Here is a 127,003-nt window from a genome sequence, read left to right as displayed (position 1 = left end):
TCCATTTCATTGTCTCTTGTTTAAAAGCAATCACCTTGAAATCTCTCTGAGGATAATATCAATAACTGATCAGGGGTATAGAATACATTGCATGTGACCATATCTTCTTCAGAGAATAGAAATGAGTTATAAATATTCAAATATTCCATAAGTTGAACATGCAAAAAAATCATGGCTGGGACTTACCTGTAACTGTGCTGCAGCAAAAGCATTTTTTTTTTTTTTCTGGAAACTTAGAGTTTCAGAAGTAGTGCTAATCAGAATGTCCTTCATTTGTAAACATGGTGAAGTAAGCACACACACACACACACACACACACACACACACACACACACAGATGCACATGAATGTACATGCACACATGTATGCATATGTACACAAACACACACATACCCTGACTGAGTGAACAATAAGAATAAGATTATATGTGTGAGCTATCAATGCATAAGAAAAGGAATGTCAGCATGAAGCAACTCCCAAAATGGGGAAAGGGGGGGGAGCATTTTATTTAGATGTTTTGTCGTCCTAAATTGGTTTCCAGATTCCTAGCCTTTAATGAAGTATAAACAATTATGGAAAGTTGGTGACACACTAGCAAGAGTTGGGACGTGAGCTTTATGAAGGTAGAAAACTTTGAACATTAGAACCACTGTAGCAAAAGCAAAATAAATGTTCACTACAGAAAACCCAAAAGATAATTGACAGCCGAGGAAACTAGCCCATGAAGAGGGGTAAGCCTGAGCACTTCAGTTACCCATGGAAGAGGACGGGAAGGTCTGTGGAGGCACAGATTAACGATACAGCCTAAGAAAGAAGCTGTAAGTATGTAATTATTAAGTATGTAATAAATGGGATAAAATAAGAAGCCAAATATGTACTAAAATACTACAAGTTTTCTTAGTGTAGAAAAATACTTTAAATATGTGAATTGGAAAGAAACCTTTTACTTTGGGAAATAAATAATGAATATCTACACATAAAATTTGAATATCTTTTGAGTATAAAGGGAAAATTCTGGAAGAAAAACACACACAAATTTAAAGAATAGATAACCTGCTATCTAAAGTATCAAAACTACCCTGGCCCCAAACATACTTTTTTCAGTAACAAATGTTGCTTTTTTACGGTCAACTTTTATGCAGCTGTGGGCTGCTCAAAGGAAATGCTTCTGACTGGAACTTTTACTCAACCTCTTTGTCTGTCAGGCACAAGAATGCCACAACAGCTAGATGTGTGAATTTCAGAGAATGCACACCACATGGTTCCTGGCATTGTTTCATAATGAAGTCAGGGGGCAGGGAAGAGAGCCCTGGGAGGTAGGAGAAAGCTGCAAGTGTGTCAGCAAGGCTGAAGCAAGTCCTGTTGGAGTCCGCAAGACTGAGCATGAGAAGAAATGCTGAGGCATTGTTTAGGAGAATCTGTGGTTGAATTTTCGCCTCTTGCATGCTCCTCTTCCTTCCCCAGGCCTTCCTCCCTGGCCTCTGTCTCTCCCTCAGTGAGGGAAGAAGAAGGTAGGCGTGAGGGGGAAGTATGTTTTGAAGGAATGAGGAAATGAGGACTGTGACTTCTTCCTAAACAGGTCAAAGAAATGAATATGGAACTGAGATTTAGGCAGTGGAGGATTCCAGGATTCGGGGAAGGCTTGTATAATCTAAGAGCTATGACTTTGGGCTAAGGTACTCATTCTGGTTCCGACCATACTGTGGACTGATATTCATTTGCAAGGACAGAGTTGAGTGGGATATAGGGTCTGATGCAACCCTTCAATGTTCCAAATTCTTTCCTATACAAAATGTAAAAAATATATGTTAAGTATTCAAATGTGAGCGTGGAAGCCAAAATTTTTATTATTTTTATTATTCCATATTGTTTTTAAACAGTTACTGCTTTAGTGGTGCAGATGGGCCAAACAAACTTGTTTAGGGAGTGAAAACATGCGACTTGTTATCTCCCATAAACAACAGCTTCCGGTATTTCTGGAACTATTTGTCCTTGGGCAAGGGGTGCTGTGGATACCACTCTATATAAATAAAACACTGATGGCAGTGACCAGGCAGGAAGATAGGTGGACAAAGAAGAGAGAATTGGGAAACAGAAGAAGAGGAGAGACACTGCAGCCACCGCCAGGACAAGCAGCATGTAGAGACTCTGGTAAGCACAGCCACGTGCAAGTAAGATTTATAAAAATGGTTAATTTAAGATAAAAGAACAGTTAGCAAGAAGCCTGCCATGGCCATACAGTTTATAAGTGATATAAGCGTCTGAGTGAATATTTTATATGTGGATTGTGGGACTGTGGGGCTTGGGGAACCTGGAGAGAAGCCCTCCAGCAACAAAGGGGCCTGCAGATCAGAGGTATTTTGTTTCATGGATCTCTTAGGCATAGTAAATTAAAACTTAAAATGTAACTTGGCTCTCACAGTTGTGAGATAACATTGTAGTTCCATTTCTATATTTTTAGGAGAGGGTCACTTTTGTCCACTCTAACCTCCTCCTGTGTCCTCAGGGCTGCCACTCAGGATTTTAAGATGGTGTGACAACACCAAGTATCATGCCTTCAGTGCTTCTGTACTCATAACCAGGAAGCAAGAGAGACACACACTCCAAGTGTGATTGAGATCTGACTTGACATCTATTCTATCAGCCAAGACTGTGAGACCAAAATGAGCGATCTTAGAAATAAGACAAATGCTTTCACCCTAAAACTAAGGCCTACGATTTCTCCTTTTGGGAATAGGCCATTAGTTACTGAAACCAGTCAGTTCAGATTCCAGAAACCAGGAAGTGTAAAAGTACAGAGTCACAAGGTAGTCACGAGGTAATGCCTGCCAGACTATGGAATGTCCTCTCCCTGGTTTCCAGGGTAACTGGCCACAGAAATGCCCCCACCTGAGGGCAGCCAATGAGAAATGATGGTGGGCAACCACTCCCTTAGAAGTAATTTCTAGAAGTCCCTAGAAGCGAGCCAATCAGAATTGTATCCATCCTAGCACCCCTAAATGATGTAACCTTGTGACTTTTCCCTTTAAAAGCTGAGCTTGCAGACAGGTGGGCGCTTCCTCCAGCCTCCACTGCGTTGGATGTATTAGACGAAGTCCCTGCCTAGGCTTGTATTGCTTTTGGATATCCAGAATTAAACCTTGCTTTTGCACTCCGACATGCTCATCTTTGGTGGTCTCTCTGGGGGTCACGATCTGGACACAACAAAGACCACCTGATTCTGTGAGACGGGCATCACTACTATCTGTAGATAGCACGTCTGTGTTCAGTTACACAGATATTTCCTCACATTTATGTTTTTAAAGCATCATTTTCTTAGCTGCAAAATTCATGTTTTGTAATATTTCAGTTGTACATAGGAAACTGGAAAAAAATGAATCCTTTAGCCTCTTGGACATTACCAAATGGCTGGGAGAAAATTATCCCACTAATTTAATGTATATTCTTCCATGTGCTTGTCTTTGATCAAACATGCCTTTAATCCCAGCACTCGGGAGGCAGAGGCAGGCAGAGCTCTGTGAGTTTGAGGCCAGCCTGGTCTACAGAGTGAGTTCCAGGAAAGGTACAAAGCTACATAGAGAAACCCTGTCGTGAACCGCCCCCCCCCCAAAAAAGAATATATTCATGTGTAGAAATGGGGTACCAGATTTAAGTCAGTACATCTGAGTTGGGTTGTTGGTTTATATTGGCCTAAACCAGGTAGCTACCTTATTAATTGGTCAGAACAGCCCCCCCCTTTTTTTTAAGATTTATTTCTTTATTATGTATACAGCATTCTATCTGCATGCCAGAAGAGGGCACCAGATCACATTACAGATGGTTGTGAGCCACCATGTGGTTGCTGGGAATTGAACTCAGGACCTCTGGAAGAGCAGCCATGGTTCTTAACCTCTGAGCCATCTCTCCAGCCCAGAACAACCTTTCTTGAATGCTGGGAATGGAATATGCCATGGCTTGTGTTATACCCAGATTGCAGGGACCCCCAAAAGACCACCATGGAGACTGAATCGCATATTGACTCTCCATCTGTCAGATGCAGTGGTGAGAGCAGAGAGCCCCAAGCCCAGGTAGGGTGGGGTTTCTGTCATAGCAGAGGTTGAGGTGAGAGCATTTCCAGGGTTCAGGACCTTGATTGGCTAACATTTATCTAGGGATATATTGGTAAAAAGGGGAAATAGATGTGTGCTAGGCTCAGAGGCATCCGTTGGATATAAGGTACTTCCCCTTAGATGCTGGCCCATCTCTGGGTGGATCCCTGGGTGGTGTCAGCTTATGGCTTTTCCTGGATCTGGGTGTTGCCTGCCAGTAAGCCTGTCATGGCAACTGTGTCTGCACCCCTAGGCCTGTCATGGCAGGTGTGTGGTCAAGCTGTTTTGGGCCCTCCCCACAGTTTACATATGACTTAAAAGGTCAGAATGGTCACTTTCCATAGTCTCTTGAAACGGTTAGTATGTGACTTCTTTTGAATTATAAACAGCATATATGTGGGAAGTTGCTAATTTTTTCACTGTGGACCGCATGATGACCATTGCTGCTTGACAAAGTTCCAGCATTTCGACTTTGCAGATCACAATTCTCCAGCACCTTTTACTTTAATTTTTAGTGATTCTCACCGTGTTTTATGAGAGTTTCCTTATACCTTTCCCTTTGGGAAATTCTGTGCGGGCTTTGAAGGACAAAAATGTATAAAACAGCAGCCTGTTTAAACAAATAATTTTTTGGAAAATTCCCCACCACTGTAGAATGATAACTCTACCTACTCCCATACAGGTTAACACCAAGCTGCTAGGAAATGATAAGTAACATAGGCTTGATAAATAAGGTGTATTTGATAATCAAGATTTACAAATTCCTAAGGTCTACTCAGGTTCACAGTAATATTTGTCTAGGTTCATCTTTGCCTACTTTAGGTTTTAGCTATTTGGATAAATGAAGCCATATAAAAAACTGCAATATTCTATAATGGAGTATCTGCTGCCCCTGTACCCCCCCCCCCCCCAGTCCCCCCAACCCCAAAGTCCTTTTCCCAAGGTCAGGCATTTGGACAAAGTCTGAATTCCCTCAAGGGCTTGAAGAAATTTCCTGCCTGCTAGAAGAGACAAATACTTATCTCTGGCAATGGGAACTTGTGGCCCTTTCATTAACATGTGACTGGTGCCTGTTAACTTGTCAAGGTCAGTGCTAGCTTCCTAAATCCCTGATCAGGAGCCACACTCAGCTCACATGTCCCTTTTAAAGTCACGTTTAATCCTATGTACAACTATAGAGTATAAAATGTGCATTCTTTTTTGCAATAAACACGTGGGCAACCATACCTTTCCGTCCTCAGATCCCACCATCACCCTCCCTTCTCTTGACTCCACATCTCCTCTGTGAGACCTGAACCCTGCCAGAGCAGATCTCTGGCAAGTTTTGACACATAATATGTGCTGACTAGGTTTTTTTTTTTTTTTTTTTTTTTTTTTTGCCAATTTGACACAAACTAAGAGTCTCTAAGAGTAGGGAACTTCAATTAGAAAATGCCTCCATGCAGGGGGATCATGATCTGTCCCTGGTCTAAGGGCAGGCAGGCTTCTGGAACCCGTTGCCTGTGGTGTGACACATTGCACAACCTTGGTGCAGAGGGAAGGGGCTTGGACCTGCCTAGGCTCAGTGTGCTGGGCTCTGCTGACTCCCCATGGGAGACCTCGATTTGGGGGATGTGGGGATGCGGGGTGGCTTGGAAAATAGGGCTGGGGGTGGGAGGATGGAGGAGGAGGGATCTGTGGATAGTATGTGGAGTGAGTAGAAAATTTCTTAATAAAGAAAAATGAAAGAAAGAAAAAAGAAAATGCCTCTACAAGATTAACCTGTAGGCAGATCTGTGAGGCATTTTCTTAGTTAATGATCGATGTGGGAGGTCCTGGCCCATTGTGGGTGGGGCTAACCCTAGGCAGATGGTCCAGGGGTGTTAAAACAAATAGTAAGCCATGAGGAGTAAGCAGTGTTCCTCCATGGCTTCTGCTTCAGTTCCTACCTCTGGGTTGCTGCCTTGAATTTCTGCCCTGAATTCCCACAGTGGACTGTGACTGGAATGTGTAAGTTAACTTTTCTCCACAAGTTGCTTTTGGTCGTGGTTTGATCACAGCAATAGAAACCCTAGCTAATACATGATGTAAGGTAAACCTACTTCTTGAAGCTTTTGTTGAGACATAAATCATTAAATACAGTACACGGTCCTGGGTCCATTAGTGAGGCTCCTCCCTATTAGTGAGGCTCCTCCCATTTAGTGAGGCCCCTCCCCTTTAGTGAGGCTTCTCATTATTGAGGCTTCTCCGTGTTAGTGAGGCTCCTCCCCATTAGTGAGGCTCCTCCCCTTTAGTGAGGCTTCTCCCTGTTAGTGAGGTTCCTCCCCATTAGTGAAGCTCCTCCTTGCCTGTGACAGGAACCCAGTTCAAAGAGGTTTGACACACAATGTTGACAGGGCTCCCAGAGCAAACTAGCTTCTAAAGGAAAATGAGTGAGGCTCTGGTGCTCCCACAACATTCCTCATTCTGTTTTCCCAAAATTCCTGCCTGTTTCCATGGCCATTGCCCTTATTCAGGAAATAAGGGCAGATTAGAGTCACTGAATAGTGGAAGGGTCGAAGGTTATTTGTGGGGAAGAATACGTTTTGCTTTTCTATGAGTGAAAAACTATCTATACTCAAAACTATATATTTCAGAAGCAGAAGAGATCAATTTGAGTGTGTTCACAAAAAAGAAATGGTAAAATTGAAGGCAGTGAATGGCTAACCACCCTGAGTTGATCACTGCAATGTACATGTGAATTAAAACATCAAGTGTATATCATAAACACGATATTATACCAACCTAAAATGTAGCGGTAACGCCCGCATTACCGATACCTGTTCACCATGTCTGAGCGAAGGGCTGCGGATTAAAAATAGAGACAAGAGACAGCCAGTCATTTGCCATGGCTGAATGCCAAATGCCATTTATTGAAAGAGGGAAGAAACCTTAAATACAGGCTTACAACACAAATGGAGGATCCCTGGAGGGCATAAGTTCGCTACCAATGGTCTACATTCTAGACCCAATGTTCTACATTCTTGCATCTAAGTTGTTTACACCAAACACAGGATGTAGGAACAAAGAACCTCCAGTAAGCTCTCTGGTGATCCTTAGGTGAGAAGGAGACCGGCAGGGAATCTGAATAGGGAGGACATCTGGTCAAGGTCAGCAAGCAAGGCGGCAGCCACTCACAGTCGGGGGCCAGGGCCCATGGCACCCACACTAAAACGTACAAAAATTAGACACAACAGTAGTAAGAAAAAAAGTACAGGGATGCCTTTGCACACAACAGACTGTGGACTCGGGCCAGCTGGATGAAGGAAGGCCATTGACGGCAAGCACTCCTGTTGACCACCTGTTGTGACCTACTGATCTGACCAAGGAGAGCAAAGAAGCAAAGAACACATCATGTGGACACAGTGCTGCTCCTGAGAGATTGGACACCAGAGGGGGTGACACTTGGTAGAAAGTCAGTATGAGTCTACCAATGTTACAAAAGTAGGAATATGTTATGTGCAGATACATGCAAACGTGGCTATGGGATTATTTGAAGGTTCTTAAAAGATGTTGTTTTCAATATAAATGTAAACTCTTTTCAGTTTCTTTTAAACAAATAAATACACATTTAATGAAACACAAACAATATCCAAATTATTACTATTTTACTTTTCACGAGTTTTATTCTTAGCAAAGAAGTCATTGTGTGAAGACTCAGGAAATATCAGGAAGAAAGACACTATCAGGGGATAAGGTATGTATGAGATAGCCTAAGAATGAGAAAAGTATTGTGATCTTATACAACAATGGGCTGTAACTGAAATGAGAGAGAATATAAATATAGATTCAATGACATTATATATTCATGTATATACATGTATGCATGCACACAAAAATTTAACACATAAGAACAATGTTTTGAATAGGTACAAATTATAGATTTGTCTATTCTGCAAGCTTAAGAAATAGTTTAAAAATAATGGAGTCTGGCCGGTATTTGATATTGTTCTCTACATTGTAAACCTCACAGAGGCTATGTAACTAAATGTCAATGTGAACCACACCACAGGGCCAGAAAAACTTATACCACAGTAAGAACAAAAAGCAGGGTCAATGTTGATAGACAAAAATGTGTCTGCATGCCCTCCATATACAAGGAACAAACTGATGGGAAGAGAAACAAGCATGCTGGTGGCCATATCAGAGGAGCAGCAGGCGGCATTTGAAGTTTGGGAGGTTGGTCCACCAGGAAGCAAAGCACTGATGGGTGAATCTCGAATAGGCAAGGCCCCGAGGGCTTCCGCTCCAGAACGTCTCTTGCTGCTGCTGTGCCTTCACATGTTTGCCTCTGCCATTTTTCTCTGGTATCTGGCCTGGTGTGAATGAGTGTGGGGAGATTGCCACTGCCTTTAATGTAGTGTGTTTATCTCATGGAAATAGCCTATTCTACTGGGCATTTTTACCTGTGGGTTATTATGAAGATGATTTCCTCTTAAGCTGTACTGTTTAACTGAAGTAATGATTTTATACAATAATAGTGTTAGTTTAAATAGAATTTTAATGATTAAGGGTTTTTAACAATTGTAGTAAGGGATTATGATAGAGGTTAGTTTAGTGGGATAATTAATACAGGTAAAGGTAAGATATAGTGTTGCCCCTGCTCCTGTTAAAGCAGGGGCTATAGAGGATAGAAGATAAGAACAGGGAAATGTCACACAACTAGTTTCTCTTGAGGAGCCATATAGATTGTGGCTTAGGTTAATGATTAAGAGAAACAATTGAGGCTGGGCAGTGGTGGCATATGCCTTTAATCCCAACACAGAGCCAGGCGGATCTCTGTGAGTTTGAGGCCAGCCTGGTCTACAGAGTGAGATCCAGGACAGGCACTAAAACAGCACAGAGAAACCCTGTCTCAAAAAACAGAGAGAGAGAGAGAGAGAGAGAGAGAGAGAGAGAGAGAGAGAGAGAGAGAGAGAGAGAGAAGCAATCGAGTCCCAGAAGCCCATCTAGTCCAAGTTCTTTTCTTTTAATCTTAATGTTGGGAGATGTGTTCACAGGTTTCAGTGTGCATCATAGCTGAAACAAAGCTTTAAATAATGACTTAAAGTTAGGTTAAGGTGTTTTTTTGTTAATGGTTTTGAGGTAAAAAACCTTGGAAAATAGCCGGGTGGGGGTGGTGGCACATGCCTTATACCCAGCACTTGGGAGGCAGAGGCAGGTGGTTCTCTATGAGTTTGAGGACAGCCTGGTCTACAAAGTGAGTTTCAGGACAGCTAGGACTGTTACACAGAGAAACCCTGTCTCAAAAAAAAAAATCTTGGAAAACAATTTAAAGGCATACTTTCAATAGCTGAGTGAGGGACTCACTGAGGTCAGGGAGTGGGAACAATGGTAGCCTGGCTACTGCTGGCTGATGTGCTTTTCTTGCTAGGATGGATTGGTGAGGAAAGGAGATGATTAATTCCTTGTACTCATTTCTGCCCTCAGCTCCTTGATATGCTTTAATGAAAGAGACTGTTGGTGAATGGATCTAAAGTAGAGTTGACTGATTGTTTTTCATGTATAAGAGCTTACATCTGTGATTCTTTTAAGATTTTTATAAGATTACTTCTTGAGATAAATAATAAAGTGATTGATCCTTTCTTTGTAACTGTGAAATGCAGCCTGCCAGCAAAAGAACTGGCTGAGAAAAACACCTTGCTTGCTCACACTCTGTTAATCTATAACAAGTTGCTTGAGTATGAATGTATGTGGGTTCTTGGGACAACTTGTTTTTCACCTGTAATACATAAAATGTTTAATCATATAAGGGATATGGAAAATATTCTGGTTTTTAACTTGTATTCATTGTAATCATTTACTTGAAAAAGTAGATTGTAACCACATTGTGATTTTTTTATATTGCTTTAAAGATTTTGCTGGGGTATATGAGCTGTAAGGGAAAAAAATGAAGTTAGTTAGAAGGAAGACATCAATAAAGACAGAAGAGATACATCTTGATAGAGGTAATAAAAAAGTGAAGATAGAGAGATCCTAAAGGTGTGTGTGTGTGTGTGTGTGTGTGTGTGTGTGTGTGTGTGTGTGTGTTTTCCCTTTTCGCCAGCCCCAGAGAATTAAGTTTCACTCCCTCAGATAGAAAAGTCAAGTTGAATGATTAGTCCACCAACACCATGGCTCAGTCGCTGAGCTGCTGAAGGCTGGTCCTCACAGCAGCACCACAAGTGATTTCCACAGGTGGCTTAGGTGCTCTCAGTCAAGACAACGAACAGTAAATAATATGCAATAAGGAGTCACTGTATCTGCGTAATGTTGTATTTTTACGGGAAGTAAAGTTTTATTAATTTAATTACACCATAGATTTTATTACCACAGGAGGTAACAAAATTTGGGCTCACCGGAACCAGATGTATTTTTATTGTAAATAGCATCAATAATTTTATCCATGTCTGGTGCCATCTTAAAGAGGAGCATAAATAAACGTCCTCTACATATAAGGACCATGGCCACTCAGTGGACCTTCACTGAGCTGGCAGCTGACTCCTCTGAGGAGGGTGGTGTCAGGGTGTTGGACTTACACGGACATTTCCTCACCAGCTCCTGGCCCTTTCAGTAGAAATCTCTCTACCCAACCTTGTCTGAAAAGTATCAGGGACAAATTTTCAGGTGTTTGTCGAGTAATGTTACCAAGGAACACTGAGTGTAGAATTTGCATATTGAACTAAGTTACAGGGAAATTCTAAAGGCCCAAGGAAGCAAAACCCCAAAATAGCAAGAAACCTGTATGTTGGGATCTACATTGAATTCTGTAACTAACTTGGGATTCTGGGCCGTAAGTTGCAGGAGATGGGAGCAAGTTAGCTATTCCAGTAAGGAAGGCAAACACACCCTGGACCACCCCATCAAGCGCTGACTTGCCTCTCGTGACCCAAAATACAATATCTCAGTCACTCCTGATTTGATTTTTAAATTTTATTCTGTCTTCTGTAACAAGAAATATGATACAAATAAGACCTCCAATTGCTTTAGATCCAATAACCTTGATTCTACCTCAGTCTCAACACTACTTAGCCTCCTTTTCATGATATCTACTTGAAATGTGTATGCAAGTGATGAAATTTGATAAGTACTGAATATTTTTCATTCATCAACAAACATTAATATAGGTAACGTTGCTGTTGAGGTATGGGAAGTTTTTTAGGGGTAAAATTATGTAAAAGTTAAGCCTAATCTTTGGAGGTCCTCATTTGACACAGGACCTCTGTACCCATGCGCGGGAGCAGGCCCTGTTCGAGTGTTGGGTAGTGACCTGGAGGCAGTGCACACCTCGCCAGTGAATCTCCATTGTCTCTTTCAGTGGGTTCACATGCAGGAAGTTAATAAAGGACCTTCACAACTGAACTCAACCCCGGTCTTAACCTCCCTTCCCCCTACCAGAAGATCCACCCCAGGCCCAGAACAGAAGTAAAAAGATTTTATCTGAGGTCGGAGGTAGCTTTCCCTCCAGAGAGGGATCCAGAAGTTGCCATTGGCAGGGAGCAAAGATCAGACAAGATTGAAGTATCTCCTAAGCAACAGGTGCCCTCGGTAAGTTGTATGAGGTGAGTTGTATGAGGACCAGTGCGGCATCTGCTGGTCCATGGCTGTACCAACCCCACAGGACACTTGACCAAATCAAGATGGAATCTGTCATGAGGGACAGTCACACATGCTTGTGCAACACATGTGCAAGACTTTCCAGCTTCTCTTACAATCAATAGTGTTATGCTCAGATCTCGGGGACCTCCAAGAGGCCACCATGAAGACTGAATTCCATGTGTAAAAGCAAAGAGCCTTGTGTGCCACAATTTTCTGACCTCTATATCTAGTGGCTGTTCTGTTCTCTGACCTCAGATAAGTTTATTAGTATTATTTGTATGCACAATATATTGGAGAACACATAATCACCACAGAAGTTTTACTTGATAATGTTTTAAGTGAATTTGTGGGTTTTTCATTCATTTCCACGTAGTTTGGAAAAGATAAATGGAGACAGTGGTCTTTTTCTTTCTTTCTTTCTTTTTTTTTTTTTGACAGTGGTCTTAAAGGAATTCAAATCAACAGTTTTTAATGCTAAACATGTGGGTAGGTGTCTGATTTGGTTGTGTTTTTTTTTTTTTTGTTTTGTTTCGTTTCTTTTATTTTTAGAATTTATTGTTTAGAGGAGAGGAAACATTCTCTATTTTCATCCTCAAGAAATCAGCCACTGCTGGATGTCTTTTTGGGGGTTAGTGGTGCTGAGAACTGAATCTAGACCTTTGCTATTGTGAGCACGTATCTAGACTGGGCCGAGCTGTATCCTGTTTCCTTTCTTTCTTTTCTTTCTTCCTTTTTATTTTATTTACTATTTATATTTTGAGAGAGAGGCTTCTGTAGGCCAGCCTGGCTTCAAGCTTACTATGTAGGCAAGGTTGGCCTTGAACTTCTGATGCTCCTGCCTCCTCCACCTCTCAGGTGCTGGGATTATAGGCAGGTGCCCTCACAGCAGGCAAGCTCTGTCTTTTTCCCCCTGGTCTTTATTTTTAGAGCAATTTCATGTTTGCAGAAAACCTGAGCTGGAAGCAGGGCCAGTATAATACTGTAATCCCCGGCCTCCGGAGCTGTCGCTGCCGAGCCCACATTCACTACGATCGCCTACAGTGACAAGCCGTCGCTCAGTCCATACTTGGCACGGGGGCTCGCTCTGAGAATGAACCTCAAGTGCTTTGGAGCCACAGTCTCTGCAATTGTGCCTTTCAGTAAGAAAAACTCACCAAGCACAGTGTCCAACAGAGGAAGTTCCACTTAAGGCCCTCAGAGAAGGGAGACTGGATTTTTTTTAATGAGTGTCTGCATTGGTTGTCCCGGTAAAACAACTCATAAGCCAGTACACTTTGGTTCCCAAACACCTTTCCTCCCCTGGGATGTGCTTCTTCAGTGCTGAGGATGGAAGCTGGGTCCTCGGATGTTAGACAAGCCCTCTGCACTATGCTACATAGCCAAACCTCGCTCAAATACTTCTTTTGATCTCTTCCTCTTTGGACTTTTGAAGCAAGACTTCACTGAGGAGCTTAGGCAGGCCTCTATCTTGTGGTCCATCTGCCTCAGGCACTCATACAGACAGGCACTATCATACCATTTTCCAAAGACTATATGATTAAGCAGTAGATTTGAGGATTTACTGTACTTCTTTGGGGTACAATATCTCAATTAATTCAGCTCATCATTTCTTTCATTATTAAGAAAGAAGTGTGCACCTGTAGTTTTTTAGTTTATCATGACTGGTATCTTTCTGAGAATGAGAAAATAGAGAGTGATTGTGATAAGCAGTTGATTTCGGCCCAAACTTTACACTATTCTTTCTTGCATGCTGCAGATAAGAAAGTCACTGCAAGATTGTCACCACAGGGTGGCAGTTCTGAGTGACCTACACAAGTGTATCAACCCAGTGCTGATGTAATTCCCTTTTGAGTCCCTAACTTCTGGGGTGTAATGGATCCTAAGCATCTCTCCTACTTTGTCATCAATAGCTTAAACATAGTCTGTATAGCTGAACAATATGGATATCTTTTTTTACATTGACCCATGAAAGCACCGATATGTCTTATGTATTCACATTTTCTCTAGTAGCCCAGGGTCTGCTGTAAAACACAGTACCTGAAGGTGCAAAAAGAGAATGTGGCCTGGTTTGGTCAGATGTAATGATTAGGAAAGGTAACTAGGCTTTCTGGTATTCAAACATTACACTAAAAGGAAATGTTTACTGTCTGACTTTGCTGTTGCACTGTTACCTATCTTCTTAAGAGAAATGAAAATATGTACCCATAAACGCTTTTTAAAAAATTTGTTGCACAATAACAGCCAGCCTGGCAAGATACGCCCACTGGCTTGATAGTAGCATGAATTGTTACAGGAGCAACCAACCATTTTCTGATTGCTAAATGGGCTCAGTATTTAACTGCCTTCTAAATACTTATGTTTATACCCATAGATGAGAGCATCTCTCCACCTTGTCAGAGAAGCTTCTTTTTGCAGTAGCTGACAATCATTACAGAGACCCACAACTGGTTAAAGTGAGGAGAATAAGAGACTGTGGCCTGCTCAGCCCTAAATGGGACATATGCATTACACTTACTGTCCCCAAGGCCCAGGGATCATCACAGGAGAGGAAGCAGAAAGATTGTAAGAGGCAAGAGTTGTAGAGGGCTGCTTCTAAGTAGTGTTTCCTAGACACGACTGGGCCATTACATGCATAAACTCACAGCAGCTGTGATGCACACACAAGATCCAGCCAGGTGAAAGTCCAGCCTGGATGGGGAGGGGATCACAAAGTCCTGCCCCTAGCTGAGGAGCTATTACAGGCAGTGGATGGCTGCTGTGAGGGACAGTAAGTTTTTTGTTTTCAAATTCTTGCCTCTGATGGGCTGCCCTTGTTCCAGAGGACAGCCCTATGCTCATGCACATACTGACTCACTGAGTGGGCTCAGTGGGTTTTTAAAGCGAATTCAGGAGGTTGGGAGTGGGAAGTGATGAGGAGAGTGAAATGAATGATAAATGGCGCTGGTTACTTCGAGAAAAGGTCACGAGGCACGGCCACAACTACCTAGTAGCAGAGAGCTTTATTAGGAGGAAGAAAGGTGGGGGAGAAGAACCAGGCCTGGGGGAGACAGAACAGAACAGAGAGAGAGGGTGGGGTCTGAGTCACGGCTCTTGAAGGCGCAGGTGGGCTTACAGAGCTACACTACACAAGCACAGATTGCGTGACCATGCCACGAGCACCTAGTCACCAGCGCACACTGATGACGTAAGATGCAAGACCCCTTGTCTAACTCCTGAACTGCGCATGTGCGGTCATGCAGCTGGAGCATGGCAGAATCCTAACAGGGAGACTATGGGAAAAATTTTAAGGAGAGTTTGGTGGGTAGATTTGATCAAAACCTTTTATTTATCGTGAAATTCTCAAACAATAAAACATTTAAAAACCCTACAATTTTTACAGCAGCTATCCAGAGAAAGAAATCTAGATGGGTTGTTTTAATTTTCAGTAGCAGACAAATGTGGCTGGAGTAACTGGTAAAATTGACTTCTTTGGAATTCTGTTTTCAAACTTCTGTTGGTTTATCATCACTACCGTTGGTGGCTGGTCTTTGTTTTGAGATGGTGGTTTTTTTGTAAATCTAGCCATCCCTGAACTCACATCCCTCCTTCATCACCCTGGAAAGCCTTTCGAGTAGAGAAACACCATTGTGCCCAATTTATAAAATTGCCTCTTTTCGTTTTATTATTGTTCAAAGAATAATTTACTCCAATTTGTGCAGTGCGAAGTCATGAGACCGGATTATTCGTGACACTATATCACAGGCAAGAAATGTCAAGTTTGGTGTGAAAGCAAGGGCATATTAGTTTCTCAGAAGGTACCCAAAGAGAAGGAGTTAGAAAGGATGTGAGTTCAGGGATAGCTGCTAGATTCTGAGCCATGGAAAGGAGCAGGGAGGCTAGAGAAGGAAAGGGGAGAAATACTAGGTATAGAAGCTCCTGTCTGGTCCTCCATTCCTCCACCAGATGGAGCTTTGTTTCCGCTGGTGTAGGAAGGCTGGCCTGCGGGGGCTCCACACAGAATGTCAGTGTTTGCTTGGTTTTCTCCCAACAACCCTTAGGGCCGGCTTGAACTCGCTGGATCCTCCTGCCTCTGGAGAGCCCAGAGCTTTGGATTCCTGTATGAACTACAGCTGAGATCGTGTTAGAACAACCTAGAAGGCCTGAAGGATCCACGTCCTGCAGCCCCTCCCACACTCCCAGACCAGGGCTGCCCAGATGGCCGTTCAGTGAGGCCAAGGCAAGCCCAGGAGCCCCGCTGAGCTGCTCCGCTGGATGCCAGCCCTCTTCCACCGGACACAGCCACTGCAAACAGCTGGGTAGACAAGCAGCCCCCAGTGGCCAGCTGAGAGGGGTCTGGGTCGGGCCTGCGGGGTACAGCGGGGCAGTCTGAGGCAAAGAGCATGCTGGGGACTGGGGGGAGGTGATTATCAGCGAAAGGTCACTGTTAAAGTCTCCTCTTCTCTGTCCTCCCAACTTTCCGATTTCAGTCACCTGCAGGACTTGGTTTGCACTTTTCGCTGCTGACACTCAGGAATGTTTAACGTAACTAACAAGACTAACATAACCAAAGGAAGCTTGAGTGTATTTGACAAGTTTAACGCATCTTTCCAATCCCAACATATAGGAAACAACTTGTTTTAGTTCCTCTCAAGCTTTGCTTTTCCTTATTTGTCTGTCTGTGGGAGTTAGAGTCACACCGGGCGCTGCTACTCTCCGCACCCTTTTTGGGGGCTTTATTCCACATTTAAGTGTATATACTACTCATTGCAGTTTGTTTTGTTGTAGTTTTCCCTAAATATCTTTCTGCTGTGTTTTCTGGTGGCCTTGGTCAGTGTGCCCAGGGTGCTGTCAGCTTCAAGTGGCTTCTTTTTTTCCTTGATTGCTGTTTCAATCCCTTTCCCCCAGCACACCCACCTTAAGTGTTGTCCAATGTATTACAGTGTTGAAATGTCTTTATTTAATACTTCTGCAATGGCAGGTGGGAACCTAGGGGTTGAGCCTGCTGGGCAAGCACTCTACCTACCTCTGAGCTGGGACTCCTGCCCGCTTCTGTATTTCTCAATCATGACAATATCCCACATCCCTTCAATCAACTTGATCTGCATCTAAGCTTAGATAGTGGGAAACATACACTGGACTTCAGTCCTGGCCCATTGCTAGTGTTAGCAGTCTTGCTTGTGATGTTTCTTAGGGAGGTACCTTTTTTGCAGTTGGTCTTATTATGTCAAATAAGAGTGTGTGTCTGGAGCCTGAACTGGTCATCTTCTATAAGCAGGCAAGGCCTCAATAGAGGGATTGGGACACAAAATTTTCTATCTACAGCTTGTCCTGCCTGCAGAGTGTTCTGGGACCGGAGCCTAGCAGAGACCAGAGAGACTTCATCCAGCAACTGATGGAAGCAGATGCAGAGTCCCACAGCCAAACATTAGTCAGGGAGTCCTGCAGAGGAGGAGGGGGGAGGATCAGAGGAACCAGAGGAGTCAGGGACACCACGAGAACACTGCCCACAGAATCACTTGACTAGGACTCATGAGGGCTCACAGAGGTCAGGGAGCCTGTAGGGGTCTGACCTGGCTCCTCTGCATATATGTTATGGCGGAGAGGCTTGTTGTTCTTGTGGGATTCCTAGCAGTGAGCTACTTTAGTACTGTTTTGTAAATTTAAAAATACTGATCACCAATGTTTTGGTTGACCTCATAGAAATCCATGGAAGAAAGATGACCGGTGTTGTTCATAACCTATTGCCAAGCTCTTTCTACATGTATTATTTATAAATAAGGAGTGCAGGCTTGGCATTGTTCTGATACCAATTCTAGACTTTGTAGGCGGGAAGCACTGTAGGTTAGTATTTACCGAGTTGCTCTTTCAGTGATTTATCCTCTCCACCCCCTCCGGCTTCCGGATTAGCATCAGCCCCTCAGCTGCTGGCTGGGTAGATAGATTCCCAATTTGAAAACAGTGATACTTCTTTTATCCAGTTTAAAGCCACAGGTTAACATAGGGTCTAGAGAATATGGGCCTATGCATAAGTGATTCCTTCCCCTTTAAACTCCTTGGGTAGAAAAGGTAGTTTTGCAGTTCAGTGTTGATTATCCAGGCATGAGGTACTGTAGTGGGTAGCCATTCCAGCTTGGATCTGGAAGTTCCAACCCCCATTGAGACTCTGGCAACTGACACGCCTACAAGGCGGGGCCAGGGGAGGCGCCTGGAGACCTGAGAGCTGAATGGACCAGCGCTCTCTCTGTGCACTCTCTGTGCCGGAACCCTGAGCCGTGGAGGTAAACCGAGCAGAGCTCCAGAGAACACCGCTGGACTGCAATACACCTTCCCCAGACCCTGCGACCTACCTATCACTTAATTTGTGAGCTACACCATTAAATAAATATCCTTTTAACTATGTGGAGTGGCCAAAATAATTTCACCAATAGGGTACTACCTCCAACCGTAGCATTCCTGGAGTGCAGAAGCAGAAACAGTACTGATACTGCTGCCTCCTCATCCTAAGCTGGCAAATGTTTGCACCCTATTTCAGATACTGGGGACAAAATGAAGAGTAGCTCGTCTCCTGCACCGAGGTGATGTGCCCACCACTGTGCTTGCAGAAAAGGGCTAGGCTGGCCCTTTAAAAATAAGGGAGTGAGTGGGGCTAAACAGGCCAGAGAAAATGTCAAAAAAAAAAAAAAAAAAAAAAGGGAAGTAGGGGGAGGGGGCAAACGGGGAGAGTGGATATGTGACTGTGCAGGGGTTTGGACAGGGGGTTGAGACGGAGCTCTACAGTCTCATATATCCAGAGCAAGCAGAGCCTTTCTCTATAGAGGAATAGTCAGTACACACAGAGCTGGAAGGAATCTGGAATAGTGCTTCTAAAACTTCATTTTCTCTGGGAAACTTTGACCTCGAGACAGGATGGAGCCACTTACCTGGGTTTCACTGGAGACAGGCTGGCCTGTGAGAAAGTGTTGCCTGAATTGAATCTACATAATTCCAAATAACCTCGGCCATCAGTCAAACAAATCAAGTCCTTTGAACTGCAACCTCTTCTATTTTAAAACAAGGTTTGTGTAGCTGGAGCTGGCCCAAAACTCACTGTATAGCCAAGGATGACCTTGAACTTACGGTTCTCTGGCCTGAACGTTTGAGTGTTGGGATTATGGTGCCTGGTTGATGTTGGACATCAAACTCAGGGCCTTGTGCATGCCGAGCAAGCACTCTACCTACTGAATTATATCCCCAACTTCAACTTCCAAGTCTGTAAATGAATAGTCACACTTAAAGTATTTATTTAATATGGAAGCTACATACATCTGTCACCTGCACATGCACTATCAACAAGACTCGGAAAACAACCTAGTTTTCATGATTTTTCTCTATCTACTGTTGCTCTCCCCTCAATTTATGGATCAAAGAGAAGCACGTTTGAGTTTTCTCTGTGCCCTTCTGTATTTTAAATTTACTTCCCTTCTCTGAGCATCCTCCTCTGCTAAGTTAACACTCTATGTCATAGTTTCAAAGTGTCATGCAGATATGTCCTCCATTGGACACTGAAAAGTGTAAGAGAAATGCACGTTCTGTGCTGGAAGTGAACATCCTATTGTGTTTTGTCCACAGAAAATCTACAGCTAGGGGTAGGTCTCTGTTCCAGCCCTGCTCAGTTTACAGAGGCACTTCCTGGTAACTCGAGTCCCAGCATCTGTGGCAGGCAGCACAACTAGAAATGGCAGTAATATCACTGCTTCCCACAGGAGAATAAAGGGACACACGCATTCATGGCTGTTTTTTTTTTTAAATCTTACTTAATAGCTTTCTTGTGATTTATTTATTTTTATTTTATGTGCATTGGCATTTTGTCTGCATGTATGTCTGTGTGAGGGCATCAGATCCCCCAGGAACTGGAGTTTCAGACATTTGTGCACTGCCACGTGGGTGCTGGGAATTGAACCCAGGTCCTCTGTAACATCAGTCAGTGATCTTAACCACCAAGCCATCTCTCCAGCCTTGATTTAATAGCTTTTATTCACAGAAAAATACCTTTAGAAGCAGATATTCAAGTTAATAGGAAACCAGTTTTTTAGAAGCAGATTTTGTCCAGTTCATGGTACATGAAGAAACATGAAATACTCTGTACAAGAGGACCAGACTTTAAAGAAATATTGGGAATAAGCAGATTTAACTGAAAAAATGTATTTCCTACCAACTAATTGACATGAGACACCGAAATTCCTAGGATTGGCCTTTTGGGGCCTATGCTAAGTGGGGTGTCTGTAACTCTATGCATATGGAGAGAGAAGGACATCTCAGACGAGGCAGTGGACACAGGCTTGGAAGGGCCACAGCATGCAACCACTAGGTTCTGATTTAAGGATCATACCAGTGATGTGGAGGGCTAGAATATGGCATGTGCCCCCCAAAGCAGGGCCTGCACCTCCATGAGCCATGGAAAGGCAGGGAGCAGACTTAGAAAGTCTCCCCTGGGCCAGGAGAATAGTTCCTAAGAAACAGAGTAGAGCACAACATCGTGATGTAAACTTCTGAAGCAAACTTTTAATTGCTTTATTTTCTTACCCTCACTTTCTCTCCTTCCCAACAGCAAGTGAAAATTACAGTCTTTAAAAAGTTTGTGCCCTGTGGCTCTCCACCTGCCTCCAATTAGAATCGAAACTTTGAATGACAAATACGTTTGGAATATTCCAAAGCTCTTGGGGAGGCACTGCCTTTAGCAGAAGGCCTTTGGAGAGCTCTGAGTGGGGAATTCAGCCTCTTCCCCAGCTGAGGTCCTGCCTGGGCGATGCCCTAAGTTTCGGATTGCTGCCGGGAAGCCCTTGCTGACTGGGTCAGGAGGTCACAAAGTACCAGGGAAAGCCAGAAACTTTCCAAAGCTAAGGACTCCTTCAGAAAGTTCAGTCAGGCTGTGGTCAGTCAGCAGAAAATAAAAACTAAACTAAGCTAGGCACATGCTATTCAGACTGTTGAATGTAACCAGTTAGTGACTTGCTCCAAATAGAAAAGGGTTTATAAACTATCCAGTCAAACTATTCTGTAAGTACACGTGAGTACAGACTTCAGTTGTCTTTCTCTAGACAGGAAGAAAATTCATTTTCTCTCAATTATCCAAAATATAAGCTTAAGAATAAGCTTAGTGATCAGTATTACCAACACCTGAAACTAGCAAAAACTCTCTAGGAAAATGAAGTCCAAATAGCCACCTGCTTAGGTATTATTTGGCACAAATAAACACAGTTTCACTGCAGAAACTCACTCCTACAGAATCCATAAATCCCATCACACCTCTCTGATCTTCAGGACCTTGATTGACAGTTTTATTACCATAAACTCAATTAAGTAGTGACTTCAATTGCAGCTGTTGAACCAGATGGACTTTTCTTACTTGAGCATATCTACATTGTATACAGCTATTGATCTTGCAAGTAAGTTTTTCAATACCTGTCCATGTAAGGACCACTAGAAGCAATTTGCTTTCGGCTGACAAAGCAGCAGTATTGCTTACCTGTTCTACATGAAGAGTATACTAATTTTCCATCTCTGTATCATAACTTAGTTCACCTGGATCTTGAGAGCCTGTCTCTTCCACAAGTTACCACACTAGTACTTTATATTAATGATATCATGCCGATTGGACCAAGTGAGTAGGAGATAAGAGCCATTCTAGATTTATTGGTAAAGTAGAAATTCCGAGGGTTTCTCTGTGTAGTTTTGGTGTCTGTCCTGGATCTTGCTCTGTAGACCAGGCTGGCTTCGAACTCATAGAGATCCGCCTGGCTCTGCCTCCCATGTGGTGGGATTAAAGGCGTGCACCACCGACACCCGGCTAAGACCAATAATTTTTAAAGGTTTTTTTTTGTATAAGATATTATATCCTAAAATAGTTTCATGTAATATATTTTAATCATTTCCTCTCCCCCAACTCCTCTTAGGTCCTTCCCACCTCTCTACCCTCTCAACTTCATGCTCTCTCTCTCTCTCTCTCTCTCTCTCTCTCTCTCTCAAAAACCAAACACAAAATGCAAAATGTACAAGCAAACACTAAGACAAGAAGTGCCCAGACAAAACAGAATGACACCAAAAGCCCCTCCCCTGGAAACAAAACATGGAGTTCATTTTATATTAGACTGGGCTTGTCCTGGAGTGTGCTTCATAGACTCTCCATTGGAGAAAACTGATTTCCCCCCTTTTGCTAGCAGACATCAATTACAAGTAGCTTCTTGATTGGGGGGTGGGACTGTGTATCCACTTCTTTCTCTCCATGCTGGGACCCCATCCGACTTGAACCTGTACAGGCCTTGTGCATGTCCCCACAGTCTCTGAGTTCCTCCCTGCATCAGTCCTGTTGTGTCGGGAAGACACTGTTTTTCCTGGGAGTCCTCCATCCCCTCTGGCTCTCTCTCACAGTCTTTCTACTTCCTCTTCCACACAGATTCCTGAGCCTTAAGGGGACAGGCTTGATGAAGGCAACCCAGTTAGGCTGGGTGCTACAGAAGACCAACACTTAAGTGGATCTGACCCACAGCTGCTGGAAACAGGTGCAGTGGACCCCTGCAAAGGCAGGCAGAGCCCTGGAAAGGGAACATTTCCAGCAGAAAACCCAGAACACGGCTGTGGCCACACTTCTCTGGTCTTAGAACGTCAGGCAGGGTATAGACTCAGGACTGTCCAGCACACTTTCCGTGTGAGGATTGGGCAAAACCAGAGGGAGGACTGCCATCTACTGGTGACTGAGCAGAACTTCAACCCACAATCTATCTGTTTCCATTCTCTGGGACACTGTAACTCTTATTTTCCAGATTTAAACTGGAGCTATGAACTACACCTTCCCATCAGAACAGTTGGTTCCTTAAAACTTCACAATGTGGTATGGAATTTGGAAGAATCCCATCAAGAAAAAATAACGCTGACTGGTGATATAATGTTTGTTCGTTTATTTTGTTATTCCTGTCTTTTATTTTTATTTCTAATCCTCACTCTTGAAAAATATCTTTTCTTGCTTTTATTTTTTATAATAAAATATAATAAGATAAAACGAAAACTAACACATCAAAGTTGGTCAAGACAGACCAACAGAAGGAAAAGAGCCCAAGAGAGGGCATAAAATCAGAGACCCACTAGTTCACACACCCAGGAATCCCATAAAAACACTAAACTGGAAGCCACAATACAGACCCGTGCGGGCCCTGTGCATGCTGCTTCAGTCTCTGTGATTCACACGAGCTTCATGGTGATGCAGAGGGCCTTGTTTCCTTCTGTTCTCCATCCCCTCTGGCTCTCACACTCTTTCCACCTCCTCTTCTGCAGGGTTCCCTGAGCTCTGTGGGGAGGACTTTGATGGTGTCATCTCTTTTAGTTAGTGGTGAGTTTTCTAAGGTCTCTCACTCTGTAATGTCTCTGATGATGACTGAACAAGGCACTGATATAAGAGTATAGCAGACTATCATTGGGAGTCATTTTATCACTGCCTTTTGTTTGTTTGTTTAGACCAGCATTATTTGTTTTTTCCATAGGTCCCTGGGCTATCTAGTCTTGGGTTCTTGGTCACCCAAGCAGTGTCACTGGGTTCCTTCTCACAAACTGGGCCTTAAGTCAAATCAGCTATTAGTTGGTGACTTCCACAGACTGTGTCACAGTTGTACCTGTTCTGAGAAACCCCTGGAGACCACCAAGGAGCCGGTTTCTGATACAAGCACATAAGAGTTCTTTTATTGTCAGGTTCAAACCTGGGCCACTGCCAGGCAGATGGAGGGAAACGTGGCAGTGGCTGGGCCAGGGGTATAGAGTTTTTATAGGGAAAACCTGCAAGCCGGGAATTACATGCTTTGGCAACTTTGGATTGGGTAGAAGGGATATGGGGCAAGGTGATTTTTTTTTTTTTTTTTAACTATTGGTCTAGACTTTTGGCATCAAACCACATTTGAAACTGTTGGGTTGGACTTTTTGGTGGGGAACCACATCTTGCTGAACAGTGGTCTGCTGTTCATTATCTGGTTTGCTCAGCAGGATTATCTAGATAGCTTCAAGGGCCATAAACCACAGACAGGATGTCTGCAGGAGGATACTGCCCTGTATCTGTTCCACGTATCATGGCACACTCCTGAGGTCCTTCCTGGAACTGAGAACAGCAGGTGGTCTGAGATGGTGGCCCTCCCCTAAGATGGAGTCTGTATTGCCCTCACAAGACCACGAGCTCTACATCAGAACTCCTAATTACTTTTAAATTAATCTGTGTTGAATATAAAGAGTCATCCTGCATAAGACTAACAGGAAGCACATTTTTAAACATCTGTTTTTTCCACACAAATAGTTTTATTTCATTCTCACCCTAGTTCTTTTTACTGTGATTTAAAAAAAATTACACATTAAAAGTCATGGCTAGTTGGCAAGAATCTAACCCCTGGTGGCTTTGTTCACTGTGACTAGTTGTCTCCAAGGATGACAGAGACACTTGATTAAAGAGCAGGTACTATGTTTAGTAAAATGCATTGACTTCACACCACTCTTTTGAATCTTTATTTCTACATAATTTGTCTCACACAAATCACACCAAATTTCTTTGCCTTAAGAAGGAAGTTTTTTAAAAAATTTTTTTCTTGTCTGGTCACCTGATCTTAGTAGGATCACATAGCACTTGGGGAGAAATATACAGGCCAGTAAGCCAGTGCTGGAGGCCAGAATTGAAAGAGTTTCCACAGCCACCATGGTTTTGCCTTTGGAGCTCAGGTAAGTGGGTATGAAGGAAATCCACACACTGCAGAAAACTAGCATGCTGAACGTGATATTTTTTGCCTCGTTGAATCTGTCTGGTAGCCTCCTCGCTAGAAAAGCAATAAGCAAGCTCAGAATGGCCAGAAAGCCCAAGTACCCCAGGACACAATAGAAGGCAAGGGTGGAGCCCTCGTTACACCAAAGGATGATTTGCTCAGACTCTGACTGCATGTCAACGTCAGGGAAAGGAGGATATGTTCCCAGCCAGGCTGCACAGATGCACACTTGGATGAGGGAACCACTGCAGACTATTGCGTTTGAGAGTCGAGTCACCATGCACATTTGCAATGTGCTCCCTGGTTTGATGGCTTTGAAGGCCACAACCACAATGAAGGTCTTTGCTAAGATAGCAGAAACAGCAACAGAAAACACAACCCCAAAAATCATTTGTCTCAAGACACAGGTGACTGTTCTAGGTTGGCCAATGAATACCAATGAGCAAAGGAAACAGAGCATTAGAGAAACAAGGAGAATATAACTGAGATTTCTGTTATTTGCTCTGACAATGGGTGTGTCCCGATAGCAGATAAATAATCCTAAAATCAGAGCCGAGAAGGCAGACAAACTAATGGCCAGAGAGACCAAAACAGCTCCCAGAGTATCTTCATAGGACAAAAATGTCCTAATTTTAGGGAGACACTGATTTCTCTCCTTATTTGGATACTGATCTTCAGGACACTTGATGCATTGATCCATATCTGAAAGGGAAGCAGATTGATTTATTACATTTCACCAGTCACTTCCCAAATGTATGGATTGGAAGTATACCTTGAGCAGAACCATTGTTGAATTCTGAAGGGAATGTGTTGTGGAATAATCTTCTTGTATACTGTGGAGATGTGTCTTTTCCAAGGCCCCTTCTTATTGGCTTAATAAACAGCTAAATGCCATTTGCTAGGCAGGAGGTATAAGAGGGACAGCTAGACACAGAGGATGCTGGGAAGAAGAAAGGAAAAATCACCAGCCAAACAGAGGAAGCAGCAGAGGAAGCAGAGAGGAGTACAGATTAAAGGTAACCCAGCCACATAAAATAATGTAGATTAAAAGATACGGGTTAATTTAAGTTATAAGAACTAGTTAGGAACAAGCCTAAGCTATTTGTCAAGTTTTATAATTAATAAGAAATCTCTGTGTGGTTATTTGGGAGCCAGCAGGTGGGACAGGAAAATCTGACTACAGGAATGCCTCTGGCTATATTCACTGAACCATACTATTGAAAAAAAGATAAATAAATTAATTTTTCTTTCATGAAAGAAAAATACATATAAAATTGAATCCATAAAATATACAGAAAGTGAGTGGAATTGAACAGTGTGAGAGGAGCCAGAAATCTGAAAATGATATTGAGGGGAAATCAGACAATATGAAAATTATATTATATATGAAAGGACACCTTTAATTTCTTTGCTTTTTGTACCGTTTCTTAATTATATTAAACTCTTTTTATTGTTTGAGAATTTCATATAAGCACACAATGTGTTTTGATCAAATTCACCACCCATTTCTTCCCTCTCCAATTCCTTCTCTATCCTCCTCCACCCCACTTTTCCTTCCCAACTTTACTTGTTCTTTTTAAAAACTCACTGAGTCCACTTAATGCTGCTTGCATACCCATGGATACAGGACCATCTACCAGAACATGGGCGGCCTATCAAGGGCCACATATCTAACGAAAACGCTTTCTTTTTAGCAACCATCCATTGTCAAGAGCTCCTTAGGTGGAGGTAGGACTTCAGGAGCTCCGCCCCTCGTCCATGCAAGGCTTTTGTCTGGCTTGATCTGGTGCATGCCTCCGTGAGCTCGTGTGCTCAAGGGCCCTGTTGTACCTGACAAATACTACTTCACTACAGATGTCCCCTACCCCTTGCTCCTACAACCTTTCTGCCTTGTCTTCCACCATGATCCCTTGGGGCTCTTATCCCTGGGAGGGGGGTCTTGGTTGTGACCATGGAAGGCCTAGAAATTAAAATTTCCTAATGTTTTCAGCCATCTATGTTTGGGAACTGTAGTATTTTCTTTCTTTCTCTCTCTCTTTCTCTCTCTCTCTCTCTTTCTTTTTTTATTTTGATACAAAGAATGCATTATTGCTTTAGAAATGCTGAGGGCAATATATTTTAGAGGTGAATATATTTTTTTTTTTTCCAGAGCTGAGGACTGAACCCAGGGCCTTGCACTTGCTAGGCAAGCGCTCAACCACTGAGCTAAATCCCCAACCCTCCCTTTTTTTTTGAGACAGGGTTTCTCTGTGTAGTTTTGGTGCCTGTCCTGGATCTCACTCTGTAGACCAGGCTGACCTCGAACTGACAGAGATCCGCCTGGCTCTGCTTCTTGAGTGCTGGGATTAAAGGCGTGTGCCACCACTGCCCAGTGAGGTGAATATTTTTACTTATGATAAAAATGCTTGTTTTAGTGAATTCCTTAAAATCCTTCATTGAATTCTGATTAGAAGTTTATTAAAGTAAAAATAATTTTACATTTAATTATCAATGTATATTTATCACATACATTTATGTTATTTGAGTTTTCTGCAATTTTACTGAAAAAGTTAGTAATTTTTTTTTTTTTGAAAAAAAGATACAGGTAGAGGTAAGTCTAAATACTTAAAACAAATGCAGTGCAATAGGAAGTCTTATTCACTAAGCTTGGATGTCATTTACTCTGAAGGACACTTGCATGGGACCCATCTTTAGTTAGAAAAATAATTTCAGCAAGTCACAATATCGCACATCTGCAATTGCAGCATTCAGGAAACAGAAACAGGAAAATTGCGGGGTAGGGGGGCGCCCCCAGCCGGGTCTACATAGCGCATGCCATGCCAGACAGAGCTTCGAAGTGAGGCCTTGTCTCAAAAGAAAAGGAGAGAAAGGAAGAAAGGAAAGAAAGGAAGGAAAGAAGGAAAAGGAAGGAAGAAAGGAAGGAAGGAAGGAAAGAGGGAAGAAAAACAATTGCATATTTAACTGAGAGTTTATATGCCACAAAAATCTTAAAATACCAGTAAAGTATTGATCATTCTATACTGTTAATTTTTCTTCCAAAGAGTGGTTCAAACCAGTTCTTTTCAATGGTATACACAGATTGTTTTCAGAGTTAATGATTTCTTTATGGTCATTATCAAAAGTTAATGTGCTTGATATCAGCTCTGCTCACTGTCCCTTTCGATTTTGAAGACTGCATCCTTTAACATAAGCAGCTAGGCACTGGTGATTTGAAGAAAAAGGGTACACAGGAAACAAAACTGGTTGGACTGCTTCCAGAGCATAGATGCAATGTTCTAAATGGCAAATCAAGAAGGATTAGCAGCCACTGAAAAGTCAATGGGCCCTAGAACCCAGGCTGAATCTATTTTTAAAGATGTACAGTGAGCCCTGATTGAATTTAGTCCAAGTAATGATAATTTCATAATCTGTGGATGCAGCTGTATATAGAACACATGCTCAGCATATGTGAGGCTTTAGGGTCAAAACCCAGCACAAAAAATGTGCTAAATGCATGACAATGATGGGATTATTTTTTCTCAAAATTGTTTAGTACCACGGGATCATATTACCCAATTAAACTCCTGATTTGCAGTAAATGTAAATTTGTACATTTGCAAACTTAAAATTAATGTTTTTAGGCATAGCACAAAAATTATTGTTCCAGACTATGAAAAGCCTAAGTACTGAGGTACAAGGATAATGTTACACTTGATAGATGCTAGACTATGGAGGAAAAACAATTCACTCATATAGACTTGTAAACATCCAGTCTTACATTCATGGCTTAGAACATACTGATATGGGGTAAAGAGGAAAAGACCACCACAAGCATGTTAGGTAGAACTATAGGCACTTAAAACTGAAGGTATCCCTAGAAAGTATGAAGGTGGATATATTTTCTTGTCTTTTATCTATTAAAGTCAAATGTACCACTTTTCTAAGAGAATGGTGATATTTGATGTTGAAGAGAATACAGAGCATGGGCTTCCTGGTGCTCATCTGTCATCCCAGCACTTGGGAGGCAGTCAATCTAGCTGTCGGTGACTGCCACAGAAAAGCAAAGAGATTTATTTTAAACATTCTTTGCATCGGTGAAGATTTCATTCAGGAGAGTAAAATGGGCATGGCAATATGCCTGTGGGGAAATATATATTAGATGTGAAGTTTTTGCACCAAAACCTGGTAGGGAGCATTGCCAATGTGCTCTGGAGAGGCTTTGCAATTAGAATCATTTAAGGGGAGGCGGTGACGTCAGCGGGGTAGGAGGAGCATCCCCACACTCGCATCCTCTGAGGTCACTCAGTGCTTGGTTCTACAGTGGCCTCATGCTAGCTTGCAGTACCAGGGAGTATATTTACAATGAGAACTCCCACAAGAATAAAAGCAATTTGAAAGAAAAGAATAAAATCATAGAGCGAATATTTATTTAGTCATTAAATGAGTATTTATGGAGTTTCTACTATTAACCATAGGAAGTGTCTCAAACAGTGACCCCAGGTCCCAGGAAAGGAGCAGTGTGTCTGCCATCAGTATCCCTCTGGCTATAACGTTTTTAGCAGTATCTCTGATTTGACAAGGACATATTTTGTCTCAGCTGTTTCTAGGTTGTATGATCATAATAATTTATATAGTTTCTCTGAAGTTCAATTTCCTTGTTAGCTATATATTTATTTTTATTAGTCATCTTTTGTAAGCATGAAATAAGGTCATGCTTTTGCAATGCATTTCATAGTTTAGGGTATTCAAGGAGAACTAACTTTACCCATTACTACTGCTACAGCAATAATAGAGTCATAATGAAAAGCAGGGGTATAGTGATATTTCATTTGTACTAAAATGTGATTTGTATGTTAATAAATAAAGTTGCCCGGGGGTCAGAGCTATTAGAGCCATAGCAAAATCTGGGCGGTGGTGGTGCATGCCTTTAATCCCAGCACTTGGTAGGCAGAGGTAGGTAGATTTCTGTGTGTTCAAGGATACAGCCAGCATTGGAGACATACGCCTTTAATCTCAATACCAACCATAGAAGACCTGGAGGTGTGTACAGACAGGCAGTGACAAGGCAGTCATGTGGTTGGGTTTACAACCAATGAGAAGGCAGAACAGAAAGTCTATATAAAGACAAAAACACAGGAAGTAGGTCTCTTGGCTGAAGAGGCTAGCTGCAGCAGACTGGTAAGGCTCTTAGCTCTGATCTCTTGGCTTTCTTCTTTGCATTGGTTCTGTGTTTCTTATTTAATAAGACAGTTGGTTATATCTACACAGGGGTGGGAAGAGAAGAAACTGAACTCAGCACAGATGTGCTGAAGAAAAAGCTGGGCCAGACACAGGAGCACACTCCTGTAGTCATCCAAGAGGCTGAGGCAAGAGAACCGCTGGAGCCCAGGAGTTTGAGACCAATCTGGGCAGGGTAGCAAGGCTCGATTTCAAAATAAAACAAATAAAAACAGTAGCAACAAAAATGACTGGGCCAAAATCAAGTTGGTTCCCCCCACCCTTTGGTTTTTTTGGGACAAGGTTTCTTTGTGTATTCCTGGTCATCCAAGCTGGCCTTGAATGCAGAGACTTGCCTTCCTCTGCCTCCCAAGTGCTGGAATTAAAGGCATGTGCCACCACTGCTTTGCAAGAACTTTTGTTTTTAGGAAAGTATTGGGAGTTAACTATATAAATATAAATGACCTTCAGGCATTGCGTTACTTAGCCCTGTCTTATTATGTATTATTTCCACATTCAAAATCATTTCTAGAAATACCTGTTTCATTTGCAATCTCTCCATCTGGGCAAGGGAGGCAATCAAAACAACAAAATGGTTTTCCTTCAAGAGGTGTTTTTCTGAATCCGAGTAGACAGCTTGGATTGCAGACAGCGAGAGGAGTCTGTATAGGAGACATGGGAAGAGAATTGCCAGGCAATAGGTGAAATCTAGGATTAGCATCTAGATGGTAGATTTCAGCAGGGTTTCTGTGTACTGTAACAACAAGAACTAGCATGCTTTTAGAGTTTGATGCCCAAAGATAACTGTCTCTCTCTGTTGAACTCTTGCTCTATTTTATTTCATTCACCTGTTTTTATTTTTATTATAAAATAATTTTTAAGTTTAGATGTATTTTGATTATATCCTCCCCTATAAATCTGTCCAGATTGTCTCCTCCTCCCTATCCACTCAACTTTAAGTTTTTTTCCTATCCCCCCCCAATCCCAATATAACAACAAAACTCCCTAAACCTAGAAAATAAAATTCGACAACACCCCAAAAGGAAAATAAAACAAAACAGAACCCACCCAACTCTAACCAAATAAAATCAAGCAAGCAAACAAAACCCAAAACCTGTGTATTCCCTTACTTGCTGGTCAACTACTCCTGAATGTGAGACCTGCCCTGGAGTGGTTGATATAGACAGTGTCATTCCCTTAGAGAAAACTGATTCCCCCCCTCCAAGCAGGATCCTAGAAGACCATAACATCTCCATGAATATGCATCACTTTGATTTTCATCACATAATTCAGGGTGAAAAGTTCCAACAATAAGGTCAATGAATGTGCACATGGTTTTTAAGTTTAAATTCAGAAATCCCTATTTTCAGAGACCGCTTTTGTCCCCAGGTCTTCATCTTATTTCTTTCACCCAAGTCGGTCCCCTCCACTAAAGCCTTGACCTCTGTATGATCATCTAGAAAATTGTCTGAGTTGTTTCTTCTTACCAGGTAGGCCAAGGGGCTAAAGAATTAATCCAAAATGAATCAGTAACTCTTACAATGATTCTGCTGTTAGAAAGTTCTGGTATTTGGCACTGGAAAGGACAAAGTTCAGTCACTCTTGGCCTAATGACACTCAGTGGCTCCCTTAAGCCCTGTTCTCCAAGGAACTCCACTCAGAGGAATAGCATGTGGTGCCGACTCCAAAGATACTCACTTTACTGTACTGTTCGCCCCAAGTTATCAGTTTATCATTTAGGGAAAAATGCTGAACACCGTGAGATTCAAAGATGAACTCGCCAACGTTCACTTGAGCTTTGGTACCATTCTGCAGAGACTGGTAGTTAAAGATGTCAAGCTTGGTTGTCCGTCCCTCCTTATTTACAACGCTCTCCTCGTCAGTGTTTCTTCCAAGTTGGCCCCTTTTTAAGAATGGATGGAGCTAAAAATGAAAGATAACTTTCAGGACTTGAGCTATAAGGCGCAGGAATGCAAACAAACCTGGCACTCTCTCTTTCTCTAACTACGTTCCAGGGGCTTTCACCATTGTTCCATATATCCAACACTTACCATAGGGCTTATACAGGTCAGAAGTGCTCCTGTAGGCTTTGTCTACAGTAACACTGTTATCTGCCATTGACTAACACTTTGGATACTTTGCGAATCTGGAAACTGAACTTTTCTAAATCAGTGATGAGATGAGAATACTGGGTGTAACTTTTAAGAAAAAATAGGAGTGATTTGAGTGAGATGTTTTAAACTCTTTGCATGATGGCATTTCAAAAAAATACTCTTTTCTTTCACAAATATAAACTACTTAAGTAAGAGTTCTAATAAAATAAAATTTTTAGTTTTTTTAAAATAGAAGTTGCAGTTAAGGAGGGAGGTGAAAGCAGAACATGTGTGCTAAAAATGGAAAGCATAGTGGGGTGGCAAGCTGTAAGGATGGATGAGAGTAGGAGAGAACAGAAAGTTGGGTAAACTAACCCAAACTGAAGATACATGAAGAAGTCACACGGGAAGCTACAGCTTCATAAGCTAATTTGAAAAAAACATAATTTAAAAAGTGTTTGAACAGAAGTATCACAGTTTATTAAAAAGAAATCCCAGTGGCAGATGTGGGAAACCTCCCTTTTATTTAGGAATCCCCCAGAAGGCCCCAAACTATACAGGTTATGATCCTTGCTCTGGGTTACCTATCAGAACTGTGTAGTAAGACCCTGTTGCTGAAGACACCACACACTCTGTCTGCAAGACACAGTAACTGGGCTGGAACTAAGCTGAGACATTCGTTATTAGGACATTTTGTTATTGAGCAAACATTTCTGAGTGTGACTGCACAAATGAGTGTGACCACACCATCATTAGCTGTATCATGTGGTTTCTTCTTGACTAACACATTCTTTTGTTACACCAACTGTATTTATACAAAGAATAAATTCAACTGCCCCCCCCAAACAAGCTAAAACTATTTTTGAAAGAGACAATACAACTAGCCACTGTCCGCAGAGACTTAATTTAGCCACAAGGAAATACATAGGCTGAAAATGAAAGGATGGAGAAATTTCATGTAAGTGATCATCAAGATGATGAGGAGGATGGAACTCAGTGGTAATACCTGCTCAGCATGCACAAGGGTCTGGGTTCAATGCATAGCACTGAGATAGATGGATACATGATAGGTAGGTAGGTAGGTAGGTAGATAGATAGACTAAAAGGACAAGAATAGCTACACTTGAATGTAACTTTGGGGAGAGCAGAATTCAGGTCAAACACTATCACAAAAGGCAAGGAATGTCAAATAATGACTGGGGAAAATTCATCAAGAGGATACAACAATTGTAAATATATTCAAGTATATAAAGCAAATATTAGCAGATCTGAAATCAGAAATAGGCCACAGCAAAATAACAGTGGTAGATATCTACATTTCTACTTTCAGAAATGAATAAATGATTCAGATTGAAACTGAAGGGAAATATTGAACTTGAAGTTCTTAGTAGATCAAATGAACTTTATATATATATATGCTGTGGAAAGTTCTGTATGTCCTGTGGGAGCCTGTTCTTGGGTTCCTCGTGGCTTTACCCAGCAGGTCCACATAGAGGATGATTAGGACCATGGGCCTGAGTGCAGGTGTCTGAGATGGTCTGCACTTGGCTGTGCTGTGGGATGGTCTGTATGGCAAATGTGTTGCTCTGATTGGTTAGTAAATAAAACACTGATTGGCCTGTGGCTAGGCAGGAAGTATAGGTGGGACTAACAGAGGAGAAATAAAAGAACAGGAAGGCAGAAGGAGTCACTGCCAGCTGCTACCCTGACAAGCAGCATGAAAAGGTGCCGGTAAGCCACAAGCCGCGTGGCAGGGTATAGATTTGTGGAAATGGATTAATTTAAGCTATAAGAACAGTTATCAAGAAGCCTGCCACGGCCATACAGTTTGTAAGCAATATAAGTCTCTGTGTTTACTTGGCTGGGTCTGAGCGGCTGTGGGACTGGCGGGTGACAGAGATTTTTCCTGACTGTGGGCAAGGCAGAAAACTCTAGCTACACACACACACACACACACACACACACACACACACACACACACACATATGTATTTCCAAGAAACAGAATATACATTCTTCTATTTTAAAAGGCCATCATTGCCCCTTGCCAAAGTCAGACAAGTATATGATAAGAAAATCAGACTATTACCTCAAATGAACACATATGCAGTAATCTTTAACAAAATACTTTGCAGTATCTTATTAAAATAATACTGAGATGTGGTGATAGATTGTGTATCAAATAAAACTTGCCTGAAGATCAGAGGACAGAGCCAGCCACTAGATTAAACATAGAGGACAGGCAATGGTGGCACACACCTTTAATCCTAGCATTTGAGAGACAGAGTTCCCTCCTTCCGAATCTCTGTGAGTTCAAAGCCACCCTGGACTACACGAGATTAATCCAGTTTAAAAGAGAAACAGCTAGACTGTGGTGGCTCACACCTTTAACCCCAGTACTTGGGAGTCACATGCCTTTAATCCCAGCTCTTGAGATCTCATGCCTTTGCTACCAGCATTTGGGAAGCACACACGCCATTAATCCCAGCACTAGGAAGGTTGAGATAGGAAGTGAAATGGCTGGGTGGAGAAAGGCATGTAAGGTGTGAGGAGACAGGAACTGGAGGCCTTTTTGGCTGAGGACTCAGGGGCATTCAGTCTGAAGATTCATGGAGACAGGATCTTTCTCTTTTGGCTGAGGAGTTGGTGAGGTGAGAAGTGGCCGTGGCTTGTTTCCTCTGATCTTTCAGCATTTATCCCAGTATCTGGCTCTGGGTTTTTTTTTTATTATTATTATAAGACCTTTTAGGATTCATGCAATACTGTGACCAAGTGCTTGGGATACAAAGATGTTCAACTTAAATAAATTACTGAATTTAATAAAACTCAATAATAGATAAAGTAAAAAAAAAATCAAATGTTCCTCTTAACAGATGTAGAAAAACATTGGAAAAATTCAGGATACTTGCTTAATCAAAACTTTCAACATATTCAGTAGAGAAGTTGTTTGCCTCAACACATTAACTGCCATGTATGGTAGAGCCCATACTGTGCCTAAAGAAAACTGGAATGTCCTCAACAAACTGGAGAAACTGGATGGCTGCCAGTAGAATTTAACTAGATCGTTATCTCTCACACTACAGAAAAATCAGCTTCCAAGGGGCCCAAACACCTTCACATAGGCCTGAAACTAATAAAACATGCAAAAACAGGGGGAAAGCACTTCTAGAGATAAGCATAGGCCAAAGCTCTCTGAAAAGACCTCCAATCAATGACAACACAGTTGATGAGAGAATGTGATGGGGAAAATCTCAGGCGACATTACCCCTAATGAGGAACTACAGGAATTCATAGCTGCTGAGACAGGGAGAATTGTCTTGCCCAGGGGTAAGTGGGCATACTAATGGATATACAATACCCAATGGCCAGTCCTAAAACCATATACACACTAGCAACACTAAGTGGACTCAGCAGGTTGTATTTATAATGTATATTTAATCATATATTATTAATGTACAATTAATAATATATATTGTTCCATATATGTGTGTATATAATATGTATATACACATATATAAACAATAATGACTAAAGAAAAAGAGACCAGGAATTTGAAAGGGAGTCAGAAGAGGGCATAGGAAGGATTGGAGGGAGGAAAGGGAGGGAGGGGAAAATTATGTAATTAGATTTCAATTAAAAATCAAATGTAATTTACAAAGAAATTTGAAAAGAAAAGGAGAGACTGAAGATTTCTCCTTTAAGAAAAATGAGGAGATAAGGATGCACACTCTTGAGCAAATGAGCGGGTCTCTGATTCTCATGCCTTCTCTTTGGCTCTTTTCCTTCTGTTGTCTTGTCTTGTCCAATTCCAAAGGGATGGTTTTTGTTTTATTTTATTTTAAAAATAATAAAAATAGAATGCACACTCTCCTTTCTGGTGAACATCAGAGTGTCATATAAGAGAAAAGGTATCAGGCACCTAAACCAGCAGGAAAGAACTACATTATCTAGTTTTACAGATGGTATGATCTTATTCAAGAATTCCACTAAGTCCTTTTCTACCAAGAATAAGTCATAACTAATAAGTGAATTCAGTGAAGTTGTAGGACAAAAAGTCAACCTAGAAAAGTCATATGCCCTGGCCATTCAGGAACAGGTAGTGAATCCAGGAATTCCAGAAATTGAGACAAGGTGGAGGGATAGGCTGAGAGCACTGGGAACTGACAGACAACTCCCTTCCCCAAATGACAGCACCTGGGAATACCAGGCTGCCACTAAGTCCAAGGTCTCTCACATGGTGTTATCTGACTTCAGTGTGATAGTTTTTGTTTTATTTTTTATATTTAAGAAAAATGAATGAGTGAGTGAGTGAATGAATGAATAACAAAAACCTAGCCACTAGGGTAAAGGTTAACCACTGAACTGTCATTTATACCTGCTGGGAGAGGGAAAATCAGTTTTCCTCAATGGAGTGACATTGGGTACATTAACCACTTCAGGGCAGGAGTAGTTGACCAACAAATAATGGACTCCACATTGTGTATGTGTGTGTGCTTTCGTTTGGTTATAGTTTGATATTTTGTCTTGTTCTTTTCTTTTTGGGTGTGGTTTTATTTTGTTTTCTTTATTTTGTTGTATTGGGTCTTTGGTGTGTTTTTGAAAAAGAACTTAAAGTCGAGTGGGTAGGGAAGGGGAAGGATTTGGAGAGACTTGGGTTAGGGGAAATACGGTCAAAATATAGTCAAATTTTTAAAATGTTTTAAATAATAAAAAAGAAGTCATATATAATAAAAGCCAAGGCAGTGGGTGACTACAAGAAATAGTATCTTGGGGTTGGGGATTTAGCTTAGTGGTAGAGCGCTTGCCTAGCAAATGCAAGGCCCTGGGTTTGGTCCTCAGCTCTGGGGGGAAAAACAGAAAAAAAAGAAGGAAGGAAGGAAGGAAGGAAGGAAGGAAGGAAGGAAGGAAGGAAGGAAAGAAAGAAAGAAAGAAAGAAAGAAAGAAAGAAAGAAAGAAAGAAAGAAAGAAAGAAAGATTGAAAGCAGTAGTTTCTGCCTCTGCAGGGTGGCTGTGCATGTGTGCTCATAGCGGTTTTGATAGCATACACAAGGCCAAACCAGACCAAAGGAGCTGGGCAGTAAGTCCCACCCCCAGCTGAGGTGTTATTGGCTATTGTCAGCTACTGGAAGGGATGGTCAGTTTTCTCTAAGAGAGTAGCCTGTGGAGAGTTGACCATGCTCCCACAGAAGGCAACATATCCAACATTGTTGGGGCAACACAAATTAGGTCTTGATGAGTTTTAAGGGGATGGGGTGCAAATTCGGGTGGGTGAAGGAAGGGAGAATGGAAGGAAGTGGGGAATGAATATGATTAAAACACAGTGTACAAAATTCTCGAAATTCTTAAAGATACACACACACACACACACACACACACACACACACACACACCCCTGTGCATGAAACTATATATAGTGGTTTGAATGAGCAATGACCCCTTGATGGGTTCAGGTGTTTGAATACTTGGTCCTTGTTGATAGTGTTGTTTGGGGAGGTTGCGGAATTTTCAGGTCATGGAGTATTGCTGGAGGAAGTTATGTCACTGGAGTGGGCTTTAAGAGTATGTAGCCTCATCCCACCTGTGGCTGGCTATCTCTGATTTCTGTATGTAGCTGAAGATGAGATCTCTCTACTTCTTATTCCAGCCATCTGCTGCTATGCCTCCCCACCATTAAAGACTCTCCTCCCTCTGGAAACTAAGCCAAAACACATTCTTTTTTTTTTTTTTCCCATAAGTCTCCTTTGGTCATGGTGTTTTATCACAGCAATGGAAAACCCATATAACAACAAATGCCAACCATAATACCGAGAAAAGAGTACTCTTATACACTACTGGTGGACATGTAAAATAGTCCAGCCACTATGGAAAACAGTAAGGAGGTTTCTTAAAAACACAAGAATGGGTTGGACAGTGGTGGTGCACGCCTTTAATCCCAGCACCAGGAGGCAGAGCCAGGCAGATCTCTTGAGGCCAGCCTGGTCTACAAAGCGAGTTCCAGGAAAGGCACAAAGCTACCCAGAGAAACCCTGTCTCGAAAAGAGAAAAAAAAGAAAAACAACAAAACAAAAACCCCCACAAGAATGGATCTACCATATGACCCAGCTATACCACATCTTGGTGTTTACTTGAAGAACTTTTAGGTCAGTGTATCAGGGGTACTTCACAGTAGGGTTTATTGCAACAACAGAGAGCTGATGGTCTCAGCTTTAGTGTATGCAGTGGTTTGACTAAGAAATGTCCTCCATGGATTCAGGGATTTCAGCACTTGTCCCCCACTTGGTTGGCACTGTTTCAGGTTTCAGGGATGTGGCCTTGCCGGAGGAAACATGTCACTGGGGGTAGGTTTTGAGTGTATATACAGAATTTTCAGATTACTCTCTCTGCTTTGTTTTGTGGTTGAAATCTGGTCTTTCAAGCTTCCTGCCCCTGCCACCATGTATGATGCTTGCTGCCATGCCTCCTTGCCGTGATAGACTCTTGTCCCCCTGGAACTGTCAGCCCAAAACTACACCCTTTCTTCTATAAGTTTACTTGGTCATGGTGTTTTATCACAACAATAGAAAAGTAATTGATATAGTGTCTAACAATTAATGAATAGTTAAAGAAAATTTGGCTTACAGGCATAATGGAATTTTATCCAACTATAAAGACTAATGAAGTTATGCCATTTATGGGAAAATTGTTGCAATTGGAAATTATTTTATTAAGCAGAGTCAGACTCAGAAAGTCACATATTGTGGATTTTTTTTCTCTCATTTGTGGATTTTAGGGTTTTTATAGATACATAAACTCACACACACACACACCCACCCACACACACACACACACACACACACACACACACAGAAGATGTAGAGGTAGAACTGTCTAGGGGAACATAGATGACTAACAGGAGTTACATATTAGTTACTGATCTGTTGCTGTGATAAAGCACCATGACCAAAAGCAACTTACAGAAGGAAGAGTTTATTTGGGCCTATGGTTCCAGAGGGCTCAGAGTCCTTCATGGTGAGGAGCATGGCAGCAGGCAGGTGTGATGATGGCACAGGATGCTGAATGCTCACATCCTCAGCTGTAAGAAGAGAAGGTAAACTGGAAGTTAGATGGAAATAGATATATGTGGTGATATTTTATATGTATGTTAATAAATAAAGTTTGCCTAGAGGTCAGAGGAAATAGCAACATATATTAACATTAACACAGAAGTCAGGCAGTGGTAGCACACGGCCTTAATCCGATCACTTGGCAGGCAGGGTCTCTGTGCGTTCAGGGCCACTCTAGGGAACAGAGCCAAGCATGGTGACACACACCTTTAATCCCAGTACCAATCATAGAGACCTGGAGGTCTGTACAGACAGGCAGTGACAAGGAAGTGAGGTAGCTGGACTAAGAGCCAATGAGAGGGCAGAACAGCAGGAAGTAGCTTTCTTTGGAAGCTATGGCGTGGTGAGTTAAGGTTAGCTGGTGGTTCTCACTATTTCCCTGATCTCTAAGGTTTTCACCCCTATATATGGCTCTGTTTTTTATTTAATAAGACCATATATATATATATATATATATATATATATATATATATATCAAAACTCTCTGCAGCAATGTACTTCCTCCAGCAAGACTGGATCATCTAATCCCCCTAAACAAATACCATTCCAGGAAAACATATTGTTCAAATCCTGAACCTATGGGGGACATTTCTCATTCAAGCCACTACAAGTCGGGAGGGCACAGGAAAGGGAGTCAGGGGATTAAAGGGAAACATAGTCAAAGTATAGTGTCTTCTTGAATGTAACTATCCTATGAGACCCAGTATAGTGCATAACAAATTTATGCCACTGTAAACAAAATTCCTAATTATTTTACTAGTTAGGAACATATTTAACCAAGTAGGTAAAGTATCCCTATGGTTAAACCTGGAAGATGTTGATAAAAGAGATTGAGGAAACACAGAAAGGTAAGTACATCAAAGATTAGAACAATTAATATTGTTTAAATGATACCATTACACAAAACATTTTTCAGATTAGGACACTCGCCATCAAAATTTACATAATCATCTTTCTCATAGATTAACAAGTCCTAAAATTCCCATGGGGGTATCCACAAAGAATTCTAATGCCTCATGTAAACTTGATCAAAAGGAACAAAGTTAGAAGCATTATGTTTCCTATTTCCAACAATTCTAAGAATCTATAGCAATACAAACATGGCATATGACACATACACATCCCAGAGGAACTGAACAGAAAGTCCATAGACAAACAGAACACACAAAATACCAAGAACACACTCCTCCATAAATGCTGTTGTAAAAACAGGGTGTCTACATGTAAATAACTGCAGCTGGGTATTTTGCCTTATTCCATACATTAAATTAAGTAAGAACAGGTCAAAATCTGGGAATATAAAACTAGAATAAAACAGAGGGGGAAGTCCCTCCATGTCATTGGTCTTGATGATGATATTTTCAAAGACAGCATCAAAAGCAGTCAATGAAAGCTGTTAAACTACACCAAATAAAAGACTCTGCACAGCAAAGAAAACAACCAACAGAGTCAAAGGACAATTCATGGAATGAAAGAGGACATTTGTAAACAAGACACCAATAAAGGGTTAATACCCTAAATTTATAGGTAACTAATGAAATTATTTAGCCAAAATGTTAAAATAGGGGAAAATATCTGATAGATATTTTTTTCAAGAAAGGCACGCATATGCTGATGAAGTATATGGAAAGATGTTTAGCATCATTGGTCTCCAGGGGAAGGCAAAAGCAGTTCACCACGAGCTGTACCACTTCGTGTGTGTTAGGATGCCTGATGTCAAAATTCAAAACAGACCAAAGATTTATGTGAACCGAAGAGACAACTGGCCTTTAGTCCGGTAAATAACCTCCCACTCTTGGGCAAGAAACTCCAATTAAATTCAGAGGATCATACACACACACACACACACACACACACACACACACACACACACACACACACCAGTCATGGAAGGAAGTAAGTGAGAGGGTACTTGATGGGAAGAAAGGCTTTAATGGAAGGGGAGAGAGAATGGAATCGGGTGGGGCAGAAAATGCCCAACATTTGTTACATAAGTGTATGAAACTATAAAATAATAAGCAAATTTAAAACAAATCAAAAGATAAGGTGTTGGCAAAGATGCAGAGAGAAAGGACTCTTGTACATTGTTGGAAATGTGAATAGGAGTGGAACAGATACAAAGGGGGAAACTTGGCAAGTTGACAATGTGACTTGATTTAGTGCCACTCCACTCAATCCAGTTTCATTTACAAAGAAGCTATTTTTGTTTTAGTTTGGTTTGGGATTTGATTTTTGGGATGAGATCTATTTATGTAGTTCAGGCTGGCTTCAAACTTACGCTCTTCTTGCCTCAGCTTTCCAAAGGCTGGATAATAGGCATGGACCATAAAATGCCCAGCCTTATAGAAGCTATGTGCTCTTTCTTGGATCCATTTATCAAAACAGAACTAGCTATTTGGACCACATGTACCTAAAATTCCTTAAAATAGGCCATATTTGTACATGTAAAAAATCTCTTAATTTTAATTTCTTCACAGAATAATAAAAGCAGTAAAGAAAAAAGATATGTGACAATTTGGGTGTGGTAGTACACGCATTTAATCCCATCACTCTGGAGGCAGAGGCATGCAGATCTCTACGAGTTTGAGGCCAGCTTGGTCCACAAAACAAGTTCCAGGACAGGCAGGGATACACAGAAAAATCCTATCTCAAAACAAAACAAAACAAAACAAAACAAAACAAACAAACAAACCAAAAACTCCCAAAATATTTGTGACAACTGGGCATAAATATCATTGTTTGAATATGTTTGAGACATGATCATTATTTCTCCTAACATCATGCATGTATTGTTTCCTGATGAAAATGTTAATTTAAATTTAAATAAGATCCTTCCAAAATGTGTTTTTCTTAATAAAAAAATCCTTTTCTTCAATTTGAGGGTAACTATGAGAAGATCATGAATCAAAGCACAGAACTTACAAGCCAGGGCCCATTACCCCCCAAAAAACACAAAGCCAGCTACCTTCCATGGGAGAGGAGCCGGGGGTGCACCTTTATCAAGTGAGTCTCCTTCCATTCTGAGTGACAGCTCCTCATGCAGTGCCTGGGCGATGGCGTACACTGCAGTATGGACTCTGTAGCTTGCGGGGGAGGTATTCATATCCCAAGCATGCAGAGCTCGTGTGCCCAGGGTGCCATTTTGCTCACACTGACTCAATTCCCTGATAAAGTCCTGATTTGAATATGGACATTCAAATAATACTGACCACACATCCTGGATAAAGATATCACGAGGGTATTTCCCAGGTTGAACACTCCTGAGAAAATCCTTGAATCCCAGAATTTCATCCATGTAAACAGAAAATGATAATCCTCCACCGAAGTATGTATAACTTAGACTTTGTTCAAATGGTAATGTGGTGATATCCCAGTCCAAAGTTGTGACCCAGACATTACCAAGAGGAATATTGCAAAAGATGTTATAGACAAGCCTCAGAAGAGAATATGTGTCTCCAAATACAACAACGACATTTGTCAGTGTGAATCTTTCTGTGAAACGTAGCCTGTTTGTTGTGTCCTTAGCAGGAAATTCTGGAATTTTTTCTGCAAATGCAACACAAAGTCCATGGATGGTCATCTCTTCTGTGATGTCTCTAAGGAATAGTTCTCCCCTCATATCATCTGGGACCACAAGGCCAACCCAGACCCAACTGAAGTTCAGCAGCAGTTGAATAATCCCCTGATAGAGAGCTGCAGTGTTCACAGGAAACTGGTAAGGAGATTGGGGCTGGACTCTGGTCCCCAGACTCTGGTCAAAAGGAGCATAGCTGATCTAAATGGAAAGCAGAGTTATTACTTACACAAGACAGTGACGTTTATTCCCAAATGGTTAGGTTATCTTATCTGTTAATGCACTCTAGGAGAAATTAAACAATTAAATAACTTTACTAAGATATACCAATTTGTTACCTATGACCCATCACTTAATTGTTATGGCTTACATGACATATATATTTCTCTTTACACTTAAAAAAAGATGTATGTATTTATTTTATGTAGAAGTGCTCTTTCTGCATAACTTTTGCCAGAAGAGGGCATCAGATCCCACTATAGATGGCTGTGAGCCACCATGTGGGTGCTGGGAATCAAACTCAGGACCTCTGGAAGAGCAGCCAATGCTCTTAACCTCTGAGCCATCTCTCCAGTGCTCTCAACACTTTTGAAAAATATACCAAATAAGGCCACAGAGTGTCTATCTCCTGCCCTCAGTTCTGGTATTACCAAGCAAACAAGAGCATTTGCAAATCCATCACCTCCTGTACCAAACCTTGTTTTTTCCTGATAATGGAAGTGGTGACATGTTAACATGAAAGGCCTTTTCCCCCCTGGAAGTCATGAATCCAAAACTAATTAACTGATAAAGAGGAATCCATGAAACATTTTAAAATCCACTAGTGAGCTCTATATTTCCCTAGAGGTTCCTATTCCTTTTGTTTTTCTGTAATGCTTAATTCTTAGTCAACTGCTCTAAAATAAGCTTGCTTGGGGTAAAGACCTGGTTATCTCTCCCAATGCCTGCTGTAAAATCTCTCCTTACCCAGTGCCCTCTGGCTATCCCCATCACATTGCTGCCATTCTTGCCAGGAAACTTTGATTGCGATGTCTATACTGTTATTCCTGTGCAGTTCAGGGCATCTCCTCTTGGGGAAAAAAAAAGGCTAGATCATTAATTACCTAATCTTCTAAATCAGATGATGAGTTATTTATTTATTTCACATAACCGAACATTGGCATGAAACAATCCTTTTCTTAAAAATGTGCTTCTTAATGCGTTCCAGGATTCTTTCTCTGATCAAGGAATGCATTTCCTCTATCAAAGGGTTTGGTCAACACTGTCAGCCTGCCTTACTAAATCTTCTCTATCTCCCTGCACTGGCGATATCAGAGTTATCAGAATGTCCCATGGCTCACATTGGGATCTGATCCCCGTTTTGACACAAATTCCCTAAATGATATCCTAAAATTACACGCCCACTTAGCTCACATCTTGGCTCTTGTTGGTACACCAACTTCCCACCACACATCTGAATTTGAATGTTTAGTGAACATTTCACTTATTGGATCCAAAATCATGACAACTGAACATAGACATTAAATATATGTTAACTGGCTGAGAGAAAGAGGCCAGGGAAGAGGAGGGGGAGGAGGAGGAAGAAATAAAATCACAAAATGAAATAAACATAAATACTTTGAGGAAGAAGACAGGTAGCATAAAGAAATAATATTTAATAAATGCACAGAAGCAAGCAATTTTAATAGATGATATAAGATTGCCATATTTTTATATTATTAAACTTTGATAATTGACTCACAAGACTCATAAAACTAGCTTATTTTTATGTTTATTTAAAATTTTCTAAAAACCTGAAATGAACAGCTTTTAAGCCACAAATTTAAAAAAAAAATGTTTGAAATGCAACAAAAATACTTCCTTTCTTTAATGTGGCCTGAGAGAATACATTTGTTTGTAGGGAAAAGGAAAAAGAAAACATTTTCAGAGGCCTGGGGAGGTGGCTGAACTGCTAAAGAGCATGCTGTATGCGGGGTGGACCTGAATTTGATCCCCAGCACCCATTTCACAGCTGGGCACAGTTATGAATGGCTGGAATCCTAGGGAGGTGGAGATGGGCTGATCCCTGGGACTTCTCCGCCAGTCACAAATCCGTTAACTCTAGGTTCACTGAGAGGTGCTGTCAAAGTGAAGAACGTTGGGAAGGGTCCTGGTGTTAACTTCTAGCCTCCACACTCATGAGCAGAAACGTGCCTGCCCCCCCCCCATGCACTTACACCCAGGCACATGAAAGATTGTTCAAGTCATTAGGAAAAGAATGAAACTGTCTCTTACATATGTAGAGTGTTCTAGTTTTATAAATACACAAGAAGAAAAGCTGGTCCATTTGAAGCTTCTTCCATTTGACACAATGAATGAGAAGAGTCAACACAGCAAAGAACAGACTCCACTCAAAATATGGAAAAGCTCCTTAAATGCCATCACTCAGGCAGCAGAGGCAGGTGGATCTCTGTGAGTTTGAAGGCAGTCTGGTCTACATAGCAAGTTACAGGACAGTTAGAGGTATGGAATAGAGAGACCCCCATCTTTAAAAAACCAAAACAAATCACAGGTGGATTGGTGAGGTGGGGTGGGGGATGGGATGAGAACAGGAGTGTGGTGATATTCTAATTGTACTGAAATGTGATTTTGATTGTATGTTAAAAAATGAAGTTGCCCAGGGGTCAGAGCTATTAGAGCCATAGCAAGAGCGTGGCGGTGGTGGCACACGCCTTTAAGAGCTAGGTAGAAGAGCTAGGTAGATCTCTGTGTGTTCAGGGATACAGCCAGCATTGGAGATATACACCTTTAAGACCTGGAGGGCTGTACACACAGGCAGTGATGAGGCAGTCACGTGTTTGGGTTTACAACCAATGAGAAGGCAGAACAAAAAGACTATGAAAAGACATACACACAGGAAGTAGCTCTCTTTCGGAGAGCTAGGACCACTGCAGGAGGAAGGGTGAGATTTTAGCTCTGAGCTCTGACCTCTTGGCTTTCTCTTTTACATTGGTTCTGTGTTTCTTATTTAATAAGACAGTTGGTTACATCAACATCTGGTGCCCAATGTGACAAGAATCCATTAAAAACTGCTTGGCTTGGCGGCAGGTCTGGTTTCTCGCAAGGGCGGCAGGCTCCCTAGCCTGGGCAGCTCCCTAGTCCGAGCAGCAGCTCCCTAGCCCAGGCCCAGGTCTGCTTGGCCTCAGGTCAGACTAACCATGAGCTGCTTGCTTAAAGCTGGTGCTACAAACAACTCAGGCCTGCCCTGCCAAACAGGACCCCGCCTGTAAAGCCAACACATGTCATCAGAGCTTAAGGAAGCCAGAGTCAAGCCTTGACTCGGCTCAAGAGGGAACACGTGGCTGGATTTAAGCTTTAGCCAGCTACGCTTCCTCTCTCTCTCTCTCTCTCTCTCTCTCTCTCTCTCTCTCTCTCTCTGGATTCACACCTCGGACACTAGGTGGCTGCTTTGAAATTTCCTCGGATTTCTACTGTTCTACACAGATGGTAAGTCATAACATATCAGATATTTTAAAGGAAACTATTTAAAAGAGAAATTTTTTCCACATTTTAAAAAAATGGGTTTTATGTGTACATTGGAAGAAAATTGGGTTTTGTTTGAAATTTTAGGCAGTCTGACAATGAAACAACTATATGAGAAGATTAGTATTGTTGGAATTATGCAGTTTATCACTATGCTTATCCTCATTTTACTATTTAAAAAGATAGTCGATTTAAGTGCCAGGATGACAGCTTTAGAAAAACTTGTTAAACCTTTAAAAATTCAGACAGAAGAAATTAACAGTGAAGTTGTTTCAAGTTTGGATCATAAGGTTACAGAAAGAAAGCCTGTTTTCACACAGTCACCCTTAATTTATCCTGTAACCATACAGCAGATGCCTGATCAAATGACTATACAAAATATTTGGGCTCCAATTGAAATGTTGGATTTAAAAAGGTTTAAGGAGGCAATAGTATCTTATGGCATGCATTCCCCATATGTAAAACTAATGTTAAACTCTTGGTCAACATATAATAGGATTGTACCACAGGACTGGCGGGAGCTGGAACAAGCTGTTCTTGATCCCAGCCAGAGGCTTCAATTTCTAACTTGGTTCAAGGATGAAGCTAAAAACATAGAAAAACAATGGAGGGATAAAGGAATACAAGTTTGCCAGGATCAGCTTATTGGAGAAGGCCAATATGCTTCAGTACAAACACAATGTTTATATGATGTCCAAACCTTAATTTTATGTCAAACGGCAGCCTTGAATGCATGGGACAGAGTTGAGGAACCAGGAAAAAAAAACTGAGTCATTTACAAAGGTTATGCAAGGCGCAAAAGAATCTTTCACAGATTTTTTTACAAAGACTGGCTTCAGCAGTAAAGAGAATGGTCTCGGATTCAGAAGCTAGTAAGATAATAATTGAATCTTTGGCCTTCGAGAATGCGAATGCAGCATGCAAAAGAATAATCAGGCTGTTAAAGGCAAGATCTGCACCTTTGGAAGATTGGATTAGAGATACAGTTAATGTTGAGGCTCATGAGCATGATGATATGTGGGTAGGAGAAGCAATTTCAAAAGGTTTGAGGAATGTTAGATGTTTTGGATGTGGAAAGCAAGGACATTTGAAAAGGGACTGTAAACAGGTCATTCCTAGAAACAATGTTTCTTCAAGGAACAATGGCAACAGAATGCCCCTTCCTTCTGGAATATGCAGAAGGTGTGGTAAGGGAAAACACTGGACCAATGAATGTAGATCAACAAAGGACAGACAGGGTAATCCTTTGCCTCAGTCTTCAGGAAACTCCCAGAGGGGCCTCATGTAGGCCCCATAGCAAATCCAGTTCAAACCTTTCCTGCAGCCATAGAGGAAACCCCTGCTCAGAGCGATTAAATAACCAAATGCCTGTTGGAATAAATCATGCTGGTCAGGATGATGAAACAGAGAGAATAGAAAATTCAGGAGAAAACATAAATAAAAATTTTTGGCAAACTTCTATTAATGAACAAAGACCAAAATTAATGATAAAAATAAATGGTGTTTTGTTGTCTGGTCTGGTAGACACAGGTGTGGACGTTACCATAATTGCACTAGAATTTTGGCATCCAACTTGGCCTCTTCAGGAGGTAAACATTCAACTGTTAGGAATTGGGACGTTATCTCAGGTGAAACAGAGTGTAACATGGCTTGAATGTATAGGTCCAGAAGGACAGAGAGGAAAATTAAAACCATAGGTGGCTAACATAGCTATGAACCTGTGGGGTCGAGACTTGTTGCAACAATGGAATACTCAGATTAACATCCCTCCAATCACAGAAAAAAATCATAAACTAGCACATGTTTCTGAGAGAAATATTAGAAGAAATTGTTCTAATGAGTGGTCATCAGCCATCCATATTATACAAGAACGGGGCAAAACAACTGATGATCTCCCAAAGACACCAACAGCTCTACCTTAAAAATGGTTAACAGACAAGCCTGTATGGGTCCAGAAATGGCCTTTAACAACAGAGAAACTCCAGGCTTTAGAAGAGCTGGTAGAAGAACAGCTAAATGCTCAGCATATTGAAGAATCAACCAGCCCTTGGAATTCTCCTGTATTTGTTATTAAAAAGAAATCTGGTAAATGGAGAATGGTAACAGACCTTAGAGCAATTAACAAAGTAATTCAGCCAATGGGCTCTCTACAATCTGGGATGCCTTTGCCTACTCTGTTACCAAAAGGATGTCCTCTCATAGTTATTGATTTAAAAGACTGTTTCTTTTCAATACCCTTACAAGAAAAAGACAGAGAAAGATTTGCTTTTACAGTGCCTACTTATAATAATTCTCAACCGGTTAAAAGATTTCAATGGAGGGTCCTCCCACAGGGAATGTTGAATAGCCCAACTCTGTGCCAATATTTTGTACAACAGCCATTGGAAATGATACATAAAAAATTTCCTAAATCTATAATTTATCATTATATGGATGATATTTTACTAGCTGACTGAAATGCAGATACTTTAGAAAGAATGTTTGAAGAAGTAAAGAAAATTTTGCCTTGTTGGGGATTACAAATTGCTCCTGAAAAGATACAAAGAGGAGATTCTATTAATTATGTAGGATATAAAATAGAGCTACAAAAAAATTAGACCCCCAAAGATGCAAATTAGGAGAGATAGACTACAGACTCTTAATGACTTTCAAAGATTATTTGGAGATATTTCTCATCTACGAACTATTGTTGGGGTAAAAAATGATGAACTGACTAATTTGTTCAAAACCTTAGAAGGTGACAAGGACTTAAATAGTCCAAGAGAATTATCACCTGAAGCTGAGAAAGAATTGGCCTTGGTAGAAAAGAAAGTACATGAAGGGCACGTGGATCGTATTGATCCAAGGCTGGATTGCATTTTGGTTATTTTACCTTCTAGGCATTCTCTTACTGGAATATTAATGCAGAGGGAAGATATTATATTGGAATGGATATTTTTACCAAATAAACCAAATAAAAAATTAAAAACTTATGTGGAAAAAATCTCTGACTTGATTTGGAAAGGAAAATTGAGACTTCGTCAATTAGCAGGAATAGACCCAGCAGAAATTGCTGTACCTTTAACTAAGGAGGAGATTGAAAAATTATGGACACAAAGTGAACCTTGGCAAAGAGCTTGCAGTAATTTTTTGGGAGAAATTAACAGCAAATATCCCAAATGTGATAGAATTGATCTTATAAAGAAAGCTGATTGGATCTTGCCTCATGAATTGTACAGCAAAAACCCATATCTAGAGTTCATACATTTCATACAGATGCCAACAAACAAGGAAAGGCAGGTTACAAATCAGAAAATTTAAGTAAAGTGGTTAAAAGTCCTTATAATTCAGTTCAAAAATCAGAATTGTATGCTATTCTGTTGGTATTAATGGATTTTTCAGAACCTCTCAACATAGTAACTGACTCTTAGTATGCTGAAAGAGTGTTATTATATATTGAAACTGCAGAATTTATCCCTGATGCTTCAGAATTAACTTCACTATTTATTCAATTACAAGATACAATCAGGAAAAGGAGTCCTCCTTTATATATAACTTACATTCGATCCCATACTGGTCTGCCAGGCCCTCTAGCACAAGGCAATGATGAGATTGATAAATTATTGATAGGAAATGTGCTGGAGTCCTCAGAATTTTATAAAAAACATCATGTCAATAGTAAAGGTTTAAAAAAGGATTGTTCCATAACCTGGCAACAAGCCAAAGAAATAGTAAAGAAATGTACTACTTGTTCCTTCTTCAATCAAATGCCATTACCAGCAGGATGTAACCCAAAGGGTACTCAGAAGAATGAAATCTGGCAGATGGACGTGTTTCACTTTGCAGAATTTGGAAAATTGAAATATGTACACCACACCATCAACACTTATTCAGGATTTCAATGGGAAACTGCTTTGAGTTCTGAAAAAGCTGATTCTGTAATCACTCATTTGCTAGAAGTTATGGCCATCATGGGTATACCTGCACAAATCAAAACTGACAATGCTCCATCATATGTCTCTGTTAAAATGAAACAGTTTTTTGCTTATTAAATATAAAGCATATTACAGGCATACCACATAATCTTACAGGTCAAGCAGTTATAGAAAGATCAAACAGAACTCTAAAGGATATGCTAAATAAACAGAAAGGGGTAACAAAAACCCCCAGAAATAGACTTCATAATGCTCTACTAACTTTGAATTTTCTGAATGCCAATGAGAAAGGAACAACAGCTGCAGAGAGACATTGGATAATAGATAAAACTACAGAATTAAATCAGCCTATATACTTTAAGGATGTGCTGACCTCAGAATGGAAACCAGGGTATTTAATACATTGGGGACAAGGTTTTGCTTTTGTTTCTACAGGAGAAGATAAGCTGGGGGTACCATCAAAATTGATAAAGGTTTGATTTGAACAAGAGAAACCTCTTAATTAGAGGAGGTGATAGTTCATCAACCAGCATGAGGACCCAATTTAAACTAAATTGTACCAGTAACACATGCCTTTTCATTTAATCAGATAATAACTTGCCAAAAAGGAACATTCCCAAAATTAGTCTTGGGGAAAGGTTTTTGTTTTTGTCATTTAGAAGAATGAGGGTTAAGGAATCTGAAGAACACTGGACAAATGAGACAACTGAAGAAATGGGACAAATCATCTATCCCAGGAAACAGAGTGAAATGGCGTATGGGTATATATTATCTAAAAAATTTTATGTCTTCCTAAATGTATGTTTCTGCTTTTCTCTAAAGAGTTAACACTATTGGTCTTCTAATAGTCCCAGTTCAATTAAAATTTAAAGCTGACTTTGGAGTTGGAGAATGGCTCTCTCCTTCTTTAAACTCAAGCATGTTGTTAAAAGGAAAATGCAAACTCCCTGTATCATGCCAGAATAAAAGAGCCATCTTCTGCTACGGGACAGGACAAAAGCCAAATTAATTAAGGGACTATTCTATTACTAATCTCAACTCTTTGATTCTATTCTGATTCTTTAAACTTTTCTTAAAGTATGAATTTTATATCAAAATTTACAAGATTAATATTTATATATATAGATATAAAGATATATATATATTTTAAACTTTGTTAAGATATGAATGGTCATATAGAGTACTAACTAATCTAGAAAAAAGGCTTCAATTAGCTGCATATATATGTCTTTGTGTTTGAGTCTCTTATCAGTTTTCTGCAGGAAATCATGGCCAGGCTTAACATCAACTGAAGTCTCCAGAAAGAAGTTGGGGCCCCACAACAACAACAATTCCACATGGACAATAATAATATCACTAATCTAACAAACATCATCTATAGTTCAACCTTGAACTACAAGGTGCTCAGAGCAATTTTGAGATGACTAGCTGAGATAATCCAGTCTCAAAGACTACTTGAATAAGGACTTGAGATAAACCCTGAACTTTGGCATTATACACAGACTGGATAATAATGAAGGATATAGTTACCTTTCCTAGAATTTGACAATTAACCTAAAATTTTTCTTTCAGGATAAAGATAACTTCGCCCATACCCAGCAGGAAGCAATTTTAAGAATACAATGCCCACATTCCCAAAGAGGTGGTGTGAGGCAGGTGGTTTTTTGGTTTTTTTAATGGGTTTTGGGTCTGGGATAGATTTCATTGTTTAGGGGGGGTTGGTTACAAGTTGTTGTCAAAGGTTAGGAAAAAGGCTAAGCAAAGGAGATTAGATTTAAGGTTCTTGTTTAAAAAAAAAAGAAAGGAAAGAAAGAAAAGAAAAAGACAATTACTAGTTTTAAATACTTTACATTGGATTGGATTGTTTTATATTGTATACAAATTTGAAATTGATATTGTTAGAAAATGCTATATGAATATTTCTAATTGCATTTATGCAATTCATTTAACAATGTAATGCAATTTTCTGATCCTTGAATGTTATTATTACCAACTATTAGGATATAAAGAAATGAAAGTTAGTAGTTGGACATTACAATAGAACTTGTAGTCATATTAGATATGTTTTAAAAATTGAGCAGAGATGTTTTAGACAGGTCATCTTCAAACCCTTCAGAGATCTACAGAATATGGCATTTAAAATGTTTTAATAACTTAGAAAGTTTTCTTTTGAGACATGTCGGCTCCTGGCAGTACCAATCTACTTCAGAGAAAATATGGGCATTGAAGAAACTGCATATGGAATTAACTTTCATTGTGGCAAAAGTTAGCCACTGGACAACAAAGTATCCTTGAATCAACAGGACAAAATGGACAGACAGAACACGAAACAAAGGACTACTGATTCTTGCCAAAACAAGTGTGGTTATGGCTTTATCAAAAGGCATCTTCTGAGGCCAGGACAATATGGCTCCATCCCTGAATTGGCCTTTGCAATCCAGAAAAGGTACGGTGCCCTTTTCTTCGAAGGCAGCTTAACAGGCAGTGTGCCAATGGCTTCTGTTGTGTAATGGAACAGCAGCTGAAAGCTCACACCTCTCAATAGTAGACTGGCATTTAATAGAGGGATGTGGAGAAGAAGGGGATGCTGAGATGAAACCATATATACACAGCCAAGAAGAATGGACAGCTGAATTAAAAAACCATCAACAAATTCCAGAATTTAAAATTCTGAATCATGACATGACACTAGTGGAATTCAGGTGTTTCTGGTACATGGACTGCTCTCACCCAGTGTGAGGTTGAACTGTTGACCTTGTGTACATCCTACTTCACAAATGAGTCTGTCAGATATGCTAAGTCTATAGGCTGAAGATGATACCCCAACACTGCGGTGAAACCTCAGGTGACTGTCCAGGCAGCTGGCTGTTTCTGTCAACTTACAAATTTTTTGGAAGTTGCTTGCATGCATTTCCTGTTTTTATTTTTGTTAGCTAATATTATTTCCTTCTTGGGTCTCTGAGGGAGTTGAAGATTAGACAGTTATAGTTGAAGATTAGTTAGTTATAGTTGAAGATTAGCTAGGATAGAAAGTGAATTATATACATTTTGGACTTACCAAAATAGGATAGATAATGGAATTATTTTCTCTGGTTTGTCAAATACAAATGGACTAGACATTGTTTAGGTATTTATTACTTGTATATATTGTATATAGTTATTGTACTTTTGTATATAGTTTTTCTTTTGTTAGTTATAACCTTTTGCTTTTTTTTCTTTTAATTAAAATAGAAAAGGGGAAATGTGGTATTCTAATTGTACTGAAATGTGATTTTGATTGTATGTTAATAAATAAAGTTGCCCTGGGGTCAGAGCTATTAGAGCCATAGCAAGAGCGTGGCGGTGGTGGCACACACCTTTAATCCCAGCACTTGGTAGAAGAGCTAGGTAGATCTCTGTGTGTTCAGGGATACAGCCAGCATTGGAGACATACGTCTTTAAGACCTGGAGGGCTGTACACACAGGCAGTGATGAGGCAGTCACGTGTTTGGGTTTACAACCAATGAGAAGGCAGAATGACTATGAAATGACTTACACACAGGGAAATAGCTCTCTTTCGGGAAGCTGGGACCACCGTAGGAGGAAGGGTGAGATTTTAGCTCTGAGCTCTGACCTCTTGGCTTTCTCTTTTACATGGGTTCTGTGTTTCTTATTTAATAAGACGGTTGGTTACATCAACACAGGAGGGATCAGGTGGGGGAAGATGGAGAGATAGAGTAATAGGAGAGACAATTGGAAAAGGGAGAAAGGAGTGTCTTGGAATGAGCTAGAAACCTAGTGCAACAGAAACTCCCGGGAATCTATGAGGGTGACCCTAGCTAAGACTCCTAGCAATGGGGGATACAGAGCTTGAACTGGCCATCTCCTATAACCAGGTAAGAATTCCAGTGGAGAGATTGGGACATCAACCCATCCACACAGACTTTGATCTACAATTTGCCCTGCCTGCAAGATGTGCTGGGGTAATGGTGGCACAGAAATTGTGGGAGTGGCCAACCACTCTTGAGACCCATGCCCCCAGAGGAAGCTCACCCATGACACTGCCTGGAGGGCCAAGACCCAGAGGTAGGATAGCCCAGAGACCTAGGGAGAACCAAACATGACTGGCAAAAAAAAAAAAAAAGTCAATGAAATGATTCCTAATGATATTCTGCTATACTCATATATTGGTGCCTAGCCCAATTTTCATTAGAGAGGCACCATCCAGAAACTGAAGGAAACAGATGCAGAGACCCACAGCCAAACATTAGACCACATTTAGGGAATCATACTTAAGAGGGAGAGGAAGGGTTGTAGGAGCCAGAAGGGGTCAAGGAGACATCACAAGAAAACCTACAGAAACAATTAACCTGGGCTCATAGGAGCTCACAGAGACTGAGCCAACAACCAGGGAGCCTGCATGGGATTAACTTAGACCCTCTACATATATGTTGTTTTTGTTAGTTTGGTATTCTTGTGAGACTTGAACAGTGGGAGTAGGGTTGTCTCTGACTCTTTTGCCACCTTTTGGGACCCTATTACTCATACTAGGTTGCCTTGCCCAACCTTAATAGGAGGGGGGAGGTGCCTATTCTTGCTGTAACCTGATACGCCATGTTTGGTTGATATCCATGGGAGGCCTGCCCTTTCCTGAACAGAAATGGAGGAGGAGTGGATGGAGGTGAGGGGAAGCACAGGGGAAATGGGAGGTGGGACTAGGAGGAGAGGAGGTGTGGGAGGCCAGCTGGAAGACGGGCTCCCACATTTTACCCTAGGGTACTCTTGAGGAGTAAGGGATAAGAGATTTAGATAGAAGGATAGGGGGGAGAGAAACAGATAGAAACACAGGATAGCCTCAGGAGGGCCTGGATCCTTATCCACTGGCCCTTTCTGTGTCTTCTAAAGGGCTATTTATAGGAATGCCAAAGGGTGGAGCAAAAGACCTCCTCCTCGCACAGCCAAGTGCAGACCCTTCCAATCACCTAGTAACCACACACTAGGAAACCTTTGTGGGCCTCCACAAGGTAGGAGGGGAAACTGCAGTCAGGATGTAAAAAAAAAATAGTAAAATAAAATAAAAAAGATAATGTAAAAATAAAACACAAAGCAAAGCAGCAACAACAGAAAGAGCGAAGAGCAGAAACCCATGCGGGGCTGTAGGACAGCAGGAGAGTATGGAGAGACAGAAGGACAACCCCATGAGAAGTCAACCACACACTGCACCCCAGCACTGCTCCCCACGACGGGAGGAAACCGCATTCAAAGGATAAGGCAAGGGTCTATGATGGAGAGACCTGTTGTCCAGCCTGCAGGACATGGTTCTTTCAGGACTCAAAACCAGACATAGCTTTCCGGAAGACAGCTGTTCCTCCAAGGAGATGGCCTGACAATGGAGAAAAGCTACACTTGGTCACTCCTCATGACTCAAAGGACTGTGGCAAGGTGCTATCTTAGGAAGGAGCCTATGGTCTAACACTGAGCTCCTCTGGGGCTCCCCCTGAGAACAGGGAGCAACCACACATCACAGAGCCTGCAGGCACCTGAACAGGCCTGGAGGAGGCTGTCTCAGGAGGTGGGTATGGAAAATGGGAGGTCATGATAGCAACAAACTGAATATTTAGGTGGGAGGAGGCTTGGCTCAGGCAGTATGGAGAGAGGATTCAGTTCACTGGCTTGGGGGTGAGGTGCTAATTTCAACATCAGAGGATAACTGTGGAGTCTTGTGGCCAAAATCTGAGGGAAATGAAGAACAAAGCATAATGATAGAAGCCATGATAAACCCGTGACTTTGTATGCTAACTTAAGAAATTAATAAAATATAAATCATGAGGCTGGGGAGATGGCTCAGCAAGTTGAACATGTTTGCTCTGCAAGCATGGGGGCTTGCATTAGAATCCTCAATATCCCCACAACATGTCAGATGTGGCTGCATATGCCTGTACCCCAGCATTGTGGGGTAGGGACAGGCAGATCTCAAGAGGTTGCTGACAAGTCAGCCTAGCCAAAATGCCAAGCTTCCAGTTCAGTGAAAGACCCTGTCTCAAGGCAGTGGCATAGAAAGTGATGGAGGAAGACACTCTGGCCTCCACGTGTGGGTGTCCTGACACACCTTCCTGCACACTCATGTGCATGTGCTGTACCTGACCACATATCACACACACACACACACACACACACACACACACACACATTCATCAATCTAAAAGATAAGATAAAATAAATGATAAAATAGAAAAATAAAGGACTAGAGGACAAATTCATCCCATCAGATGCACAAAATACAACAGAGACAAACACAGAGTGGAAGAGAGAGAGAGAGAGAGAGAGAGAGAGAGAGAGAGAGAGAGAGAGAGAGAGAGAGAGAGAAAACAAACCACTAGGAAACCTCCACAAGGTCATAACTCCTTAGTACTAGAAATCAAAGGTAGCTTAAAAAGAAGAAATGAGAGAGGATGTCAGAGTCGTCCTATAGAATGATCAACAGTCACAAACAAGACTCAAACAAGCAGGCAGATGTAGTGAGGGAATTGACCAGAACCTAAACAGGAGTTAGCAAACAGGAATTTGGTGGAGGAGTTTTGAAATGTGGAGGAAAATTTCAGCAGAGAAATTGATATTCTGGAAACCAAGTGAAGTTGCTGGAAAGTAAGTCAATCAGTGAAAACCACAACTGAAAAACCTGTAAATTTTCAATTCAGGGACGTGCTCTGCATAATGTGTAGTAAATCAAGAAAGGCAGATGTGAGATTTAGGACACAGAGGATCTAACACATGGAACTGTTGAAGAGCCGATGTAACCCAGGCTGGTAAAGAAAACAGATGGGGAGAAAGGATTATCTGTAATATTTAGTGACAGAATAATTTACATACATTAGGGATGCATTTACATATATTAGAGGTGAATTACTTATTTTGCACAGAAAAACTCAAACAAAAATGCTAATGTGATAAAGGAAATGAAAATCTAGAAGCAGTATTGCCATCTACACAGTTCACACTTACGTATGCAACTGAATTACAAAAAGAAATTATGAAAAAGTCTCACTGTGTAATGAATAAGTTTAAATTTTTGTGTTGGGCCACGTGCATAGCTATCATTGGCCACATGCAGCCCACTGGCCACAGGTTGAAGAAGAGCAAAACTTGAATTTCAAAAAACAAAACAAAATGAAACAAAAACCCCAATCATTAAATCAATGCATGAGTTAATGAACTAAACCGACAGTTCTCAAACAGACTGAAAGAAACACAAATGCCAATAACTATTTTAACAGCGTCGAACTTCCTTAGCTACCAGGAAATCCAAATTACAAATACTTTGAGACTCTGTCATGTCAGTCATAATGGCTATCATCAGGAAAGTAATCAGCAAAGCCTGGAGAGATGGCACAGCAGTTAAGAACATGAACTCTTCCTGCACAGGACCTGGGTTTCATTCCCAGCACCCACATGGTGGCTCATAACCACCTGTACCTCCAGTTCCAGATGATCTAACATCTTCTGCCTTCCTCCATGGACACCAGGCACACATGTGGTCCATATAACATTCATGCAGGAAAAACACTCATACAATACAATAAATAAATCTTAAAACAAAAACAAAAACCAAATGGATGTGAGGAAATAGGAAGTCTTATTGCTGCAAGTAAGAGTGCAAACTGACCTAGTCAATATGGAAATCAGCACAGAACTTCACAAACAATAGACCAACCACAAGACTCAGCTCTACTACTCCTGGGTGTAGACACTCCATGCTCTAAGCCAGTTCCAGAGAAATTGCACGTCCATCTTATACTGTTACTTTTGTTCTCTATACTATTCACAATAACCAAGAAACTGAAGGAGACTAGAAGTCCATAAATATGAATAGATGAAAACAGAAACACGGTACACATACACAACAGAATTAGATTTAGCCATAAATAAGAAAGACATTTGGAGGAAGATGGATGGAACGGGAAATAGTACATTAAGCAAAATAATCCAGACTCAAAAAGACATATACTTCATGTTTCCCTTAACTGAGGGACCTGAATGTGTGTGTGTGTGTGTGTGTGTGTGTGTGTGTGTGTGTGTGCATGTGTGTCATAAAACTAGAAAGGGAACCACTAGAATGGAAAAAGAGATGCTAATGTGGGTACAGTAATGAGACAGTGTGAAGTAAAAGCTGAAAGGGTTTTGTTCAGAGAGTGGAGCAGCAAGACTGGAGGTTGTGAGAGGGCATCAGGGAGCAGACTGGAGGAACAAAGTGTATGTGCCCCGTAATGAAACCATACAACATATGCTGATAAAAACATTATCCCAGAGGACCCAGGTTCAAGTCCCAGCAACTGTGTCAGGTGACTCATAACCACCTCCAACTCCAGAGCAGGGGATCCAACTCCTCTGGCCTCTGTGGACATTGCACTCATTATACCTACACACACACATGCACAGACACATATATACACACACACATACCACATACCATACACACACACACACACTACACACACAGCATTAAAATTAATAAAAATTAATCTAAATAAAAAAGAACACAGTTCAATAATAAGATACATGAGTACAACCCAAAGAAATATCCAAGCCAGCAGATACACAACTCACTGCATAAAGACAAAAGAAACATGAAAAGCTAAAACAGCGTGACTCCCCCAAAGTATCATAACTCCTTATTTACTGAATTCAATGACACTGAAGTGGATAAAGTACCAGATGGACAATTCGAAAGTTTGCTAGTGAAACTAGTAACAAAGGCCTAGAGAGTATTCACTTTTGCCATTCATTTTCAGCTTGAAATCCCAGCAGCAATGTAGCAGAAAAACACATACAATTAGGACAAGAAGGCAAATTATCCCTGTTCACATATATGTTTACATACTTAAAATCCCATAAAGAGCCCACTAGAAAACTCTCAAACCGGATATACACTTTCATCAAAGTAACAACACAAAATAAACATACACAAACTAGTAGTTTTCTATATATCAATAATGAATTTATAGGGGAAGAAATCATGGGAATAATCCCATGTGCAGTAGCTTAAAAAATAAACCATGTAGGAATAAACTTAACCAAAGAGGTGAAAGACATTGAAGAAAACTCCAGAAGATGAAAGGAACTTAGGTGCACACAGATTGGCTGAATTACTATTACAAAATATGCCAGAATTGTATACTATTAACCATATGTCTCATCAACCTTCCTACAATATTCCTCACAAAACTAGGAAAGCAATCCTAAAAGTCATCTGGAAGCACAAAAGACCCCAAATGGACAAAGAAATCCTAAATAGAGAGGGTAATGGTACATGTATTCCAACACCAGATCTCAAGTTACTGAGATCTGGTACATGTGTTGGTAATGGTACACATATTCCAACACCAGATCTCAAAATACTGAGCCATAGTAACACAATATGATGTTGGCATAAAATAAACCTTTAGACAAATGAAACAGAAGACCCATGAATAAACTCACATAACTACAGTCAAAAACATACCTTGGAGAAAAGACAGTTTCTTCCACAAATTTCTAGGGAAAGTGAATACCCATGCACATGTAAAAAAAAAAAATTAAGGTAGAAGTGTATTGCCACCCCGTGCAAAAATCAATTCAAATCAGCTCAGAGACGTTAAGGTAAAAGCTTAAACGCTTGAGATAACTAAAGGAAAACCTAGGGGAAACACTTCAAAATATTGGCACAGACAAGGATCTTCTGAAAGGACTGATAGCTCAGCAAATCTTCATGTGGCTGCTCAGTGGGACTGCGTGGAATTAAACGCTTCTGTACAGCAAAGAGGATCCCAGGGCAGGAAAGCAGAAGTGGGGCTGTTTGGTGGGAGGACAGGGACCAGTGAGAGGCAGGTAGGAGGACCAGCGACAAAAATGAGCAAAGTACAATTGATATGTATTTCTTATAAATAATTGTATTTATTACAAATATAATAATCATGTGCCCAAAGTAAAATATTTAAAAGAAGAAATAAAATTAACTCATAAAAACAAAAATCTAGTTAGGCATGGTGGTGCATGCCTTTAGTTCCAGCCCTTGGGAGACAGAGGCATGAGGATCTGTGTGAGTCTGAGGCTATCTTGGGCTACATAGTAAGTTATAGGGCAGCCAAGTCTGCATAGTGAGACCCTGTCTCAAAAATGAATAAATAGGTAAAAGTTAAAAATAAAAACATGGTAGCCTAATGCACTTGACAAAGATTTTAAGTTACTTCACTGACATAGGAAACAATAGATACTGTGTTGCTGGAGGGCTTCTCTCCAGCTTCCACCAAGCCCCGCAGTCTCATAATCCACTTATAAAATAATCACTCAGACACTTATAATACTTATAAACTGTATGGCCATGACAGGCTTCTTGCTAACTGTTCTTTTATCTTAAATTAACCCATTTTTATAAATCTATACCTTGCCATGTGGCTGGTGGCTTACCGGCGTCTTTACATGCTGCTTGTCCTGGTGGTGGCTGTAGTGTCTCTCCTCCTTCCTGTTTCCCCCAATTCTCCTCTCTCTTTGTCCCACCTATACTTCCTGCCTGGTCACTGGCCATCAGTGTTTTATTTATATAGAGTGATATCCACAGCAATACTGGATCACTGTTATTTGTGAACTGACATTTATTTTCAAGTTTATTGTAAGCCTTACGAACACAAACACATTTGACTTAGAACACAAACACATTTGACTTAGAAATGCCACTATTAGGCACTGTTTATTAGAGTCATCACTAGTCAACAAAAAGATTTTTAAACAGAGACAGGGATTAGAACTTCCTTCCCAACAGAGGAAAATTATCAACAGCCTGAATGTCTCCACTGATCTTTATAAAAACAAGTATTATGTGGCAACCTAAGCTAACACTACAGAAAAATAGTCAAACATCTGTCCACAGCAGTTACAGTAAAATACACAAGTAGAACTGTCACAGTCCCGTGCTTGTTGCTGCTCTACAACTGCACAGGAAAGAAAGACTGGGTGTTAACGATGAGAAATGGCAAAGGAGATTTTCTTGGAGTGGGAAAATTACAGGTTGTCATCATTTTTATTTATATTTTTCCATTTTAAAGGTTTTTAAATTAAATTTTATTTTATAAACCTGATTTTATCTTGTGAATAAATTATACTTTAGTTAAAATGATAGCCAACTGGTAAATTATTAAGCAGTCCCACACCTCATCAAGAAGCACTAACTGAATTATTTAGCATTTATTACTACATCACTGTGTTTAACCCAAGGAGCCAGGATTCTTTGTGTACCTGTGGGACGTTATAGAGACTCAGGATTCGGGAGATCTGGGTTGACATTCCTGTTGAAATGCCTCCTATCACAGCAACCAGCTTGTGACTTTTCTCGGCCTGCAGCTGTAGTTAGGAATGGGGGGGCTCCTTCCCGAGAGCAAAGCCATAGAGCTCTCCATGGCTTTCATCTCAATGAAGTTGACATTGAAGAGGTAGAATCCCAGGGACATGTTGAACAGAATGTTCGGGTCTTTGTTGATGTTTTCTATAGCGAAAACCATTGCCAGCATGTGCTGATAATGTTTAGTGAGATCCCTAGGAGGAGAAATTGAAAGACAATTTTCTGTCTTATCTTAATTTTTAATTAAAGTATCATTACATCATTTACTCCTTTCGTTTTACTCCCTCCTTCGTCTCCCATGTTCCTCCCCTTGTTCCCTCCCAAATTCTTGATTTTTATTTCTAAAAATCTAAGTCACATAAAGGATATACATGACAATCTAAGAAACAAGCAAGATACTCTATATTGAAAATGTGGAGAAATTGGTCTAAAAAAAACCCCAGATTCATAGTACAACTCATTATCAAATTCACAATTTTTGGTTTTGGATTTTTTTTTTTTCGAGACAGTCTCACTATGCAGCCCTGGCTGGCCTGAAGCTCATGATGTAGAATAAACTAACCTCAAACTCACAGAGATCCACCTACTTCTGCCTCTCAAGTGCTGAGATTAAAAGTTCACACCACCACACACATTCAAATGCACAATTTTAACTTTTTACTGTGAGACTTGTGTCTGAGAAAGTAAAATTGAGGAGGGAAGCATGTGGGGAATGGCAAACCTTAACAAGTAGCATTTCCTGTGGTCTTCAATAATTACATAAATCTCGGGGAAATACACAGTGCTTGATCAACTACAGCAATTCAAAAAACAGTGACAAGCAAATTTAAGCAGGAAAAATAAAATATTTTTAGTACAACGTCCTAAATAAATAAATAAATAAATAAAAAAGTTCTCAATTTCAAAGTGCTATTAAAGCCTTCTCATGCATTTAAGAGGATTCAGCATGAATAGGGAGAGACCCACAAAAGTAGCTATCAGCATTTGGTGGCTACTGGAGAAGGGAGCATCACTTTCCTTCCAGGATGCTGGCCCTAGTAGCTCACCTACGCTCCAGCTGGTGTCTTATACTCATGCAGTACTGGTAGACTAAATGAACACAGTGGATTAAAAAAAAGAAGAAGAAAAGAGTACATGAAGTTGGGAGAGAGGAAGACATTGGAGGGGAGGCAGTTGGGGTGGACTTGATCAAAATATATTATATACATATATGAAATCCTGAAACAATAATTATTCTAAAGAGAGAAGCCAATCACTTACGCATAAACATAATCCGGAATATAGGTTGTACTTTCAAAGCCAAATCTGTTTCTCATGTCTCCAAAAGTCACTTTAAGGGAAAAGAGTCCTCCAATAACAAAATCTCCATCTTGATAGTAGCCAGGAGACGCAGGTATATTTAAGGAGAAACAAGAAATTTGTCCCTGGAATGCAATGAAAATAATCAGGAGCGAGAAAGCAATGAATAATTTCATAATAACATTGACAAATAATTGATAAAACCAGAAATCGTTTGAGTTGAGAATCTGGGTTAATTGGCCCTGATAGTACAGGGACGAACTGCTAGAACATGTGGGCTCTCTGATCAATGCGGGTCAAGTTTATAAGGCACTGTTTTGTCCTGATTCAGATGTACCAATATCCAAACACTCCCTTGTTTCCTGGGAGTATAATCTGCATCACACATGCTTAGCCCTCAATTACGTTCCCTTTGCAGTCACTGTAAGTCTCCAAGGGGTCACAGACATCTCACTTGGTACCTGGGAATCCTGATTTCAGAAGAAAAACATACAATTAAGAACAAGTGTGAATTCTACTAAAGCATCTGTGGGGTGTGTATGCTCAGTGAGCTGAGGGGTTTAAAGATCCCAAGGTAAGGGCAGACTAACTAGTGGAACCATTATTCTGCAAGACATGAAGTATCTTCTGAAGGAGGGAATCAGAGGGCCCAGTCAGGGGGCAGTGCTGGACTCTTAGTCATTTAACATTGACATTTTAGTGTATCTCTGAAAAACCAAGTCAGAGCATTTTCATTAGACACAATTATTTCTGGTTACTTCACAGAGTCAATTATTAACTTGCCCAGGTTGTCCTTGAATTTGTGACCCTCCTGTCTCAGCCTTCCAATTAGTCGAGGTTACAGGTGTGCACCACCAAGTCTAGGTCTTACCATATTTTGATGTGAAAAAAAAAAACCCAGCCATATATTTATAATAACAAAATCTGATGTATAAGAGATATGTAATTTGTTTTCTTCAAATCCTGTTAAATCCATTCTCATTGAATGTTCATTTCATCAAATCCCGTAAGAGGGAAGAACCTGTAGCATTATACACAGGTTTTGTTGCTTAGAACATGAAGAAAACCACACCTCATCCTCAGCTTCTGCCAGTTACCTTCAAGTCTGGGGACTTTGGGTCTCTGAAGGAGGGCTCTGTTTATTGGGTTAAATGTTAGTCAAAGGCATCTCTTGATGCCCAAGGTCCTGGTGCCAGAAATCCAACTGTTAAATGAAGTTCACATCAAAGCTTTTCCAGAAATATATTGTTAAAATAATGACAGGTTCTGACAAATATGGAGTTTTATCAGGGTATGGGAAAACCGCACAACATGTTGTTTGTCAGTGTTATGGATAGTCTTAGAAATTTGACATCTTTTGCCTAGGAAAGCATGAAACACACACACACACACACACACACACACACACACACACACACACACACTTAGTAAGATGAAAAAAATTGTGAAGAAGTCTATTTCTGTCAGGGAGTGTTCTGATTCTAGCATTTATCCACAAGAAATACTGAGCACCTTGTAAGAATATAAAGTCCAAGCCCACTTTATAGAGTCCCTCAGAGGCTCCTAACTTATCCATATTGCTAACAGGTTCAATCACAAAGGCCGTTCAAATCAACTAGAACAAGGCTCATCTGCTCTACTCTAGATGTATGCATGTTTATCTGACTTCTACTGAACATGTTTCAATTACTTCAGGATACACTGGGCAATTTATAATGCATATTAGAATTTTTATTGACTATAATTTTATATCAATAATAGATACAATTGTTATTATTGATTACACATTATAATCTTTTACTTTAAAAATTTTAAAATTTATTTACTGCATGAGAGCTCTAGCTGCATGTACAGCTTCATGCCAGAAGAGGGCATCAGATTCCACTCCAGATGGTTGTGAGCTACCACATCCATATTGCTGGGGATTGAACTCAAGACCTCTGGTAGAGCAGTCAGTGCTCTTAACCGCTGAGCCATCCCTCCAGCCCCCATCTTTTATTCATTTATTTTTAAATTTTATACTTAATTTAATTTTACATATCAGCCATGGATTCCCCTGTCCTCCCTCCTCCTGCACCCCCCTTCACCTTCCCCCCAACCCACCCCCATCCTCACCTCCTCCAAGGCAAGGACTCCCCTGGGGATTCAGCTCAGCCTGATAGATTCAGTTCAGGCAGGTCCAGTCTCCTCCTCCCTTCACCTAGGCTGAGCAAAATGTCCCAGCATAGGCCCTAGGTTTGCGGGAGATCCTAGCTGGATCAAGAACAGAGAGGGAGAACAAGGAAAGAGATACCATGATAAATGAAGACCCCATGGGAAGAGGAAGAAGCAAAGTGCTAGAGAGGTCCCCAGAAGTCCACAAAGATACCTCCACAATAGACTATTAGCAATGGTTGAGAGAAACCCTGAGCTGACCTGCTCTGGTGATCGGATGGCTGAACACCCTAACTGTTGTGATAGAACTCTCATCCAATGACTGATGGAAGCAGATGTAGAGATCTTATACTTTTTAATAGCTAAATTTTAAAGTGCTAAATAGTATAAATGAATGGTGTAATTATTCTCCAATGTGCTCTCAAGAAACAATTTGTGATCTCTGCAAAATGATTTTTAGAAGTGCATTTTCAAAATTTTTAATAAATGCCAAATAAATGCATTTATTTTCACAATTAATAACCTTGTTTGACTCTCTGTTGTGGGTAAAGAGCAAGAAAAACAATTGTGTCCAACAGCCTAGAATGTGCTCAAGACTTCACAATGACTTCTTGCGGTTTTAGTGAATTTATAAACAAAATTTCAGCACATGTATGAGTAGGGTTGTTTTACTTTTTCTTCCTCAAGTATGCATGTGATTGGCATATAAACAAGATACTGATTGGTATGTTGATTTTAAATCCTGATAATTCAGTTAATGTGTTTATCACATCTAAGAGTTTTTTTTTTTTTTTTTTTTTTTTTTTTGTGTGTGTGTGTGTGTGTGGAGTTTTAGGGTCTGTTAGATACAGGAAAAGGTCATCTGCAAATAGAGATATTTGACTCCTTCACTTTCTAATTCTATTCGATCATTTACTCTTCAACTCTATAACTTTCTTTTCAGAACATTTCAAACACTCTCACTGGGAGGTGAATGGTATACACACACACACACACACACACACACACACACACACACACACACACACCCTTAACCAGATGTAAAAATTCCAATGCAAAAGCACAAGCAAGAAGAGAATGACTTAGACAAAGTGGCAGACAAGTAATTCAAAGGAAGGATTAAATATGTTCAAAGAAATGAATAAGGACACAAATACAAAACTGAATGAATAAGGTAATCAATACAGAACATGAAAATGGTATTCAATAAAGATAGCTGAATGAAATGAAAATGCATTGTACCAAAACCTGTAAGATACAATGAACCCTGCTCTAAGAGGAAGTTTTAATAACTGTACATGCCTACATTAAAAGACCAGGAGGGGATAAAAATGACCCAGGGTCAGACTTTGGGTGTCCACAACTCATGGAAAAAAGCTACAGACCCAAGGGAAGAGACCAGAGTCCATCCAGGTCAAATACTCAGTTGAGGGGGTGGGGTTTCACAACTCAAAGAGCAAACTACAGTCCCAGAGAGGAGGTCATAACTGAACAGGATAAAGCACTCAGGCAAGGGAACCTCTACAGCATGAGGCAGAAGCTATTATCCCAAGGAAGGGACATGAGTTAACAATCTAAGGTAAGGGGAACAGGTATGTGTAGGGGGATTCCACAATGAATGGCTGAAGCTGCAGACTTAGGGAGGAGATAAGAATAGACCAAGAGTAAGACATTTAGGCTTGATGAGCTCCAAAATGTGTGGAGGAAACTGTACACCTAGAGGATACTGAGTTGACCAAGCATAAGGTCTTCAGAGGGATAAGGAGCTTCACAATTCATAGTAGACTCTGCAGATCCAGGGAAAAGACTCAAGCTGACTCAGGGCAGTGCATACAGGACTGGGGAGTTCTATAAATCACAGCAAAAGTTGTTGACCTGGGGAGGAGATAGAAGTTGACCCAGGGATAGGCACGCAGATTTATGGAGTTTCACAACTCATGGCAGAAGCTGTGGACCTACAGGGGAGACCAGATCTGAAGCAAGACATGGTACCCAGGAACAGGGAGTTCCACAACCAATGTCAAAAACTGGGAACTGGAAGGAGGATAGAAATGACACAGGACAGTAGCTGACTGCACTGAGTAGACTCAAGGGCCCAGGGAAAAGGAGAGTCAGTCTTATTACAACTTAGTCCTTTCCTGAATACCATAAATACCTGACTGCAAGAAGAAAGGTGATTTGGAGGTACAACAACAAAAAGAAAATCCTAGAGTAGTTGCTCCCAATGAGAACACTTTGGAAGAACTTACAGGCAAAAAATTAAAAAGAACGATTAAAACTCTGTTCAAACAATTGAAAGAAAGCATAAATATACTCCAAGACAATAACAACAAAAGAGCTTTAAAAAAAGTAAGGAAGCCAATTTAAACTGTGAAATAGAATTCAATAATGAAATACAATTGCTGAAGAAAAGCTAAGCTGAAATGAGGCTAGAAATGAAAAACTTGCCGGGCAGTGGTGGCTCACGCCTTTAATCCCAGCACTCAGGAGGCAGAGCCAGGCAGATCTCTATGAGTTCGAGACCAGCCTGGGCTACAAAAGTGAGTTCCGGGAGAGGCGCAAAGCTACACAGAGAAACCCTGTCTTGAAAAACCAAAAAAAAAAAAAAAAAAAAAAAAAAAAAAGAAAGAAAAAGTCTGTAAGCCTAGTGGAAAGCCTCACCAATTGAATAGACAGTGTTGAAGAGAGACTATCAGGACTGGAAGACAAGATAGAGGAATTTTATCATTCAGTAATGGTCAATGACAAATGAAAACATTAGTTTGAAATATGGGAGAGCTCTGAGGCACCATAAAAACAACCAATCTTCACATTTTAGACACAAAGGAAGAGAATAATACCACAACAAAAGTGTTGGGAATATTATTTTAAGGTGTGTTACTTTTGTTTATGCTTTGTAACTAGAGTTTTCCTGTCTGGCCCACAGTCAGAACAAATCTCTCTCACCTGCCAGTCCCATAGCTGCTCAGACCCAATCAAGTAAACACAGAGACTTATATTGCTTACAAACTGTATGGCCATGGCAGGCTTCTTGCTAACTGTTCTTATAGCTTAAATTAATCCATTTCCATAAATCTATTCTTTGCCACGTGGCTCGTGGCTTATTGGCATCTTCACATGCAGCTTTTTGTGGTGGCAGCTGGCAGTGACTCCTTCCGCCTTCCTGTTCTTTCTTTTCTCCTCTCTGTTAGTTCTGCCTATACTTCCTGCCTAGCCACTGGCCAATCAGTGTTTTATTTATTGACCAATCAGAGTAATTTGACATACAGACCATCCTACAGCAATGTTTCATTTGTTTAACTCTGTGAAGCTGTGATACTTTGCCTGTCTAAAACACCTGGTGATCTAATAAAGAACTGAATGGCCAATAGCAAGGCAGGAGAAAGGACAGGTGGGGCTGGCAGGCAGAAAGAATTAATAGAAGGAGAAATTTGGGAGGAGAAGTAGCTGGAGAAGGAGGAGGACTCCAGGGGACAGCTACACAGCTACACAGCAAGTGATGGAGTAAAAAACAAGGAAAGGTATACAGGAATAGAGAAAGATAAAAGCCCCAAGGCCAAAGATAAACAGGACAAATTAAGTTAAAGAAAGCTGGCTAGAAATAAGCCAAGCTAAGTCCAGGCATTTATAATTAAGAATAAGCCTCCATGTGTATTTATTTGGGAGCTGGCTGGTGGGCCCCCAAAAGAATAAAAACAACCAACAACATTTTTGGTGTGCCAACATGTGCCAGTATTGCCACGTATAGCTAAGAAAGCTGAGGGAGGACAAAAAAGAGAATACAGTATCTTTAAAAGTTTCTGCCTGCTGGTGAGCTCTTGAGCAGCCAATATGTTAAGTAGGAACAAAAAACTAAGTAAAAACACCTGCCATGGTGCAAGCACCAGCATTTTAGAGCTCTAGGAGGGTTGAATGCAGTTCTTGGTCACACATCTCCAACTGGGCCATGAGCTTTAGGCTTGGCTTTCACGACCTGAGAAGCAGGTGGAGCCAGCCAAGAGAGCTGTGTGGAGGATCCAGGTGTAGGTTGGCAGTTTAAAAGTTTGTTTGTGCAGTCAAAAAAGGCTAAAAGATACACAGTAAAAGAGGTCAAGATGAAAAAAAAAATCCAAACAACAACAAAAAACTCTAAACAGGTTCCAGCTTAAGAAAGAAAAGAAAATGGGTATAGACAGTCAAAGAAATAAATAGTTTAAAAAAACAAAGTCTTTAAAGAGACGGTGTAGCATGAATCTTAAAAGGTCTTATTAATAAAATCAAATCTAAAGCCAGGTATTGGGGTGAATGCCAAAAGATCAGAGAGACAGAACAAGCCACAGCTACCTCACCTTGCCAATTCCTCAGCTGGATGTTTCCTCAGACTGGATGCCTCTCAGCTGAACTGTGCTGCTCAAAAGCCTAAAAGCTTAACCAGCTCTAGTTCATGGTTTTCACACCTTATATACCTTTCTGCTTTCTGCCATCACTTCCTGGGATTAAAGGCTCTTGTCACCACGCCTAGCTGTTTCCAGTGTGGCTTTGAACTCACAGAGATCCAGACAGATCTCTGCCTCTGGAATGCTAGGATTAAAGGTGTGTGTGCCACCACTTTCTGGCCTCTATATTTAGTGGCTGTTCTGTTCTCTGACCCCAGATAAACTTATTAGGGTGCACAATATTTTGGGGAACACAATATCACCATAACAGTACAAGTAATATAAAAGAAAAAAGCCGAGTAAGATGGGAGATACACAGGGAATTGGGATACTGTATGTTACATTTTGAATGTGTGTTGATTTTGAAGTTTTTGTTTGTTGATAAGCAAATAACAGGTGCTAAGAGACATGAAGTTGAAAGGGCTGCTGAAATAACCAACCTAGATATTTTAAGAATTCCTTACCTTTAAAAAAGAAGTCAAGAAATATATTTGTCAAATGGAAATAAAGAATGCTTTGGAGTTTTGTTCCCACAGGAGATGAGAGGTTGTGGGTTCCTCCAGGAATGAAATGGATCAGGGAAGACCTCCTGAATCTTGGCAGGAGATATCTATCAACAAAGATTACTACTGGCCTTTACCAGGACTTGGTCATTATCTCAAATTTTCTCTCTGGGACCCTGAAGATGCTTCATCCACAGACAGCAGAAAGCAGTCTAGAGAAAAAGATGCCCACATTCCAAAGAGTTGGGGTGTGTGAGTAGTCTTTGGTTATTTGGTGGGTTATGGATGTTTGCTATCATTTAGGGGAATATAGGAATGATAAGATAATATTGTAAATTATTGAATCTATTTTAAACTAAAAAAACTATTAATCTCAAATATTTTGGATTTGTAAGGACTTTTGTATATTGATAAAATTTGAGGTAATTTTTGTTGCAAAACATTGTATATATATTTCTACTCTTGTTTAAAGGATTTTTGTATATTGATAAAAATTTAAGGTTATTTTTGTTACAACATATTGTATTATGTTTTTTTTTGTTTGAGATATTATGCCTATTCAGTTCATTTGGAAATGTAGGGTGAAGTTCTAGTTTTTGAAACCTATTATTATAAACTATATAGGATAATCAGGAAACACAGGTTAGCCAGTTATAACAATCAAAATTATAAATATGTTAGATATGCTTTCCAGATCATATAGAGATATATTTTAGATAGATGCTCTTCAAAACTTTCAAAGATCTACAGAATATGGCATTTAAAATGTTGTGTTAACTTAGGGCTTTTCATGACAATGAGACACATCTGCTCCTGGCAGCACCAATTTACTTTAGAGATGATGGGCATCGAAGAAACTTCTTGTGGAGTTTGCTTTCAATGTGGAAGGCTTGCCATTTAGTCAAGAAGCTGCTCTTGCCTGGACTGCTTGACAGTATGTTGTATAAACTGGACATGCAGGACCCACAGGAAAGTGACTGCTGAACTTTGCTAAAACAATGCAGGATGGTCCTTCAGGATTCCTGTTTCACAGAAGAAACTGCCAGACATTCTTCAGGACACAGAGGAAAGTGACTAACAAATTTTGCCAATATAGGTGGGACACTCTTTCAAATTTCCTGCTTCATTGAAAAGTCTGCCAGATACTATGGGCCTGTAGGTTGAAGATGGATGCCCCAACATTGCAGAGGAAATTTGGATGACTGTCCAGGCAGTCAGATGTTTCTGTCATCTAGAGTTGTTTGCAATGCAATTTTTGTTTACTTAAATTATATTATATCCCTCTGGGGCCTTTGATGGAGCTGAAGACTAGATAGTTATAGTTGCAGTTTTCCTTAGATATGATAGAAAGTCAATTAGGTATAAAATTTGGATTTCCTAAGATAGAATAGATTATGGAGTATTTTCTTTAACTTTAACAGACAGAAATGAATTGGAATTTAGTACATGTGAATGTAAGAAACAAAGAAAGGTGTACAGGAATAGAGAATGATAAAAGCCACAAGGCCAAAGATAAACGGGATAATTTAAGTTAAAGAAAATTGTCTAGAAACAATCCAAGCTAAGGCCACACATATATAATTAAGAATAAGCCTTCTTGTGTATTTATTTGAGAGTTGGGTGGTGAGCCCCCCAAAGAGCAAAAACAACCAACAACACAAAAGCACAGAAAATATTTTCAAAAAAGTCACAGTAGAAAATTCCCTAAGTCTACGGAAAGAAATGTCTATCCACTTGGCAACAGGCCTACAGCAAACAAAATAGACTGTATCAAAAAAAAAAAGAGATTTCACGTGACACACTATAGTTAAAATACCAGAAATACAAAATAAAGGGCATTGGAAGCTGCAACAGAGATAAGCAGAGTCACTTACAAGGACAGGCTCATCAGAATAACAGCAGGTTGATTATTCAATAGAAACATTTAAAGTAGAAGAGTCTGGAAAGATGCATTCCAAATTCTGAAAGACTGTACCTGTCAACCTTGAGCATTATGCATAATAAAACTACACCTGTAGTTGAATGAGAAGCAAAAAATTTCCATGATAAAAATAGATAGGAATTTATGACCCCTAAGCATCTCTGTAGAGGATTCTAGGCATAATGCTTCAGTCTGAAGAGAATGAGAAACACACACAACTGGCCACCAGGGATAAATAAACAAGATCAGGAAGGTGGAGTTATGCATCTGTAAATAATCTCTCACCCAGCACCCTGTAAGAAACCCTAGTAAAATGCAATGGGTTACAGGAAAACAATCATAAATGTAGGAAGACCAGCTTGTAAGAAGACTGGGATCAGTGGAAATGAGAAGAAAACAAGAGAGGGTAATAGGGTGAGTGTAGTCAAAAGTTTTCTCAGATCCCGCCTGGCCTCGTGGTCCTGCATTCCTCCAGTCTTATGTTCCTCTGGTCCTGCCCAGCCCCAGGGTCCCTCAACTGCTTATAAAATAATCATTCAGAGGCTTAATATTAATTATCAACTGTATGGCCTATGGTAGGCTTCTTACTAGCTAGCTCTTATAACTTAAACCATTTCTACTAATCTATAAGTTGCCATGTGGATGTGGCATTACCAGTCTGCTGGCATCTTGCTGCTTGGGCTGCAGGCAGGCATCTCTCCAGACTCTACCTTTCTCTTTCTTTGGATTTCCTGCCTGCCTCTAAGCTGCCTTGCTTGCCATAGGCCAAAACAACTTATTTATTAACCAGTGGAAACAACATATATTCACAGCATACAGAAAGACATCCCCCAGCAGGTGAGTATGATAAAAGTGCATTATAAACATGCATGAAAATGTCATAATGAAGTCCATTATAATGCATAATTAACATTTGCAAAAGAGAAAGATATAATGATATAAATATACATCTGATAATTATATATCTGACTAGTAAAATATTTACTTTGTAATATCTAGTTAATTGCATATTTATAATAAATAATATAACCTTTAGCAAAACTATTAATATAAGTTATTACTGATTTATTAAGATTAATAAAAAACTTACTACGACAATTCTGTTTCTTAATAGCTTTTACTAACAATATGTATATTGAATGCATGTATGATGTGTAATGTGTATGTTATGTATCTTTCCATCACTATAATGAAATGCCTGACATGAGTCATTTCTGAAGGAAACAGAGTTTTCTTTGGCATGCTTATTTGGAGCATCAGGTCAAAGATTGGGCAGCCCGTGGTCTGGGTCTTTATAAAGGTGGCACACCAAAACAGAAGCCAAGAAACCATAGAAGACTAAAACATCGCACCCAACCACATCAGAGACTCTTATTCACACCTACAATGACTCAAAAAACCAAAAAAAAAAAAAAAAAAAAAAAAAAAAAAAAAAAAAAGACTAAAACACATCAGACTCTTTCAAAACCATGGACGCTAAGGGCCTTTCACAAGGGCTCAGCTCTTAAAGTCCACAAAACTTCCTAGGGACCAAACTTTTGCATATGGAATTTTAGTGAAAATGCAAAGTCATATGAATTTAAAAGTATGATTTAAAATACTTATATAAATCCATGTGTCTGAAAATGAAAAGTAGTGAGGAAAACTTCCAATCTATTGAAATAATAGAAAGCTTCCATGAGACCAAAAAATATTGTGTAGCATATAGGAAGTCTGGCTCACCAAACACGGGGATTCCCGAGTCATGTGTATAGCACTTCTGCCTCCTGACACTCACAACCTTAGACAAGTGATACTAATGTGACTTTTAGTGTCTTCTAAGAAAGATTCCAGAGAAGCACTCCATTCTAATGTCTAGCTGAAACTGCTTCTTCTGACACTCAAATCTGTTCCTTCTCTAAAATTTCCAAATAAATAAAATAGAATTAAAGTACCCATTGAATCTGCAGAAATTGTGTGTCACTGTAAGAAGTTGAACTGACTTGCAAAATACTATGAGGCTGATCTGTAAAATAATCCAGTGGTTAACATCTTGATAAAGGGGACCAGAGTTCACACAGTGAGTGTCCAAAAGCTGGTAAGAAAGAGGGACACAAAAGATGAAAAGAAACTCTCCATAGCTAACTTGTAAATATGCACATTGTGCACCCAGCTGTGTGCTATGTGTGGGGAGAATTCAGAGTCTCAGCCTCCTGTGAACAAATGTGTACTTGGTACAGACAAAAAAATAAAACAAAACCAACCAACCAACCAACCAACCAACCAACCAACCAATCAACCAAACAACCAAACAAACAGAATTTAGAATGTGGTGCTGAATCCCACAGTGCCAAAGTTAGACTTTGGAGAAAGAGAGGCATTTACCTACTAAAATAAAACAAGGTTTTTTTCAGACCTCTCAGCCATTTCTCTTGATGCTTATCACCTACCTCATCATTTCCTCTTTTGTGGTCTGGAGTGAGAAGTGGCATGTTGTCCAATAAACTCCCTATCCTTGTGCAAGAAAGGAAATTCTGACTTAATTGTACAGAGCACATTAGCACACTGTGATATCAGCTCTGTTAGGGCTGAACTTTTAAAAACGGGTGAAGCATTCATCTGCTGAGACTCACTTTCCAGGGTTCTTACTAAGTTGAGAGGAGAAAGAAAGGGAAGAACGGGGGAAAAAGAATGTCTTCAATGAACTCGTCTGCATCCCATCACACAGGTACAATCTTCAAGCCTTCCTTTGCTTGTACAGCTCTTTTATTAGAATGGGTATAAAGTTTGTTAAGGGTAGGACAATGGAAGAGTGCACAGTGAGATGGAAAGAGAAGGGAAGAGAAGAAGGGTCCTCAGGATTAGCAGAAAGCTTGCTGAGGAGTCATGGAAAGGCTGCCACTCTGCTGTTTCTACCTTCTGTGATACTCTGAATATCTTTGAACAAGTCCTTCGATTCTGTGGAATTCCCTCTACCTGTCTGTAAATGTATGTTGGGGAAAAGGGAACACCTGCTGCTTGACTGTTATGTTTTATTTAATTTATGAAGATCTTGAAAATGAGATGTGGAGAAGACAACAGTAGGAGAGACACTGGAAAAGCGAAGGGGGAAATGAAGTAAAAGGAGAAGAAAAGAAGGAAGGAAATAAAGAGGGGAGGCCTCAAGGTGTGGAAGCATTTCAAATGGAGGAATTAGAAATGAAAAGCTCATCATATACCTAAGTCCATGTCTTAACACCAGCAATGGATTACAGCAGGGGTTCTTAAGGTGTGGTTTCCAGACGGATTCCACACAACTCTCCTGAATTGTTAACTCCAAGGTGGGGCTGAGGCCCAGCAGTCTGCATACAACACGGATTCATGGGCAAGCCATCTCCATACAACAGATTCATGGGCGAGCCTGGGGATCACTAGACACAGGCAATTACGAATAGGAAGTGGCAAGGATAGAATTGACTCAAATCTCTTTTGTATGTTGCTTTGGGAAGATCCACTGTGTGTTTTATCTTTCTTCTTACAGAGAGAGGATGTTTCAAAAATTTCCAAGTGCTCTCATGGACTATGGCTGGGGCCTCCATCCTGTTTCTCAGTGTCTGTTTCATCACCAGATGTGCTGGTGGGTTCTGAAGGTCAAAGTCACTGCATTTCTCCAGGGCTAATACTAGCAGTAGATTCTTGCTCAGTGCAGTGCATCACTTTTCCTACAAGGAGTTTTTTTTTTTTCAACAAAGTTTCATATATGTTATACTTTATTATTCTTGACTGATTTTGTTTTTAATAGTTTCATATATATATATATATACACATATACATATACATATATGTGTATATATATTCTCTCACATCCTCTCATGTCCCTCCCTTCACTATCAATTTCCACATGGTGCCTTTCCCAGTTTCATGACTTTTGGTTTGGCTTTGTGACCCATTTAGTTTAACATGGGCCATCTGTATGATCACTATCGGGGTGTCCACTGGGGGAGGTAGAGTTCATCAATGGGGACACAGTTGAAGGGAACAATCTCCCTACTCTCTGAATCTATCAATAGGCAAGAGCCCAACAGAGGATAGGGCTTCCAGAGGCCCTCCTCCGACCATGCCTGAGAGTGAATGGGCCTACTCTGTGGCAAGCCCAGTGTGGTCACCTGCGGCTGCTGTTGGGTTAAGATTGTAACAGCTGTGTCAGGTCCAGAAGATGACATTCCACAGGTAGATCTGGCCTTATCTTCTGGCTCTTCTACCCTTTCCTTCTTCTGCAATGTTCCCTGGGCCATAAAGTGGATGGCAAATGTCTTGTTTAGAGCTGAGCACTCATCCATTTCTGCATTCTCCACCATTCACTGGAACATTCAGCAGAAGGAGAGACTCCTCTGATGAAGACCAAATAGTGTTCATCTACCTAAGGATATAAACACCTACCTAAGGATATATCTAGATGGCAACTTGACACTGGATTAATTCAATTGAACAGCAGTGTTCATAGTTAGGCCTATGATGTCCCCTGCAATGTGTTTTTGACCAGATTTATAGTGCTTTTTAATTTCATTTTCCTTCCTATTCACCCCCAAGCTTCAGGCTATTTCCCAAGCCAGAAACACAACTAGTCTAAAATCATATTTGAATTTCAGTCATCTCTACACATTTTGTGATGCATATTTTCTATCCCCTTGGTGCTCTTGAGTTCTTCCTTTCAGACCACTGTCATTAGGCCAACTTGCTTGATGAAATGTTTACCTGCAGCTTAGATGACTGGTCAGGACCAAAGGCACAGGAATTTGCTTTGTGGATGGAAGATTTTTAGATGGTTAGACTTGGCACAGGAGGGACTACAAGCATACTTTTGATCTGAAATAGTTTATTCTTTGTTAAGTCAGGAAAGCCATGAAATGTGAGTTACTCTTTCTTTGAGGAAGTGGATCCCAGTGTGAAGGGGAAAATAGGTGGTGAGGAAACTTCCTGATCACTGTTGGCTGTTGTGTTACAAGCAGAAAGCTGAGAGCAAGGATTTCATTACAAAAAATGGTATGAGGCATTGACCATAACCCTCTCTTCTTGCAGTAACGTATCGCAGCTGTCTAATGTACGAGCAGAAAAAGCTACAGTCACACGAAACAGTCAAGGAGCTGTCCTGCTACAGTGTCACATCAGGTACAACTGTCTGCCAAGTTGAACATGAAAGTGTATACGATAACCTTTTTTTTTTTTTTTTTTTTTTTTTTTAGTTTCTTGATTGTCTTTGGAATAAGGAAACTATAGTGGGTTTAGTTTCTGTTTTTCCAAATGAAAATGATAAATCCTGTCTGCAGAGAGCGGGGGGAAGGTTGATGAGAGTAGAGGGACAGAACTCTGGAAATGCAGGTGTCCTTGGTCCAGAGATCTCAGGAACATTACAATAAACCCTGACCATAAATTTCAAGTATACATCTAAATGAGAACTCTGAAAAAGAAAGGATTTATTGCCAGTAATGGAAGTTTTTCTTCATTTATCTGCTTCCAAAATGAGGTGGAGGAGAAAAACATGTACAGAGAATTTTTAAATACCTAAGAAAAAATACTCAAATATTCTTATAGATCAGCGTAGTCCAAGACATAGCAAAATGCTACTGGATGCTGGCAAAGTAAGTTACTTCTTTAAGCCACAGGGTTTTGGTTTTTTTGTCTTTCAATTAAGAGAGATTTAGCTCAGTAAATGTCAACAACTGAAATTTTATAGTTCTAAAACTTTTATCGGGGTTCAGAGGATTGGTCAGAGTACAGAGCTTAGCCGCCATGAGGGTTTGCCTGAGTCACCCAGAGAAGACTCAAGAGTGGCCTTGCCTAAGCACAGAAACATGGGTTCTGAGGCTACTACCTGACCCAGGTAAACTGCACATACCGCTGTATTTACTAGTCCTGATATCTAGAAAATAAAGATTCTGCTCCAAAGACAATTGCTACTTGTGCTTATTGACACTGGAATTACCTAACAGTCTTAGAGAGCACGGTGCGGGCTACTAGAAAGATTCTAAGCTCGGGATCCCAGTGTTGAACTCCACCGGATCACAAGCCAAATTCCCCGACACTCCCTGAAGCCTCTCTCCTCCTAGGTTCAGTCAAGAACTGCTGTCCTTTGAACTGGAAACACTTTCAGTCTAGTTGTTACTTTTTCTCCACGACCACCCTGACCTGGCCATCAAGTTTAAAGAATTGCTCAGAAATGGGGGCTCACCTGGTGGTTATCAACACACCGGAAGAGCAGGTAATTGGTGAACGGGCTCCTCGGTGTGGAAGGGATGTTTTCGCTGATCTTTTCTCCAAAACCTGTGCCCAAGGTGTGAGCCACAACTGTTTGCCAAAGGAGTGGGCTGAGATGTGTGCCGCGGCCACTGTTTCACCACATGATTTGTTTTTAGGCTCGGCATTACGAGAACCTTTAAAGGCTGATTTATCTGAAGAGACCCGATATTAACCAGAATAGCGGGGAGTGGGAGCTGATTTTAGAATAATATTTTGTTGATGAATACTTTGTATGAATGAGGGCAAACAACTATTACCCATTGTTGTCAGACTCTGATTAATTTCTCATGATAGATACATCAGATGTGACTGCCATTAGTTATAGACCAACTTTGAATGAATGACATAGAATCTCTTTTAGAGGCTAGAGGATTTTTAATCTGTTGAATTGTGTTACTTGTAATTTCTCACAGTAAAAAAATTAGGAAATGGCCTTCAGTAATCTTAGTTTTAAGATTGCTTATCTATCATCTAGCTCAACTCTGCTTCACCTCTCCTAAAAACTAATTACTTTCAGCATCTCTTCAGAACCAAGATAATTGATCACGTTCTTCATCATTGTTGTTGCTATTATTGCCATTGCTGTGTTCTCCCTCAGGAATTCCTTTTTCATACAAAACCCAAGAAAAAAGAGTTTTATATTGGACTGACAGACCAGGTGGTGGAGGGCCAGTGGCAATGGGTTGATGACACACCTTTCACAGAGAACCTGAGGTAAGGACATCCTGTGGGAAAATGGTCACATCAGGTAATCCTAAAGTGAGACCATGCTGAGGGGAATTCTCAGAATGGCTTTTGCTACGATGATGCAAGTTCAGGTCCATCACTGGTGATACTGAATACAGGGAAGGAAATTGGAGGCACAGGCTCCTAACCCTTCTGTTCCCTAGGAATGCCAAAAGAATAGAAGAGGAATGATAGATGAAAATAATAAGGAAATCAGAACTGTAGTGTAGATTAAGTTATCTACAGTATAGATTTTAAAAAGAGTAAAGTTAAATCTTATGCTCTAAAACATAAGTAAGTGAAACATAGTGACTTAGAAAGGACAGAATACTCTTCTGATCCTACCACCCTTCCCCTTAATAATGGCCTTGTGTCTTTATAACATCACATTTTAGAGTTTACAGTTGGTTTTCATTATCCCTCTTTATTGAAATAATTATAGATTTCGGAGTCATATCAATGTTATTATTCTTTATCCAGCATTTGAAGAAACTAAATGAGGAAGGGAATGAGGGACCCACTCAGCTAACAAGCGGCAACTGTGAGTCCAGGGCTTGGCTGCCCTGAATCCTGAGGAGGCATGCTTCACTGCACAGTGAATGATGCCCTAGGAGAACATGGAGGAGAGCGAGGGTAGCATGAGGTAGGGGGACAAAGGCAGCGCATCTGCCCTGTCACCAGTCCAGGTAACCCTTACCATGACATCTCTTTCTGAGTCCAAGTCTACGGAGCTGCACGACAGTATAGAAACCCAGGAAGAACCCACCAGCTGATGATATAGGCAAGCGGGTGTTTCTTTGTTGGTAAAAATGGATCTTATAATTTCACTTCACGAAAGGATAGTTAAATGACAAATATATAAGTTGTTTAAGGTGGTGACTCCTTTTCTTGAGACTGAAAATCTCCTGTGTTTCCTCTTCACAGTTTCTGGGATGCTGGAGAGCCTAACAATATAGTTTATGTGGAGGACTGTGTCACCATAAGGGACTCTGGAAATCCCAGGAAGAATTGGAATGATATACCGTGTTTTTACAGCATGCCTTGGATTTGTGAAATGCCAGAAATAAGTCCTTCGAACTAAATGCAATTGAACAGGGGAGACATGATTTAAATGCGTGAGGAGAAACAGGAATGTAACAACACCCAAAATCCAACATGGGAAAACATCCATTATGGACCACAAGGACCACTTATGTGTGTGTTACTCTAAGTAAAAGTGACTTGTTCCATTGTTAAAATCCCTAGTACTGACCGATGTTCTCGCCATAACCTGCAAGTCCTGTTTTCAGAACTTGTGGAATAATCCACTAATAAATGCAGCAAGAGAAAAGGGACTGTTCTTTTGACATCCATCTTGCTTATGAGAATTAAAATGAAAATATAGGTACAGAGAGAGTGAGTATGCAGTCTAGTGAAGAAGTCTATAGACTTTGGATGGTCACCAGATCTTCCTCTTCTTTCTACATCAAAGGATCTAGCTTATCTCCTCATGTTGTTAATGCATAGATCATGTCCATGTTCTCCAACAGCAAGGAAGAAGCATCTGTGAGTCTTGAGGCTTACTGCAGCTCAGGAGAATGGCATGGCCATCAGCACATCTCCATAGGGAAAGGCCAAACTTCAGCTCCAAACAGACGGGTGGTCTAGTCCACTCTTCCCTGGACCTCCATTTTCTCTGTGTTTTCCTCTATCAACTGGATCTTGCCTGCATTTGTATCTGCTGTTCAAGTAGAACCAGAGTTCAAAGTGAGATTGCCCTTTAGAAGTTCAGTTTCACACTTTCTTGTCTCAAGACTTTCCATTTATCATATGATATTCTGTCAGTGAAGACCATGGTTCTTCCAGACAGAGTCATAAAGAGATCTTCAGCAGCATTCACACGCTGGAATAACATGTATCCTTGAGTAGGGGAATTTAACTAAACAAATCAATTTGATATATTAACATTCTTTACAAGCATTTCAATTAGGCATCTTAACAATCTGATTTTGAAATTAAAATCCTTCTTTTAAACACAAAGTCATTTAAACTAAAAGAAATCTTACAACCATACATTTGACTCTCTAATTCATTTTTAAAAATTATTTCTGTTTGAAAATTTCATGCACTGTATAGAATTCACTTTTAACAAACCCATCCTCATTCGCTCCACTACAACCTGCCCCTAGCCACCTCACTTCCTTCCCCTCCCAGCTTCATGTGCTCTTTTTCTTTTGAAACCCATAGTGTCTGCTCTGTGCTGCTTGTATGCACTTGGGTGTAATATCTTCTATGGAGCATGGGCAGTCTCTCAGGAATCACATCCTGCACTCCACCTCCTCCAGCAACCAACCCTTGTCAATAGCTTCTCCTCTGAGGATAGGACTCCATGAGCTCTATGCCATCCATGCTGGATTTGGGATGTCTTCTATTACCTTTATTGTGTTGAGATATATCCCCTGTTCCCCTAGAATCACCAGAAGTTTTATTGTGAAGAGATCCTGGATTTTGTTAAAGTGACGATGTTGTGGGATATTTTGATCATGCTCTGATGCTCCTGAGACTGACAATAAAGTTTACCCTGAATCAGAGGATGGAGGTAGCTTCTAGCTCACCAAAGTAGCCATAGAAGTTTTAGAGGACCCAGGACATATAGAGAGACACGGGAATTAGTAGGGAGGGGCTTAGAGAGATGCTCTGCCTTTTGGATCAAAAGAGGAGAGAGAGGGAGAAGTCATTCTTGGCTTCTCCACCCCTTCTCTGATCAATCAGGTCCACCCCCAATATCTGACTCCTGAGTTTTTATTGATAAAAGAATAATTAGATAAATGCTTCTTCTGGCATCCAACACGGGACACAAGACTATGGGGTAGCCCCTCACCACCGGCTTTGCAGCTGTGGCGTCACTGCCGAGGCTGGCTTTCCTTCCCTCCTCTTAGGCCCTCTGTGTCAGTCTCGGGTTTTCCCATTGCAGCCTCTGTACAGCAGCCTCCAGCTCCTGCCCATTTCCAGCCCCAGATGCCACAGGTGAGTGGGCCCCCCAAACTGTCAGAGGCAGCCACCCACTACCATCCAGCTCTGTCATTCAGGTCCCCTGGCCCTCACTTCTACCATACAGGCTTCTTCTGCACATTCTCCTGTGTCCACTATTCAAGTGGCTTGCTCCCTCTCCATGTGGGTTGCGGGCATCCCCTGAAACCCCTCCTTGGCCTGCTGCCATGCCAGGTTGTCCTCCTCAACACCTGCTCAGTCTTTTACTGCTGCTGCCACTGACAGACACTCTCAGCCCCCAGCCACATGCCAGCAGTTACAGGTGTTCTCAGCCAGGCCAATCACAGCCTGCGTTCTCTGCCCAACCATGTGGCACAGTGACATCCAGCCTCATACCCTGCTGCCTTCATCAGCAGATCTGATGAGACCCCTGGGAATTCTTAAGGGGGGAATTCGTTTTTTAAAAAGGAGTTTTCCTCCCATGTTAACAATGGGGAACAATATTACCATACAGGGAGTAAAGTCTCTTTATGGCTCCACAATGGATGGGTTGAAAATGGAAAAATCAAGTGAAGGGGTAATCAAATTGGCTGGGATTGACATAATGTTGATTATAATCACTATCAGTTTGATACTTTGAAGTTTTATCCTTAAAAAATGTTTGATATTGGTGCCAAATATAAAAAATTGACTGATAAGATGCAATCCTTAGAAAGACCTACTAATGAAACTAAGAAAAATATTTACACATAGACAGAGGAGTTTAGAGCAGAACTTACCACTGAAGAGGAGCAGTCCAAGGTTAATAGAAAACCAACCTCAATTTATCCAGTTACCATTCAAGAATGATCACCAGATGACAGGCGTCACCAAGGAAGTTGACTGGGATCTTGTAGAAATGTTAGATTTGAAGACATTTAAGGAAGCAGTAGTTTCATAGGGTACACATTTACCATTTGTAAAGCAGATGTTAAATTCATGGACAATTCAAAACAGAATTATTCCACAAGATTGGAAAGATTTAGCTACAGCAATATTGTAAGCTGGTTCTCAGTTACAATGGAAAGCATGGTAGAAAGAGGAAGCTAGGGTCAGAACAATGAAGTAAGGACAGTATGCTGATTTGCAAAGACAGTTTAGATTTGATGATCACACCTTTGCTCTATGTTATACAGCTGTTTTGAATGCTTGGGACAGGGTTGAAGAATCAGGAAAGAGGACTGAGTCATTTACTAAAATTATATGAGGCCCAAAAGAAGCTGTCACTGATTTTTTTTTTTTTAACAAAGATTGATTTCAGATATAAATAGAATGTTATCAGATCTGGAAGTTAGAAAAATACAGATTGAATCTTTGACTTTTAAAAGTGCTAATTCGGAATGCAAAAGAGTGATTAGGCCTTCAAAGGCAAGATTAGTACCCATAGATGAGTGGATAAAAATATAGCTGATATTAGATCTTACACTTATGATGATACTTGGGTAAGAGAAATAATTTTTAAAAATTTTTAAGAAAAATCAAAAGGTTAGATGTTTTAATTGCGGTAAACAAGGTCATCTGAAAAGGTATTGCAGGCAAGGCATTCCTAGAGACAATGTTTTTTCTAGAGATAGTCCAAACAGAAGGCCTCAGCCTTCTGTACTATGCAGAAGGTATGGCAAAGGCTGACATTGGACTAATGAATGCAGATCAACAAGGAACAGTCAAGGTAATCCTTTGCCATTGGGAAATGCCTTAGGGGCCTCTCATAGGCCCCAATGTCAAATTTGATTGAATAATTCCCTGTCAACATTGGGGAAAACCCTCTACAGAGAAATTAAAAGACTTAATGCCTGTTGTTTAAAACCATACTGCCCCAGGTGGCAGAACAGCTTCATTAGATAAAACAAGTTTTTCAGGAGAGTATTTTGGCAAACTGCCATAAATGATCAGAGACAAAAGCTAAAAATAGAAATAAGTGGTATTGAAATTGAGGATTTGGTAGACGATGCAGATGTAACCATAATTTCACCAAATCTTGGCATCAAGATTGGCCTCTTCAGGAGGTAAATGCTCAGCTTCTGAGGATTTTAACTTTATCTCAGATAAAATAAAGTGCAAGATGGGTTGAGTGTATAGGGCCAGAAGGACAGATAGGTAAATTCAAACCATATGTGGCTAACACAGCAATCAATTTATGGGGACATGATTTGTTGCTGCAATAGAAAACCCAGATTAACATTCCTCCAATCTCAGAAACAAACCATAAAATAAAGAATGCTTCTAAGAGAAATTTTAAGAGTTATTATCAAGAGCAGTCACAGACCATTCAGGTTGTACATAAGCAGGGCACAACAGCTGGTGGTCTTTCAAGGTTACCAACAGCCCTTCTTTAAAATGGTTAACTGACAAACCTGTGTAGGTAGAACAAGGGACTATGACATCATAAAAATTACAGACAATAGAATAGCTGGTACAGGAACAGCTAGATGCTCAATATATTGAAGAATCAACCAGTCCTTTGAATTATCCTGTATTTGTCATCAAAAAGATATCTGGAAAATGGAGGATGGTAACAGATTTAAGAGCCATAAATAAAGTGATTCAGCCAATGGGCTCTTTACAGCCTGGAATTCCCTTGCCTTCTTTATTACCTAAATATAGTTATTGATTTAAAATACTGCATTTTTAGTATACTTTTACAAGAATAGGATAGAGAAAAATTTGCCTTCACAGTGCCTACTTATAATGACTCCCAGCCTGTTAAAAGGTATCCGTGAAAAGTTCTTCCACAAAGGATGTTAAACAGCCCCACCTGTGTCAATATTTCATACAACAGCCATTGGAAATAATTTGTAATCAGTTTCCTCAATCTATAATTTATCATTATATGATTGATATCTTGCTAGCTGATTCAAATGCAGATAACTTAGAAAACATGTTTGAAGAGGTAAAGAGAATTTTGTCTTGTTGGGTATTACAAATGGCTCCTGAAAAGAATACAAAAACACAAAGAGGAGATTCCATTAATTACCTAGGATATGAGATTGGTTTACAAAAATGACAATCACAAAAAGAACAAATCCAGAGAGCTCAATTACAAACCCTAAATCGTTTTCAAAAATTGCTGGGAGATATGAACTAGCTACAACCTACAATTGGACTGACAACTCAAGAACTAAGTAATTTATTTCAAACTTTACAAGATGATAAGGATGTAAATAGTCCAAAAAATCATCAACTGAGAAATTGCAGGATGCACATGTAGATCATTTGGATTCAAAACTTGATTATATTCTGGTTATTTTACCTTCTGTGCATTCTCCCACAGGAATTCCTATACAGAGAGAAGAAAATATTTTAGAATGGGTATTTTTGACACACAGAGTAAAAAAAAAATAAAGACCTATGCAGAAAAGGTTTCTGAATTGATCTATAAAGGAAAATAAGACTTCATCAATTATCAGGAATAGACCCAGGAGAAATTGTGCTGCCTTTTACTAATGCTAAAATTGCCTCATTGTGGACAGAAAATGAACATTGGCAAAGAGCTTGCAGCATTTTTTTTTTTGGAGAGATTAGCAACAAATATCCCCAAAGAAAGAGACTTTGGTTTATAAAAAGAACTAATTGAATCCTTCCTCACACTGTATGGGGAACACCAATTTCTGGAACTCACTACATTCTGTACTGATGCAAATAAATCAGGAAAAGCAGGTTATAAGACAGGAAATTTAAATAACGTGGCTCAAAGCCAGTATGAATCTATTCAAAAGTCAGAATTATATGCTATTCTCATGGTAACATTAGATATTCCTGTCTCTTTTAATATAGTTACTGATTCTCAATATGCAGAAAGAGTTGTTATCCATATTGAAACCACAGAACTTATTCCAGATGATTCAGAATTAACTTTGTTATTTATTCAATTACAAGAAATAATCAAAAATAGAATTAATCCCTTGTATATAACATGTATCAGATCCCATATAGGTCTACCAGGCCCTCTAGTACAAAGTAATAATGAAATTGATCAGCTATTGGTATGAAATGTGCAAGAAGCCTCAGAATTTTACAATGTTAATAGCAAAGTTTTGAAGAAAGATTTTTCTATCACTTGGCAACAAGCCCAGGAAATTATAAGGAACTCTTCTGTTTGTTCTTTGTGTAACCAAAGTCCATTACCTGCAAGAAGTAACCCAAAAGGTACTCAAAGAAATTAAATTTGGCAAATGGGCATGTTTCATTTTTCAGAGTTTGGAAAATTAAAGTATGTGCACCATACCATGGATACATACTCAGGATTTCAGTGGCCAACTGCTTTGAGTTCTTAGAAGGCTCTGTAATTACACATTTATTAGAAGTTATGGCCATTATAGGAATATCTGTATAAATTAAGACTGACAATGCTCCATCATGTCTCTAGTAAAATGAAACAGTTTGTTGCATATTTCAACATAAAGCATATTACAAGTATTGGGTGATATATTGTGTGTCAAATAAAGTTTGCCTGAGGATCAGAGGATAGAGTCAACCACTAGATTAAACATAAAGGCCAAGCAGTGGTGGCACACACCTTTAATCCTACACTTGGGAGGCAGAGATCCATCTGGATCTCTGTGAATTCAGAGTCACCATGGACTACATGAGATTAATCCAGTTTAAAGGAGAAACAACAAGACAGTGGTGGCACACATCTTTAACCCCAGTACTTGGGAGTCACATGCCTTTAGTTCCAGCACTTGAGATCTCATGCATTTGCTACCCATATTTGAGAAGCACATATTCCTTTTAACCAGAACTAGGAAGGTTGAGATAGAAAGTGAAATGGCTGGGCAGAGAAAGGTGTATAAAGTGTGAGGAGACAGGAACTCGAGACTTTTTGGCTGAGGACTCAGAGGCATTCAGTCTGAGGATTCATGGAGACAGGACTGGCTGAGGAGATGGTGAGGTGAGAAGTGACTGTGGCTTGTTCCTTTGTCTTTCTGATCTTTCAGCATTTACCCAACATCTGACTCTGGGTTTTTATTATGAGACCATTTAGTATTCATGCAACAAGTATAGCACACAATCCTACAAGACAAGCAGTTATAGATGAATCTAATCATACTTTAAAAGATACGCTTAATAAAGAGAAAGGGGTAATAAAGACCCCCAAAATAGATTACACAGTGGCTTATTGTCTTTAATTTTTTAATGCTAATGAAAAAGGAACAGCAACTGCAGAGAGACATAGGATAATAGAAAAAACTGCTGAATTAAATCAGCCTATATATTTTAAAGATGTGTTGACTTCAGAATGGAAACCAGGATTTGTGTTACATTGGAAGATTTTTTTTTTAAGTGAAAAATATATAAAAATAAAAAATTAGATTAAAAGAGAAGATTAGGAGAGGCAATAGTTCCTAAAACAGCTTGGTCTTTCAATCATAACTAACTTATAAGACTAACAAATGCCTTTCATTTGATCAGTATGAAAAAATTAATTTTTTATCAATACATGATAATACTTTTCTGTTGCCAAAAAACCATTTTGTCTTAACAAAGACATAATCTGCCAAAAAGGGACCTCCCAAAGTTAGGATTGGCGTAGGATTTGCTTTTTTTCCCAGGAGAATGAAAGCATCCAACTAAGGAATCTGGAGATCGCTGGACAAATGAGACATCTGAAGAAGGACAAATTACCTAGAGAAAATGTCCCAAGAAAAGTAAATTGGCCCAATGGTAAAGCACATTTCCAACAGGATTAAATTTCATAAATCTTCCTAAATGTTTGTTTCTACTGTTATCTACAGACATTTAAGGCAAATGGTCTTTTTGTAGTCCCTATTCAATTAAAATTTAAATCTGGCTTTGGAGTTGGAGAATGGCTCTCTCCTTCTCTAAACCCAAACATGCTTCTTAAAGGACAATCCAAAATCTGTCTCATTTCAGAAGAGCCACATGCTATGGGACAGAAGAAAAATGAAAATTGAGGGACTATTCTATTGCCACTAATTTTATAATCCTTTGGTTTTATTTTGACTCTTTAAAACATTTCTTTAGGTGTGGTGATATTGTGTTCCCCAAAATATTGTGCACCCTAATAAACTTATCTGCCGTCAGAGAACAGAACAGCCACTAGATACAGAGGCCAGAAAATGGTGGCACACACACCTTTAATCCTATCACTTGGGAGGCAGAGATTCATCTGGATCTCTGTGAGTTTAAAGCCACACTGGAAACAGCCGGGCATGGTGACTCACACCTTTAATCCCAGTAAGTGAGCCTTTAATCCCAGGAAGTGATGGCAGAAAGCAGAAATATATATAAGGTGTGAGGACCAGGAACTTTGGCTGGTTAAACTTTTAGGCTTTTGAGTAGCAGTTCAGCTGAGATTTATTTGGATGAGGACTCAGAGGCTTCCAGTCTGAGGAAACAGAATCAGCTGAGGAACTGGCAAGATGAGGTGTCTGTGGCTTGTTCTGCTTCTCTGATCTTCCAGCTTTAACCCAATACCTGGCTCTGGGTTTGATTTTATTAATAAGACCTTTTAAGATTCATGTTACATTAAGGTATAAATATCTCAAAATTGATAAGATTAATTTTTTAACTTTTGGTTGTGATATTAATGGTCATATAGAGTACTAACTAATTCTAGAAATAGGCTTAATTTAGCACTGGGCTTGAGTCTGAAGCAGGTAACTAGAATTAAGCTTGTGTACCTCAGATGTATTTAATGGATTGTGGTCCTTTAACCTCTCCAAGATTTGCTGCATATGACATTTAAAATATTTAAGTTTTCTGCAGTGACTCGTGATCATTTCTGGCAGTGACCTTTGAGGTCTCTAAGATGATGAGGCCCCACAATGATTAATCCACCTGGGTTGTGGTAAAGCCACTAAGCTGGCAAACACCATGTGAAGATCAGCTTTGGACTACAAATTTCTCAGGACAATTTCAAGGTGGTTAGTTGAGATTGTCAAGCCTCACATACTGCTCTAGCCAGCACTTCAGATAAGCTCTATACTTATCCAATCACATAGACACTAAACAAAAAACAATACAGCTAGCTCTCATAGGTCTTGACCATTATCCAATTTTCTCAGGATCCCTTGAAGATCCTGTCACCCCCAGACAACAGGAAACAGTCGAGAAAATACAATGCCAACATTCCCAAGAGGTGGGGTGGGTGATTTTTGGTCATTTGGTTGAGTATAGATGTTTGGTCGTGATCAGGGAAAAAAAAATTAAGCAAAGGAGGTTAGATTTAGAGATCTCTTTCTGAAAAGAAAATAGGGAAGATATAGGAATGATAGGATAAAAGGATAGATTATTGAATCTACTGTTAAGCTAAAAAAGCAACTACTAGTCTTAGATATTTTACATTGGTGTGGATTTCTGCATATTGATACAAATTTAAGGTTTTTTTGTTAAACTGTATATATGTTTCTTATCTTGTTTAAGATATTGTACCTATACAGCTCATTTAACAATGTAATGTAAATTTCTAGTCCTTGAAAGTTATTATTATGAACTATTTAGGATAGTTAAAAAACAAGTTAGTAGTTAGTTATCTAATAATCAAATTTGTGGCCATGTTAGGTATGTTTTAAAGTCAAACAGAGATATATTTTAGATAGATAGATGGTTTTGAAAAACTTCAGAAATCTACAGAATATGGCATTTAAGATGTTTTGATAACATAAGGCTTTTTGTGACAGTGAGACATGTCTGCTCCCGGCAACAACAATTTACTTTAAAAAAGATGATGAAGTTTGATTTCATCCTGGCAAAGTTAGCTACTTGGCAAGAAACTTCTCTTGCCTAGACTGCTGACAGTATGTTTCCAAATCTGACTAGCAGGACACAAAAGGTGACTGCCAAAATTTGCCAAAAGGTGACTGCCAAAATTTGCCAAGACAAGGTAGGACAGTCCTTCAAAATTCCTGCTTCACAGAAAAATCTCTGATATTCTAGGCCTATAGGTCAAAGATGAATCCCCCAACATTGCAGAGGAACTTTAGGTGACTGTCCAGGCAGCCAAATGTCTCTTTGGAAGTTGTTTGCTCTGTACTTTCTGTTTATTCAGGTAATATTCTACCCTTCTCAGGTCTCTGATGGGGTTGAAGAGTAGACAGTTATAGTTACAGTTTTCCTTGTTGCCAAATTCAGAAAAGAAACTCACAAAGAGGTGTAAAGTATATAAGGTTGAGAGACATAAAAGCTTAAATTGTTTATCTAAGAAAATGTTTTCAGGATTAAAAAGATAGTTTGGGGTTGGTAATACACATTAGGATAGAAAGTGAATTAGGTACAAAACTTTGGACTCACCAAGATAAGATAGATAATGGAGTATTTTCTCTGGATTTGCCAAATGCAAATGGACTGGATATTGTGAATGTAATTCTTACTAGATAAATTGTTTTTATTGTATATAGTTTTACTGTGTCAGAGTTAAAACCTTTCTTTTTATTTAGACAAAAAGTGGGAAATGTGAGATATTTTAATTGCACTCTGACACTCCCAAGACTGACAAAGGTTACCTTGAATCAGAAAGTGGAGCTTGCTATGAGCTGACCAAGTTAGCCATAGAGATTTTGAAGGACCCAGGATGTATGGAGAGACACAGGAAGTAGTAGGGAGGGGCTTAGAGAGCTACTCTTTTGGATTGAGGAAGGAGAGAGAGGAGGTCCTCAGTTGCATCTTCACCACTTCTCTGATCAGGTTTTTACACACACACACACACACACACACACACACACACACACCCCTGACTTGTGAATTTTATTGATAAAAGAATAATTAGATAAATGCTTCAGGATGAAGCTGACATGATCATGGTAGATGATCTTTTGGATGTTGCCCTAATCTGCTTTTCTATAGCTGTGATGAAACACTGGCAGAAAAACAGCTTGGTCAGGGAAAGGTTTATTTTATCTTAACATGTATTACCTATTCAGAAAATTGGAGGTAGTGGATCATCCAATAGAAACTTTTCAAATATTATATTTGTGTGTGAGCTTACAGAAAAACTTAATAACTTTGACCACAAAAATAGAGTAATAAACCACTCATGTTCTCCAGGACATACTCCCCCAGTAAGCCACCATTACAATTCAAATACACCATTTATGGACCTAATATTTTAAAAGAGTAGTCACTTTACTATTTTTAGTAAAAAATATACATGTTGATTATGAAAATTTTCTATGGAGCTCAAAGATGTACAGATGAAAAAGTCTTCCAGTTAGAGAAATACTTGGCATGAACATTAAACATCATTCCAGAAAACCATGGGTGAATTCTGATTGGTGCAGGAAGTGCTACTCCACAATATGGTACCTTGGAAAATTAGAAAGTAGCAAAATCAGGATGGTCATGCCTGCCTGCCCCCTCCCTGCCTTTCTTCCTAAAAGGAAGTCATAATGCTGAGCACCCTTATCCTTCTCCTCCCAGGACCCTCAGGTTACAAGGTTCTACCACTATACGAAGACTCTGCATAAGCCTCATAACTTTCACCCACTTTATTAGCAGTAGATTGTGCTTTTATTTCTTAATCACACATTCCCTCCCCCGCCCCAGGGTTATCTACCTCTTTTTAAGACTTAGCATAACATAGGTTCTTATTTCTTTATCTCTGAAGAAACTTGTGTCTTGTGAAACTAAATATATGGGTGTGTCTTTCCCTTGTAATCTATACTCTGTTAGATACACAAATTCAGATTTCAAATAATGTGTCCCTACATGGAAGTAATTATATATACATAATTATATAATTATGATTGCAATTACTCTAAAGAGGTGCTAAAGTATGAGACTTCTTAAAGGAAGAGAGACTTCATTTTTTGTCCTTTCTTCTTTATTTTTTGACAGTTTCATAAATTTATATAATGATTTTACTCATTTTCACATAACTCTCACTCCCCTTCTCACTCCTCTTCCTCTCCAGCTGGATTCCTTCTCCTACACTCATGGCTTCTTCTTGTGTGTGACCCTCTGGGTTAGGTGAGTTTCTTGTTGGAGCGTGGATGGGAGGTTCTTTACAGGAGTAGGGGCAATTAGCAGCTGGAATGGCCATGTTGTCCAACTACCTCTACATATTCACGTTTACACCCATAGATTACTGTTACTTCGTGTTTTCATTAATGTGTTTGCTGTTTGCATTTTAACACATATATGAATTGATTTCCTAGATATGAAATGTGGGAAACCAGAGGCTGCTGCCTTCATCCAGGGAGGAGGGCTTGGGGCCTGAGGCTGGCATAGGTGCTGGGATTGAACATTCTTAGCAGCAGGAAACAGACCATAGACAGAGGTGCAGAACAGTGAAGGAGATCACAGAGGAATCATGCTTTATTGACAACTGGATTTCTACATAGACAGGCTCATGATTTGTACATTAAAATGGATAAAATTAACTCTACAAAGCCCATTAGTACATAAATTTCTTTCAACTTGTCTTGTGCTATATGATTTCATTAATGTGCCCAACACATGTGAAGTGACTTAGTTCCCCTTCATCCAAAAGTATCAACTTCAACATGGACACACAGAGAGCACAACACTCCACTGCCATGCTTATCCAAACATCAATATTCTACATTTAACCCAGAAAATCATGAACAAACTTGCAAAGTACCTGCTGCCTTTAAAAATGGTGAAGGAGAGAGAAGACAGGTTAAAAAGTTGTTGGTTGATGGAGATAGAGAGAAACCTGGTGTTGGGGAAGTTGCCAGGAATCCCCAAAGATGACCCCAGACTGGGCTACTAGCAATAGTGGAGAGGGTGCCTGAACTGAACTGGCTTGCCCTGGAGATCGGACTGGTGAATACCCTAGCTGTCATCACAGAACTTTTCTCCAATGACTGATGGAAGCAGATGCAGAGATTCTAGCCAGTCACTAGACCGAGCTCCAGGAGTCCAGTCAAAGAGAGGGAAGTGGGATTCTATGAGAAAGTGCATCAGGATCATGATGGGGAAACATGCAGGAGGACAAACAAACTAGAGAACTCATGAAAGTGGATCAGCTGTGATCTACATGGGACTGGACTAGGCCCTCTGCATGGCAAGACAGTTGTGAAGCTTGATCTGCTTGGGGGTGGCCCCAGGCAGTAGGATCATAATCCATCTGGTGCATGAGTGGGCTTTGTGGAGCCCACTACCTATGATGGGACACCTCATGCAGCCTTGAGGCAGGGGGAAGGGCTTGGACTTGCCTCTACTGAATGTGCCTCCACATGGGAGGTCTTGCCTTCTTGTGGGTGGGAGTGGGAGGTGAGTTGAGAGAGGGAGGCTGGGGGGTGGGTGGAGGAGGGAAGAGGGGATCTTTGATTAGGTTATAAAATGAATGAAAAAATTTTCTTAATAATAAAAAAATTGAAAAAAAAATTGTTGGTTGAAAATTCTCAGCTCAGATTCAGGAGACACTAGCAAATAAAATTTCAAACAAGACTAGAAAAGTATTTTTCTTTAAAGAGAGAGAGAGAGAGAGAGAGAGAGAGAGAGAGAGAGAGAGAGAGAGAGAGAGAGTGTGTGTGTGTGTGTGTGTGTGTGTGCAGAAGTTGTGTTATATAGCCAGGAGAAAGAGTCAGATACCCTGGAGTTGATGCTACAGGCCACTGTGAGCCACCTGATGTGGATACTGAGGACTGGATTCAGATATGCTGGAAGAGCAAGCATTCTTACTACTGATCCATCTCCTCAGCCCTCTTTAGGCTTTCTTATGGTCAGTTGTGACCGAACCACTAATAGCACAAACATTGTAATTGTAGGTTTTCAATTTGGTGACTTTCTTGCCAGTAGTACAGCTCTTGAATATTAGACAATTTATATAAATGAATTAAAAGTAATATCTTTATGATTCAAAATGAAAACACCAATGGAATGAACTTCAAATAATTAAGAAAACTGAGTCCTTAGCTAAATGAAAAGGTCAGTGTATCTCCATAAACTTTCCTGTAAGTACAAAGGAGACATGGTTCATCTCCAGGAAAAGGTAGATGAGTCATAGTCCAGATTGCCATGAACAAGCAATGAAAATGGGAGCTCTTTAGCTTTTCAAGAGTGTTGTTTCCTCAGCTATAAGGGAGTTGAAAGAGCTCACTAAAATGAAATTAAGTCTGCATGAAAGTACGCGGGTTGGCCTGATAGCTGGAATGAAGAAAGAAGAAAAATTATTAGAATGTTTATATCCTTCTTCTCTATCTGTATAGTAAATCACTGAGACCTGTTTTACACTGTTTTTCCTGGGAGATTGTTCGTAACTACTTAAATGTGGAAGTAAAAGATTGAACAGTAAAAATGTTAGCATTGTAAACTGAGATTTGGGTTTGAATAGGACCCTTTCTCCTACTGGGCTGCCTTGTCTGGCCCTCCCTGATGTGAGGGTTTGTGTCTAGTTAGGAATCTTGTTGTGCTGTGTTCGGTTGATATCTTTGGGAGGGCTGCTCTTCTCAAAGGGAAACGGAGGATCTGGGAGAGTTGGGAGTTAAGGGGGTACTAGGGGAAATGGAGGGAGGGGAAACTGTGGTCAGGATGTATGAGAGAAGAATTTAAAAAAACAAACAAAAGAAAGATTTATCACTACTAGTGTGTATACTGCAAGTCTGAATTTTAAGAGGTAATAATTTGAGCAAGAGAGAAATGGCAAAAAGATTGTATTACTTAATCCTTCCATTAGATATGTAACTAATGCATACCAACTGAAAAGTAAATATCTTAAAATACTGTCAAGGAAGCAAAGATAAAGACTGATTCCCATAGGATGATGCTCATTCTAACAAAATACCACACAGAGCCTGCCTTAAGAGAATGTGCACACACACACACACACACACACACACACACACACAGATAATGAGGCAGAGACAGGGAGACAGAGAGCACAAGCCACACTATGTGTTTCCAATTAAATTTAAGCAAAAATAATTAAGAACATCCTCATGGTTGACAGTGCCCCGTGATCCAGTGTGTTCTCTATTTCTGTGATGCATAGACACTTTCCCCTGGTCAGATAGGTTCATCTTTGCCATCTCCATCATAACAACTGCTTTGTGGGCTTCCAACCAAATGTTGCTCCAGGTAACTTACAAATCCTACTGGCCCTAGAATGACAAGGAAAGTCATTCCAGGCCCATTTATCTTGGACATTAATAAGGACAACACAATCTTCTTCCATAAAGTTATTGGGTTCACCCTCATGCCAGAATCTGAAAGAGAAGGAGAACAGTGAGCTAGAGATTATACCAATGACAATCTGGAGAAGTAGAGCGAACAGTAGAGTGAGTGACTCCTCAGAGCTGCAACCTGCACTACAAGAGCCACCAGCTACATGCAACTAATGAGCATTTGAAATGTGACTTCCAAGTCTGGCGGTGGTGGCGCACACCTTTAATCCCAGCACTCCAGAGGCAGAGGCAGGTGGATCTGTGAGTTTGAGGCCAGCCTGGTCTACAGAACAAGTTCCAGGACAGCCAGGGATACACAGGAAACTCTGTCTCAAACAACAAACAAAACCAACCAACCATCCAAACAAACAAACAAAAACTCCAGCATGGCACTGCATAAAAACAGGCTCATGGATCAGTGGACTAGAACTGAGGAGCCGTAAGTAAGTCTGCACTGCTGTATCTACCTGATATTTTACATGAAGCCAACAGCGAAGATGGGAGAACAGAGCATCTTCGACGAATGGTGCTGGCAGAGCTGGACAGCTAACAGCAATACGATGAAACGGACTCTTTACTTCCCACCCCTCAACTCCAGATGAAGCGAGGACCTCAGATAAAACCTGATGCCCTGAATCTGATAGAGGAGAAAGTAGGGATGCTCTCAAAGTCATGGGCACAGGAAAGGACTTTCTGAGCAGGACCCCACTGGGAGAGGGATTAAGACCAATAACTAATAAATGGGACTTCACGGAAGTAGATAGGCTCTGTACACCAAAGGACACCATCACTCAAGGGGAGAGGATATCTGTCAGCTATACACCTGACAGAGGGTTAGTATCCAGACTATACAAAGAACTGAAAGGGTAAAAGGTAAACACCAGGGAAACAAATGGGGTTTGTGAACTAAGCAGAGTGCTCTCAAAAGACAAAATACAAATGGCAGAGGAATATCTTTAAAATGCCCAACATTCTTTGCTATCGGGCAATGCAGATTAAAACTGCTCTGAGATTTTATCTTGCCCCAGTCAGAATTCCTAAGATCCAAATAAACAGATGAAGGCAAATGTTGGCATAGGTGTGGAGAAAGGAGAACACTCATCATTGCTAGTGGGAATGCAAACTGGTACAGCCACTACAGAAATCCATGTGAAGTTTCCTTAAAAAGTTAGAAATATATCTAGTATATGATCCAGCTATACCATTCTTGAGCATATACCCAAATGACTCTATATCCTCCTTAGATCTAGATACCTCCTAATCCAGATTCATTGCTGCTCTATTCATAATAGTCCAAAAATAGAAATAGTCTAGTTATTCATCAGTTAAGGAATGGAAAATGGAAATCTGGTATATTTACACAATGAAATATTATTCAGCTGTTAACAAAAATTAAATTATGAAATTTACAGGATGGAGCTGGAATCAATCATTCTGAGTGAAATAGCTCAGACAGGTAGATTTAAAATGAAGTTACCACATAAGTTACCCCTGTTAGACACATAAAAAGCCTAGTGCTGGGAATGGTTTACCTCCTTTGGATCTGTGAGCCAGTGAGGTCCAATAGACCCCTAAATACCACAGCTTATTACCAATGCTAGTAGTGGTTACCCTCCAGAACTTGACAGTGTGACCCTATTGCTAAAGACAGACTTGAGTCACAGAAATAAAGCTGATGCCTTCTGGAAGCTTCATCTCTACTGACTAGCTTTTATGGTGCTGGAAGGTACTGCAAATGATACTAGGGGAAAAAAAATGTAATCATCAGTCTTACCCAGCTGTGAACCTGGCAAGCTACCATGACTGTCTGGCAAGACATAACCACTGGTGCAGTAGTCACACAAACATTATAGGAGCGACCAACTTTCTTATTGGATTTAAGCTCTGTACCACAAGATGAAGCCCATGTCTGACACCACGGTCAGCCCAAGAACTTGTGGTATAGGTCCTAGGGGAGAGCCTACACTATTAGTCTGCTAAGTGGACATAGACCTAAACCAGCTCCTAATGACTTATCAATATACCCATAGATTCATGCATCTCTCTATCTCCATCAGAGAAGCTTCTGTTTATAGTAGATGAAGATTAACAGAGACTCACAGCTGGCCAAGGTGAAAATAATAAAGAATGCTCAGCTCTAAACGGGACATCTGTACCACATCCCCTCCTCCTGGGGTTCAGGGATCTTGGTGGATGAAGTGTCAGAGCCTGAGGAAATGGGTGGCAACAAGGAAATCATGCCCTCCAGACACAGCAGGACAGTTGCACATGTGAACTGTGTACAGCACACAGTGATTGTGGCAGCATGCACAAGTCTTGTGCAAGTTCAAGGTGTATCAGACCCCAGCATGGAGAGTGGAGGGAGGCACAAAATCCCATCACTGGTCTTGGGAATTGATAACTGCTGGGAGGGTGAGGGTCAATTTTAAGATTATAGCCTATGACTGACCTTCCACCATACATCCAAGAATATGCGGACAACACAAAATGGGTGAAAAAAAGAAGAAAACACAAAGTTGGGTGGGGACAGAGAAGCAGATATGAACACAACACATTGCATGAAATTCTCAGGGAAAAGAACTAATTTTAAAAGAGGAAGAAAGAAATGTGGTTTCTCCATACTGAGATGTTCTTTAAGTGTTAAGTGCATATGGCTGTACTATGTTAAATACATTATTAATAATTGATAACTAGTGGTGGTGGCAAACGTCTTTAATCCAAGCACTTGGGAGGCTGAAGCAGATAGATCTGTGAGTTTGAGGTCAGTCTGTTCTACAGAGTGAGTTCCAGAACAAGTCAGGACTGTTACATAGAGAAACCTTGTCTCAAGGGAAAAAAAATATATGTATATGTATATGTATATGTATATGTATATGTATATGTATATGTATATAGTGTGTGTGTATTATCATAAATTCACCAGCTTTTCCTTTTTGTTCTTTTGGTATGTGTTGATTTGTTGTTTTTATATTTGAAACATGGTCTCAAACACAGACCTATGGCCTCCCTAAAACTCTTTCTGTCTCTGTCTCTATGTCGATTTATCTTGTTTTTCTGTCTGAAACATGGTCTCTCTATGTAGCTATGGTCTCCCTATAACTCCCCATGAAGCCCAGGGCTGCCTCAAACTGTCAACCCTGCTGATTCCATCTCATGAATACAGGAATTATTTGTGTGTGCCACCATGTCTAACATCTTCTTACTTTCTTAACATTGCTGCTAGCAAAACTTAGGTTATACGTGTGGTTTTCTATCTTATATTATACAATGTTGGTTTCAAGAAGGAAAATAACCAGGTTAAAATTCTTTCAAAAATAATTTTAGCTCTTATAGAAAATATTGTTTATCAAACTGATAATCTTTTTTTTCCAAGGGGGAAAAAGAATATATTTATACTAATGTTGTACAGTGGATCTCTTCAATTGATTTTATATATATATATATATATATATATATATATATAATTTTACAATACCATTCAGTTCTACATATCAGCCATGGGTTCCCCTATTCTCCCCCCTCCCACTCTCTCCCCTTACCCCCAGCCTACCCCCATTCCCACCTCCTCCAGAACAAGTCCTCCCCCGAGGACTGCGATCAACCTGGTAGACTCAGTCCAGGCAGGTCCAGTCCCTTCCTCCCAGACTGAGCCAAGTGTCCCTGCATAAGCTCCAGGTTTCAAACAGCCAACTCATACAATGAGCACAGGACTTGGTCCCACTGCCTAGTTGCCTCCCAAACTGATCAAGTCAATCAACTGTCTCACCTATTCAGAGGGCCTGATCAAGCTGGGGGCCCCTCAACCTTTGGTTCATAGTTCATGTGTTTCCATTCATTTGGCTATTTTTTTCAATAATTGAGTAAAACTGAAATTTATTATAAGCCACAGTCATCCTAGGGACCTCCATGCTATATATATATAGCCTCTATGGTTCTATGGGTTGTTGTCTGATTGTTCTTTATTTTATATCTAGAATCCACCTATGAGTGAGTACATACCATGACTGTCTTTCTGGGTTTGGGTTACTTCACTCAGGATGATTTTTTCTAGTTCCATCCATTTGCCTGCAAATTTCATGCTTTCATTGTTTCTCTCTACTGAGTAGTACTCCATTGTGTATATGTACCACATTTTTTTCATCCATTCTTCCATTGATGGGCATCTAGGTTGTTTCCAGGTTCTGGCTATTACAAATAGTGCTGCTATGAACATAGCTGAGCATGTATCTTTATGGTATGAATCAGCATTCCTTGGGTATATGCCCAAGAGTAAGATGGCTGGGTCTTGAGGTAGTTTGATTTCTAATTTTCTGAGAAACCGCCATACTGATTTCCACAGTGGTTGTACAAGTTTACATTCCCACCAACAGTGGAGGAGTGTTCCCTTTGCTCCACATCCTCTCCAAAATTGACTGTCATTGGTGTTTTTGATCGTAGCTATTCTAACAGGTGTAAGGTGGTATCTCAGAGTTGTTTTGATTTGCATTTCTCTGATGATTAAGGATGTTGAGCATTTCTTTAAATATCTTTCAGCCATTTGTAGTTCTTGTTTTGTGAATTGCTGCTAGCAAAACTTAGGTTATACGTGTGGTTTTCTATCTTATATTATACAATGTTTGTTTCAAGAAGGAAAATAACCAGGTTAAAATTCTTTCAAAAATAATTTTAGCTCTTATAGAAAATATTGTTTATCAAACTGATAATCTTAAACAAACACCTTTTCACATTACTCTCGTGTTATCTGTTCTTTCATTAACATTGTACAATCAAAGATAGTGAACATTTTGCTGAAGTCAGGATTATTGTGCAATGGGAACATAGCATTATAGAGATTGAACTGTTGGCAGTCTGTTGAATAAGCGCTTACATTGGTGTATCCTACTTTAAAATGTGTTCTCCTTGCCACATCTTCTCATCTTTGCTTATAAATGCCGTTAGCCCCAACCACAATACTTACCTCATGTGTGAGTTAAATGGCGTTTGGTCCACCCACTGCCACAGACCTTCCGAGTTCTCATCAGTAAGTCCCAGGAAATAGGGAAATTGTTTATCCAAAAGCCCAGTCAGAAAGTTCTGCATACAAAATATACATTCTTTTGTAAGTGCTCTTGGGTGATGTGATGTGCATTAGACTGATAAGGAGGGAAGAGGTCAGTGTGATCACCGATTAGGTGTAAACAACACGTTATCACATAAGTCTGTCCCCAAACCTGCTTAAAGCAGTAGAGGCAGCTCACTCAGCAAACCCTGAGTCTTCTGCCACAAATGACAAACAGATTGAGAAAGAAATCAGGGAAACAACACCTTTCACAATACCTTTCAAATAATTTAAAATATATTGGGGTAACTCTCAATAAGCAAGTGAAAGGCTTGTATGATAAAAATTTCAAGTTTTTGAAGAAAGAAATTAAAGAACATGTCAGAAGATAGAAAAATCTCCTTGCTCTTGGATCAGTAGGATTAACAGTAAAAATGACCATCTTGCCAAAAGCAATCTACAGATTCAATGCAATCTCCATCAAAATTCCAACACAATTCTTTACAGGCTTTGAAAGAACAATTCTCAACTTCTTATAGAAAAACAAAAAACAGAGGATAGCTAACAGAACTGCTGGATGTCTCACCATCCTTGATTTCAAGGTGTACTACAGAGCTATAGTAATAAAAACAGCATGGTATTGGCATAAAAACAGGCAGGCTGATCAATGGAATCAAACTGATCAATGGAATAGAAAAGACTGAGACATAAATCCAAGCACATATGGACACCTGATTTTTGATAAAGAAGCCAGAAATATATATTGGAAAAAAGACAACTTCTTCAACAAATGGTGCTGGTCTTACTGGATGTCTGCATGTAGAAGAATGCAAATAGATCCATATCTATGACTCTACACAAAGCTCAAGTCAAGGTGGATCAAAGAACTCACTTAAGGTGGATCAAAGATACACTTAACCTGATAGAAGAGAAAGTGAGGAATAGCCTTGAATGCATTGGCACAGGAAATGACTTTCTGAACAGAATACTGGTAGTTCAGGAACTAAGATCAACAATTAATAAAAGGGACCTCATGAAACCGAAAAGCTTCTGTAAGACAAAGGAGGACCATTTGTTAGACAAATGGCCTACAGGATGGGAAAAAGATTTTTTTTTTAACCAATTCTGTGTCTGGTAGAGGACTAATATCCAAAATATATAATGAAATCAAGAAACTAGTTATCAAAAAAATAAGTAATTCTTAAAAATAAGGTACAGATCTAGACAGAATTCTCAATAGAGGAATCTCAAATGGCTGAGAAACAAAGAAATATACAACATACTTAGCCATCAGAGAAATGCAGATCAAAACTACATTGAGATCCCATCTTACACCTGCCAGAATGGTCAAGATAAAAAAAAAAAAAAACAACAAGCAAGTGAGAGCTCATGCTAGCAAGGATGTGTAGCAAGGAGAACACTCCTCCATTGCCAGTGGGAGTACAAACTTGTACTGGAAATCAACATGGTGCTTCCTCGTAAAATTGGAAATCAATCTACCTCAAGACCCAGCTATACCACTCTTGGGAATATAGTTAAAGGATGCTCAATCCTACCATAAGGACACTTGCTCAACCATGTTGATGCAGTTTTATTCATAATAGCCAGAAACTAGAAACAACCTAAATGTTCCTCAACCACAGAATAGATAAAGAAAATGTGGTAGATTTATACAATGGAATGTTACTGTTAAAAAATGACATCATGAAATTTGGAGGCAAGTGGATGAAACTAGAAAAAATTATCCTGAGTGAGGTAACCAAGACCCAGAAAGACAAATACGACATGTATTCACTTATAAATGGATATGAGCCATTAAGTAAATGACACTCAAGCTATAATCCATAGACCCAGAGAGGGTATTTGAAGAGGAGGACTCCAGGGGGTACTCATGGATCTCCCTAGAAGAGGAAATAGAATAGATTTTGTGAGTAGACTAGGGGTTTGTGGGGATAGGAGAAGGAGGGATCAGTTGTGTGTGTGTGGGTGGGTGGGTGGAGAGAAACAGCTGGAATTGGGGGGTATTTTGTGGGTGGTGTGGAAGCCTAGTGCAGTGGAAACTTCCTGAAATCCATGAAGGTGATCCTAATGAGGACTCCTAGTAGTGGGAGATACAGAGTCTTAACTGACCATCTCTTGTAGCCGGGTAAGGCTTCCAGTGGCAGGGTTGGGTTGTATTCAATGAGTTTTTGGCAAGCAGGATCTCAGGGAAATATAACGGAAAAATATAACACATGAAGAGAGCAGTTTCAGCTCTTTACAAACTGAAGTTATCTTCAAATGTATTTACTTAGAATTAGTACCACACATTAGAATTATCTTCCATATATATAAGAAGCCATTTCAGTCCTCATTAGCCACTCATGTAGTTATATGGTCCTGTGTCCCACTGTATGTCATTCTGTATGCTCATGAGTCCCACTGTATGTCCTTCTGTATGCTCATGAGTCCTACTGTATGTCCTTCTGTATGCTCATGAGTTCTACTGTATGTCCTTCTGTATGCTCATGTGTCCTACTGTATGTCCTTCTGTATGCTCATGAGTCCTACTGTTGTTTCTGTATCTCTTTTTTTTTTTTTTTTTTACTGTATTTTCTGTTTTTATTCTGTATGTCCTTCTGTATGCCATGTGTCCTACTGTATGTCCTTCTGTATGCTCATGAGTCCTACTGTATGTCTGGCTTTGTGCAGGATATTGGAAATACAAAGGCAAGGAAAGCTTGGTCTGAGCCTTTGATCAAGTGGGAGTCATTGGAGGAGCTGCAAGTCACTGGAGTAAAAGTTGACATTCCTCTGTGTTTAAAGAGCCTAAGCAGAGCCTGCGCCATAGACTAGGGAAAGCAGAGTAGGAAAGGGCAGGTTTCAGAGAGAAGTGACACATCATTAAAGTCTGGAAAGACCAGAAGTTGGCCACATACAGAAAACTGACTAATTTTCTAACATATAAAGTACATGCATTTCTACCCATGCACATGGCCTGCACCAGGTCTGTGTATATGTTATGACTGTTAGCTTGGTGTTCTTGTGATACTCCTAACAGTGGGAGTGTGTGTGTCTCTGAGACTCTTTCCTTCTATTGGGTTACCTTGTCCAGCATCAATATGAAGGCTTTCACATTGTCTTATTGTTTTGTCCTGTCTGGCTGTTGTCTCTTGGAGACCTGCTCTTTTCTAGGGAGGAAATGGAGGGGAAATGGATCTGGGGGAAAGAGAAAGTTGTTGTGGCAGGCGGCCTAGGAGGAGTGGAGAGAGAGGAAATTATTGAATGAGAGAATTCAATAAAAAAGAAAGATATGCATTGAACTATATAAATCCTCTGGTGTATGTTTTCTATTATCAGAGGAAGGGTAAATTATGCTATGATGACTTTGTTATTATGAAAAACACAATTGAAAGTCAGAGTTGAGAGAGGAAGGGAATGGAGAAAGGAAAGGGAAAGAGTGGGAGAGGAAGAAAAGGCTTTCCAGGCTGATGAAAGACACGAAGGAAAGATACATAGGGAGTCAGGAAATTTCTGCTCTGTGAAGAGATTTAAGGCAACAGGGTAGCTTTTACTGTCTACTCCACATAGCTTAGAATTACTGGAGAAGGGACTCTCAGGGGAGGGATATCCAAATCAGACTGGCTTATGGGTTTGTCTGTGAGGGGTTGTGTGGATTGTTAATTGACATAAGAAGGACCCAGCCTACTGTGGGGAGCACCATTCCCTGCAGGTGGTCCTGGGCACAAAAGAAACTAGTTACCTAGGAGCCTTTGAGTGGGCCAGGAAGCAGTGTTCCTTCTTGGTTTTTGTATCAAGTTCCTGCACGAATGCCTGACCTGAGTTCCCTCCGTGATGGATTGTAAGCTATTAGCTGTGAGTGGAAACAAACCCTTTCCTCTTTGAAGTTCCTTTTGGTTGTGTTTGTCACAGCAACATAATGAAACAGGAACGTCGGTGTGAGCTGAGTTAATACATACCTGCTCTGCTTCGGTGTTGATGGTCACCAGATGACTGCCCATCCCAGAGCAGTTCCTCTCACTCTCAGACCACGTCTGGTTGTCATTAAGAGGAAAGTAACAGTTAGACTGGAAGGCTACCCAGCTAACAGGACAACAGTTCCAGATAACTCCTCGGGTGAGAATTGAAATAGGCATTAGTTACAAAGGAGCATTTCATTTGTGACGGTGCATACTTATCTTACTACGAGTATTATCTTAGAAGACATTAACATTATTCAGTGTCATTACATGTGTTTGCTTTCATATATTTAAATATTTCCAGAGCTAGCAGTGTAGCTCAATGGTAAAGTACTTTCCTAGAATGTGAAAATTCCTGAATTTGATACTTAGCAAAGAAAGAAAGGAAGGAATTGAGAAGGGAGAGAGAGAGTTTTTAATTTAAAATTAAGCAAAATGTTCCTATAACAAAGCCTTTTGCAGGATATTTTATTTGGACAAAAAGCAAAGACTATGCAAAACTCAAGCATTTCTTAATTCTCCATAACTTTATAAATTCTAGAATATAAATAAATAGGCATCTCAGCAAAGTTATATAAACTGAGAAGAAACTGTCCTCATGATAGATCTGAATCAAGGAAAAATGGAAGCTCCTGTTATGTTTCAGATGTCAAAAATACTGATCTAGGGTAATGAGGCAGACCTGTAATCTGAGCTCTTAGAAGACAGAGGCAAGAAGGTATCTAGTTCCAGGCCAGCCTGGGCTACATAGTGGGACCCTGTCTCAAAAAACAAACAAACAAAGCAAGATGTGTCGATGGGGAGCAATTGCCAAACATGCATAAGGCCTTGCATTCGATTTCCAGCATCACAAAAATAAACTAGATAATGTGTGGCACTGTTTGACTACAGTCAAGAGAAGTGATTCTGTCCTAATTGACTGATATTCATTCTTGTAGCCAGTTCTCATGTGTTTCCTTTCTGATTTACTATGGATGCTCTTTAAAAGCTGAGTGGAAGCACATAAGAAGTTCCTCTGTTACCTGCAGCTCCGGGTTCTGGCTCCTCTTGGGTACACGTTAGCCTTGTGTGGTAGTCTGAGAACTTCACCATTCTTGCTTTTTGCATCCAGCATGAGAAGTAATGATGAGTCACTGCAAGGCAGGAAAAACAGCTATGCTCTGTGTAGACACCGGTTTAGAAAAGTGGACCCATCTCCCCACCCTTCTTCTTCCCTCACAGTTAAGGCCCACACACTCTTTTTCTTTCCTACACCATTCCATGATCCTAGGTAAATTCATTGAAAGCAACTGCAGAAAGCTAAAATTTTATAATCGTTTTATCCATGTTGTGATTTACATCGGAAGTTTCAGAATCTTTTAGGTGCGTGCCATTTTCAGGTTATTCTATCAGAATGTGCGTAAGAGTGACATTTTGACAAACACTGGGCTAGTTCTACAAAGTTTTATGAACTTCATGAGTTTAATAATGTTTTTTACTATATTTAAAATAGTTGAAATATAATCACATATTAAAAAGTAAAAAAATAAAATAAATGTACAGGTTGGTAAATTAGCATAACGTGAACACTTTGGGGAAAGACAGCCAAGTTCAAGAAATAGAATAGGGTCAACACCCCAGGTAGCCATCATACCCCAAACACAGCCAACTCTTCCTTTGCAGTTAACCATTTTGTGGCTTTTAAAGTCTTCACCCTGTGCTTTGCTTCACAGTTTCAGCCAGGAACCATACAGATCAGAATGACCATCTTTGGGATTCTCTATGAATGGGCTCAGGTGGCATGCGTCCTTTGGTACTGACTTATGATCAGCATTGTTTCTGAAACAATATTGCTGCCCATAGCTATAGTTCATCCATTTTCATAACTAGGAAGTGATCTGTTGTCTTCACACAGTGAAATGCCTTGATCTCTTTGACTGCTAGCACATCCGTTGCTTCCAGTGTTTGGCTGCTGTGAACTGTGTTACTCTGAACATTTTTGATCTTGCATCCTAAAGTGAGTAAGTATGCATTTCTGTTGCTGGTGTAGTTACATGTGTGGTAAATGAGGTGTGTGGGGAAGCTTTCCAAACAGGTTCACTACTCTGTGCTCTCTCCTGTGGGTAAGCACCACAGGTCCAGTTTTCTACATCTTCATCATCGGGTGCTGTCTATTTTAGTTATTACCATCCTGGTGTTTTTATAGTGTTGAATCATTGTGAATTGCAGTTTTACTTCCCCTAACAACCAAGGAGGTTGACAGTGTGTGTATTTCCTATCTTTCCATTTTCTCTTCTCTATAATGTCTGCTTAAGACTTTGTCCATTGTTTATTATACTGCTGACGTTTCCAATTGTTTTGACAGATTACTATGAATTCCACACATTAAGGCAGTACAAGTATTCTGTCCTATAGAGTTCTATTTTCACTATATGGGCTGTTGTTTGTACATGATATGATGCAAGAGCCCAATTTCATTTATTAAATATAATCATGTTTAAACAAAACTCTCCCTTCCCCATAACTCTGAAACATCCCCCTTTATTTTAGATAAGGAATTATATATGCAGATTCTTTACTGCAAGTATCTATTCTTTCTCCAGCCTATTTGTCTTAGACCAACACTGTATTAATTCAGTCCTAACAACCTTATCTTAAAGCTTGATATCAGAAAAAACAGGCCTTCCTGTGAGGTCAGTGGTACTGATGGTATCATGGGGACATATTTGTCCCTAATCTTGATGTGGACACATTTAATGCATAGAGCTTCTATATGTCAATACGACCTTAGCAAAGTGCTTTTCTGGAAGCAAACAGAAAAGTCTCATATACATTAGAAAATCAAGTGCACAGCTCTGATGTTAAGCCTAAGACAGCGAATGGGTTGTATGTGGATACACTGAGGAAAAGTGAGACTCGCAGTACATATGTTGGAAATTCTTGGGGAAAATAATTCAAGATGAGCTTCAGCTTGTCTAGTAGCTTACCCAAACAACTTGCAATAAAGCAAGCACTGAGAAGTGAGATGAAAACCACAGCCAAGACCCAAGGGATCAGCTTGGGGTGTCGGATACTTTTGCTAAGACAAAAAGAAAAATAGGTTAGTTTCCTCTCTGCCATGAGGGAAGCCAAGATTATCAAGCCGCAGGCCAAATGGGAGAGTGCAGAAGGTATTTTAGAAGTACGAGAGACTTAAATATTTCATGTGAATAAACCAATCTTAGAACCTGCTAGTAAATAACAAAGAAAAATATAAGCTTGCTTTTATAAAGAAAGGTTTTTATAAGCAGAACATAAAAACAAAAGCCATAAAAATTAAAGCTTCTACATAGCATAAATAACGTAAAACATGCATGCAGGTGCCCATGTGCGTGCGCGCGCGCATACACACACACAACACACACACACACACACACACACAGAGAGAGAGAGAGAGAGAGAGAGAGAGAAGAAGAGAGAGAGAAAAGAAAGCCCTGTTGTAATATCACTATCAAACACACATAAAGAATTTCTAAAGTCAATTAAAAAAACTGTGTAAAATTATGAGCAGTGTATTTAATCTGCTGAAATTATAAGCAGTCTTTAAACAAATCAAAGCATGTTCCATTGGGGAACTATAAACTAAAATATTGTGGCAAGGTTTTTCATATTGATCCAAAAAACATATGGAAAGCATGCAGTGTTGGCCCGGTTGAGAGAGTACTCAGGAGAGGAGACGGCTGTGTTGCTGAGGCTAGCCCCTGAGAAAAGCCCCTGAGAAGCACCAGTGAGCAGCTTTGCCCGTTCTTAGCTTTTGATTTCATTTATCTGTGTGTGTGCATGTGCCAGGGTGCACGTGGAGATCAGAAGACAACGTGTGGGATCTAGCTCTCGCCCTCCAGTGTGGGTCCTCAGGCTTGATGGCAGGTGCTGTCACGTACCAAGCCACCTCGATGGCCGAGAATTTATCCATGTGCAAATGCATTGTGTTTGCTGTACCGACTTTAATCTAGAACTCTACGCCACAGAAATAACTGCATTTATTTGTATAAAGGGATATTCTTAGCAGTATTTTTTTCTCTGCCAGGCCTTGTATAACAGGCATGTAATCCCAGCTCTTCAGGAGGTGAGGGAAGGACTAAATTCAAGGCCTGCCTGGGCTACAGAGGGAGTTCAAGGCTAGTCCATGAAACACAATGAGATTCCATGTGGAAATTAAAAGTAAAGAGTAAAGAAAGGAGTGTACCTCAAGGTTGGGCACTTACTTCTCTAACATGTGGTAGACACTGCTTCTAGTCCCCAGTACAAAACAAAAAAAAACAAAACAAAAATAAGCAAATAAAGCAAAACAGTATTTTTCAGGACTGCAGTACTGTGTGGTCCTGTTGAAGTTAGCTATAGTAAACTGATGAGATTTTAAGCAAGACTCGAATGTTAAACATATTTTAACATTTTTGCCACACATTTCTTATTACTAGAACATCTTTTATTTATTCTTTGATAATTTCATACATCCAAGCAATGTAACTCGATCATATCCATCCTTAAGACCCCCATCTCACCCCCACTCCCATCCTCAGGCATCTCCAGCATGTTCCCAATTCCCCATTCACGTTCTCTGCTTTTTTGCTGTTGTTGATTTTGTGATCCACAGAGTCCACCGAGGGCTGCCTACTGGCATGTTGACTGATCGTGTGCAGGTTGCCACAGCTGCTGTGAGTTCATGGCTGCAATGGCCATGCCATATCCAGAAGATGCATCTGTATCTTGTTATATAATGTAATATAACAGAGTATTATTTAACAGTCTCACTGTGCAAATCCAGTAGTATCCCTTAGCAGATAGATTCTCTGGCATATCATGAGCCTATGTCTGTGTGTTTTCTATAGTTCTCCCTTCCCTTCGAAGTAATCTTCCAAAGAATTTAATTAATTCTCCTTTTCTTTTTATCCCATTTCTTTTTTGTATATTTTATCTCTTCTCTTCGTTCAATCTGATTCTAGTGTCTGTTATGCAGCTCATTTGGCTGTCATCCCTGTCACCTTTGCACTGCATTAATTCACATTTTAAAGTCATAGTCATCAATACTTCTACCTGTTAAACATGAAAAGGGCTGGGCGTGATAGCACATAACCTGTCGTCTCAGCCCTCAGAAGATGGAAACAAGAAGATCCAGTTGGAGGCCAACCTGGGTTATACAGAAAATTCAAGGCTAACCTGTACTTTGTCTTGAGGGAGGAGGAGGAGGGAGGAAAGGAAGGAGGGAGGGAAGGAAGAGAGAGAGAGAGAGAGAGAGAGAGAGAGAGAGAGAGAGAGAGAGAGAGAGAGAGAGAGAGAGAGAGAGAGAGACTCACATTTCCTTTGAGGTTCTTCTAGCCACATTATGTGTATCAGAAGATTCAAGCTCCTCTTCTAATTCTCCCCCTGGGTGTCTATTTCTGTCACAGGTAAATATTCAGAAACGTTTAAAACTTCACATCAAGACACCTGACCTACTCCGGAAAGATCAGTAAGTGTCCAGTATAAGAGAGCTAACTGGGGAGAAATCTTCAAAAATGGGGTTTCCTCTAAGGTACTCTAGCAGATGGGCAAAGAGAAAAGGGAAATTGAGAAATCAACTCCAGAACAGTCAGTAGAAACTTCCAGCACTGTGTCATGTAAGATTTCTCAATGTGTTTTTTGTTAGTCATATATTACATTTTCAATGGTGATGTATGTTTGAGGTAAAATGCGGCTTAGAAAGCTCTATGAGTTCAATGAGATTGTCCAGGGTGGCAATGAGAAACATTTTTAACCTACACTTTGTACACATCATGCATGTGAAAACTTGCTTTAGAACTGAGGAAGAGGCCCATGAGCTGCTGAACAGATCTCAAGGTCTCCCCAGGATGGAGAAAACAGGCTTGTTAAGGTTTCCTGACAGAGACACCATTGTGATCCCTGGCTCCACCTACAGGACTGTTAAAGAATGGATATTTGCCTACCTCCACAACTTATTTGCTGAAGCTATACACACTTTTGTTGGTGTTTAGAGGTGGAACAAGGGGTTTCAGAGAGAGGAGCATGGGGGAAACCCTCTGGTGGAAGCTTCTCCGCCATTTGCAGGAATAGCCATCAGGCTATTGTGGGATATACTTGGGTATCTCTGTTAAGTAAATAGAGAAGTAAGTCCACGACAGGGGAATCTGTGGGTGATAGGTAAATTAAATTGATTATAAAAAAAAAAAAAAAACCTGGAAAAAAAGGAAAAACAACAGTTTCCAAGTAAAAGAAAAAAGAAAAGAAAAGTAAGTCCGTATGTCCTTGGAAAAGCTGATTCAAATTCATTCATGAATTAAAATTAAAATGTGATATTGGCACTTCATAACCCTTTTTTTCATTTTAAAGGCGGATTTTTTTTTTAAAGATTTATTTATTATGTATACAGTGTTCTGTCTGCATATACACATGCAGGTCAGAAGAGGGCACCAGATCTCATTACAGATGGTTGTGAGCAACCTTGTGGTTGCTGGGAATTGAACTCAGAACCTCTGGAAGAGCAGTCAGTGCTCTTAACCTCTGAGCCATCCCTCCAGCCCTTCATAACACTTTTAAATGTAGCATTCACTTTTGTAATCATTGAATTTGGGTGGGCAGTTTATGTTGATGTTTGGGGAGTTATTGTTTCAATTTGGTTTGGTCGGTCAGGTTGGGAGTTTTTTTTTTTTTTTTTTTTTTTTTTTTTTTTTTTTTTTTTTTTTTTTTTTTTTTTGGGCACAGGGTCTCTCTATGCTCAGAATGAAGACCAAGCTGGTTTAAATGACCATACTCTGTCTCCACCTCCTGAGTGCTAGGATTATAGGTGTGTCCCATCTCCCCTGGATCTTGGGTTATATACATTTTTTAGTAAACTAAAAACAACACAACAATAACTATAAGGTAAATATGCATAATTTCACAGTAGAAATGTATAAGAAGATTGACCTTTCTGACAGAAATTGCACATACACAAGCCTTACCGGTGTCTTAGGCACCATCTCAGGTACCACAAACAGGCCATGGGTTCCCCCCACCAGGAAATCCAGGGTTAAATTTAAAAAGATTTATGGAGAGGCTGGGGAGATGGTCACAAGGAGTTGAGTTCAGATCCTCAGCACCACATGTCCAATGCCACGGCAGTGGACATCTGAACCTCAGTGCTGGAGGAGGGCGGTGGTAGAGACGGGGGATCCCACTAGGGCTTGTTGGCCACCAGCGTAGTTGAAAAGATGCCAAGTTCTGGGTTCGATGAGAGGTGTCATCTTAAGAGAATACGGCATAGAGGAGGACACTATGCATATGTACATGTGTATGCCATAAACACAAAAATAAGTAAATACATGCATTTATTGATGATATAAAATAATGGTTTTGTGAAAACTGAAGTTGAACAGTTTGCAGGAAGTGAGCAGAAACCCTGTCTTAGTGTTCCTTTCACAACATGCTGTTTTAAGTGCACTAAACACAACCCAGGAGTCAGAGACAAAACAACTGACCTGGAGCTCCTTCCCCTCCAACAAAATGTCCTCATCTGTAGAACAGCACCGGCCTCACAGTTTCACAGAGTGGCTGAGAAGAGGCAAGGCTGTGCCACACAAATAAGATAGTGCTAAGAAAGCAACCTTGGCTTTACTCCTGCACCGCCTTTTCTGTATCAGCCATAAGATCGGGGCCCGGGCCCCTCACAGCCATGCCTTCTGCCCTAGGTCAGTCCTCTCCACTACAGCTTTTGCTTGCTTTTTCTCCGGTGGTAGGAGTTCTTTTCTTCTCTACAAAGGCATCAGTGTCACTTCTTTGTTTGAGTAAGAGCCATGCTCCTATCTTGAAATCCACAGGTGCTTCCCACCCCCACTGCAGCAGTTCTGAAATTGTCTCCAGTAAGCTGTGCCTTACATGAAGGTTACTGCTTCGTTGTCCTTCCACCAAGAACATATGATGACATTTGCGATTTTCATGCATTCCATAAAATCTTGAAGCACTGCATAACTCTACCCAGTCCTTGCAGAATTAATGTAACTAGAAAATGATCATCTTTTCTTAACCTCTTTAATTTATTTTTTGTTTATTTATTTTGCTTTAGGATGACTCTAGGAAGGATGGCAAGATTAAGAAAAGACAGATCAGCAGTTAACAGCATGGACTGCTTTTCCAGAGGACCCAGCTTCCATTCCTAGTGACAGTATGGTAGCTAACAACCATCTGTAATTTGTTTCAGGAGATCTGCTGCCCTCTTCTGACCACTGAAGGCACTGCACATACACAACACAAGCCATACATGGAAGCAAAACACCCACACACACTTTAGCAAATGAAAACAACTGAATCTCAAGAAAAAGCTTATAGAAAAGCAACAAACCAATATACTTGCAAGGAAGGAAGAGAGAAATCACCTTTCTGTGGGAGTTACATGTAAAACCTACTTAGAATCCTTTTTGAACTGCCTATCTTATAAGGTGGCTAGGGTCCATACAAATTCATTCCTATTTTCAAATTTGATTTTCTTTTTAAAACAGGGAGCTGAAAATTTCTAAAGAAATTATGGATTTTATGTTGCACACATGCACAAAGAAGAAATTATGAGCTTCATAAGTTGTTGAAGAGAAATGTAATACAAACTTACCAGCTGTTTTAGAGGATCAAGTCACATGAGAACACCTGGACTGTTACATCTGCAGACTACAGACGTCATTCCCTCTGTCTCTTGCCATCTTTCTGCCTCCTCTTCTGTGATGATCCATGGGCCTTGGAGGAAGATGATGAGAGATACAGACGTCCCATTTAGAGCTGAGCACGCCACAGTTTCTTATTCTCTGCATGTTGACCATTGAGGGTCTCTAGTATCACCATCTACTATAAAAAGAAGTGTTTCTGATGAAGGTTGAAAGTTGCACTAATCTATGGATACAAAGGTAAGATCTTAGGCCAGGCGGTGGTGGCACACGCCTTTAATCCCAGCACTCGGGAGGCAGAGCCAGGCAGATCTCTGTGAGTTCGAGGCCAGCCTGAGCTACCAAGTGAGTTCCAGAAAAGGCACAAAACTACACAGAGAAACCCTGTCTCGAAAAACCAAAAAAAAAAAAAAAAAAAAAAAAAATCTTAGGAGGCAGTTTATTATTATGTCCTTTTAGCAGAATAACAGTGCCAGGACTTCCCCCCAGGGCCTATGACTTAACCAAGCCATGGATTTGGGACCCTGTTAACACTACGAGTCACGTGTTCCATCCTGTGGAGGAGGCTTTGAACCCATTCAGAAAGTGGTTGGTTACTCCCATAGCATTCATGCTCCATTGCACCACTGGACATATCTTCCCAGGGCTCACATCTGGATAAGACTGATGATGACTCTTTTCCCTCAGTAGTGTGCACAGAACCTTCCATTTTGAAATGACTTTCATACAGTGTGGGAGATCAGGATCTAGTTACAAGATAACTTTTCAAAAAGATTTAATATAACCTTACATGGTGTCACATACCCTTTATATCAGTACTCAGAAGGCTGAGGCTGGAGGATATCAAGATTGAGGCCCTCAAGACTAAATAATTTCACCCAGGTTAAAATAAAACAAAACAAAACAAGAATGCCACCCATAAGAATAGCTGAATAACAAAACAAACTAGGGCTCACAGGCTCAGAACATTTTAACAAATGAAGCATCAAGAAGAGACTCTGACTGATCTAGAAGGTAAAATACAGATTTTCTCAAAAGACAGAAAATGGATATTTGATTTGTCAACATAACTAGATATTGAAAGTTCATAAACTACAACTTTGTAGATCACCATAGATAATGGTGTTTCTTCAACTCAAGAAAGATTTGTTTTGTAGAGACAAGGCAAAACTATTTCTAACAAGAATCTCTATCTCCCTTTTACTTTCCATGGAATTGAGGAGGATGGAAGGGAAATACTATTCCTTACCTCTCACCTTTCACAAAGAAGCTTCTCTTGCAGAAGACAGAGACCATGAGACCATCACAAAACACCACAACTGTAAAATACAAAGACCATGTGGGGTATCCAGACTTGGTGAGTAGATCTACAACACAGCTCTCACACTTAAGGCTCAGGGAACATCACAGAAGAAAACGTGTTGTTTGTAACAAAATCCCAGTCATTCGATGTTACCAATAAAGACTCAGAAGCCAGGTATTGGGGTGAAAGCCTGCTAGCTCAGAGAGGCAGAGAAAGCACCCAGTTGACCTTCCTCCTCAGCTGATGTCCCGAAAAAATGTTTCTCTTACACCATCTCAAAGAAAACTCCTCAAACTGAATGTCCCTCCATTCTATTCCAGGTGCTTCTCTCTATCCATCCTCTTGACTCCCTCTTACTCTCTATGGTTTTTCCTGTCATCTGCTTGCTTGTTCTGCCTCTTGACCTTTGGTTGACTTTATTTAATCCTGCTTACAATATTCAAGCAGAACACTGTTGGATTAAAGGTGTGTGTTAAGGCTGAGCTACACCACAACTAGAAACAGTTTTTTTCCCAGTAAATAACACACTCTCAGGGTTCACAGTATGATCAAATAACCTGCAACAAAGTGGAAAGATTGTAAAAGCTGGAAGACCAGGAAGCTTGTCTTGAGATATTGTATCCTAGAATTGATGGGAAGCTGCACCCAGGAGACCTCAACAATATGGCTGCCTAAACAGGACCCAAACAGTGACAACACCAACGGACATTGTATCCTGGAAGGGGCTAATCTCACTGAGCTCCACCCCTAGACAGAGAACTACAACCAATTAACAACCACTGTGAGGAGAATTAGTCTCTCCGTGAGATGAGCCCCTAAATTGGTTATCCAATTCAAAGTAACCATTCCTGAAATCATGTACCTACAAACCACAGTAAACAGACACCACAGGCTGTGTTTACATGTCTATGCATTTATACATAGATATAGTAGTAACAGTGAAGAAAAGAGAAGCTATGAATTTTGAGAAAGTGTGAGGAAGGTATACATGGAATGAGCAGAAGGGAGGGAAAGGAAGAAGAGAAATTATGTGGTTATATTTTAATTTTAAAATTAAATATATATTTTTAAATACTATAACCATGAAAATTTCTAGTGATTCTTAGAGCTATACCATGAGTTCCTTATTTACTTTCATAGGGAATGCTACAAGAGGCGAAGTTCTGTTGATAAAGTCTGAAGTGCCATCTCAACACATTCAGTTTGAAATGCTTTATATTTCCAAAGGATGTGGGACTTACGTATGAGGGATTCAGAATGGAGCTCAAGATGAACAGGAAATCAGACACCAGAACAGGAAGTTTGGTTGCTCATGGCAAGAGGGTACTTTTTCAACAAGATTGCATTTCAGGAAGGTTATGAAACACATTGTCAGTTTTCCAGTATGACTTTGATGAGTCACTAGGAAAGAGGAAGGTGTCTGTGGAGCTAGAGAGACCTCTGATGGATATAATCAGGCCAGAAAATTTAATGGTTCTCAAATCTCTGGACAAAATCTGCTCACAGCTCAGCTCAGCTCTGTTATCCCGCACTTATCCTCCTTATTGTTAGAAGGTTAAAGTCTGCTATCATGATTCTGATCCATTCAATACCAACTTTTCCCAATTCCTCTATGTATCTGTTTTCTCTGCATACCCAGGAACGAGAACCTTGCTATCTCAGAGCCTGCCTGTGTTCATTTATGGTATTTTTGTCTACATATATTTTAATATCTATCACATTAAAATGTGAAAACTGCAGTCAAAGCAGAGACTCTGTAAAGTAGGTCACTATTTGGACAGCACCAGGAAATCCAGCAATTACCTAATATAATTTATGCTGACACAGACTGTCTGTATTCCTTTCCTATTGCCTTCTCTTGTTCTCTTCTATCCTCCCTCTGCTCTGCTCACTGCCCTCCCCCCCTTATTTTTTTGATTTTTCGAGACAGGGTTTCTCTGTGTAGTTTTGGTTCCTGTCCTGGATCTCTCTCTGTAGACCAGGTGACCTTGAATTCACAGAGATCCGCCTGGCTCTGCCTCCTGAGTGCTGGGATTAAAGGAGTGTGCCACCACCGCTCAGCCATAAATTCATTCTTCACTTAGTGAAGCTCCATTGTACATGGGAGTTCTGTTTTTATCTTTGTGATGGAATGCCATACTAGTTTCCATATTGACTGAACTAATTTATATTACCCAACAGTGAATTCCCAACTTGTTATTGATGAGTTTCTTGGGTATTCCTTATGATTATGGTGGGTTTCTAATATAGACTTGGTTTGCATTTCCATGATGGCTAAAGATGTCAATGGCCATTCACATTCCTTCTTTTCAGGGTGTCTAAACATTTCAAAACATTTTTTTTTTATGTTTTGATATACAGTAAGTGTCTTTGGGAATAACATAAAGAATCTTTTAGCTCTTTATTTCATTTCTTTATGCCTTTAATTTACATCTTATTTGTGGACTCTCAACCCAATTGATTCCTGCATATTCCTTTTTGTCTAAATATGAATTTTTAAAATTTATTTATTTATTTTACATCCCAGCTGCAGTTTCTCTTCCCTACTCTCCTCCAAGTCTCTCCCCAAGCCCCATCTCCAAAGGTCCCAAAAGCCTGTAAAAGAGTCAGAGACAGTCCCTGTTCCCACTGTTAGGAGTCCCACAAGAGGACCAAGCTACACAACTGTAACATATATGCAGAGTGCCTAGGTTAGTCCCATACAGGCTTCCTGGTTGTTGGCTCAGTCTCTGTGAACCCCTGTGAACCCAGGTTAGTTGATTGTGTGAGCCTTTCCGTGGTGTCCTTGACCCCTCTGGCTCCTACACTCCTTTCTCTTCCTCTTCTGCAGGATTCCTTGAACTCCGCCTAATATTTGGTTGTGGGTCTGCAACTGTTTCGCATCAGTTGATGGATGAAGCCTCTCTGATGCCAGTTGGGCTAGGCATCAATCTGCTCACAGGAGATGGCCACTTCAGGCTGTGGATCTGCTATTGCTAGGAGTCTTAGCTGGGGTCATCCTTGGAGATTCCTAGGAGTTCCCCTTGTGCCAGATTTTTATCTGACCCTGAAATGCCCCACCTTCCAGTAGTCTCTTTCAATACTCTCCTCTTTTGACCTATTCTCTTCCTAGATCATTTATCCTTAAGTTCATTTCTCTCTTGAGCCTGAAAAAGTAAATAGTTATGGTAGACAGGTCCAGCAGCAGAGACAAGCAGACACAGGTAGGCCCGCGGCGGTGGCCTGCAGAGGTAGCCAGCGGTGGTGGCCAACAGGGACATACAGGCCTGGCGGCAGCTGGCAGAGACATACAGGTCCAGCGGCGGCCCACAGAGGTAGATAGGCCTGGCAGCGGCGGCCGACAGGGACATACAGGCCATTTGGCAGCCGGCAGAGACATTCAGGCCTGGCAGCAGTCCGCAGAGGTAGACAGGCCCGGCGGCAGAGACAAGCAGATGCAGGTAGGCCTGCAGCAGCGGCCTGCAGAGGAAGACAGGCCAGCAGTGTCGGCTGACAGGGACATACAGGCCCAGTGGTGGTCCGCAGAGGTAGACGGGCTCAGCGGTGGCGGCCTACTGAGACATGCAGGCTAGGAGGCAGCCTGCAGAGACATACAGGTCTTGCAGCGGCCCGCAGAGGTAGACAGGCCCAGCGTGGAGACAAGCAGACGCAGGTAGGCCTGCGGCAGCGGCCCACAGAGGTAGACGGGCCTGGTGGTGGCCGGCAGAGACATACAGGCCTGGCGGGGGCCAGCAGAGACATACAGGCCCGGTGGAGGCGGCCTGCAGAAGTAGACGGGCCCAGCAGCAGTGACAAGCAGAGGTAGGTAGGCCCGCAGCAGCAGGCAGAGACATACAGGCCCGGTGGCAGCCGAAAGAGACATACAGGCCTGACGGCAGCCTGCAAAGACAGACAGGCCTGGCGGCAGCCAACAGGAACATACAGGCCCGTGGCAGCCCACAGAAGTAGACAGGCCTGGCTATGGAGACAAGCAGACGCAGCTTGGAACAGGGATGCCTCTAACCCTAACACCTGGCGAAGAAGCTATCTCCGTGGGATGGAACCAGAACAAATCTGAACACTCCATCTGAGGACAACCCAGGGCCCAGCTGCTGCTCCTGTGAAACCCAACAACTTGGAGGTGTTGGTGAGACTACCCCGCTCAGCTGAAATCCATCTGGGAGAGGATTCAGATGCCTACAGTTTGAAGTCTGAAGAAACAAGATCAGCTGAGGAGTTGACGAATGAACAAAACGTGACCTGAGAACACAGAAGAAGGCGCTGCCCAGCCACCAAACCAGATCAACAGAATCATAAGTATATACTTCACCAACTGAGATCAGCTGCCCCTGAAGGAACAGCCCAATAGCACCAATTTAACCAAGAACTCCTACTAAACCAAGACTAAAAATTAGAACAAGAGAAGCACTCTCAGACATAGACACCACCTGCACCGAGCAGAGGAAGAGATGAGTAGACGCAAGTGCAAAAATACAGGCAACAACATAAAGACCTATATGGCAGCATCAGAATGTAGTGATTCTACACCTGCAAGACCTGAACATACCAAGACAGAAGAAACAGAAGAAATCAACCCTAAAAATGACTTTAAGAAGATGATAGAGGCCCTTAAAGAAGAAATAAAACATTCCCTCAATGAGGAAATAAAAACTTTCCTTAAAGAGGAAATGAAAAACTCCATTAAAGAGGAAATAAAAACTTCCCTTAAAGAGGAAATGAAAAACTCCATTAAAGAGGAAATAAAAAACTCCTTAAAGAAATGGAAGAAAAAATGAACAAAAAATGGGAAGAAATCAAAGAAAGCCAAGAAAAAGCAATTAAACAGATGAAAGAAACATTCCAAGATCTGAAAAATGAATTTGAGACAATAAAGAAAACACATGCTGAGGGAATGCTGGAAATAGAAATCCTGACTAAACGAACAGGAACTACAGAAACAAGCATAACCAACCGATTGCAAGAGATGGAACAGAGAATCTCTGACACTGAAGACACAATAGAGAAAATAGATTCGTCAGTCAAAGAAAACACTAAAGACAAAAAAGTCGTAACACAAAACGTCCAGGAAATTGGAACCATGAAAAGACCAAACCTAAGAATAATAGGGATAGAAGAAGGAGAAGAATACCAACTCAAAGGCACAGAAAATATATTCAACAAAATCATAGAAGAAAACTTTCCTAACCTAAAGAAAGAAATACCTATGAAGATAAAAGAAGCTTACAGAACACCAAATAGGCTGGATCCAAAAAAAAAAAAGTCCCCTCACCACATAATAATCAAAACACTAAACACACAGAACAAAGAAAAAATATTAAGAGCCACAAAGGAAAAGACCAAGTAACATATAAAGAAACCATCAAAAAAAGATTCAAAAGACCATGAAAGTAGAAGATCATGGACAAATCTTATGCAGACACTAAGAGACCACGGATGCCAACCCAGACTATTATACCCAGCAAGACTCTCAATCACCATAGGCGGAGTAAACAAAATATTTCAGGATAAAATCAGATTTAATCAATACCTGTCCACAAACCCAGCCCTACAGAAAGCACTAGAAGGGAAAATCCAACCCAAAGAAGCTAAACACATCCATGAAAAAATCAAGCAATAGATAATCCCACACCAACATACACCAAAGAAGGACAACACAACACAACCACAAAAAAAAACAGGAATTAACAATCACTGGTCATTAATATCATCAAAATGGTCTCAACTCACCTATAAAAAGACACGGGCTAACAGAACAGATAAGAAAACAGGACCCTGCTGCATACAAGAAACACACCTTAACTTCAAAGACAGACACTACCTCCGAGTAAAGGGCTGGGAAAAGGCCTTCCAAGCAAATGGACCTAGAAAACAAGCTGGTTTAGCTATCCTAATATCTAATAAAATAGACTTCAAATTAAAATCAATCAAAAGAGATCAGGATGGACATTACATATTTATCACCAGAAAAATCCACCAAGATGAAGTCTTGATTCTAAACATTTATGCTCCAAATACAAAAGCACCCACATTCATAAAAGAAACACCACTAAAGTTTAAAACGCACATCAAACCCCACACATTAGTAGTGGGAGATTTTAACACACCACTCTCACCAAAAGACAGATCTACCAGACTGAAACTTAACAAAGAAATAAAGGACCTAACAGATGTTATGACTCAAATGGACTTAATAGATATCTACAGAACATTCCATCGTAACACAAAAGAATATACCTTCTTCTCAGCACCCCATGGAACCTTCTCAAAAACTGACCACATGCTTGGTCACAAAACAAATCTCAACAGATACAAAAAAATTGGAATAACCTCCTATATCTTATCAGACCACCATGCCTTAAAGTTAGACCTCAACAACAACAAAAATTATAGAAAACCCACAAACTCATGGAAACTGAATAATGCCCATCTGAAACATCAACGGGTCAAGGAAGAAATAAAGAAAGAAATTAAAGATTTCCTAGAATTCAATGAAAATGAAAGTACAACATACCCAAACTTATGGAACACTATGAAAGCAGTGCTAAGAGGAAAATTCATAGCTCTAAATGCACACATAAAGAAGATGGAGCAATCCCATACCAATGAATTAACAGCACAACTGAAAGCTCTAGAACAAAAAGAAACAAACTCACCCAGGAGAAATAGACTCCAGGAAATAATCAAATTGAGGGCTGAAATCAATGAAATAGAAAACAAGAGAACAATACAAAAAATCAATGAAACAAAGAGTTGGTTCTTTGAAAAAATCAACAAGATAGACAGACCCCTTGCCAAATTAACCAAAAGGCAAAGAGAGAGCACCCAAATTAACAAAATCAAAAATGAAAAGGGAGACATAACAACAGACGAGGAAATCCAGAGAATCATCAGATCATACTTCAAAAACCTTTACTCCACAAAAATGAAAAACCAGGAAGAAATGGATAATTTTCTGGATAAATACCACATACCAAAATTAAATCAAGACCAGATAAACCATTTAAATAGACCAATAACCCCTAAAGAAATAGAAACAGTCATCAGAAGTCTCCCAACCAAAAAAAGCCTAGGACCAGATAGATGGTTTCAGTGCAGAATTCTACCAGACTTTCAAAGAAGAACTAATACCAATCCTCTTCAAAGTGTTCCAACAAGAGAAACAGAAGGAACACTACCAACCTCTTTTTATGAGGCTACAATTATCCTGATACCCAAACCACACAAAGATGCAACAAAGAAAGAGAACTGCAGACCAATCTCCCTCATGAACATTGATGCAAAAATACTCAACAAAGTATTGGCAAACCGAATCCAAGAATACATCAAAACAATCATCCATCACGACAAACTAGGATTCATCCCAGGGATGCAAGGATGGTTCAACATATAAAAATCAGTCAATGTAATACACCATATAAACAAACTGAAAGAAAAAAAAAAACACGTGATCATCTCCTTAGATGCTGAAAAAGCCTTTGACAAAATCCAACACCCCTTCATGATAAAGGTCTTAGAAAGATCAGGAATACAAGGAACATTTCTAAACATAATAAAGGCAATTTAAAGCAAGCCAACAGCAAACATCAAATTAAATGGAGAGAAACTCAAAGCGATACCACTAAATTCAGGAACAAGACAAGGCTGTCCACTCTCCCCATATTTATTCAATATAGTACTAGAAGTTCTAGCTAGAGCAATAAGACAACAAAAGGAGATCAAAGGGATACAAATTGGCAAGGAAGAAGTCAAACTTTCACTATTTGCAGATGATATGATAGTATACATAAGTGACCCCAAAAACTCTACCAGGGAATTCCTACAGCTGATAAACTCCTTCAGTAAAGTGGCAGGATACAAGATCAACTCAAAAAAATCAGTAGCCCTCCTATTCACAAATGATAAAAAAGCTGAGAAAGAAGTCAGAGAAACATCACCCTTTACAATAGCCACAAATATTATAAAATACTTTGGGATAACACTAACTAAACAAGTGAAGGACCTTTTGATAAGAACTTTAAATCTCTAAAGAAAGAAATTGAAGAAGATATCAGAAAATGGAAGGATCTCCCATGTTCATGGATAGGTAGGATTAACATAGTAAAAATGGCAATCTTACCAAAAGCTACAGATTCAATGCAATCCCCATCAAAATCCCAACACAATTCTTCATAGACTTGGAAAGAAATATACTCAACTTCATATGGAAAAACAAAAGACCCAGGATAGCTAAAAGAATCCTATACGATAAAGCAACTTTTGGAGGCATCACCATCCCTGACCTCAAACTCTACTATAGAGCTATAGTAATAAAAACAGCTTGGTACTGGTATAAAAACTGACATATGGACCAATGGAATCGAATTGAAGACCCTGAAATTAATCCATGCACATATGAACACCTGGTTTTTGACAAAGGAGCCAAAACTATACAATGGAAAAAAGAAAGTATCTTCAACAAATGGTGCTGGCACAACTGGATCTCAATATGTAAAAGATTACAAATAGATCCATATCTGTCACCATGCACAAAACTCAAGTCCAAGTGGATCAAAGACCTGAACATAGATCCAGTTACACTAAACTTAATAGAAAAGAGAGTAGGAAGCACTCTTGAACGCATTGGCACCAGAGATCATTTCCTAAATAAAACACCAATAGCACAGACCCTGAGCACAACAATTAATAAATGGGAACTCTCAAAATTGAGAAGCTTTTGCAGGGCAAAAGACACAGTCAATAGACAAAAAGACAGCCAACAGAATGGGAAAAGTTCTTCACCAACCCCACATCTGACAGAGGATTGATCTCCACAGTATATAAAGAACTCAAGAAACTAGACATCAAAATACTGAACAGTCTAATTAAAAAATGGTCTAAAGAGCTAAACAGAGAATTCACAAAACAAGAATCACAAATGGCTGAGAGACATTTAAAGAAATGCTCAACATCCTTAATCATCAGAGAAATGCAAATCAAAACGACTCTGAGATACCACCTTACACCTGTCAGAATGGCTATGATCGAAAAACACCAATGACAGTCAATGTTGGAGAGGATGTGAACCAAAGGGAACACTCCTCCACTGTTGGTGGGAATGTAAACTTGTACAACCACTGTGGAAATCAGTATGGCGGTTTCTCAGAAAATTAGGCATCGAACTACCTCAAGACCCAGCCATCCCACTCTTGGGCATATACCCAAGGAATGCTGATTCATACCATAAAGATACATGCTCAGCTATGTTCATAGCAGCACTATTTGTAATAACCAGAACCTGGAAACAATCTAGATGCCCATCAACGAAAGAATGGATGGAAAAAATGTGGTACATATACACAATGGAGTACTACTCAGCAGAGAAAAACAATGAAAGCATGAAATTTGCAGGCATATGGATAGAACTAGAAAAAATCATCCTGAGTGAGATAACCCAAACCCAGAAAGACAGTCATGGTATGTACTCACTCATAAGTGGATTCTAGATATAAAATAAAGAACAATCAGACCACAACCCATAGAACCATGGAGGCTATATATATAGGACGGAGGTCCCTAGGACGATTGTGGCTTATAATAAATTTTGGTTTTACTCAATTATTGAAAAAAAATAGCCAAATGAATGGAAACACATTAACTATGAACCAAAGGTTGAGGGGCCCCCAGCTGGATCAGGCCCTCTGAATAGGTGAGACAGTTGATGGACTTGATCAGTTTGGGAGGCAACTAGGCAGTGGGACCAAGTCCTGTGCTCATTGCATGAGTTGGCTGTTTGAAACCTGGAGCTTATGCAGGGACACTTGGCTCAGTCTGGGAGGAAGGGACTGGACCTGCCTGGACTGAGTCTACCAGGTTGATCACAGTCGTTGGGGGAGGATTTGCCCTGGAGGAGGTGGGAATGGGGGGTGGACTGGGAGTAAGCAGAGGGGGTCGGAGGGGGGAGAATAGGGGAACCCGTGGCTGATATGTAGAACTGAATGGTATTGTAAAATAAAATAAAATAAAGTAAATAAATAAAAGAAGTTGTTATAAACTTAAAAAAGTAAATAGTTACAAACTTGATTATGATGTTTCAATTATACTAAAGTTTGAACAATCTTTTTTAATGTCTAAGAACAATATATGATTATCTAAATCAACATGTTCTTCATATACATAAGAAGGAAAGTTAGATTGGTCTTCCATCAACTTTTAATATCTATATTTTTATAACTGTATCAAAAATGTGTATTTTAATAAGAAAAACAAGAAAGCAAGAAGATGAGAAAATCTTAGTGTTTCATATGATAGAGAAACCTTAGATATTTATTTAGTTGTACATGAAGGAGAGACAATGTATTTCTTCTTTATATTCTTGAGTTAGCCTTCGGTTATATTTTCCCTTTAGTATAAAACAAGAACAAAAAACAGCCCTCCAAATAGTAGACTGTTGTGTGATATTTTGTTTGTGTTCTGACAAATAAAGCTTGCCTGGAGATCAGAGGGTGGAGCTAGCCACTAGTTAACCATAGAGATCTGTAGGTCTGTATAGATAGGAGAGAAAGTAATAAGGCTGGGTGGAGACAGTATCTCAGCCCTTTTTGGTCCAAGGATTCAGAGAGGTAAGAAGTCTCTGGTGGCTGCTCCTCTGCTTCTCTGATCTTTCAGCTTTTTACCGTGATATCTGACTCCTGGTTTTTATTGATGAGACTAATTAGGATCATGGTTCAGTAGATGGTGATAAATAATCAAGATCAGAGAGGAAATTAATGAAATAAAAATAAAAAGAAACAACTGAAGAGTTTGTTCTTTGAAAATATTAACAAGATTGACATTTAGTCAAATTAACTAAAACCTAAGAGAGAGAAGACCCAATTCATTAAATTAAATTAAAGAGGAAAAGGAAGGTAGTGCAACAGACTTCAGTGAAATCCAGAGGCTTTTCAGGGCAGACTTCCAAAACCTTTCTTCCACCAAATTAAAAAATCTAAAAGAAAGGGATGAATTGCCAATGCATATGCTGTATTAAAGTTAAACCAAGAAGAAATTTTAAAAATTTAAATAGATCGATCAAAAGCAATGAGATTGAACGATCAATTTAATAAATCTCCCAACAACAAAACCAAAACCAGGCCCAGATAGATTTACTTCAGGATTCTATCTGGCATTTAAAGAGCTAAAACTGATGTTTCTCAAGCTAGTCCATAACATATAAAAGGAAAGATGTTTCCAAATTCTTTTTATGATGCCAGTATTACACTAATATCTAAACCCAAGAAAAACACAACAACAAAGAAAATTATACATCAATATCCCAGATGAACATAGTTGCAAACATTTCCTCAGTCAAATATTACTAAAGACCACACCAAAAAGATCATCTACTACAATCAAGTTGTGTTCATCCCCCAAAGATGGAGGGGGTGATTCAACATGTATAAGTCAATAAATGTAATTTGTCACACGAATAACTCATATGGTTATCTCATTAGATTAAAAAAAACTTTAATAAAATCAAATATCCCTTCATGATAAAATTCTTAAGAAACTAAACATAATAACGAAACCATCTTAACATAATAAAGGCAATATGTAATAAGCCAGAGATGCTAGACAGAGGGGAAACTCCAAGCATTTCACTGAAGAGTGATACAAGGATGTCCACCCGCTCCACTACTGTTCAATATGGGCTTGAACTAGAGGAGATGATAAAAGAGATACAAGTGGAAAGAAGAAGTCTGTGGTGGTAATCTAATTGTACTGAAATGTGATTTGATTGTATGTTAATAAATAAAGTTGCCCGGGGTCAGAGCTATTAGAGCCATAGCAAGAGTGTGGTGGTAGTGGTGGTGGTGGTGGTGGTGGTGGTGGTGGTGGTGGTGGTGGTGGTGGCACATGCCTTTAATTCCATAGATCTCTGTGTGTTCAGGGATACAGCCAGCATTGGACACATATGCCTTTAAGACCTAGGGGCTGTACATTCAGACAGTGATGAGGCAGTCACGTGTTTGGGTTTACAACCAATGAGAAGGCAGAACAAAATACTATAAAAAGACGAACAGACAGGATATAGCTCTCTTTCGGGAAGCTGGGACACTGCAGGAGGAAGGGTGAGATTTTAGCTCTGAGCTCTGACCTCTCGGCTTTCTCTTTTACATTGTTTCTGTGTTTCTTATTTAATAAGACTGTTGGTTACATCTACAGAAGTCCTTATGTAGATGACATAATTATATACATAAAAGACCTAAAGATTCAGACAATTAATTGCAGCTGATAAACTTGCTCATCAAAGCAGCATGATACAAAATTGGCAGACAAAAATCATCAGCTTTTTTATATACCGATGACAAACATACCAAGAAAGAAATCAGGGATGCAAAATCATTCACAATAGATTCAAAAAGTCTTGCGATAAATCTAACCAAAGAGAGATTGGTATATAATTTTATTTTTGTTGTTGTAAAGAAAAGGAAGGAAAGAAGAAAAGAAGGAAGAAAGGAGAACCATACAATGAAAACTTTAAGACACTGAAGAAACTGAAGAAGATACCTGAACATGGAATGATACGCCCCTCCCCATGCTCATGGATTGGTAGGATTAATATTGTGAAAACGACCATCTTACCAAAAGCTATTTGCAGAGCCAATGCAATCACTATCAAAATGCCATTGCAATTCTTCACAGAAATTGGAAAAATAATCTTAAAGTTAATATGGAAAGACCCAGGACAGCCAAAACAATCCTGAATAAGAACGATGCTGGAAGGATCACCATTCCTGGTTTCAAGTTATATGACAGAGCTACAGTAATACAAACAGCATGACACCGGCATAAAAACAGACTCACTGATCAGTGGAGTAAAACTGAGGACCAGATACAAGTCCACACTACTGATAGCTACATGTAAAATAATTAAATTAGGGGGGCAGAGGCAAGAGGAATTCTGAGAGTTTAAGGTTGGCCTGGTCTACTTAACAAGTTCCAGGTCAACCAGAGATATACAATGAGAGAGAGAGAGAGAGAGAGAGAGAGAGAGAGAGAGAGAGAGAGAGAGAGAGAGAGAGAGATTGCAAAATGCAGAATGCTCAGCTCTCAATTGGACATCTATACCACACTCCTTGCCCCCAAGACTCAAGGATCATCATGAAAGATGGAGTAGAAAGGTTGTAAGAGCCAGAAGTAGTGGATGACTGCAGTAAAACAGGACATCACACACATGAACTCCACAGAAAGTGTGACTACGTGCACAAGACCTCTACAATCAAGCATGGAGGGAGCTCCTGAAGTGTCCCCTAGCTTACAAGCTGCTGGCAGTGATGGCTGTAGGAGGAGGAGTCCATTTTTTTTCAGGGATATGGCCCCTGTGAGTCTACCCATGTTCCAGTAGATGGCCCCAAATCCATGTACTTACAGGCAGCACTAAGTGGACTGGGCATGGGGGAAAGCATATGAAGTTGGGAAAGAAAAGTCATAAGAGTGATAGAGGAGGAATTAGAAGATACTAAATTCTGTGGCCTGCCTTGAAGAAGGT

General features: G+C 40.2%; 3 protein-coding genes and 1 pseudogene across 4 annotated transcripts; 2 read left to right on the top strand and 2 right to left on the bottom strand.

Annotated features, from left to right (window-relative positions):
• The window catches only part of LOC119087733, a 21,449-nt pseudogene extending 8,721 nt beyond the window's left edge, over positions 1 to 12,728 (top strand).
• Positions 12,729 to 24,227: 11,499 nt separating this feature from the next.
• LOC114688008 (vomeronasal type-2 receptor 26-like) lies at positions 24,228 to 62,656 on the bottom strand. Its single transcript, XM_028862631.1, is given in 7 exon segments — positions 24,228 to 25,132; positions 30,165 to 30,288; positions 31,325 to 31,549; positions 41,787 to 42,596; positions 61,079 to 61,173; positions 61,176 to 61,375; positions 62,442 to 62,656. Coding segments are annotated over 7 exon segments (2,574 nt in total).
• Positions 62,657 to 73,978: 11,322 nt separating this feature from the next.
• Positions 73,979 to 81,024, top strand: Clec4e (C-type lectin domain family 4 member E). 2 transcript variants are annotated; one of them, XM_028862630.2, is made up of 6 exons: positions 73,979 to 74,180; positions 74,973 to 75,068; positions 76,511 to 76,600; positions 77,539 to 77,690; positions 78,327 to 78,442; positions 79,379 to 81,024. In XM_028862630.2, exons 1-6 carry the CDS (start codon positions 74,144 to 74,146, stop codon positions 79,533 to 79,535), a joined length of 648 nt encoding a protein of 215 aa, XP_028718463.1. In that variant the 5' UTR covers positions 73,979 to 74,143; the 3' UTR covers positions 79,536 to 81,024. The 2 variants fall into 2 exon arrangements, with proteins under 2 accessions (XP_028718463.1, XP_037060043.1); XM_037204148.1 differs by lacking the exon at positions 74,973 to 75,068 and having other exon boundaries at positions 73,980 to 74,180.
• A 13,257-nt stretch (positions 81,025 to 94,281) lies between these two features.
• Positions 94,282 to 108,961, bottom strand: Clec4d (C-type lectin domain family 4 member D; the record flags this gene model as incomplete). The annotated part of the gene is made up of 6 exons (XM_028862627.2): positions 94,282 to 94,593; positions 99,509 to 99,624; positions 103,549 to 103,700; positions 104,571 to 104,681; positions 106,515 to 106,606; positions 108,861 to 108,961. Coding segments are annotated over 6 exons (744 nt in total), but the record flags the coding sequence as incomplete, so codon positions are not given.
• Positions 108,962 to 127,003: the final 18,042 nt, after the last annotated feature.

This window comes from Peromyscus leucopus, chromosome 3 (assembly GCF_004664715.2).
Source record: "Peromyscus leucopus breed LL Stock chromosome 3, UCI_PerLeu_2.1, whole genome shotgun sequence".
NCBI classification, from domain to species: domain Eukaryota; kingdom Metazoa; phylum Chordata; class Mammalia; order Rodentia; family Cricetidae; genus Peromyscus; species Peromyscus leucopus.
This window is presented reverse-complemented; position numbering and strand designations above follow the sequence as displayed.

Coding starts and splice junctions, on each gene's coding strand:
- Clec4e (XM_028862630.2), top strand. CDS start 74,144: ATGTCTTCAATGAACTCGTCTGCATCCCATCACACAG. Junction 74,181..74,972: donor GTCTGCATCCCATCACACAG/GTACAATCTTCA, acceptor TTCTTCTTACAG/AGAGAGGATGTTTCAAAAAT. Junction 77,691..78,326: donor TCAACACACCGGAAGAGCAG/GTAATTGGTGAA, acceptor GTTCTCCCTCAG/GAATTCCTTTTTCATACAAA.